Genomic DNA, 107112 nt, shown 5'->3' with positions numbered 1-107112 from the left:
TGACCTTTGTATTTTTCACTCCCCTTTCATAAGGGGCCACATTTCAGACACTTGGCGCAGCATCTAGAAACACGAGTCTACTAATGGGGGACAGGCTAATCTGTAAGACCCAGGGGATTACACTCAGTCATTCTGAAAAAAATATGAAGCCCATACACTATGGGGTAGATTTTAATAAAGTACGCCCGCGTGTACTTTTGTTCGCTCACCAGGCACGAACAAGAGTACGCTGGATTTTAATAGATACATGCGTAGCGGCCTCGGAGGGAACTTTCCTTCCACCACCCCCCCCCCCCCCCCCCGGCACCTTCCCCTACCTAACCCACCCCCCCAGCCCTATCTAAATCCCCCCCCCCCCGCCTTTGTTTGAAGAGTTACGCCTGCCCCGGCTGCGGGATTCCCTGGCCCGGGAGCAGTTTCGGAGGCCTTGACCACGCCCCCGAAATGCCCCCTGGCCTTGACCAGGCCCGCGGCCCCGCCCCAGATGATGCACCGCCGTGACACGCCCCCGACACGCCCCCTAGCAAAGCCCCGGGACTTACGCGCGTCCTGGGGCTTGCGCGCGCCGCCGAGCCTATTCAACATAGGCTTGGCGCACTCAGGGGGAGGTTGGGGCAGGTTTTTGGGGGGTACTCGTGTATCTTACGTGCGTACCCCTTTGAAAATCTGCCCCTATGTGTTGTGTTCTAAAACAAGAAGTAAGTTTAACTGAGATTACAAAAAGAAATCAGTCCGGCAGCACAAAATAAGCAAAGTCAAATTCAAATTGTACAGTCCAATTGTACAGAAAAGTACGAGAAAGTGCAGCTGCTAGTCACAGATATCAAGATATACATCTCCCGTTACCTTCTCAACCCACTGGAGGACTTAAGCAGGATATCACGATCTCTCCTAGTTCTCAAGAAGGTGCTTTCTCCCTCAGAGCCCTCCAAAATCAGGAAAACCCACTTCTCCCATTCAAAGACTAGGGATGAATCTCATGCGTAGAGGTACTACCCACATTCTCTACTCACGTACAGCGTGGAAGCCCTGAGACTCCTGCCTGATAGACCCAAATATGGGACGTACGGACACTAAGTCTTCTTCTGCAGTATGGTCAGAATTTAGACCTGTAAGTCTAGAAGAATCGTATACTGATCATGAGCATGGATGCAACTTCAATTCCTTGTGACTCTTGGCCCACTTGGTTAGTTTAACCAGCTGGTTCTGAGTTAAAAAATTATTTAAGAACTATTATTCATGCTTCCTTTAGGGAAGGTTATTTGCCGGCTAGCCTGAAATCTATTATTGTGCATCCAGTCCTAAAAAAAAATAAAAAGGAAAATTGGATCCAACCAACCAACCATAGTAATTATAGACCAATTTCTAAAGTGCCATTTCTTAATAAAATAATCAAAGGAGCTGTCCAGTTGAAGGTCTTTTAAGAAGAACATGATTTATGCATTCCTTTTCAATCAGGGTTTTGAGGAGGATATTGGACTGAAATGGCTATTTTAGCGTTATTTGACAACCTTCAACTGGCCAGGGCAATGCTGTAGTATTGGATATGTCATCGACTTTTGATGCTGTTGATTACAATTCCTTATTGCAGAATCTCTAGTTTAGGCCTGCAAGGAATTGTATTACAATGGTTTTACTTCTTTTCTTACAGACAGATGTCAACCAGTTGTAACTGGGGAATCTTCTTCAACATGCTCCGTTATCTGTGATGTACTACAGAGATCAATTATGTTATATCATCCAGTTTGTTTAACAATTTTGTTAGACCATTGAGAAAAATTATTCAGGTTTTCAATAATAACTATTTATTTTAGGCTGATGTCCTTCAGCTTTATGTCGCATTGGGAAAAATCCCATGTCACTGGTATCCAAAATTTGACTAACATCCTTTGGGGAGCAGATAGGATGTTTGAGGCCGGATTGCTTTTCCTTTCCAGAAGGACCAGATATCCCGATTTGTAAGGGTGCACACAGTGTAGGGGTCTTCAGTGATGAGGAATCAACACTCCTACAACAGATTCATCAACTTTGTGGAATCTGTTTCTCTTACCTCTAACTAATTAGACATCTAAGGTCTTTTGATGATGTTTTAGTTGAAATAGTACATGCTCTGGTAATTACTATTGCAATTCTTTATTAATTGGCCTAGCAAGAAATTATATTAAATGTTTGCAATTGGTGCAAAATGCTGCCGCCCGGTTCATCCCGGATTGTGGCTTCAGGGATGGAACGATTCCTGTTTTAGAGAAATGACATTGGCTCTCTATTGAGTTCCATCTTCAATTTAAAATTGTTTTGTATTTAAATCTGTTCACGGTATGGAAGCCAACTACCTTCAGAAGCATCTAACAAATACATTCCTGGTCGGCAGTTGCACTCATCACAGTCTGTCCTACTAATAAAACCATCTCTGAAACCAGCTAGATTGAACAACACAAGAAAGCGTGGCCTTTTCTTGCCTGGGCCCCCATTGGAACTGCTTGACATGGGAGGCTTGAATAACATCAAATCACTCTGAGTTTAGGAAATTGGTAAAGCCCTTTTATTTACCCAGGCTTTTTCTTAGACTTTTAGAATTTTTTTCTATTAAATAAGACTTTTATGAGATTTGTTTAAGTACCATTTTATACTGTTTTCTTTTGTATATTTTTCTTTATTTATATTAGTTTGTCTTATTTCTACTAGCTGATTATTATGTAATTATAAAAGTTGTACCTCGCTGAGAGTATTTGCAAGCTTCAGCAAATAATAAGATTAAATAAACTTGAAACTTGAACATTTGATAGCACACCACCTGGTTGGTGGCCCACTCTCTGGGATAAACTCCTCGAGAAGGGCACCGCGACGGAGTGCCTGACATAATGTGGGTGCCAGGCACCCGCCGCGCCGGCACCCGGGGGGGGGGGGGGGGGTGTAGGAGCGGGGAAAGCAGGCCACTGCGCGCGCGTATCTGTGCCTCCCTGGGAACCTAGCCAATTAGGTTCCCAGGAGCGCCGGCAGCCCCCTCTTTGCCTGCCGACGCTCCCCGGGCTCGCATCTACTGCCCAGCTCCAGGCATACCCTTCACCGCCGTGTGAGTACCCAGCGCCGCCAGTCCTATGTGCCGGTCACCCCCAGATCTTTCTACCCCGCGGCAGGCCTCCGATCCTGCATACCCCCTCTTTGCACCAGACAATTCCTTCCCGAGGCCCCGGACCCCCCCCCCCCCCCACGGCAGCCCCCTTCCAGCCGCTGCCACGTGAGTACCATCCGGCCCCCCACACCCAGTTCGCCTGCCCCCACCAAGCATCCTTATTTCACCATCTTTCCACCCGGCCCGCTGATCCCAGCAGGCCCCAACCCAACCAGCCCTCCTTCCTCCTGGCCACGTGCTTTTTGTGGCCGCAGGCAAAATATTAGCCCCAGCAACCGATCGCCCTCTCCGCTCAGCCTGCTGCAGCATTCCAGGCCCCTCTCCGGCCGGCCTGCAGGCCTCAAACCTCCTCTCACGTGCTACACCTGCCCGAGTCCTCGGCCTCCCACTTACTCTGCGCTGGTCCCTGCCTCTACAGCCCTTCCCGTTCCAGGCCATGCCCACGTGTCCCCTCCCCCCCCGAACTTGCCCCAGGTACTGCTTCACAGGCCTTCCCCCTCTGACTTACAAAAAGAAAAAATAATAATAATAAAATAAAATTGAAATAAAACTAAAAGATATCTATATATACATATATATATATATATATATATATATATATATATATATGTATATATATACACATAAATAAATACATAAAACAAACAGAAATCTCCATATGGATGCCCCTGTTCCACAGTTTTCCCTCAGGTCCCAGCGCCTCAGCTACTCCGGAGGGTGATCCCTGCGCCTCAGCTCCGCGTAAGGGAGGCCACAGCACATCAGCTCCATGCAATGGAGGTCCCATTACCGCAGCCATTCCAGCCGGGATATGGTCCCCCTGGCGTGCTCCAGATGGCCCCTAACCCCAGCCTATGTGAGGTTGAGTCCAAGGAGGCCACAGTGGTACCCGGAGAGACAATGGGCGAGTTACTGACAGTGCAGGAGACTTGCAGGAAGGGTCGCCAGGCCAGGACCCGTCAATCTGAGGCCAAGAAAATAGTTCCAGCTCGAGCACACCTCAGAGCCACTGGCCCCAAAAAGAGGAAGATGCCGCACAAAAAGGAAGACTTGATCGAGAAACAACGTCGTCTGCAGCCCGGCCCAATGCACGGCACACTACTGTTCCCCCATGTGGCACGGACTTCCCATGTAGAGGATTCCACAATACAGTTGGCCCCATGGAAACAATGAGAGATGAAGCATACTACGTAGAGGCAGCAGAACGAGGACCTAACAATCACCTGAGAGGCGCTTTCTTCGACCAAAGTACTGTATGCCGTGGCCCTATGGCGGATAACACAGGAGCGGCTGACGGTGCCACAAGGATGGGCCGGTACAACGAGAACTTCAGGCTGGCGCTGGAGGAGCCAGTCGACCTCGGATCCCCAGCTAGCAGACAGGTGAGACAGTGGCAAACAGGGACACCATTTCAACTGCAGGCCACTCGGGTGAGTGGGGTCCGGTCTCGAGGGTTCAAGAGGAGCAAGGTCATTACGTCCCCATCCCAAAAGATAATTACAATCATTCGGAACCATGGCCCAGGTTCGGACTGGGGACACGGAACGGTCTTGACCCTCTGCACGGATCGCCATCCCCCATTAGTGGTTTGGGTGACCCATCCAGGCCAACAGGTGGATTTCCTTTCAGTCATCCGCCCCTGAGAGTGGGGAGGGCCACTGGATCACAGCCAGGTCGCAGTCCCTATAGGGATGCCCCTCGTTCATATGACGTTAATACCTTCACGCTAGGTCTTGCGCTGTCTGCTGTATCCTTTTCTTCACAGAGACCAACCACATCGGTTGTCGGCTTTATGACATCGAACAGAACGAAGTGCTTATGACGGAGGGTACCTCCAGACATTTGATTTTGGCGGCTAGCTCAAACTCAGGTGAGACAAGTATTGAGCCAGGGTTACACATCGCATCTGCTAATACATTACATGCTAGTGCACAGCCTGACTTCTATACTAATATAACAAATGCAAGTACAGCACAGCCCAAAGGTGTTAGAACAGAGCAGGTCGCAAGCAAGAAATCTAGGAAGTGCAACAAGGCCAAGCGTAAGCGCAAGCACACTAGGCCTAGCTCGTCGGATTCCTCTACATCCTCTTCCTCCTCAAGTTCGAGCTCGTCTGGGTCGTCCTCTAGTGAGGACACAGATCAGGGGGATAAGGGGCATAATAGAGGTGCACCTGCGTTAGATACATTGTCAGAACTTTGGGAGGATGTGCCCAAGGTGACGCGCAAGAAAATTAGACAAAGGAAATACATTGATCTCTTCCATCTGCTCGAAGGTAGGAGGAGCAGAAAAAAAAAGTTAAAAAAAGAGAGGAATTGAGAGTTTCCCAGGCACACATAAGAATAGAGTAGCAAGGAATGGTTTAAATTGGATCCGTGCATTCCTTAGACTGGCTAGCGTGATAGGCCGTCATGATAGCTCCCAGTATGGCCCAATGTTGGCATATGCAGATACAATATTGGCAGCCAGCAAGGACTACAAGGGTTGGTCCGGGCTTAACTACGACGATATCTTCAGAGACTGTATGGAAGAGAATAAATTTCTCTCATGGCGCACGAGGGATATGGGATTATGGCTGACACAGATGAATGCTAAGATTCCTTCCTATGCGCCGAGCTTCTCAGTGGGTACTCACATGGGGAAGGGCAGGCGTTCCTTTCGTGCTAGCATCACACCGGGCGGTTCCGGAAGAGTCAGAGCAGGCTTGTCAGATGTCTGCTGGCGGTTCAAATGCTCGTCGTGCAATTACCCGGAATGTAAATTCCGCCACAGCTGTCTCAACTGCGGAGCAGGTCATCCAGCTTCAAAATGCGGAAAGCACTCAGGAGAAGGGAGTACAGGCGCAGGGCCTGCCTTGGGAGGAGCGCCAAAAGGTACTCAGAAATGAGGACCTCAGCATAGCGCCTACGCCAGTTCAAGTCACGGCATTGAAGCCGTGGTTGCTTAGGTACCCAAATAAGGAGACCTCTTTGTTCTTGTTGAAAGGTTTCTCGGATGGTTTTGTTATCCCATTATGGGCCCTGCCAGAGTCGGGGGCGGTGCAAATTGCCCCTCGGCGCGCAGCCTGTCCAGGATCAAGGATAAACTGTCCGCGGAGATTGCGTTAGGACGTATAGCTGGACCTTTCCACGTGCCCCCCTTTCTGGACTTGGTACTTTCCCCCCTTGCAGTAATCCCTAAAAAAGAGACAGGCAAGTTTAGACTCATCCATAATTTGTCCTTCCCCGAGGGTGGATCGGTCAATGACTTCATTCCTCACGAGCTCTGCACGGTAAGATACCAGTCATTCAGCTCAGCAGTTCGGCTAGTACAGTTATGCGGACAGGGGGCATTGATGGCAAAGGTAGATATCGAGTCAGCTTTCCGTTTACTACCGATACATCCAGAGAGTTTTCTATTGTTGGGTTTTCAATTCGAGGGAGGTTACTTCGTGGACAAATGCCTACCGATGGGTTGCTCTATCGCGTGTGCCTTCTTCGAAGCTTTTAGCTCTTTTATACATTGGGTGATCAGACAAGAATCCGGATCTTCAAACATAGTGCATTACTTAGACAATTTCCTATTTGTGGGTCATCCACATGCGAGAGAATGTGAAGACTTATTGCATTGCTTTCACAAGGTCGCCGACAAGTTTGGTACACTCATTGCAGAAAACAAAACATTTGGTTGGTTTTCTTGGGCATCGAAATAGACTCGATATCCATGCAGTCACGGTTACCAGAAGAAAAAGTGAACAAACTCAAACGACTGATCTCGCAAGCACAGAGCGTGAAGAAATTGATGTTAAAGCAGGTCCACTCACTAGTGGGTAGCCTAAACTTTGCTTGTAGGGTTATCCCAATGGGAAGAGCCTTCTTGCAGCGGCTGTCAGCCGCAATGTCTGGAGTCAAGAAAAGTTTCCACCATATCTGCATCTCAAAGAGAATTTGCGAGGATTTGGTTATCTGGAACAGATTCCTGTCCAGCTTCAATGGAACGTTGTTGTGGCAGTCTGAAGCAGTTTCAAATTATGAGTTAGAACTGTTTACTGACGCGGCGGGATTGGTAGGTTCAGTGCGTATTTTCAAGGAACATGGTGCGTGGCACAGTGGCCTGAGGAGTGGGTGCAGTGCGGCACTACCAGGAATATCACCTTCCTAGAGATTTTCCCCATTGTTGTAGTGGTTGTACTATGGGGCGAGCAGATCAGGAACAAAAAAGTGATTTTCTGGTGCGATAATCAAGGTGTAGTCGAGGTTATCAACAAGAGATCAGCAAAAAACATGTTAGTATCGGATTCACTGCGCAAATTTATTCTTCACTGCATGGAATTAAATGTGACTGCGTGGGCACGGCATTTGCCGGGTGATTCTAACACTTTGGCTGATTCTCTTTCTCATTCAAAGTGGGACACATTCCGGAAACTCGCGCCAGAAGCGGAGCTACAGGGAGCTTCAGTGCCTGCTTTCCTTTGGCAGTTTGGTATCCAGAAGCCTGGAGGTTGCTACAAATGTCACTAGCCCCTTACACATGGTCTGCATACGTGAAAGGGGCTGAGAAGGTAGTGTCCTTTTTCTCCAAATGGGGGTGGCACGGGGGACCAGTTTCGGAGTGGGGCATAATGCGCTACATAGAGGTGGCAAAAGCGGAAGGGACATCAAGGGCAGCAGTGGCAAGACAACTAACGGGTTTTTCCTTCTTTATGAGAGCTCATGGTTGGGGGTTTCCCGGGCGGACAATTTTTAATACGTCATATTTTGTTGGGATGGGCAAAAGAAGGAGCATGAGCAGTAGAGGGGACACAAGCGGTAGAGGGGAAACATCCCATTACCCATGACACTCTACTGAGACTATGGGACAATTTAACAAACATATGTAGTTCTGAATACGAAACACTCCTGTTTCGCGTAGCTGTCATTTTTGCAATCTTTGGAGCTTTTCGGGTCAGCGAACTAGTGGCTAGGGCCACCAAAGGTTGGGAGTCTTCTGGTTTGCGCTCTCAGTTCGTCACCCGGGAGGCAGATTCCATCATACTGTTTATACCTCGTTCCAAAACAGATCAGATGGGAAAAGGTTCATACATAGTCCTTCGCGCCATCCCCAGCTGCAGGACCTGTCCTTTGGCTAACTACGGGGCTTTCGTGGAACTTCGCCCCTCTGAGGGATCCAGATTTTTGGTTCACTCAGATGGCAGACCGCTCACCAAATTTCAATTTGAGGTGGTGCTATGCAAGTGCTTAATGTACCTTGGATTGGATTTGTCCCATTTCGGAACACATTCCTTCCGAACAGGTGCAGCTACCTCAGCCGCTCAAGCCGGATTATCGGAAGGTGTGATTCAGCGGATTGGGCACTGGAAATCGGGCGCCTTCAAAGGTTACATATGCCTGGGACATCAATAAACAATGCAATATACTAACACTTCTCTCTTTTCAGGTCCTAGAAGTCGGAGCTACCGAATATGGATTGTTGGACACTCCTTCATCACGTGGACTTTCAAGCATGCCCAGGAACGTCCTTATGGGGTGCATTTGGACTTAACTCAGTATAACGCGACAATCCGTTGGCTGGGATACAGGGGCATGGGCTGGGACGAATTGCTTCCATGCCTGCAGAGGAGCGTGGTGCGATTTGGGCTACCACAGATTCTGATTATCCACCTAGGTGGTAATGATTGGGGTTCGATGTCTGGATGCAAGTTTATCGCTGTGGTACAGAAGGACGACATCTGCCATGGTTCTGCTACCATCTACAGTAATTTGTTGGTCAGACATTATTCCAAGGCCTGATGAAATGAATAGAAAGATTTGGAAATGCTGCCGGGCCAAGGCAAACAGGCAAATTGATTCCTGGCTTACATTATTTGGGGGTCGTCACATTCGTCATGAATGGTCATGGGAATGTGGGAAAGGGCTATTTCACCCAGACAGGGTGCATCTATCCTTTATAGGACAGGACTTATTCCTAAATTCATTTCAGGACGCCTTGGAAGCGTTGCTGTGGTAGGGATCTAGGCCGCATCTTTGGGGGGGTCACAGGATGGGTCCATCCCGTGCCGGTGAAGGGTTGCCCGAGCCGATTGAGAGGCAATGTGTTGAGGGCAGGACAATTTGGTGCAGTTGTCCTGCGGGAGGCTCCTTGCTGCAGGTGGCGGGAGCTGGTGATCACAACCCCTTGCTGATGGTGGCGAGGGTCGTGTTGCGACCGTCACTGCCCGACGTCTTCACTGCGCCCACCTTACCTCTTTGGCGACTCCCTCTTTGCCTGTGAGAAGTTTGGCTGCTGCGGCGTACTTATGCCATCCTCCTCCGGTGTCCCCGGACTGGCTAGACGCTGCACACCGCCATGTTTCCACGGAGCCTAAGGGTGCGTGTGTGGCGTGGCCCCGATTGAAGTACCAGCAGTGGCGCGAACCTCAGGGGCGTTCCCCTGAGATGACTTCATTCACACCGGATATTTAAGGTCTCTGAAATCGCTAACGTATCGAGTTAGCAAAGGTTTACCGGACAAGGGTTACACTACCTAAGCTACTCTGCCTCCTTGGACTTACCAGGGGTACCCGCTCCTCAGGGGCCTCGCTTTCTCTTTGCTTTTCAGATCGCAGTCTGGAACCGGTACTCGCTCCTCGAGGGCCCTTGTTCCCGGACTTGTTACTGAATACCACTTCTGCCAGGAAGTCATCGCTGCCTACAGCATCAGTGAGTTCTTCTCTCTCTCTCAGAGTGTTCCCTGGAACCAGGTACTCGCTCCTCGAGGGCCTACTTTTTCCAGCTCCTGGGCTGCTTCCAAGAACTGTTGTGTGAGTGTTACCATCAAGGTTCTGATCCTGAACTCTGCATACCCTGCCTACTCACTATATTCAGTTTCTCTACAGCTCAGCTATCCAGGATCGCTGTTCCAGTATCGGAAGGACTACATTCCAGCTGGGCACTTCAGCTCACTACTGCCACCTCTGGTGGTTCAATATACTGTTTAATAAAAGAACTAGTGTGTGTCTGTCTCCATACTCTGAGTCTGACCGGTGGTACCTCTCGGGATCTTCCCCCAGGGGCGTGGTCATCTGCTACTGGCCCAAGGATCCACCCACAATTACCTCAAACACTAACAGATTGCTAACTCCATGGATCCGGCACAACTTAATGCCTTGCAGGCCATACCGAGCCTGGCCCATCGCATTGTGGAGCAGCAAGACGCCTTGGAGAAACTTACTTCAGCGTTTCATCAGCTACACACACAGAAGGTTCAAGGCACAGCTTCCAACCAAGAAGGTCAGTTACAGGAGGTAACTTTAAAAACTGCTGTACCACTGGCGGCTCCTATCCGCTTTTCCGGTGAAATTCAGAAGACCCAGGGCTTCTTAAACAGTGCTGCATGCACTTTGTCTTACAGCCATCTTTATTTCCTACGGCTCTTTCCAAGACCACCTACATCCTTTCATACCTGGATGGTAGGGCCTTGTCTTGGGCATCTTCCTTGTGGGAGCACAAGGACCCCATTTTGCAGGATATAGAAGGATTTATGGACTTGTTTAAATCCGTCTTCAATGACCCTGCTCGAACTGCTGAAGCCGGTTCTGCTTTGGTGGAATTGAAGCAAGGCAGATCATTGGCTGAATTTGCCATCGAGTTCAAAACTCTTGCGGCAGAACTTCGCTGGGACCCCAAATGTCTCAATACACTCTTTTGCAGAGGCCTGGATACCCGTTTAAAGGATGAGCTGGCTGCTCGCGAAACACCTGACTCGCTGGACGGCTCCGGGACAAGGTGAAGGAACTCTGGCCTAAGGTGTTACCTGGGTTGAAACAGGCTAGTGCTATATCTGCACCTCGAATGGTTCCAGTAATCCCTGCTGCTGATAGAGATGAACCGTTGCAACTTGGTCATGGACATTAGACTTCTAAAGAAAGAAGACTTCGGAAGAAGCGCGGCCTTTGCATGTACTGTGGTCAGCCCAGCCATAATATCTCTATATGCTCCTTTCATCCGGAAAACGGAGGGGCCTAAGTCCTGCAGGAGGACTGTTCTTAGGCCATACCGTGTCCTCTCCTCCGCTGTCTCTTCCAGTCTCTTTGACTTATGGACCAATCACGGTTCAGACTCCTGCCCCGGCGGACTCAGGGGCAGAAGGCAACTTCATTCTCAGAAGTCTAGTGGAAGACTTAAGGAGTCCCCTCATCAAGCTGAAAGATCCACTATTGTGTCATCATTTGAAGTGGGTTAGGGATGTTCCCCAACACCGCCACTTCCACTGAAGATCAGTGACGTCCCAGCAGCTCATTTCACTGCTGCTGATATTCATAATGCTTTTGCGTTTCACTTCTGGAACCACTCATACACAGCGAATTTTCTTCCAAACCTCAAGTTCCACCTGTCATCAATGCAGAAGACAACGTAGAATTCAAAGTCGAAAAGGTCCTGGATGTTCGTAAAAGAGGCAATACCTTTGAATACCTTCTAAAGTGGGAAGGTTTCGGCCCCGAAGAAAACTCTTGGGAGCCTCAGACCAATATTCTGGACAGAGATGCTTTGTCAGTTCCACCTCGCGAATCCTTCAAAACCCAAAACTGGTACCCGAAGAGGAAATCGCCCTTTGAAGGGGGGTACTGTTGCAACCGTCGCTGCCCGACGTCTTCAATACACCCACCTTACCGCTTTGGCGACTCCCTTTGCCTGTGAGACGTTTGGCTGCCGCGGCATCCTCATGCCATCCCTTTGCCTGTGAGACGTTTGGCTGCCGCGGCATCCTCATGCCATCCTCCTCCGGCGTCGTGGGTATAGTGTTTCCACAGAGCCTAAGAACTGTTGTGTGAGTGTTACCATCATGGTTCTGATCCTGAACTCTGCATACCCTGCCTACTCACTATATTCAGTTTCTCTACAGCTCAGCTATCCAGGATCGCTGTTCCAGTATCGGTAGGACTACATCCCAGCTGGGCACTTCAGCTCACTACTGCCACCTCTGGTGGTTCAATATACTGTTTAATAAAAGAACTAGTGTGTGTCTGTCTCCATACTCTGAGCCTGACCGGTGGTCCCTCTCGGGATCTTCCCCCCGGGGTGTGGTCATCTGCTACCGGCCCAAGGATCCACCCACAACTACCTCAAACACTAAAAGGTCGTGGGTATAGTGCAATGTTAATATCTGTGCACCTTGCTGGCGGGTGGCGGGTGCGCAAGGAAGCAGATGTAAAGTCCTGGCTCGGGCACCTAATTGTTGTACAATAAAGTTGTGGCCTGTTTGATCCCATTCTTGCCTAAGTCTCATTCATGTTATTGATTGCATTGCTTGTTATTGATTTGTGAGAGGATCGGTGCTGGGAGAAGTCAGTCCTGGCTACCCATATTAGAGAAGGGCACCCTGACGGAGTATTGGTGTGCCCGGGCATAATGTGGGTGCCAGGCACCCACCGCGCCGGCACCCTGGGGGGGGTAGGAGCGGGGAAAGCAGGCCACTGCGCATGCGTGTCCGCACCTGCGTGCTCGCTCATTGGCTGCCTTCCCCGAGGACGAATCCGGTCCTCAGGGAGGCGGGCCAGGAGCCCTAATTGGTTCCCAAGGGAGAAAGGAGCCAATCAGCTGGAACCCAGCCGATTAGGTTCCCAGGGAGCGCTGGCAGCCCCCTCTTTGCCTGCCGACACTCCCCGGGCTCGCATCCCGCCCACCCACCCTCATGGCACTTGTTATGTTAAGTGATTATGTTCATATTGTTTATGTTAAGTTATTATGTTCATGTTGTTCATTTGAGGCGGTGTTGTCGCAACCGGGGGTGGCGGGTTGCCCGAGCCGACTGAGATGCAATGTAGTGATGGCAGGACAATTTGGTGCAGTTGTCCTGCGGGAGGCTCCTTGCTGCAGGTGGCGGGAGCTGGTGGTCACAACCCCTTGCTGATGGTGGCGGGGGTCGTGGGTATAGTGCAATGCTAATATCTGCGCACCTTGCTGGCAGGTGCGCAAGGAAGCAGATGTAAAGTCCTGGCTCGGGCACCCTTGTACAATAAAATTGCGGCCTGTTTGATCCCACTCTTGCCTAAGTCTCGTTCATGTTATTGATTGCATTGCTTGCTATTGATGTGTGAGAGGGTGGGTGCTGGGAGAAAAGTCAGTCCTGGCTACCCATATTATAGTCCTTAGACCTTGGAATAGAAAACCATCCTGAATCTGGATGCAGCTGGCTCCCTTGCAGAAACCACTCCAACGTCCAGATGGAAAAAAAAAGAGGCAACTCACCCTCTCCCTTCCTGAAGCCTAGAGAGGCACAGCCTCCTGCTCCTTCATGGAGGATATTTCCCCCCCCCCCCCCCCCCAGGACTCTAGGATTCTTCCTCTTGTAACCTCTCTCTGACCCACCCTTTGGGAGATGGACAATCACCATCACTCAGAAAAGCAATACCGCCATTGCTGGAAGTTTCCTAGCCAGCCCTATGTATTGTAAGCTCTTTGTGGCAGGGAGCTTGCACGTGTTGTGTGCACTGAGAGGGCTTTGGAAAAAATCCTGTCCTAATTGAGGTCTCGGTAGCCAGGAGTCCTCCATAACTACAGCTTACTTAAACCCGGTGATACTAAAAGTAATCAAAGACGTCTTTCCACAACAGCAGTGCAGACACTGTTGTTTGGATAAGTAGGAATAGGGGGATGTACCTGGCACATAAAATAATTAGAAACTTGCCAGCTGATATCAAATTGGACTTCTGGGGAGTTACCACAGAACTTCCCATCAGGGAAAAGCCCTGTTAAGGAATGATTTGCAGAGGGGGTGCAGTTCCTTAAAATTTCTCTGCCCCCCCCCACAAGCTCCCACCCAGGCCCTCCAAGGAGCACAAGTAAATTAGGAAGGCAGCCATGTTTGCCTTGGCAGAGATAACACAGACAAACAATTTAGATTGTACTGTCAGGAAAATAAACCTCCTGTTCACATCTGCAAAGGGTCTGTGTCCGTGCCAAGCTCCTATAAAGTCAAATAAGTATGTTTGCAATTAAGCAGCGAGAAGAGAGTTGCTGCAGCTCAAACAGGAAATAACAAGTCTTGCGCAAGAAAGCCCAGGAGAAGCTGTAGGTGATGCCTTTTTATTAGATTAATGTAATATGTAATTGTCGATGTAAGGATGTTTTTATCATCTGGATTTTTATTATGTATTGTAAATCACCTCGCATTAAGGCAATTAATGTATGTAAATAAACATATTGTTGACTAGCTGTGACAAAGGATGGACCAGGACCGGGCAGATTTGGGTTTCCTTTCAGACATGGCATTTGCTGTAATGTGTGTGAATTGCAGGAGGCGTGAGAAAGGCCGGGGGGAGGTAACGGGCAGCAAAATTTACAGCTACAAATGCTATCTGGCAATTGTGAGTAAATCAATGTCTCCTTTTAGTCCCTTTTGGATTTGCTTTTCAAAGTGTGCCATGGTTTCAAGTCCCCCCTCCTTTCACTCAATCTATGTAAGACTTTTAAAAACAAGCACTGCTGTACATTTGTATATTCAGCCAAATCGTCCTGAGCGCATTCTGCACTGACCTGAGCACGGAAATATAATTCCCGAAAGCAGGTGGCAGACAGGTTAGTTTAGTAGAAAGGTTTCACCTCCAGCCTGTTTGTCGACCTTTATTTAAGTGAACTAACGTGGTAACGCCTTTGTGTAGTCAACACAGAAACTGTGCAGATAGAGCAGTAGGCCAGCAGCATTAAGGCTTTGATTAAAGAGTACAAACCAGGATTGGGCTACTCCAGTGAAGTGTACGATAAAATGGGAGAAAGGTCAGGAAACATGAACTTGGCATCCTCTCCTGGAAAACATTCAGTTCATGGTATGGTTGGTTACTTATTTGTACCAGCAATTCTTAGCCTCTGAAGAAAGTATTTTTTATTATTGTTTTATTGCTTTTACTGTTGGGTTTTTTAAATGTTTTATTGTAATCCACCTTGAGATGTTTATATGAAGCAGAATATCAATCACTGACAATAAAGTATATTTATAATTTCCTCACTAGGAGGGCTGGGAGCTGCTTTTACTTATAGGCAAAAATACATAAGGCTCTGCCCCAATGACTCTATTGGCCAGTGCCCTGCATCTCAAGAAGGGGAGAGCAGCCCTCTGTTTCCTGCTCCAGCCTCTCCCTGTTATGGTTTGTGGGTATGTGGACCCTTGGCCTGAGATGGGAGTTGTTATCACCTGTGGGGCTCCTCCCCACAGGTCCACACCGTCGGGAGACGAGGTCAGGCACAGCAGGGAGTTCTGGGTGAGGCTATGGAGAGGTCCCAAGGAGCCAGGAGAATTACCCCAGTAGGGTAACAGGCTGGAGATGATACCTGGGCAAAGACCCCGAAAAAGAAGGTGCCAGACAGGCCGCAGAGCGGGAGGCGCGAGACTGACCCTGCAGGAGGTATTCCGGAGAGGCAACCCCGAGGGGCGGAGCTGCGCAGCGTAAGAGGTGTTGATGTAATGACGTAGGCCACCTGTGGAGCAGGGAAGCCCGATTCAGGTCTCCACTGATGACGTATGCACAACCCCAAAGAGCAGTCTCTGTATAGCACGTAGGCACAACTCCGAGGAGCAGGGAGCTATTCAGTCGGCGATCTCAATAGGGTTCCTCCTCACTACTCTTCACTCCTCACTACTATCAACGGTCCCTCCTACTCTTATGTTGTGTATCCTTTCGTTATTTGTATTTGTTGTTTTGAAGAGTAAGTTTTCTAATGGTAAGGTGGGCATAGATTTAAGAGTGAATACACTTCGTAGTGATGTTTTTATAGCCTAATGTTTAAGTTAATATTTGTATATGTTGAAGGTAACATGAATGCTGTGAACCCTATATAGGACACAGTAGATTCTCCCGCAGTCCCTGAAGCAGGCACATAGTGCCGAAACATGGCCCATGTCGGACATGCAGCTCCGTACCCATGAAACATCAATAAAGGTGGTGACCTTGATAAGTATGAAATAGAAATTGGAGTGGGTCGGAAAAGCAGCAGGGGAGAAGGGATTTTAAGAAAAATTAGAAAAAATAAAAAAAGTGAATATCTTTAGAAATATTTTTGAAAATAATAAAAGAATAATAGACGGAGGAAAAGAAAAGGATAACTGCAAATCGGTTACCCTTGTCAGAAACCTCCGTACAAAAAACCACCAGACAAGGATTCCCTTGCATGTTCAAGTTGGTGAATTAATTACATCAGTAGCATGGGATCTTCTTAGTGTTTGGGTAATTGCCATGTTCTTGTGGCCTGGTTTGGCCTCTATTGGAAACAGGATGCTGGGCTTGATGGACCCTTGGTCTGACCCAGCATGGCATGTTCTTATGAACAATTCAAGCTCAAACTAACTCTAAACATAAGAAAAACTGAAATCATTCTAAGAAGAAACCCGCCTATAACGACTCCGCAGACACTAGAACAACTTCAATATTACACCCTCAGACTAAGTGCTGGATTTAGGAATACAGATTGATGAGAACCTAACAATGGAAAAGCACATAAATAAATGAATCAAATCAGGCTATGCTAAACTATGAATACTACATAGACTGAAACCATTGCTGACTCACGCTGACTTCCGCATGGTCCTGCGAACCCTCATTTTTTCAAACCTAGACTACAGCAGCTCACTTCTACTCGGAGTACCTAACTATCTTCTAAAAAAAAAACTACAACTATTACAAAATGCCGCAGCTAGATCCAGAAAATTTGATCACATTTCACAATCACTGAAAGCTCTTCATTGGCCACCTGTGCAATTCCGAATCCATTACAAGGTCCTTACATTAATACATACCACCCTCCACTCTAACAACAGTGGTCTGGTTGGGGTAACCACAGATATATATACTTTTAAATATTAAACTTTGTTATACATACATACATACAAAGCAGTTTGATGTTTAAAAGTATGATGTCCAATTATGTGATTTTATAGGATTGTTCTGGGAAGGACTGGGCTAGGAACATAATGATTGTTGTTTAATTATCAAAATTCCAGGGGTGCCTTTGGGCCTGAAAATTAATTGGGGAGACGGCACAAAGGCTGAAGAACCACTCCGGTTTTCAGGATGCTGTAATGAATAAGAGGAGGGTGTGAGAGGAGGGTCGGGGATGCCTCGGGGCCTGTGGGAGTGCGATGGCTCACAGGTCCTGTGCTGATTTTACTTAAAGTTACTACAAATATTGCTGCACAAAGATCTGCACCATTGCAGCCCAAGGAACATAGGAGGGAGAGGCGAGAAAGAAAGGCAGGAGCCACTGCTGGGCACAGGGTGAAGGGAGGTGCCAAAGAAGGTACTGCTGCTGAGCAGGGGGTTGAGGATAGGGGGGAGAGGGGGGGGCTGCTGCTGCTGGGCAGAGGGGTGGAGGAGCGATGACTCCTGCTGCTGGGCAGGGTGTTGGGAATGTGGAGGGAGAGGGGGCTATTGCTGCTAAGGTTTTGAAGGGGAGAGAGGTTGCTGAGCACATGGCTGGGAGAGAAGGGGATGGGGAAGAGGGAGAAAGTGGAGGGGGCAGGGGGTGAGGAGGAAGGGGCAAAGCTGCTAGGCAAGGGATGGGTGGTAAAGTGGAGTGCTGCTGGGCAGGGAATGGAGAGGGAGAAAGTGGAAGATGCACGGCAAGGAGTGGGTGGGGGAGAGAAAGGGGAATGTAGGTGAAGGAGTGCCTAGGGATCAAAGGGGAGATGCAGGACAAGAAGTGGGGATAGAAAGGGGGGGGGGGGCATAAAAAGAAGAGGGATGCAGGGCACAGAGTGGATTGGGGGAATGCAGGGGAGGGAATGGAAAAGAGAGAGGGGATGCTGGACAAGGGGTGGGGGAAGAGAGAGAGAGGGATGCTGGGTAGGAGGGGAGAGAGAGGGTTGTGCTTTGCTGGAGCTGCAGCCACCAAAGGACACAGCGCTGTACCAGAGCAGCCACTGCTAAATCGAGGGGGGAGGGGGGGGGAGGTAATTCTGGATATCTGCCCCAGGCGCAGAAAACGCTGGTCCTGCACTGCCAGGAGAGCTGCTGGAAGAGGTATGAACCCCCTCAGACATCCACTGGAGGCTCTGCACTGCTCACAGCAAAACAACCAAATGATTCATGGCTTCAGAGTTATGAACTAGAAAGACACATGAGTCACCTTGGCCTCAGTAATAGTTTAGAAAAATAGGGGCCAAGTGGAAGAAAAGGAGCAGATGCCGGAAGAGTTGCCTAAAACAGTTCCTAACTCAGTCATCCGAGATTGGATTCTGGACCGTAGCAGGAAATTAGTTATTCTGGAAGAAATTTGTTTGTTTCTTTAAGCCCAGGGCTGGGATTCTGGCAGCATGTGAGCCCTCATTCACAAGCGCCCAGGGATTTTCTCTTATTTTGCCAGACCCTCCCTCCCACTGTCCCCAGACCGGTCATTGCAGCAATGGTCCTGAGGCTGGGCACCATGCACCGGCGCTCCTTCCAGATCCCTGCATCCTGGGCTCTAAATTTAGCCACCAGGTGTCGCCCTTAATGATGAGCACAACTCTCTCCACCCCAGCACAGGAGGCTGTGAATGCTGCTTCTGCACGGAGCACGTGCCATTCAGCCAGCGGGCCGGCCCTTGGGAGAAATTTCTAATGGCGCTGGTACTGAGTGAGTGAACAATGTCAGGGTTAAAATCAATTCACAAGGCGGGAAGAGGTTTGGAAAGACAAAACATGGATGGGGCGGGGAGCCTAAGAGGCTTCAAGTGAGCGTGAGTCCGGAGAGCCTTACCCTGTAACATTCTTCAAACCCCAGCAGAGCTCGAGAGACCTAGCCAGCCTGAGGAGAGGGAAGGAGGCGGGACCAGGCGACGTGAGCGGCGTGAGGGAAGCCCGTGCCCTATAAGAACAAAGGGCAGACGCCAAACTCCGGGAGCCTAAGAGGCTTCAAGTGAGCGTGAGTCCGGAGAGCCTTACCCTGTAACATTCTTCAAACCCCAGCAGAGCTCGAGAGACCTAGCCAGCCTGAGGAGAGGGAAGGAGGCGGGACCAGGCGACGTGAGCGGCGTGAGGGAAGCCCGTGCCCTATAAGAACAAAGGGCAGACGCCGAACTCCGGGAGCCTAAGAGGCTTCAAGTGAGCATGAGTCCGGAGAGCCTTACCCTGTAACATTCTTCAAACCCCAGCAGAGCTCGAGAGACCTAGCCAGCCTGAGGAGAGGGAAGGAGGCGGGACCAGGCGACGTGAGCGGCGTGAGGGAAGCCCGTGCCCTATAAGAACAAAGGGCAAGCGGCGCCCCGCCGTCGCGGCGCGCTGCCTAAGCCGCGCGCTCCGAAGGGGCGCGCGGCTTTGACCGGCTTAGACCGGAGAAGGCCGGGAGGCAGCACTTCATGCTCAATTGTTCCTTACATCACCCCAAAGAATTATGGAATAATTTGCAGTTTGTCGTGTGGATTTTGCAGCTTGTTGGTGTACCTAATTGCTTAGTTTATGATGCCGCATACGAAGCGTAAGGGCAAAGTTAGACAAGAACCCTCAACCCTTGCCAGACCGAGCCCTAAACAAACAACGCTGACAACATTCTACCCAACTACGGAGAACGTGACCCCGGAGAATCCCGTTACAGTTCCAGCAGGTGAGCAAACCTTGGATATGTTGGGAGAAGTGACTCTCAGTCCCGGGGCCCCAATTACACCTATACCACCTGCCAGCGCTACAAATGTCACTGCTACAGACTTGGTAGAGGAACGGTATTCGTTTCTGCAATCGAGTCCGATTGAGGGGGGCAGTGATATGAAAGTTCCGCTAGTAAGTGGGGAAAAGGAAATTCCCCCTTTGGAGCAGGAGGTATTTTATGTCGGAGGTAGGTCCGTCAAGAGATCTGAAACACCTGGAGGAAGTCCTCAATCCATTTCGTGGACTGCACCCAACCAGAATTTGGCAAACCCCCAGGAATTAATATCTATACCAGTAATAGATAAGGGTACAGTGACTATGGAAATGTTATGGCAATCGATTAATATGCTCCAAAATAATATAACGAAATTAAATGGGAATATCAAGGATATGCAAGATGTCCTGCTAAATATAAATCCATTGGTTACAAATTATGGGGTTACTCTAAAAAAAGTTGAAGATGAAATTAACACTGTTAAAAAAGTGCAATCGTCTATTATTCAGGGCGAAATGTTAATTACAAAGAAAGTTGAAAATTTGGAAAACCAAGTTAGATACTCTAACTTGAGAATGGTGAACTTCCCCAAATGTAAAATGGTCTCTTTAAAAGAACAGCTGAAAAATTATTTTTCAGAGATATTGCAAATATCCTCAGATAACTTTCCAGCAGTTCTAAATGTTTATTTCATAAATAAAGATAGAGTTAAAACATCTTCCCCAGAAGTACAGGAAATAACATTAAATGTAACCGACCTCATTGAGACATCATATAGTTCCCAGGTAGAGGAAAGAGGGACTCTATTAGTAAAGTTTGCTTTATCATCAGATAGAGACAAAATACTTAAATTATTTATGTTAAAAAGATCCTCCCTCTACCTGGGACAAAAAATATGGGTCTACCCTGATGTTTCAAAAGATACACAGCAGAGGCGAAAAAAGTTTATAACATTGGCAAATATGGCAAGAACATATGACATTCAAATAATGGTCAGATTTCCATGTAAATGTATCATGTACAAAGAAGGAAAAAAATATGTTTATTATGACCCAGAACATTTGGCAAAATTTTTGGAGGAATGCAAGAAACAAAAGGAGGATAGCACTTCATAATGTCATTCCAGGCAAATTGGTATATAATAGAGATATACTCCGTAATCTGCAATTTATGTATTATGTTTTAGTTTACTATTCTATTTGCTAAATTAGGCTCCTCAATATTGTTTTGTAACAAGGAAACAGGGTCAATAAGATTTTTTCTTCTTGTTATTTCAATTTGAGTATAAAACTTATGTGAAGACCCTGAACCTTTAAAATGTTCAATTTGAATATTGAATATATGTACGTTTTGAATTTTTGTTGCATGATTGTAAAAAATTCATAAATAAACAATAAAAAAAAAAAAACCATGGATGGGGCAGCTTGTACCCTACTCTCAGGCCGATACAGTACAGTGCTGTGCGGTGGAGCGCACTGTTAGCCCGCATTTGGCCACGCGTTTTCGACGCGCTATTTTTACCCCTTATACAGTAAGGGGTAATAGCTTGTCGAAAACGCATGGCCAACCCCCCCCCCCCCCCCCCCCGAAACTAATAACGCCCGCAACATGCAAATGCATGTTGATGGCCCTATTAGGTATTCCTGCGCGATACAGAAAGTAAAATGTGCAGCCAAGCCGCACATTTTGATTTCTGCCAGCACTGGGAAAGTGTACAGAAAAGTAGAAAAAACTCTTTACTGTACACTCTCCGACTTAATATCATAGCGATATTAAGTCGGAAGCCCCAAAAATAAAAAAAATGTAAAATTTAAAAAAAAAAATTTGAAAATGTGCCTGCGGCCTGGAAGACGGACGCTCAATTTTGCCGGCGTCCGTTTTCCGAACCCGTGGCTGTCAGCGGGTTTGAGAACCGACGCTGGAAAAATTGAGCGTCGGCTGTCAAACCCACTGACAGCCGCCGCTCCTGTCAAAAAGGAGGCGCTAGGGACGTGATCAAGTATTTAAATGAGGGCCCACGGTAAAAAGAGGCGCTAGGGACACTAGCGCATCCCTAATGCCTCCTTTTTGACAGGTGGCTGTCAGCTCAATTTTTCCAGCGTCGGTTCTCAAACCTGCTGACAGCCACGGGTTTGGAAAGCGGACGCCGGCATAATTGAGCGTCCGTCTTCCGACCCGCGGGCACATTTTCAATTTTTTTTTTTTTTAAATTTTACATTTTTTTTATTTTTGGAGCCTCCGACTTAATATCGCTATGATATTAAGTTGGAGCGCACTGTACTGTATCGACCTGAGTATTTGTGGTGATGCTGCACCGTGTCCTGGGGTTCCCAGCACTGGCAGATCACAGAGTCCTCTCATGGGCACTGGAGGCTGGACAGATGGGATTTTTCATGTGCAGAACTTCAGTGACATCAGTGCAGGGAGTTTTAAGCCTGCAGTAACATCAGAAGCCAACATCTCACAGTACTATGTTAAAACTATAAAAAAGGAAACCCAGTTTTATAAAGCAGATGCCCTTTCAAAGCTCACGATTTCATTTTCATACACACACACACTCTCACACATGATGAGAGTTTCTGTATGGACCATTATTCTTCCATTTTTCACTGGTTCAAAGGTGGCTAAATCAGATGATGTTATGGTCACTGATCTGGTGACAGAAATTCCACTTAAGTTTGACAGCCAAACACCTCTGCAATAATAAATCAGAATTTAGACAGCATTCCTCACAGATTGTGATGGACAGAAATAAAGGTTAACAAATAAAAACAAAAAAATATCTATATATATATCAGGTGAAACCTTTTTATCAGGCTAACTTCATGCATTTCTTGACCAGCTTTTGAGAGCTAAAATTGAACTAACCCAGCAATTGCATTGCTTTATATAAGATTGTGATGGGACACTGGGCCTTAATATAGTTTTGGACCCTCATTTGAACCTCCTCTGCTCCATTATACTTGCTCATTGATCCCCCTCCTTATCCAGAGCCACTCTAATGGACTCCCCTTCCCCCCACCAGACATGCCCACAGACCCTATCCCGCTCACTTATTATTGGTAGCAATCAGGCCTGGCGCCACCGGGTATGCAAACCGTGCAATTGCATAGGGTGACCTACCCGGTAGGGTGGTGTTGGGAGCGGGGAGAGGTCCGGTGGTGGAAAAGCTGGTGTGGTGCTGCCAATGGACGCAATCCTACCGGCGGCGAAAAAGCAGGAGGCCACAACAGATGGGTGGGGGTATGCGCTTGTGTGTGCACATGCATGCATGGGAGCCTTCCTGGGATGGACAGGGAGTGTGTGTGTGAGAATGGGAGCCTGCCTGGGATTTGGGTGGATGTTAATGGGAGCCTGCCTGGGGTGTGTGAGTGTAAATTGGAGCTTGTCTGGGGTGCGTGTGTGTGTGTGAGAGAGAATGGGAGCTGCTAGGGTTGTTTGTGTGTGTGTGAGAGAGAGAGAGAGAGAGAGAGAAAGAGAGAGAATGGGAGCTGCCTGGGTTGTTTATGTGTGTGTGTGTTTGTGTGTGTGAGAGAGAGAGGGATTAGGTGTGTATGAGAGCGCAATGGTGGGAGCCTTCCTGGGATGGGCAGGGAGTGTGTGTGTAAGAATGGAAACCTGCTTGGGATTTGGGTGGATATGGATGGGAGCCTGCCTGGGATGTGTGAGTGTAAATGGGAGCTTGTCTGGGGTGGGTGGGTGTGTGTGTATGTGTGTGCGAGAGAGAGAAAATGGGAGCCTGCCTGGGTTATGTGTGTGTGTGTGTGTGAAAGAGAGAGAGAGAATGGGAGCCTACCTGGGTTATGTGTGTGTGTGTGAGAGAGAGAGAGAATGGGAGCTGCCTGGGTTGTTTGTGTGTATGTGTGTGTGTGTGTGTGTTTGTGTGTGTGTGAGAGAGAGAGAGAGAGAGAAAGAGAGAGAGAATGAATGCTGCAGGTGGATTCCAATCTGCCAGCAGTTGAAATGAAGATGAGGGCCTGATGCTGCTGTTAGATCCCAACCAAAGAAGAGCTGAAGACACCTGCGAGTTTATCTGAGAGGGAGTCTATGTGTGTATAAGCTTGTGTATGTGTATAGAAGAAAGAGAGGAGAAAGTTTGTGCATCCCACTCCCACTAATCCATGACAATCTCAGGAAATCTTTGAAATCAAAGTTCCCAGGTATGGAGAGCGTGAATTGTTTAAATCCTTTTTAGTTTTATTTTTTAGGTGTTGTTTGATGTGTCTGCTGTTTTTATTCATCAGCTTTTTCTGAAATAATATTATTAGTATGTTTTGTTGCAATGCATAGAGTCTGATTTTTTGCTGTTTCCACTTCAGTTTTTGTCTGTGCTTTTGTATTTTTTACTTTATGGTTGCTTTATTCTGTATTTGTTGAGGGTCTGTTTATGTTTTGCATGTGTGACTGAGGTGAGGCATTTTCCTAATAGGAAGTGCATTAGTGTATTCAGGTTTTCAGAGGGTCAAGCCCACACCCAACACACATCACAATAGGCCTAATACCATATGGGGGAGGGGATGGTGTCATTTTTTAAAGTTTGTATCGCTGAAGGAAGCTGGGTGTTTTTTGGTGGGCCCAGGACAGAGAATGAATGAACGGGGGGGGGGGGGGGCAGCACTAATTGTTTGCACAGGGCAGCAAAAAAGCTAGCACCAGCCCTGTCAGGAGCTAACGGTGCAAAGAAGCTGGAATGCCAAAGAGTCCCTCTGAAGCATCAATTGCCTGGAAGCCGGGGTGGTCCTTTTGGCATGTTTGCCGTTCAGCAACAGCCTGCGAGGTCAAGCGGTCCGAGTAATGTCGGACAACGCAACGATGGTGGCTTACATCAATCGGCAGGGAGGAACCAAGAGCCAGCAAGTGTTGCAAGAAATAGACCAACTTATGCAATGAGCAGAAGAACATCACCAGGTGATCATGGCCTCTCACATTGCAGGAAAAGACAACGTATGCGCAGACTTTCTCAGCAGGGAGCGTCTGGACCCAGGAGAATGGGTATTGTTGGATGAGGCGTTTCAGCTGATAGTGGATCGCTGGGGCCTTCTGTTCCTAGACCTGCTGGCAACTTCTCGCAATGCAAAGGTTCCTCGGTTCTTCAGTCGCAGGAGGGATCTGTGGTCCCTGTGTATCAATGCCCTCATATAGGTCTGGCTGGAAGACAAGCTTCTTTATGCCTTTCCCCCGTGGCCCATGTTGGGCAGAATAGTTCGCAGGATTGAAGGCCACAGGATTGTTATGGTTTTGAGGTGTTGGAGTGGATTCTTGGGTACTTCGGTGATAGCCACTCCCACGGGGAGGAGCCCCGTGAGGAACCGCAGTACTAGGCTAGACTCTATACACGCAGACACAGAGGATTTGTATTTATTATACAGCTTGGAGATACTGCCCAGGAGGTGGCAGCAGTGAGATAACCCAGTAGATGGTAGGCAGCGCGAGGTAGCAGAGGAAGTCCCAGATGCAGGCTCCCAGCACTGAGCTGTAAATGAGACAGACTGAGAAGTTAGATTACTCACTGAAGTAGATAGCTGTATTGGTGGAGATCCTGGCAGGCAGAAGTAGTTGAATTGTAGGCACCAAGGCAGGGAGAATAGGCCCTCGAGGAGCGAGTACCTGGTATCCCAGATAGGTACCTGAAAGAAAGCATAAGGGCCCCCCGAGGAGTGGGTACCCAGGTTAGAGATGAAAAGGCCCTGGAGGGCAGAGAGAGCTTCCAGCGGCAGCAAGGAAGCAGCAGAGCAGCTTAGACCGGATGCATTCAATCCATTCACGATCCTTGCTAACTCAGTTTGTTAGCAAACGAAGGGCAGGCTAAATACCCAGATGGTGTGATGTCACTCGAGGGGAACGCCCCCGAGGTTCCCGCCATGACGTGGATAAAGATGTGGGTGGCGTGCGCGCGCGCACCCTAGGAGGCCCTCAGGAGAAACATGGCGAACTCCGTCGCCGTTGCCATTCCGGGGACGCCGGAGAGAGCGGCATGAAGACGTGGCAGCAGCCATCTTCCCAAGGCTTGAGGAAAGAGAAGGAAGAAAGGTGAGGCACAGAGGTCGAAGCCGTCTGAGACCGACGGACACAACACCTTGCCTAAGGTGGTTTCGTATTTTCACTTAAATCAGTCCATTTCCTTGCCATCCTTGGATAAGGACAGGGATGCAAAAGAGTATCACCTCTTGCATCCCTTAGATGTCAAGAGGCATGTCGTGCAGTATCTGGAGGTTTCTAAACCTTTCCATAAGACGGATCGTCTGTTTGTCCTTCATGATGGAAGGAAGCAGGGTGAACCAGCTTCATGGGCTACAATAGTTCGCTGGATTAAGAAGGTAGCCATGGTCGCTTAGGTGGATGCTGAAAAGCCGTTGCCTACTCAGGTTAAGGCTCATTCCACTAGGGCTCCGGCAGTGTCATGGCCGGAGGTTATATTGTTGTCTCCTGCCGAGCTGCGCCATGGCCCTCCTTACACACTTTTTCCAGGTTTTATCGTCTGGATGTGCAGGCCCAGGAGGATGCAGCCTTTGCCTGTGCAGTGTTGACTGGACCGCAGGCAGCCTCCCACCCTGTTTGGGAGTAGCTTTTGTACATCCCACTGGTCCTGAGTCCATCTGTCTACACTTGAGGAAAGAAGAAATTACTACTCACCTGATAATTCTGTTTTCCTTAGTGTAGACCGATGGATTCAGCCTTCCACCCTCGGCTACCGAATGATTGTGTCAATGGTCCTCCTGTGGGGCTCCGGGTATCAGGGGATTACTGGTAAGTGTTCATCCAGTCCCTAGATTGGGGTACCTGTATTCTTACTTGAGTTCAGTGTTTCTTGTTGGTTGATTGTTTTTAATCACGTTTTTTGCTAGTCTGTCCACAGTTGCTTTTAAAGAGCATACTGACAGGCTGGGGTCACTGCAAAGTTCTATATACTATGACGTCAGCTTGCTCTGTCTCCATCTGCTGGCTGGGGAGCATAAACCCACTGGTCCTGAATCCATCTGTCTACACTAAGGAAATTCAATTATCAGGTAAGTAGTAATTTCTCCTTCTTCCCAGTTACGCAAGTACTTAATTTTAACTTAGCACAATACTAAGATCAGGGCTAAATTAATTTCTTTGGCTGTCATTGACTACCTGGCAGGTGGATTTCTGCTATGGATGGAGCAAAAGATCGTAACCTTAGACCTAAACTCCTCTCATTGTTCTAGTCATTTCCCTTTAGGAGGGGACTAGTGATAGCTCTCCTAAACCCAATTAAAGAGAGTCATTTTCAATCGTGTGCGTAAATCAGCAGATATACACAGAAGTGAGTGTTTATAAAATACCGCATATCGCCACTCTGAAAGTATGTGCACTGACATTTTTGTACTGCAGGCAGCCACATACTTCTTACACGCAAAATAATTGTAATAAGTACACATAATTACTGAATTTTCTGAGCACAGGCAGGTATTTTATAAAGCATGGGCGTACTCCTTAAGAAAATGCATGCATGGGTGCTTGGAATCACCAGTTCGCCTCAACGCCTCCGCCTGTTCACCCAGACCTGCACCAGTTCCCTCAGACCCCCAGTTCTTAACCCAGAACTGCAGTCAAAAGATGTGTATGATTTCAGTTCCCCAACTCAGGAGACGTAAAGCCTGTGTACGAGTTTGGTAATATGCGTACAAGAGGCATATACTGTATACCCCTTACAAAATACTAACTTGTGTGCAAACTTCTGAATCCTGCCTCAGAACGCTCCTAACGCGCCCCGTTTTTCCCCTTTCACATTTGCATGTGACGCTGTTAATAGGTGCAGAATTGGACTTTTGCAAACATACAACTTTCATGGGTACATTAACACACATAACTTCCAATTTTACTTGCTGCAGCATTTTGAAAATTATCCCCAAAATGATCAGAGAAAAAAAGTCCTTTGTCATTTCCCCCCCAGGTTTTCTGGATCGATTTAATCAGATTTTGGATCATGGTTCAATAAATCCCATCCAGCGGAACACATTTCACTACAGTGGGCAGAGTTTAGGTTTGCGATCCGAGACCATAATATTTTGGTCCATATCAAATTACCCGTCTTCATCTAGCATACGTTAACTTTCATGTTACAGTGGTCTGTGCACAAGGGCACAGTTCATTCAAGCCCCCTACAACAGAAACCCAACAGTTTCATTCCCTATACGAAGCACCTGCAGTAACCTGTGCTTCTTTCCTTCTGCAAATGTTTTAATCAGTGACCTGAACGCTGCCATCTCGCTTTCAAATTTGGCTGTCGTCCTGTAAGCAAATAAAAGCATTAAGATGTTGACAGCGCTGGTGATTAATAATATCCTGGGTCCTTCATCTCAGCAGCACATGGTGTGGGCACATCAGACTCTTCGGCTAGTCCTGCCTCCTGGCTACCACACCCTGCCCTGCCACCAGCTCCTGAACAGTAAATGCAGAGTCTGCCAGGAGTAATTATTTACTGCAAAACCTAGGCTGTTTTTGTGGAGGGGGAGGCAGGCAGTGACTAGTAAGGTTGTGCATTCATTTTTTAAATGAAATGAAAAAAGGAACAGAACAAGCGTTTCATTTTGTCTAAAAATGTAATGATACACCCCCCAAAATTCAGGGTTTGTTTCTTTTTATTGACTTTTATTTCAGAACAACCCTACCCCCCAAAAGAGCTGCCAAGAAATGTAAAGAAATCCCCCCCAGACCTTCCCCATAAGTCTCCGATGACACAGAGGTACCTTACTGCTTGCTGAGGTCTGCCAGCTTACCAAGCAGAAAGTGGCAGGTGCAATCCCCAGTTACTCCTGCCCTGCTGGGTCCTGGCCAGCCTGCGGCCAGCACCCTTTCATTGCGTGACCTCCAGACCGGTTGGAGCCATTTTCCAACTGGGACCCCACCAGGCAGAAGCAAATGAGGATCACTTCTGGCAGCCCTCGGCGAGTTGGCTGACCCCAGCAAGGGTGGGACTTATGAGGAAGGCCTGGAAGGGGGCTAATTTTAATTTTTTGGTGCTTGGAGGGAGGGGGAAATGTATTTATTTTTTTTTAATGTAATGTTTATTTCAGTGCAATAAAGAAAACAACCCAAAATAAACATTAAACAAACCGAAACCTGAATTGCTCCCCCACCAAAAAAAAAATGTTTTAAAATAAAGCAAACAAAATTCCCTGCCCTACATGTGCTGCCTGGTAGTTTTGTCTGGGCTGGTCAGTTTATTTTGAAATGTTATTGTTCTGCTTTGGGAGGCTTTTATATGCAGAGCTGGGAAGGTGGTTTATATAATAGTAAACATACAGAGCAGCATTCAGTCCCTGAGTGACTGAAAGGGAGCTTTTGGGGAGGAAAGAAAGCCTTGGGTTTTAATCTCTCCTGAGAGTACATTGGACATGGGAACATTTAGGAGTGAGGCGTTACCGTAGGCCATGCTGCTAATTAGTAGGGTAAGGCTTAATCGTCTCACCCTTAAGAAATCCTACCTTACAGCATGCCATTCCCCCAGCTCTGCAGCAGTGTGTCATGGGGCTGGGGTGAGGAAAATGTGGGGAGCAAGGAGAAACGCGTGGAAGGGCTTTTAGCACGTTGAACTTTCCAATGATACTGCGCAGTTTTGCGGTTACCTCTGCTAATGTCCGGTGGCCCACTGCAGCTTCAGGGCTGTGAATTCTGGCAACAGAACAAAAGGCCCTGTTCCCAGGAACACTGGCAGGGTTTTCAGTTCACAACCTGCTTCCCACTTTCCATGGGACTGACTGCCAGTCCACGGCACTTTTCTTTTTTCACTCTCTGACTTTCCTTTTCCAGCTAAAGAGACGCTGCTTCTCTCTCCTTTGACATTGTGTTGGGTTTTTGTCGCTGTTGTTTGCCTATATTGTATTTCCTGGCTTTTGAAAGTTTGCTTCCCCCACGCCCTCGCGCCCTCCTTGGGTGCTTGACAAGTTCCCTTGTCCTTTTTTTCAGTCTGGTTTCCAAGAGAAGCTGGAGGTCACGTGATGCAAACACTCCGGAGGGTGAGAAGGAAAGCAGAGGGAGCAAAAGATTTCACATCTCACTCCACAAACGTCAGCCAGGCACCTTCCACCTTCAGAGAGCCAAAGAAACATACCTGGGGAGCGTAGGGGAGGGAAAAGGTCACGAGGTAGGTCATCTCTCCCTTTATTCTTTTCTGGAATCTTTCCTGGCCTGGGTGGGGGATGAAGGCTAAAACTCTTGCATGTTCTTCACACATAGCGGAAACTCTCTTTTCTTCTCTTTGATGGAGGGAAGACTCAATCCTTAGAGCCCAAGAGACCTTTTAGCTAGCATTGACCCCCTAAAGTGGCAGGGGGAAATGTCATTGTGGCAAAAGGTCTGACTGTTTTTACAGGATAGTTCTGGGAGCTGCACAGAGTCCATCAGTATATGCTCAGGGAAATTCACAGAGAAGAACTCCAGTCATTAGAATATTTCCGATAATGATTTTTCAGAATCCTGAGATGTTTATTCCTGCTGTGTGTAGGGAAGTGACTCTCATCCCAAAAGCATGGATAGTTTATAAGAAGCTATTGCCCTGATAAAATGACTCTGTAAATTATAAATGTTATAGATTTTTATTTATGTAATATAAACAATGATGGGCAGCTAATTAATGACATGATGTGACATAACCTCCCCTCCAGGGGCAGTTCTGTCATGTGGCAAAGTGAGGCGGCTGTTGCGCACCTCGGTCGCAGACAGCTGCACCCTCTGTTGCTCACCTTTTTTCTGCCTGACTCAGTCTGTTTTGGTAAGATGGCTGCCTCCGCTTCTCCACACCGAACCCTCTGGCGTTCTCGGTCCGGCATGGGCGATTGCGTTCGCCATCTTTCTCCAGGAGTCACCTAGGGCACACTCGCACAGCCCCGTCCTTTACATGCGTCATGGCGGGAACCTCGGGGGCGTCCCCACCGCATGACATCACTAGCGCTGGTATTTAAACTCCTTTCTCAATTCCAACTACAAGTTAGCAAGGAATCCTCCATGCTGATCTCTCCTCGTTACCAGACGCTCCCGCTCTGTGCTCTCTCGCTCCAGGACGACTTAGGTACCCGCTCCATGGGAGCCTTGCCTTGATCCTCTATACCCTCGGGGGTTATCTACTACCAACAAGGACGCCTAAGGTACCCGCCCCTCGGGGGCCTTGTCTTGCTCCTCTTTACCCTTCAGGGTTGTCGACCTATTACCAGGACACCTGCGGCACCCGCTGCTCGGGGGCTTTGCTCGTCCTAGACCTCCGCTCCTCAGGGCTCTCCCTTACTACAACTACCAGCATCAGAGTGAGTACTGCCGCTCTTGTTCTATCTTGCTTGTATCATCTCTTTCTCCATAGAGGCTCGCCCTATCCTGCACCGTGGGTCTGGTGAGACTGAGGAACTGCCTTTCCTCTCTGCAAAGCTTCAGACGGAACATCATCATCTGGGTTCTCCTCTCCTAGCTGGAATCATCACCCGATCCTCGGGTTACCATATTCGTAGCAGTACAATAAAGCTTTCTCTCTGTGTCCATCTCTGTGTCCATCTCTTCTTAGAGCTAGCCTATCGCTGCAAGTCCCCACAGGGACTTGGTGTCATCTCTTACAGCGACCAGGGGCCCAGGCTTCAATGTCCAAAGTACAACAGCGGCATAATTTTAGAAACTGCAAAAAGTGCCCCCTCCCAAAAAAAAAAAAAAAATCTAATCCTGGGGAGGTCACTTCACCTTGCCAAACAGCGAGGACCCCTTACCACTATGGCCCAAAGAGCGAGGCCCAGCTGGGCTGCGGCAGACCTCATTTCTCCACAACCCAAGAAGAGAGAATGTGTGTGCGTGTGTAATAGAGAGTGAGAGCCAGTGTGTGTGTGTGTGTTGTGAGAGAGCCTGTATACATATGTGAGAGAGAGAGGGTGTGTGAGAGAGCCTGTATACATATGTGAGTGAGAGAGAGGGTGTATGAGAGAGTCTTTATGCATGTGTGTGTATGAGACAGCCTGTGGGCGTGTGTGTGTGAAAGAAGGGGTGAGAGCCTTTCTGTATGTGTATTTGAGAGAGAGAGAGGATGTGAATGAGTGCCTGCCAGGGGCAGCTCAAGGCAATCTGCTGCCTGAGGTGAGGGATGAGAAGGTGCGCCCTCCCACCCAAGGCATGACACAAGTCAAACCATCGAGAGGGTCAAAGGAGGTCCCCTTGGAGTCTGGCCCTTTTGCTGATTTCAAATGCTGCAGAAGGGGGAAAGCAGGGGTCAGAGTTCCCAGAGGAGTGGGAGAGAGAGTGTCAGGGATAATATTTCTAGGAAGTTCACAACCCTGCCACACTCCCTGGGATCCTAATACCTTACCTTCCATACAGGGCCGGTGCAAGCGTATTAGGCATCCTAGGCAAACCTTACAGTCTGACGCCCCCTCCCCATACACAATTTTAAATTATGCATTTATAACATATTTTACATGAAAAATTACATTCTGAGGTAAAATTAATATACAAGTTGTGATAATTTCATGCACTGTTGTGATGCCAACAAGAAAACTTTGCATCTTGGAATTCATATGGCCTCATACCTATTATGATATATTTCGGCATGGTCCTCCTGTATCAACACAGTACTATCTGCCAACACTCAAAGAATAACAACCCTACCTATGAAAAAGAATACAAAAAATATTACACCAGAATCTAAAATATCAATACACCTCCTATCAGGAAAACAGAACAGACCAAGCTACTACAGATCCCTACAGAGAAACCATATGCTAAAAGAATCCTTCATCTCAGTCTTTGCATGCAGAACACAAACCCTCACCAAATACAGAATAAAGCCACATAAAGTATAAATAGAAATGTGCAGACAAAAACTGAATTGTAAAACACATCATGCCAGACTCTATACAGTGCAACAATGGAAAAACAAAAATGTCACCATTCCTCGTGAAACAAATCAATAAAATAAAGATATATAAATCATTAATCATAATTATAAAATCATACAAATAAAATAATTTCAAAACAGCTGATGAATAGAATATCCAATAATTAAATATTCATGCAAATTTTGAAAGCTTTACCAAACACCATTAAAATATTTCAAACAGCAGACACATCACATACTACCCAATAATTAATAGAGATGTGAATCGTGTGATCGATCGTCTTAACGATCGATTTCGGCTGGGAGGGGGAGGGAATTGGATTGTCGCCGTTTGGGTTTTTTAAATATCGTGAAAATCGTGTAAATCGAAAACCGGCACACTAAAACATCCCTAAAACCCACCCCGACCCTTTAAAATAAATCCCCCCACCCTCCCGAACCCCCCCCCCCCCCAAATGCCTTAAATTACCTGGGGTCCAGTGGGGGGGGAGGGCGGGAAAACTGGCACACTAAAACAACCCTAAAACCCACCCCGACCCTTTAAAATAAATCCCCCACCCTCCCGAACCCCCCCAAAATGCCTTAAATTACCTGGGGTCCAGAGGAAGGGTCCCGGTGTGATCTTTTACTCTCGGACCTCCGGTGCTTGTAGAAATGGCGCCGGCGCTACCTTTGCCTTGTCATATGACAGATCAAAGGTAGCGCCGGCGCCATTTTGTTTTTTGTCCCCCGAGGTCATGAGTGTAGGAGATCGCTCCCGGACCCCCGCTGGACCCCCAGGAACTTTTGGCCAGCTTGGGGGGGCCTCCTGACCCCCACAAGACTTGCCAAAAGTCCAGCGGGGGTCCGGGAACGACTTCCTGCATGCGAATCGTTTTTCCGTACGGAAAAACGATTCGCGGCAGGAGATCGCTCCCGGACCCCCGCTGGACCCCCAGGGACTTTTGGCCAGCTTGGGGGGGCCTCCTGCCCCCCACAAGACTTGCCAAAAGTCCAGCGGGGGTCCGGAACGACCTCCTGCAGTCGAATCGTGTTGTCTACGGCCGGCGCCATTTTGCGCAAAATGGCGTCGGCCGTAGACAACACGATTCGACTGCAGGAGGTCGTTCCGGACCCCCGCTGGACTTTTGGCAAGTCTTGTGGGGGTCAGGAGGCCCCCCCAAGCTGGCCAAAAGTCCCTGGGGGGCCGGGAACGACTTCCTGCATGCGAATCGTTTTTCCGTACGGAAAATGGCGCCGGCCATATGACCATACGGCCAGCTTGGGGGGGCCTCCTGACCCCCACAAGACTTGTCAAAAGTCCAGCGGAGGTCCGGAACGACCTCCTGCAGTCAAATCGTGTTGTCTACGGCCGGCGCCATTTTGCGCTGCCATTTTGCGCAAAATGGCGCCGGCCGTAGACAACACGATTCATCTTTTTCTGTTCTGTAATTAAACGTTTGTGTATGTGAAACAGCCAGAGTCTGCCTGCTTCCATTTTCCTGGCTGTTTCCTAAGCTGAAGCCACTCCTAGCTACTACAATAACATTGAAATCCCTAGGAAAACTAAAATAAACACTGAAAGCAAAGGTCCTGTGCCCGTTGTAAAGTGTGTTCAAGGTGGTCTTGGAGTTACAATAACAATATAGTAAATTTCCCATTCCAAAACAGCAATAAATGCCAGCACTCAAACAGTAACAAACCTAGCAATGAAAAGGCACACTGCAAATATACAAGTCACTAAAACATCAATGCACCTCCTATTAGGAAAACAGAACAAACCAGGCTGCTATAGATTCCTACACAGAAACTACACTTTGAATACTGTGTACAATTCTGGTCGCTGCATCTCAAAAAAGATATAGATGTGATGGAGAAGGTACAGAGAAGGGCAACCAAAATGATAAAGGGGATGGAACAGCTCCCCTATGACGAAAGGCTGAAGAGGTTAGGCCTGTTCAGCTTGGAGAAGAGACGGCTGAGGGGGGATATGATAGAAGTCTTTAAGATCATGAGAGGTCTTGAATGAGTAGATGGGACTCAGTTATTTACACTTTCGGATAATAAAAGGACTAGGGGGCATTCCATGAAGTTAGCAAGTAGCACATTTAAGACTAATCGGAGAAAATTCTTTTTCACTCAATGCACAATAAAGCTCTGGAATTTGTTGCCAGAGGATATGGTTAGTGCAGTTAGTGTAGCTGGGTTCACAAAAGGTTTGGATAAGTTCTTGGAGGAGAAGTCAATTAATGGCTATTAATCAATTTTACTTAGGTAATAGCCCCTGCTATTAATTGCATCAGTAGCATGGGATCTTCTTAGTGTTTGGGTAATTGCCAGGTTCTTGTGGCCTGGTTTTGGCCTCTTTTGGAAACAGGATTCTGGGCTTGATGGACCCTTGGTCTGACCCAGCATGGCAATTTCTTATGTTCTTATGTTGCTGCCTGAGGCGGCCACCACAACTCATGATAAAACTGCTTCCGATGCCTACATGCATATGTATGTATCTGTGTGTGAGAGAGAGAGGGTATGTGAAAGAGCCTATATGTGAGTGTGTGTGCGAGAGCTTGTGTGCTTTTGTGAGTGTGGGTGGCCTGAGAGCCTGATTCAGATTTATGCAATTGAGTTCACATGCAATTTGCAAAGTGCTGAAATGCATGGATTATATGAGCTATAACAAGTCCTTGCATTGGCAAACACCCAAAAGTCTTAAATCAATTGTTCTACTGTGTCGCTGATCTGAAATACAGAATGGTGGGGAAGTTGGTGCTGTTGCTTGTGTGGCTGGGTCTCAGAAAATCCACTCTCCAGTAGCTGACAGCAAAAGAAATCCTCCTGCTTCACTGGTACCAGGCAACTCAAAGTCCTCACAGTGCATTAATCCTTAACTGTAAGTAAATAACTTTTAGGCATTGCACCAGAACAAACTTCCCTCTGTCTTGGGCTGGCAGGATCAGCAAATTGCCTTCAGTTCTAGTTCAAATAAATTATATCAACAAACTTTATGCATGCACACTTTATTATTTTGTAGGGTATGGAGGCATCGAACACACTTGAGGCAGCTTTCATGGCAGGCAGGTCAAAAGGACTTGAGCACAATGTAGCGCTCTCTTTTATTGTACATTCATACAAAGGCAGATGATGTGTCATTACATGATTGGCTACTTTCCCATAGCAACAAACGAGTCCTTACACTATTGGCTTTGGCTCAGGGGGTGTGCACGGATCATTTCATTGGCTGCTGAAATCTATACCTCCTGACTTTGTCCTGCCTCTGACTAGGGAACACCCAGCCCTACTTTCAGGCTATCAGGAATAATTATAAGCCAGAGAAATACATGACAGTCAGGTATCCTTTCCTAGGCAGAGACTTAAGCACAAGTGATGCTTTTATTCAGGCAAAGGTCAGGGAGAAGGGAAGTTAGTGTTTAAACCCTGATGAAATGGCTTGCTGGCAAGCGCATATTTCCCACATCTCACCCTTTCTGTTTTTGTTTAGGCAGCTCAGTAAAGCTTTAGACCCTTACTGAAATCTGTTATGTCTTGGTATGGGCTGGAAATAGGGGAAGAGGGATTATGGAGAGAAGAAAGCTGATTCGGCATTGTGTGCCAGCCGCCGATGAGCCCCTGAATCTCCATATCACCCAGAGCTGGTGCAGGTGGTGTGCCAACTCTGCAGGGCTCCGGATTCCCTATTAGGCACCTTACAAGACATCTTTGTATCCGGGCTGAGAGCAAGGTTTCAATATGGATATGAGGGTTGGGTATGCACTGAATACAGCATCACAGGCAAATAATTAAGTTAATTACAGTAATTATAATAGAAATCACCCCTTTGAGACCAGAAATATCAGGGAGCCAGGACCATAGCCAGTCCCATGGAGAAGTTGGTATTCTGTCTGAAAGTGGTGCATCAGCAACCATGGTTTCTATCTGCTCTATGGTATGTGTGAGGTTTGCTTTATAAACTGATATGTACACACAGCAATGAGATCCAATTAATGCACAAACACCACCCTTTAAGGCTAAAATGGTTTCTAAGGTATAGCTGTTCTGTAATGCTACTTCTCTAATCTGAGAAACCTCTGTTGTGAGTAGTTTTAATGCATGGACTGTCTGATTAAATATGGCAGTCGTCCAGTTAGCTAGGACGTGTAAGTCTCTGTAATTCATAGCTGTCCCCATTGGGGGAAACAGGCTTCTAGCTATCTGAGTTTCTGTATACTTTTCTATGGGATTATTTATCGCCTCCCTTTTGTTACGGAGCCTTGCTTTGGGTAAATTTTTGACTGCATAGTATGAGGGGAGGATGTAGCCTAGAGTGCATCTGTCTCTCCATCTTAGGGAAATGTACATATATGCTCTACGCCCACATAACATCCATATGTTTCCTAACAGATTAGTGGACATGTCATTGGTTATCATTTGGGCTATATAACTACAAAGGGTAAATCCCTCATCCCCTCTATACTTTCTGTACTTGCTTGGGTCTCCCACTGCACATCCTGAAATCTGCCAATTGTATATATATGTGGTATAATTATGCAAGTGTTCAGTGATTAATACAAAGGTTCGGTTACAATATGGATATTTCCCACCTGAATTCCCTTTCCCATCCCCTGTATCATAGTCCCAACAAAGAGCGGCAGTCTCTTGAATACGGCTACCAATGTGTAGTATGGTATTATTAACTGGAGAGTTAATGAAAACCTCTCTGTAAAGGATAATTAGTCCATACTGTAAGGTTAAATGGTACAGCATGCATCAGTCGTTCTCCGCAGGCTTGGGTTGGCATGTGTGTGCAGATCTAACAGTCTGTTCGATACAACAGGTGTGAAAAGTTCGAGGATGTACATGTTGTTCTGTCAGAGTCCTTGTTCTGAAATCGCCATAGCTGGAGAAATAAGGCAAAGGAGGAGGGTGCAGAACACAATTGTTAATGAGTTGGCATTCAGGCAAGAAAAAGCGGCTAATAAGTTCTCTGGAGTTTTCTCAAGGCCTTGCTGTTCTAAGAGTTGTGCAGATTGGTTGGATAGGGCCTTGATCTGTCCCCAGGTCATGTGGTGCTGCTTTTTGCAAGGAGTCCGGTCTCTGTCCTTCTGAGGGCTGTGGAGGCTCAGGGAGAAGTTGGGGATCGGGTCCTGTAGACCTGGACACCTTTCCATCTTTCCACGGCTTGATTGGACCTGTGGAAGCAAGCAGAGAAACATATCCTCGTTCCCCATTTTAAGGGAACGGGACCGTACCAGACATTAAATATTCTATACAAAACTGATGGCTGTGGGTGACTAACCCTAGTCCCATAATGATTACTCATGGCTGTGTTCTTATATTTGATATGTTTGGATGATTTAAAGTAAACAATACTTTGTTCAGGGGGAAAATCCTACTTTGTTCAGGGGGAAAATCCAGGGGCAATCCCCCCTTTTTCTTTTTGTTTGGTCCAGAGCTCTTAAAGGTATGATTTGCTCTCTCCACAATGGCTTGCCCTGTGGTGTTGTAGGGGATGCCAAATAAGTATTTAATGTTCAATTATTGACAAAATTCATGCAAAGGAATGGCTGCAGTAAGCAGAGCCATTTTTAGTTTTCAGAACGTAACCCCATTATCAAGAAAGTTTTTATGCAGTAATCAATTTTCATTCAGTAAAATAGCAATAAATGTAAATTAATCATTTAAAGGAAAAGTCATTTGCTGTAAGCTGAATCAAATGACAAGTATATTAGACATTACATTAAACATATGTTACACAAGACTGACATATATTCATTCATCTTGCAAATATTCGTTTACACAAAACTGACACATATTCATCCATCCTGCAAATATTTCTTGCATCAAGACAGACAACAGATAACACATAATATGAGCTAAAAATCTTATCAAAAAGTTATCAAAAACAAAATTAGATCAAGGATCAAAAGTCAAAAGGCGTTAGAAAAATGTTAAAATAAACTGCAAAGTGTCCATCTTCACATCTCTTCATGGCAGGAAGGCTGTAAATCTGGAAAATATTAAAAACTGGCATACAGCAAAAAATTTATTAAGGTAAGGATAAAAGTGAAATTCTTACTTTTTTAACCTTGAAGAAATCAATTCTATTATTCAATTTAATAAAATCAATTTGGATTTGCAAGAAAAGGTTTGGGAGGGATTGCTGTAGATGTAGCAACCTCTGTCAGTAAAAATTTAAAGGTTCAGAATTCTGTATAAATTTTGTGAAAAAGAAAATAAAACTGAAGTGTCCTTAATACAGAAGGTCTGTAGGCCTGAAAAATAAAAACTATTATACAACAGAATTATTAAAACAATAATATAATATAACTTGTAGAATAACATAGCGCCTCCTAGTGGAGACCCCATCATTACTTTATAGATTGCAACTATTGTGCCAGGTTGCAATCCATAATACTCTGAGCTTACTTTCAAGGTGGAATATCAGAATAGAATTTCTTCATATAATTATTAGAATAGGAAATTAAACACGCTGTTCGCTCAGCTCTGTCTGCTGCACGCTAAAGTTTGAAAGTATTAAAAAGATTAATAACAGATGAAGGGCTAGTGTAGTAATGCATTGAAGGTTGAGGGAAAAGATTTGGATCAGCAGGAGATCTGAACTGTCTCGTGCCCCCCTTTGAAAGCTGCAAGCACAGTTAAAGAAAAGTATTAGTTATAACAAATATAGAAAAGTTATAACAAATATATAAACTAGAGAGAGAAACTGCAGTACTAAGTCCAGTTTTTTTTCTTTTCAAAAGTTCTCACTCCCTCCCCCATGAGTGGCAAGCAAGAGTTACAGTAAAGGGGGGGAGGAGCAGTGTTTCTCAAAAGAAAAGAACTGCACCCAAGGAGTTAATCCTTCAGTCAATAGGAACTTGAAGATAGCATTGTTTAACAAATTAGATAACATCGACCACAGACAATGGCTGGCCGAGGATTTGCTGATTCCTTGCAGACAGATACTATTTTAATTTACTTTTGTCCTGAAAGGGAGAATTACAATAAAAATATAAGTTCTGTGTGCTGGCAATTCAAACTATAAACTTAAATCTCAGAGAAATGGAGTCATTTTTAAATGTGAGCCAAATAAACTTTGCAAAAGGGAAACTTTCACATGTAATTTACACAGTAATTGTTCAAATTTCAGTACAGTTTTAACATAAGGCTATGCATACACTTTGTGGGGGGAAAATACTCTCAAAGTATGCAGATTTTTTGTAACTGAATTCAAATACTAATAGAAACCATTTTTTTTTCCAAATCCGTCCTGTTTGTTAAGAGAAACCATTTTTTTTCTTTTTCATAGTGATATTTTCTTTGCTTGTAACGCAGGAGTCTAATTAAATCCTTTTTTTCATATTGATATTTTCTTTGCTTGTAACGCAGGAGTGCAGCTGCTTGGCCCAAGGTCTTATATGCTGATTTCTTTGAAGACCTGGGGGCATAGCCACTGCTCATGGCATTCCGGGCTGCACTCAACTCTATTGCTGCCACACTCAGCTCTTTAATCCCTTTTGTAATAGGAGAGGTTTGAATCCCTTTCAATAATTCCTCTCTTGTGAGATTTCCATGTTCTAGGTGAAATCCCATGCTGACCGCGGCACATAAATTGTTACCGGGAGCAGTGGTTTGAGATGGTAATTTACCTGGACAAATTGATGATGCAGAATTAATGACTGTCTCAGGCAATGGCAAATGAGGGTACAGGGAGTGGTTGGTGGGGGAAGGGGGTTGCAGGCAAGATGGAGGAAGGCTAGTTTTTCTGACCTCAGTGTTTTCTATTTCCTGGGGCCTTTTCTCTGAGGTGTACGCAGAGGAAGCCACAGGAGCCATGTGAGTGTGTGTCCCCAGATGTTCTATTTCATTTTCTGTCCCCCTTTGTTCATGGTTCTTTTCTGTGATGGGGAAGGCTTGAAGTCCTTCCAACAATTCTTTTTCTGTAAGGTTTTCTTTCTGCGGTTTCTGCTGAAATTCAATGCTAATCGCCCCACCCAGGCCAGGTTGTAGCTCAATTGTTCTCAAGGGTTGCTTTTCTGAAGAGGTGTGAATGGGCTTGGGTGTGGGTATGGAGAGCTGATACAAAGAATTTGCTGTCTCTGAGGGAGACTGAGCATAAGATGGGGGAAGGGTATTCTGATTGAGCCTGCCTGCTTCTAAAAGCACATGGTTTGAAACTGCTGTCTTTAAACTTTTTTTTTCTATGTGTTCGATGGCCTCTGTACATTTTTGCCAGATTAATCTTTGCTTTATGGGAGCTCTGGGAGCCGTATGAAGACAATTGCCGATTGAAATCCATTCCTGGGTATTTAGAGTATTTAGAGTTCCAGCCTCCATGGAATACCAAGGGCAACGGCAAGCTATTTCACTTATTAATTTTTCTTCTGGTGATGAAATAATGATTATTGATGATTTGCTGCAGCTCCCTAGCATGTAGCCTTTGCTGTACAGTCAAATCACTTCCCATGCTCACGAATGTGGGGAACAAACTTGCTAAAAAATACTTAAATATACTAAAAATTACTTTAAATATACTTACGATTTGCAAATCTGTTGAACAGTGCGCACTTAGGCTATGTCCAGCCGAATGAGCAGAGAGTTTATCATCACGTCGCGGGATCACCAGATGTAGAGTATGGAGGCAAAGAACACACTTGAGGCAGCTCTCATGGCAGGCAGGTCAAAAAGGACTTGAGCACAATGTAGCGCTCTCTTTTATTGTACATTCATACAAAGGCAGATGATGTGTCATTACATGATTGGCTACTTTCCCATAGCAACAGACGAGTCCTTACACTATTGGCTTTGGCTTAGGGGGTGTGCACGGATCATTTCATTGGCTGCTGAAATCTATACCTCCTGACTTTGTCCTGCCTCTGACTAGGGAACACCCAGCCCTACTTTCAGGCTATCAGGAATAATTATAAGCCAGAGAAATACATGACAGTCAGGTATCCTTTCCTAGGCAGAGACTTAAGCACAAGTGATGCTTTTATTCAGGCAAAGGTCAGGGAGAAGGGAAGTTAGTGTTTAAACCCTGATGAAATGGCTTGCTGGCAAGCGCATATTTCCCACATTATTTTATTTATTATTTATTTATTTTGTTAAAATCACCCTCCACATTTATACATATTTTATTATTATTTATTGTTTCAAATATTTATGCATTACTTGCACTGACTTGTTTTGCTCATGCAGCTAAATAGCAGTGGTTTGCATGTCTTCAAATCCTAACAGCCTGCAATGATACAGAAACATGATATTGGTGGATAACTCGATTGCATTACCTCAAAAAAATTATTTTAGTGACAGAAGATATGAAGGGCTGCTTACCTTAACTACAAGCAAATAATACATTTTAGGTATTGCACCTGAGCAGATTTCCCTCTATCTTGGGCTGGCAGGATCAGCAAGCTGCCTGCCCATAATTGGTGCCAGCCTGTAATTCTACAATTCTTGAAGAGACAGCACTCAATTTGCAGCCCTGCAGCGTGGCAGGTATCACATCTCATATGATTTCATTGTCTTTTGCTAAAGATGGATTACACAAGTACTCAGGAGCAGTGAAAATAAAGTATTTATTTGATCAGCAACTGCTGTGTATTTCCCCCATGTATATCATGTGATTAAACCAGCAGTCTGCATGATTGCATGCTGTCATGTGTCAGCTCTGCAGTTAACATCTTTCCTTTTATACAGTGAGTGAATGGAAGCCCAGGATCAAGGGGTTTGCTTTGTGCTTCTGATTTATAGAAAAGCTAACAAAGACCTGCTATCTCCTTTACAGGGGTAGAAATTCCTTCATTCCCAGTGGCTACCATACATTATTGATAGAACATGAGTCCAGGTAAGGGCTGTTTCCTTGATATTTATTTATTTATTTATTTATTTAAAAACTTTTCTATACCGTCGTTTAGTAGTATACCATCACAACGGTTTACAGATAGGCACATAAATAAGTCTGGTTAGGATTATAAATTAGCTAGTAGGTGCCAATAAAGTTTCGGTTACATGATTCAAATAATATACGCTATTTGGATTGTGGATTGGAAGTTCCATTTATATGAATAGGATATCCATATGAGAATACTGTACTCTTATATTAATCTTAGGTATGATAAAAAATAATAAAGGAGGGATAACTGCTATTTGTTGACTTTTAACAGTGTGCTGGAGTTCTCTTTCTAGTCCGCTAGTATTCCTTACTCTCCACTTTTTACAGACTCACAAGTAAATTTTATGTGTGTGTGTGCACCCATAAATGCACGTTAGCAAAACTATGCTCAATTTTATATTGTGCGTGCAAGTACACATGTGCCATTTAAAATATCCCTACTCTGTGGACCCTTTATGTGCATACTCACAGAAGTGATATGTGAGAGTGAGAGAGAGTGAGTGAGTGAGTGAGACAGACAGACTCTTTTAAAAGGCCAATCTGACACTCTCTCTCTCTCTCTATATATATATATATCCCACTGTAAGAGGGGCACTTTTAACGCAGGGTGGGTTATGGGGATGGTGGTGTTACATTGGTCTGCCTAGGGCGCAAGGGTCTGTAGACCCTTGTAACACTGTCCCCCCGTCCCCCCCCCCCCCAAAAAAAAAAGTACCCTGAGTTGAAAGAGCCTATCTTACAGTGGGATATCTATAGAGAGTGTCAGATTGGCCCTTTTAGTCTCTCTCTCTCTCTCTCCCAAAACCTCCAGACTTGCACCACTTGGCCCCGCCCCTTTTCTGCCTCCTTATTCTTGACGCGTGCACAGGTCTGTGTGGGGCCGTTTTTGTGTGCGCATCGCTTTTGAAATCTACCCGTAAGGGTAGGTAGTTGTATAGGTGCCCTCAGATGTCATGGAAACAGAGAATATGAAAGCAGAAAAAGGGGCCTATTTACTGAAATGCATTGAATGCACTATTCACCGTTAGACTTTATGCCCTTTAATGAAGCGTGCATTAAAGTGCAGCAGTAATGCGCATTAAAAATGCATGTTACTCTGCACTTTTTATGCAAAAAAAAGTTTTGTTTGGAGTTTTGTGCTAATACAATCTATATTACATTTTTGCATTAAAGTTTTGTGGAACTTGGGCCCTCTAGAGATTCGGCTGGAGGCTCTTTACTTGGGATATAGGAAGAAAGTGAAGTCCCGGTTATTTAGACAAGCATTTCCAGAGTTTTCGGGTTAGTAAGTGGAGAAGGATTAATGGCATGAAACTAAGTAGGGACTGGTAAGAGGAGGAAATTGGAGGGGGAGGGGGTGACTATTATTTGTTGTGATATTAAGATTAGATTTAAAGGGGGAGGGGAGGGATAGTCAAGTAACTTTCTTAGGTTGGAGACATGTAGCACACTGACTCTAGCCTTCCTCTTAAAGATTTCTACTTTATTTACACCAATCACCATACAAACTGTTTACCTTCAGCAGTGTACTTACAGCTTTACCTCATGGCAGGGATATTTCAGGAGCTGCCTCTTCTGGAGCCACAGGACCTCCCACCTGGGCTCCGCCTCTTCTTCTGCCCAGCACATGCCCGCTCACAGAGCTCTCTCCCTAGATGCCAAGTCCCATACAGATTAGGGGGGGTGGGGTTTTTGCCCACTCATTGTGCAGGGGGTTATTATGATGAGGTAGGGATATGTATTTGTAAATTAGAATGATTGTTTTATGCATTGTAACCCACTTTGACTTAATCTGATAAGGCAGGAAATGAATCTAAATAGATAATGAGCTGATTAGCATCATTTTGTATATTGGTCATATTTTAATGTAAAAATCGATGTTCATGCCAAAAGATTTGTGTTGCTGTTAATGCAATCATGCTAATGTGGGCATTTAATGGGCGCTAACTCAATTTAGCAAATAGGCCCCTAAAAACTGCAAGGCTCATTGTCCCTGTCTCTGCAATTCTGTAACATCATTAAATAAGCCGCTGGAAGAAATCCAAGCCCTCTCCAAACTGAAGGGGTTGAAATCATCGGAGTCAGTAGATTGACGGGGACAAGTTCAATAAATCTGGACTATTCCTGGCTCATCTTCCAGGTTTGCCCAGTTTGAATCTTTTTCCTATTGGTGTCAGGAAGGCACTCTGAAGTTTTTTTTTAGCAGTGCAATGGCAAGGAAGAAAACGCCCCAAGAAGTTTATTATAAGGTCTGCAAGATCCCAGGTGTACATTTTATCAGAATCTACGTTTCACCATTTTTATGGTTGGTAAGCTATCGTCTTATGTTGCAGAGAAATGCTACAGCGTAATGAGTTTATTTATTTTATTTAATTTTTTTAACATATTGCTGGTATAAAACACCATAGAAAGATTCTCTTAGACACAGTCATAATTGTTTTTCATTTGTAATGAATTGAATTTTTCTGGATTTAAGAACACACCTATGTCAATGCTATTTTTTATGTTAGGAGGGATATCATTAACAAGTACTCCTATTGCCATTTTTGGAGGCCTCAGTACTCCAAAAAGAAGATGCACAGTTACCCCGCTCTGCCTGCCCACTGTGACGCCTGCTTCGGTCCCACTCTCTGTTAATAAGGTAAGACAGGAAGAAGGATGATGATGGAAGCTGGGCACATGTCATCTCTACATGGAGAATGCAAAATATAATTTAAAAAAAAAAAAGGAGCTTGGATGATAAACCTGCTGAGAGGAAATGTCTTAACCAGGGCGAAAACCAGCAGCCTTGCAGTCTAGACCAGTGGATTTGAGCACAACCTTCGATGATCACCCAGACGGTCTGGTTTTCAGCCTAGCCACAATAAATATGAACAAGATATATTTTATACTGTGTGCATGCAAGCATATCTCATGCATATTCTTTGGGCCTATCCTGAAAACCTGACCAGCTGGGTGGTTCTCATGGACTGGTTTCAGAACCACTGCTCCAGAAGCAGCATCTCTACTGATCCAGCAAACAGAGACCCTCCGAGTACTAGATGAGCTCTATTATCTTTAGCCAGCAACAGTTACTGCTTGCCATTACAGTAGGTTTATTACATTATGGGGAAAGTAATTTCCCTCTGAATTATAGTTATACTGGGATTCACCCATTCATGTAATATAGGACAAGTCCAGTCCTCAAGAGCCACAAACAGGCCTGGTTTTCAGGATATCCATAATGAACATGCATGAGATATTTGCATACAATGGAGGCAATGCATGCAGATCTTTCTCATGCATATTCATTGTGAATATCCTGAAAACCAGGTCTGCTTGTGGCTCTTGAGGACTGGGGTTGGCCACCCCTGATGTAATCACTGTTCTTAATTTGAGAGGAAGATTTGGGTGGCTTGGGGATGGATGTGTCACAGGGGTGTTACAATTATAACTAGTCACATCTGAGAATACAAGATTGAGTCTAGGAGGTTGGGTGGTGGTGTTGGCGAATGTGGGTGAAGTCACATCTGAGAATACAAGATTGAGTCTAGGAGGTTGGGTGGTGGTGTTGGTGAATGTGGGTGAAGTCACATCTGAGAATACAAGATTGAGTCTAGGAGGTTGGGTGGTGGTGTTGGTGAATGTGGGTGAAGACTGGGATATGGGGAAGGAAGGAATTGAATAGGGATTGTATTTTATATGTTCCTATTGAATAGGTGATGTACATTACGTTGTTTGGGCCGTGCAGTGTATAAATAAATAAATTTCTGAATGCTATGTATGGGTACCATGGGTTAGAACAAACTAATTGCAAGAAGTGCTTGTATTTGTAATAGAGGGATGAAGATCTGGGCTTGCAAAGAAGTAAAAGTTTATTTAGTGGTTATAAGAAGCAGGGGTAGTGAAATGCCTTTTTAGTTGGGGGGAAGCAAACCCTCACCCCCCAGGAAGGAAAGTTGCTTGCCTCCACCTTCCCTCCCCAGCAAATCAGCCGACCGCCAGCCCCTACCTTCTTCCCCAGAAAATCAGCCTGTCTGCCTTTAGGACTCCTCCCAGCAAGTCAATCTGCTTGGAGCCCCCCACCCCAAGCAAGCCAGCCAGCCTGCCTCCAGCCCTCCCCCAACTAAGCCAGCTTGTTTACCTTTAGGCCTCCATCCCCTCCCCCCCAAGCAAGCCAGCCTGCCTGCCTGCCTCCAGCCCTCCCCCAACTAAGCCAGCTTGTTTACCTTTAGGCCTCCATCCCCCATCCAAGCAAGCCAGCCTAATTGCCTGCTTCCAGCACCCCCACTAGCAAGCCATCTTGTCTCCCTCCAGCCCCTCCCTTTCCCAATAACTCTGCCTGCCTCTAAGGACCTCGTCCCCCACCAGACCAGTCTTGTCAAACCTTGTTCTCCACTCTGAAGTCTTCTTCCGGCCATCCCCAGGAAAGCTGCTGGCACTGCTCAGCTCTCTGAGCCATGCAGGTGCCTGTAAGAAGATAATTTTAGGCAGTTTAGCTAAATCCCTGGAAGACTTTGTGATGCGAAGAGAGCTATGGATCAGAACAAGCCCCAATGATTGATGATTGTGGATCAATATATATATAATTTAAGTACAAGGATTGTAAAAGCATGACACTATCATTGTCTTTATTTTCCCTTTCATTCCTGAGACTCCCTGGCACCAATGAGTTGATAATGAGTTAAGATAACCTCATAAGACATCTGGTGTCTCTTAACAACTGTTTTGGTAAGAAATAAGGGTGGGGAAGATAAGAAACTAGTACTGACAGGATCAATGCAAGGGTATTAGGCACCCTAGGTGGACTTTCTGCCTTGCGCCTGCCCCCCCAGTCATGCTTCCCCCCCCTCCCCCCAGTTATGCCCCTCCCCGTCACACCGCCCCCAAGTTGGGTGAGGATGGACGGGTTGGTCACTCATCGCTGACATAAAATATCCTTTCGGCAGCTGCTGAGCTGCCACTACCGCCACCGCGGCAGTAACCTTCTCTACGGGCCGCATCGCACAGCATGTCAGTCAGTCGCCTCAAGCAGCCAAGCCCCTGATTAATTTATTGCACTGGTGTGAGATAATGAGACCATCACTATGCAGCTGGATCTAGCTGCATGTCGCGACTGCTGCCCCTTGGACCCTGGCGCCCTAAGTCCCCGTCTAGTTCACCTAGTGCAGAAATGCCTTCCTAATGAGCTGGTTGTAAATCTTTTGTTAAAGTGCAAACAGAATACCTATTGCTTACAGACCTAAAGTTAAGACAGAAAAATAAGATATATAAGGAACTGCATTTGCTAATTTTCTTTGAATGATCCAAAAAGAGCAAAGAGGAAAACAGCTGGTTCATTTAGGGGTCCCCGGGCTCGCAATCTTTCAGGTTTTCAAGGTCACTGCTTGTAGAAGGAAGATCTATAAGGGAAGTGTCTTTTGTATAATATCTTATCCTTATTTCTGTCCGTGTTAATATAATCCTATTTACCTATATTGGTTTATATAAGGCTTACTTTGATACTGTAATAATTTTTTATATCACTTATCTTTGCTGATTCATTATTCGTATATTAGCAACATTTAGTAAACTAAGTTTTGCTTTTGCAATATTGTCTATGCATGTTTTGAGACATAAAAATCCTCCACATGGCCACCACTTACAGTGCCTGTATTCTCACAAAACCAGCATGAAAATACAGAGAGCTGCATGGTACCAGCAGCTGTTCTGGGGATAGCCAGGGGGGGGAGACTTCATAGTGGCAGAAAAGTTGGTCGGGTCATGGCCCATGTAGCCCACCCCATTCCAATACGTATGAGAAGATACCTTAGGCAGCAAAGCCATCTCTTCAAGAGAAATCTTTTCCTATATGCCTGAAGCACATGTTACAAGTCTTGATTTTTCACCGTTGGTATACCTTGCAGCTGAGTTTCTTTCTGTGCTGCAGTTTGGCTCTCGGGTAAATCCCTTGCACCCGCCGGGAATCAGGAGGAGGACAGTGAGCTTAGAAACCATGGCAGCCCATCACTTCAACCAGCAGCGTGCCATCGTCATGCAGCAAAAGGAGTACTGCAGGTGACTACAGGGGCAAAAGAAGGGTTAGAAATGTTCAAGGGAGTGATAAGGTGGCCACAAGGTGGGCCAGTCAGACCTTGACCTTAGCTGAGTCTGTGTGTCTGGTGCTATGACATGAGCCTTCACAGTCTCTTCCCTTTCCAACCCCAGTTGACTTACTTATGAAGAAGCAGTGTCAAAGTGTCACTCAAGGCTTTCTGTAGTCTCTGCATGCTGGATTTAGGCACAGTCTTGCTGACGAGGACGCAGATTATTGCCTATAACCTGAAGCTACACCCGCTAACATTGGACATGTGTAGTGAAGGTTGAAAACTAAGCAACTGTGCAGTTGTAAATGAAGTCGGAGGCTTTTCCTGCTTCACCCTGGCTTGGAAAGATTTTGGCTGCTCTTAAGTGATGCATCACAGATTTATTTATTTATTTATTTATTTATTTATTCAAAATTTATATGCTCTGTGTCAGAACTTCTAAGTGGTTTCTAAATTCAAATTCACATTCAGATGCTGCCATGGTGCTTCCTCATGTGCAAGGAAGCCTTGTTGTGACTATAACGGCCCACACACAAGTCTTCTGTTTGGGATCCCTTCATTGCATGACATGTGCCCACAGTTTCACCTGCCGCAGTGTAATGACATTTGGAGGCAAGCGGCTCTCCTCCTGCCAGCTTAGCTTGGGGGTTCTGCAGGAGGGAAGGGATGGAGTTCCAAAATTCACATGCTTACTTTGGTGGAGAGATGGGGGGGAAGAGGATTCCCGAGAATGTGATTCATGTTTCAGGGAAAGATGGGGGAAGGTTGTCTGGGCACACTAGGCTGCAAAAGTTAACTACACTCCCTAAGTTGTAAACATTTCAGAGTTACAAGGACCATGTTAAGCATCTTAGGTAACAACGCTGAATAGTTACTACCTAACGAGACTATTTGCAATTTTCTAAGTAGGTTATTTGCAAGTGCACTAGTGTTACTGTGTGGTAATGCTAGTGTGCATGCAATAACAAGCACTGTAAACAGGCGTTGGGTAACGGCCTGTGCCAATGCGTGCTTAAATGCAGGCGTTGACACTATCGCCCTTCAGTACTTAGATCAGTAAGGGTTAATGCAGTGTTACTTCCTAGCATGAAAGAGTGTTGATGTGCAATCAGAATTAGGGTCTTCCTGCTGCACACATAGGAGCACAGAGCATGCTGAGAGTGCTAGGAAGCCCCATTCAGTCTGCGACAGGAACCAACCTAGCACAAAAGGGGGAAAGTGCAGCGAGTATTTTTGGTTTGCCACTATTTTGGCCTCATGGCATTATACCGATAAGGAGACCCTATCAAGATAACAGCGATAAATTCTGTTTAAAACTGTGATGGGGGAGGGATTCATTTTCTCACTGTGAGACTGAGGGAGCGGGAGGTTGACTGGCAAAATTTGGGATGGGGCTGTCAAGAAGGGAGGCACAGTCAGTCCTGGATATTCATTGCTGTGTGTCCATGTGGCAGATACCATCAAGGCTGGCAACGACCATTTTATGGATCTGTGGCTGAAAAAGAAGAATACAGGTAAGAAACGTTATAGAGGGAGAAGCGGGGAGGTCAAGGTTTTCTCAGCAAAGAAATGATACTGTTTTGTTTCAGTTCTCTCCACTGATGGGTGTTGTCTTGCACTTACACCAATACAAATAAGCTGAACAAGAATGAAAGGATATCTGCACTTACTAGAATAGAATTACAGTTCCAGTGGGAGCTGTCAGTGCAAGCTGATTGGTACTTACCAATTTTTGTTATTTGTAGCTAGCATTGAATATGCCATTAACTATCTATAGAGTTCCTGGAAAAATCCCCTTTCTGCTGAGTGATTTCATACGTCGCTGAAAGTGGTTATATTGGATGACATTGCACAATTTTGTATGTCTTCAAGATAATCCATTCATGTTTCCATTTATTTGAGTTTAAACAAAAGTTCAGATAGATAGTTTCAGGAAATTTTTAGCAAGAATTGATGCATAATATGATGCCTATTATAGGGTGTATATAAATTAGTTGTAACTACTATGAGGTCCATATTCAGCCTCTGTGCAGCTCGGCATATTAGCCGGATAAACGTATCTGGCTAACTTATCCTATATATCCAGTGGCACAGCTGTGCCGCTCAATATATCCAGCTATCCTAAAGTTAGCCGCATAAGTTTATCTGGTTAAATATTAAGACAGGTATATAAAACATAAGATTTGCCAAACTGGGTCAGACCAAAGTTCCATCAAGCCCAGTATCCTTTTCCAACAGTGGCCAATCCAGATCACAAGTACCTGGTAGGATCACAAAAGGTCAATAGATTCCATGCTGCTTATCCCTGGGATAAGCATGGATTTGTCTTCCAGGAACTTACCTAAGCCTTTTTTAAAATCAGCTACACTAATAGCTTTCACCAAATCCTCCGGCAACGAATTCCAGAGTTTAATTATGCATAGAGTAAAAAAATATTTTCTCCTATTTCTCTTAAATGTGTCACTTAGTAACTTCATTGAATGTCCCCTAGTGTTTGTACTTTTTGAAAGAGCAAACAACCAATTTGCATTTATCCACTTCACTCCACTCATTATTTTATAGACCTCTATCATATTTCACCTCAGCCATCTCTTCTCCAAGCTGAAGAGACCTAACCTCTTTAGCCTTTCCTCCTATGGGAATCATTCCAACCCCTTTATCATTTTGGTCACCCTTCTCTGTACTTTTTCTAATTCTACTCTATCTTTTTTGATATGCAGTGACCAGAACTGCACACAATACTTGAGATGAGGTTGCACCATGGAGCAATACAGAGGCATTATGATATTCTTTGTTTTATTCTCCTTTCCTTTACTAATAATCCCTTGCATTCTACTTGTTTTCTTGGCTACTGCCACACACTGAGCAGAGGCTTTCAACATATTATCCACAATGATGCCTAGGTCCTTTTCCTGGAAGGTGACTACAATGTGGAACCTTGCATGATATAGCTATAATTTGGGTTGCTCTTCCCTAACATACATCACCTTGCACTTGTCCACATCAAATGTCATCTGCCATTTGGATGCCCAGTCTCCTAGTCTTGCAAGGTCCTCTTGCAATTGTTCCCAATCCTCTTGTGATTTGACAACTTTGAATAATGTTGTATCATCAGCTAATCTGATAACCTCACTCATTCCCTTCTCTAGGTCATTTATCAATATATTAAAAAGCAGCAGTCCTAGTACAGATTCCTGAGGCTCTCCACTATTCACCTTTCCCCATTGAGAAATTGACCATTTAGACCTACTGTCTGTTTTCTATCTTTTAACCTGTTCTCAATCCACAATAGAACATCACCTCCTATCCCATGACTTTTTAATTTCCTCAAGAGTCTCCCATGAGGGACTTTGTCAAATGCTTTCTGAAAATCCAGAGACAGTAACTGGCTTACCTTTATCCATATGTTTATTCATGCCTTCAAAAAATATAACAAATTGGTGAGGCAAGATTTCCCTTGACTAAATCTATGTTGACTTTATTCCATTAAATTACTGTATGTCCATATGTTAGGTAATTTTGTTCTTTAGAATAGTTTCAACCATTTTTCCCAGCACTGACATCAGGCTAACCAGTCTGTAGTTTCCTGGATCACCCAGCTAACTCAACTCATCCATTCCCCTCCCACCACTGACCGCAGCCGAATATTTAAAATATATTATTTAGCTGGATATTGGCCTCTGTACATTTATCTATTGTTGTCTGATGCCCATTATTCTAGTTATGACAAGAACTATTATGTTGTCAGTAGCTAATAATTCTGTTTTGAGTGATGTGGATTGATATCATTCAGCAGCAGGAGTAATGTCTCCCATTTAAAACCATGCAGGGTAGGGCAATCCAACGAAATGTCATGTCAAAGAAAACTTAAGGAGGCAATTTTCATGTGGTGGGCCTGCCAATGAATTTTTCACAGGGAAAGTCCCTAGCGAGTAGGGATGTGCCTTGTTTGAAACAAAATGAAATTTTATTTGGTTTCATTTTCAAACGGCCGCTGCCTCCCCCAGCCTCTTACCTAATCGCCAGGCGCTCCTGCCCCTTAGAAGCACGGATGGGATAAATGGTTGGGGAGGTCTGGAGGCACGGGGGGGTTCGCATTGGCAAAGGGGGAGGGAGTAGGCAGACCCAGCATTTTTTTCTTTAGGTATACCATTTTTTGCATGTTTTATTTTAAATAGATAAAACAAATTAAATGAAAAATAAAACAAAGCAAAAAAAAAAAAAAGGGTTGGTGCACAGTGTAGGCATAGAGTTTCTCCTTGAAAATGTGGGGGCCGGTGGTGAGCAGGGTCTTCCATACCCATGGATTTGGCAGGTACAAAATTGTTGCTGTAAAGTACTCATGGGGACTTCAAAATGATATCCCCATGTGTTCCTCGCCGGCCCCCAGCTGAACGAAAACCACACAGGTACTTTTACCCGCAGAGGGAGAAGGCAGCGCTCAGTCCCTGAAAATCTTTTGAAAGTTGTCCGTTTACTATTTCAATGTGTCCGTGCTCTCGACTTCCTTTTTCCTGGTTCTCTGCCTTTCCCGTTGGTTGTAAAGACAGGAATTGCGTCAGCTACTGAAAAAGCAGATGAGCGAGAAATGGGCCGTGCAGAGACAAATGCTGAAGAGCCAGGCGAAAGATGCCGAGACTGCCAGAGAGGCAGATCGCCTGGCACTCCTGCACGATCTGGAACAGGAACGAACCAAAGCCGCATTCTTACAAAGGTTCCGGGATGAAAACAAGAAGGTGAGGGAGCAGAAATCCAGAATAGGTCCACAAAGCAGCCAGAGGTGCAGTGCAGAGTTAATTTATAATTAACACCAGTGCTGAGCGATGCGGACAGTTACAGCTCATCCCTCCGTCCTGACTTGGCAGGAGCGATTCTATCATTAGGTGGGGTGAGACAGTGGCCTTAGGTGGCAAAATTTGGGGGCAGCAGCAAGTGCCCCCTAAATCACCCTTGTGGCGGTCGCCTAACTTTATGCTCAAGACGCCAGCAGGAGAATGGCCCGCGTAACAGCACGGTTTGCAGGGTTCCCATACCCCTGCTGGCAGGAAGAAGACCTCAGGGCAGCACCCTTTAAGGAATACCAGCAGCAAGGCAGGAAGCAGTTGTATAATGTTGTCTCCAAGGGCTGGAATTTCCCCCCCCTCAGTGGAATATTATTCGTTCCTCTCAGCCGCCTGCCAGCCCACCTCTGCAGCTAGCACACAAGGGGCAGGAGAGCTCCAGCATACAAGTAACCATGTCTGATTAACAAGGGAGGAGTCCAGTGGCAGAGTTGCACGAGGTATAGGGGAATGCGCTGTGTCCCAGAGAGGAAAGGATCAGCCAAGACAGAACTAGCTCCCAGTTGGGACCACCAACAGCATGGACCGCCCCCTTTTTGATTGGGGGAGGGGTGCAGCCAAGCTTTGCCCCCAGCTCCGCCCATTCATAATAGTAAAACCATATTAATAAAAGGAAAAAAATATTTCATAATAGCCAATGACTAGAACATCCACTAATTAAAAACTCACATAACTGTGTTAATGTTTCCCCATAAAACAATAAAATACTTCAAAACAGTAGACACAAATACCATCCAAAAATTAAGATTTAAAAATCTCCTGCTCTCCATTCCTGGAATGGCCAGGAGAATGTTGTGAAATGGGGGAAGAGTGACCACACAAACTTTATCCTTTGTCTCTCTCACACATGTTCGTTCTCTAAAACATTCCCCACATGCTGTCACCCACATACTCACAAACACACAGCCAAAGGCAGGCACTCATGTACTTAGGCAGACATTCACCCACACAGAAGCAGGTGCTCTCTCACTCACACACACACACACACACACTCATACTTACAGGCAGGCAAGAAAGCACTCACACACACACAGAGGCAGGAAGGTACTCTCTCTCTCTCACACACACACACAGGCAGGCAAGAAAGCACTCACACACACAGAGGCAGGAAGGTACTCTCTCTCACACACACACACACACAGGCAGGCAAGAAAGCACTCACACACACAGAGGCAGGAAGGTACTCTCTCTCTCACACACACACAGGCAGGCAAGAAAGCACTCTCACACACACAGAGGCAGGAAGGTACTCTCTCACACACACACACACAGAGGCAGGCAAGAAAGCACTCATATACACAGAGGCAGGAAGGTTCTCTCTCTCTCTCACACTCACACACACAGGCAGGCAAGAAAGCACTCACACACACAGAGGCAGGAAGGTACTCTCTCTCTCACACACACACAGGCAGGCAAGAAAGCACTCTCACACACACAGAGGCAGGAAGGTACTCTCTCACACACACACACACACACACACACAGAGGCAGGCAAGAAAGCACTCATATACACAGAGGCAGGAAGGTTCTCTCTCACACACACACACACACACACACACACAGAGGCAGGCAAGAAAGCACTCTCATATACACGCAGGCAGGAAGATACTCTCTTATACACACATGAATGCATGCAAGAATGCTCAGCTGTGGTGATGGCCTGGACTTCAGTCATCATGGGAGTGACAGGCTAGGCTTCTTTTTCTTCAGCTGCTGGACCCATTACTGGAGGATTGCAGCCTTGCCATGTGAGCTTCCAGTCTAGGCTTCCTTCTCTTCAGCTGTTGGCATCTGATGATGACATCATTGAGGTGCCAGCAGCCAAGGAAGAGAAAGAAGCCAAAGCACTGCCAGGCCAAGATCCTCCAAGAGCAGGAAGGGTAAGTGAGAGGATTGTGGCAGCACTGGGGGTGGACATAATATGCTGTCCCACCTGCCACCAATGAGGCTTCTGATGAAATGTTTGGGGGTGCCATGGCTCCTTTGCCCCTCCCCCCCCCCCGATACCCATGACCCACAGGCAAAAGGGACAGCACAATCTGACATCCCATGGTCCACAAGAGCCAGACCACAGGCAGATGTGGGAAATGGTGCCTCCAGCTCGGCCCTGCTGCTTTCCATTCTCTGCTGCTACAGGTCTGAAGAGAGAGAGATACTGGAGGAGAGTCAAGTATGGGGGTCAAAAGCACTTGGGGGTTAGCCTGGGAAAAGAAGAGAGTGAGGCTGGGGGTGTGGATGAGGAAAGTCCTTCAGGAAGCAGCCACTACCATCAGCCTCTGAGGCCAACGATTTTGTGTAGTAATGTGCGGTGAGACTCAGATACACTCGGGCAATGAGCTGCTTTAATGGAGTTAATATTACATTAGGGCTTTAAATTAGAAGTCAAACAATTTAGCCTTCATCACAAGAGAGCTGTTTACTCTCGAAGGTTTTCTTCTCCCATTCCCTGTGGTGTTTGGCTTTGCTGTCTTACCTGTAATTGGAGCCTCCAGCCATATCTCTTATTTTTCCCCTCTAACTTCTTCATTTTCCTTTCTTCTCAGCACACACTTCCCCTGTGCTTGATTTCATTGTCTAAGCACTGTATAAATTCAGGTCATGATTCTTACATAAAGCGCAAACCAAATGCAATTCGGGGTAATTTTCAAAGGGGCGTGCGCTTCCCGGCACACACACATGGGCGCACTGATTTTAAAACCTGCGCATCACCAGCAGCGCCGCATCCCGGCCTGACCCAGTTCCCTCCCAATCCGCTCCAATTAAGGAGCAGACTGGGAGGGAACTTCCTGACCCCCTACCCTAACCTCACTTCCCCCTCTCCTCCCCAACCCCTAATTCCTACCTTTTTCCTTTTCATTTCCCCAACTTACTTCAGGGCCCGACCTGAAGTAAGTTGCGTGCGCCGGCAGCTGGCTGGTGCGCGAGGCTGCAGGACAATGATCAATGGCGCTGTTCCGGCCCACGCCCTGCCCCTTGGAGGAAGGCTGCTGCTTATGCATGTACCGGCCTTTACACGCGTGGGTGGGCCTTTTTGAAAATAGGCTCGGTGCACGCAAGGCCCAGCCACGCACCTAAAGGCCGGATTTTACACACACAGCCTATTTAAAATCTACCCTTTAAGGTGAAGGACAATGGGCCAAGTGATGGAGTCAGATGAAAAAGTATTTACCTAGGACGAATGTGTTGACTAAAAGTGAGCTCTCACAGTGGACTAACACTACTGTGGGATTTCACATGTGCACTTTTAGCGCTCCCACAGGTGTGGCTTAGGTTGAGGGAGTAAACAGCACACATGCATTTGCATTTTCAAATGTACATCCACCATTTTCTCCTTGATCTACTGCCCACACAAGAGCAGTTGCAACCACCAGGGCACAGAGTCTGTGCAGACCTTGTGGGCAACTGTGAGAATAAAATTACCTGGACAGTTCGCTTTTGAAAATCAGCTACAGGATTTGCATGTGTAAATGTACTCACAGTAGTTGCAGTACCATAGGCCACCTAAATAGGGGGGTGAGTGAGAAGGGAGGAAAGGAAAGGGGGAGGGGATGTGTGAGAAATGGAAGAGTGGACTGAAAGGAAATGAGGGAAAAACCAGAAAGAGCAACACTATGGGGGGGGGGGGGGGGGAGGCTGGAGGTGAGTGTGGGAGAGAGCCTGTGACACACTTCCACCATTCATCCATCTCCCGCTTCCCCAGGAGAAAGGAAGGAAGGGGGCAAGTAGTAAGGCTCACAGACGTGTGGCAGGGTGGCCAGCTTCCAGGAAATATCACTGACGCTCTCTCTGCTACTCCTCTGGAAACCCCCGAGGTCTTCCTCCCTCCTGCCCTAGCACTGAAAGGGCCGGACTCCGAGGGATGCACGCCACCCCCAGCCCTCGCGATGATTTGACCTGGACTGCAGCTTGAGAGCAAAGCACTGTGTCAGCCCTCGCTTCATACTGCCTTGAATCACCCCTAGGTATTAGCATAACGGGCAAAGGCCTCCTGGTGCTCCAAGCAGCAAAGTCTGGTTAGTTACAGCTTGAACCAAGCAGGTAGAGGCGACATCCTAATTTATTACCCATGCCTCACTTGCTTACGGGAGACTACAAAGAGCAGGGCTGGTGCTTTCATTAGGCAAATTAGGTGGGCGCCTAGGGTGCCAAAAGTCTTGGGGCAGCAAACTCCCACCAGCACAAGGCCCAGAGGGGAAAGCCAATATTGCCAAAAATAAAAGGGAGCATGATTGGTGCTGGAGCTGCTGTTAGTAGGTAGGGGGTGTGTGCATGACCGAAAAGGTTCACCTAGGACGCAGCCTCACAAGCTCACATTTAACACCCAGAAGCTTGAAATAATGAAAACCTGATTCACATACGACTCTTTATTAGGATTCTTTTAAGGCTAGTACACCTCAATCCCAACACTACTCATGTTTCCCATCATAACAAACTGCAGATGTTTGCCTGCAGGCCCAAGAGGTGTCTATTCAAGCTCCATGTCCACCTCATCTCTGGTACACTGCCTGGAGGTTTGGCTTGGCTCTAGCACAAAGGAAGCAGGATTAACAATGTCCTATTTTTTTTTTTCCTTGTCCAGTTAATGGAAATAAAATGGAAAGAGAACAGGCTCGTCAAATCCCTGGAGAACATGAGGGAGCGAGAGCTGCTCAAGTACAACCCTATAAACTGGAGTGGCACGTTGAAGTGAACCATACTGCTCCTACTTACTCCTCCGACGCCCGCTGCTGGTGCCAGGGCTCTGCAGGTGCTTACTCAACTGCTCAATAAAACAGATGCTTCCCAGCCCCAATGACTTTTGCAGAACCATTATTTGCTCCAACTGGGATTCCAGACACAATGATTAGTGTGGCTGGATGACCACCAGAGACTTACAGACAGCTGTAAATACAGTGTCCTGACAGCAGCTGCGCAAGGTGTTAGCAGCACTAGTCTGGGGAAAGCAGGATCGCAGAATATCCTACAGCTTTGCAGAGGTGTTCAGCATTAGCCAAGCCGCTTCAGCTGAGGCGGCACCACGTTCATCACCGTATCCAGCCAGGGCTTTAGGAAAACTCCCGCCAGCGGTATGGTGCCAAATTCCCCCTCCTCTTCAACGGGCATAGTTTTATGCACACGCCCCCAAAGTGCAACGGTATCCCAGCCATCTCCCAGATGTTGTCAGCCTGTGCTAGACCCCTCCTTGCGCCTCAATCACACATTCAGCCACACCAGCGCCACAGCCCATTCCAGCCTTCTTCGGATAGATACGTGAACACAAAGTTCCCTGTACGTACCAGGATCAGTCCAGACAGCTGGGTTATGCCTCCTCTCCAGCAGATGGAGTCAGAGAGAAAACTGAATGCACCCCCTACATATACTGGTGTGGCACCTGCGATCCCTCAGTATAATCTCTGACTCCAGCAGATTGAGAGGCATAACCTGCGGTCCTGGCCTGGTCAGTTTGTCGGTACTGGGGGGAAAAAAAAGTCATACTTTAGGGACCGGATCAAGTAGTTTCTTCTCTTCTCTTGTTGTGTTTTTCTTGTCAGACTGTCTTTTTCTCTCTCTATCTTTGGCAGCGCAGGAGCTTAGAGCGTGGCCGGCACAGAGGGCTTTGCCCTCTTAATTTCCCCGGCTTAGCATGTCCATGAGGCTGGGGGAGAGATTACCGATGGGCCGGTCACCCTCCCCCCATTTTCCAGGGTTCTAGCCCTGAAGGGGGTTTAGAAGGAGAGCTAAGTTTAAAAGAAAAAAAAAAGAAAAAGTTTTGGAAGCCAATTAAGGCCTGTTGGTGACAGGCAGTGAGCTCGTTCATTGCTTAGCCCCGGCCTGCCAGTGCCTCTAAGGACGTCAGAAGGGGTGGCTGGGTCACCCGGCGCAGTGCTTTGGTAAGGCTTACTTACCTTCCTTTTGGCGCGCTTTTCTGGCAGCTCCTCTGCCGCCGCGATGCCACATTCTTCGGCCTGCACGGCCTGAGGGGGGGGGGGGGGGGGGGGGCGGGAGCGGGACTCTCCCCGGAGGGTCTCTGCTCCCGATGCCTTCCCGGGGGCGAGGGACCCTCCCGGGGGCCGAGCGCTGCCCGCAGCGATTCCTCTCTGCCCCCGACGCCGCGGCATTGCACAGCTCCGAGCAGCCATCCTCCGGCCCCTCCTCCTTCGGGGAGGAGAGCGGCGGCCATCTTGGCCACGAGGCAGGCGGCTCCATCGGCTTCGGAGGAGGAAATCTCTCCTCCCCCTTCCCTTCCCGACCTCAGCCCGCGCCCACGGGGCGATTTGGAGGATTTTGGAGCCCCCCTTCTCCCAGACTCACATAAAAAGAATTTAAAAAGGTCGGTGCCGTTTTCCTCTGACTTTGTGCTCCTAATGCACAAAGCTTTCCTTCAGGCAGAGTCTGGTTGGGAGGCAGAAGGTCCCTCTCCCCCGAAGGCCCCCAAGACTTCCTTACTGCAGGAGACCCCACTGGGGATGGGATCCACAGGGACACAGGTCACCCGCCCGAGGGGGGGGGGGGCCGGGAGTGCGGGGGACCCAGTAGCCGCTCCGGATCCTCCAGGGACACCAGAGTTGCAGGCAGCGGATGACCTGGGGGCCGTAGAAGGTGACGACCCCCAGGTGCTACGTTTATTTGGGAAGGATGAGTTAAGCTTCCTCATCCTCCATGTCCTGCAAGAGCTGACAGCTCCACCTCCCAATGCTGATACCTCCACGGGGGATATTGCTATGGCCGGCCTTAGGGCCCCCCCCAGACTTTCCCTTTACATCCCAAGGTTTTACAAATTATTTCTAGGGAATGGGAATTGCTGGAGGCTTCCCTGCGGGTGAACAGGGCCATGGAAAAATTGTATCCGTTGCCCGCGGAATCTTTGGATCTGTTTAAGACGCCCGTGGTGGATTCAGCGGTCACGGCTGTGGTCAAGCATACGACTATTCCGGTTACGGGGGGGAATAGCCTTGAAGGATCTCCAGGAACGTAAGTTGGAGGTCTTATTGAAGCGCATTTTTTACGTGGCGGCCTTGGGGGTACGAGCAGCCGCGTGCAGCAGCCTCGTCCAGAGGGGCAACCTGCGCTGGGTCCAACAGCTTCTGACCGCGCAGGAGCTCCCTCCGGCTGAGGCGGAGCAGGCAAATTGTGTTGAAGCGGCGGTCGCATACACAGCGGATGCTTTCTATGATTTGCTGCGCACTTCAGCGCGAATTATGTCCTCGGCCGTTTCAGCACAGCGGTTGTTGTGGCTCCATCGTTGGTCGGCAGACGGCACCTCCAAGGCCAGGTTAGGTTCCTTCCCCTTTAAGGGCAAGTTGCTATTCGGTGAGGAACTAGATCAGCTTATTAAGGACCTGGGAGATAACAAGGTGTACAAATTGCCCGAGGACAAGCCCCGTCAGTCTCGGCCCTTTGGGAATACCAGGGCTCGTTTTCAGGGTCAACTGCGTTTCCGTACGGGTAGAGGTGGTTCCTTTCCCCAGAAGCAGCAACCCACGAGGTCCCAGTCTTGGTCTTCTTCCTTTCGTGGTAGGCGGCCTCCGAGGGGAGGTGCCTCGCAAGGATTTGCTGCCGGCAAGCCCCCTCAATGAAGGCGCACAGGCCCATTCCTCCGTTCCTTTAATCGGAGGTCGGCTGTCCCGGTTTTGGGAGGAGTGGGTCAAAATAACTTCGGATCAATGGGTGCTCGACGTGGTAGTGTGTATTTTGATTATATAAGTCAGGGCATGTCAGAGATTCACTGAGATGCAAGTTATTACTAATAGAGGGCATTTATATTGCATCTCCCAGAACACTTGTCTTGGACTTTCTTATAAACAGCTGAATAAATTATATTTTAAAATCTTTTGCTGAATCAAAGTGTTCTTGTTGCCCTGTCCCTGTGTACAAAAAATTATGTACATTTGGCACGGTTACGAGTTGGATTTTGCACGTTCCCTCCGGGATCTCTTCATGATATCGCCGTGCGGTCCCCCGGAGAAACAGCAAGCTGTACTTCACACCGTCACCCACTTGCAAGCCATGGGTGCGGTGGTCCCGGTCCCACCGGACGAGGTAGAGACAGGTCGGTATTCCATATACTTTCTGGTTCCCAAGAAGGAGGGCACCTTCAGGCCGATCTTGGATCTCAAAGGGGTGAACAAGGCCTTACGCGTGCCTCGTTTTCAGATGGAAACGCTACGGTCTGTTATTGCGGCCGTCCACAAGGGAGCGTTTTTGGCTTCTTTGGACCTGGCAGAGGCATATCTTCACATCGGTATCAGAGAGCGGCATCAGAGGTACTTGAGGTTCATGGTGTTGGGACGTCATTACCAATTTTGTGCCCTTCCATTCGGGCTGGCGACCGCTCCTCGGGTATTCACAAAGGTTCTCATAGTGGTTGCGGCCTTTCTCCGTCATCAAGGAGTTCTTGTGCATTCCTATCTCGACGATTGGCTCATCCGGGCGAAGTCGCAAGACTCTTGCAAACGGGCGGTCTCCTTGGTGGTGCAGCAACTCCAGTTGTTGGGTTGGGTAGTCAACTTCGCGAAGAGTCGACTCGAGCCGACCCAACAGTTGGAATTTTTGGGCGCTCGCTTCAATACCCTAGAGGGCAAGGTCTTTCTCCCACATCAACGCATGCTCAATCTCATGGCTCAGGTACGGGGCCTGATGGCCCTTCCCATTCCTACAGCTTGGGATTATTTACAGATCATTGGTCATATGGTGTCTACTGCGGAGATGGTGCCTTGGGCTTTTGCGCATATGCGGCCGTTACAAACCGCGTTGCTTTCTCTAATGGTTTGCAGATCTCGTCAACCTGGCAGTCGACGGTCCACTACGTCTGGGGCACCTTCCAAATCTTCTCCATCAGGGTCCGGTGTTCTTCGATCTGGCGGATCACTTTTGTCTGGCGGCCTGGCTTATGAGCGGAAACAGTTGAGGAAGAGAGGCTATTCAGACGCTGTTGTTTCAACTCTCCTTAGGGCGCGTAGGTCTTCCACTACGCTTGCTTACGCTAGAGTTTGGAAGATTTTCCACGTTTGATGCACTGCGCTACGTATTGCGCCCCGTCATTCGTCCGTGGGTCACATCCTTTCGTTTCTGCAAGATGGCCTGAAGAAGGGGTTGGCGTACAATTCGCTCCGAGTTCAGGTTGCGGCGTTAGGTTGCTTGAGAGGCAAGGTCGAGGGGTTTTCTCTTGCGAGTCACCCTGATGTTGCGCGGTTTTTGCGAGGTGTTCGGAATTTGCGACCTCCGGTGCGTGTTCCTTGTCCTTCCTGGAACTTGAAGTTGGTACTCTGTGGCCTGTGTGCGGCCCCTTTTGAGCCTATCAAGATGGCTTCCTTAAAGGATCTGACTCTCAAGACTGTTTTCCTAGTGGCCATCTCCTCGGCCCGTCGTGTTTCGGAGCTGCAGGCTCTTTCTTGCAGAGAACCGTTCTTGCGTATTTCCACGTTGGGAGTTTCCTTACGGACCGTGCCTTCTTTCTTGCCTAAGGTGGTTTCTTCGTTCCATGTTAACCAGACGGTTGAGTTGCCTTTCTTTTCGGAAGAGGAGCTCCGGTCTTCTCAAGGCAAAGACCCGAGGCGCTTGGACGTCCGTCGGGTCCTTCTGCATTACTTGGAGGTTACCAACGAATTTAGGCGGTCAGACCACCTGTTTGTCTTGTGGAATGGGCCCAAGAAGGGGCTTCAGGCCTCCAAGACTACCATCGCCCGCTGGTTGAAGGGCGCTATTGCGTCCACGTATATTGCTTGCGGTAAACCTGTTCCGGATGGACTTAAGGCTCATTCTTTGCGTTCTCAAGCGACTTTGTGGGCTGAAAATCAATTGGTCTCTAGTCAAGAGATCTGCAGGGCGGCCACTTGGAAATCATGGCTTACATTTTCCCGGCATTATCGGCTGGATGTCCGTGGTCCGTCCGCTCAGTCCTTTGGGAACAGAGTGATTCGAGCGGGACTCTCAGGGTCCCACCCCAGTTAAGGCGGCTCGGGTACATCCCAGCTGTCTGGACTGATCCTGGTACATACAGGGAAAGGAAAATTAGGTTCTTACCTTTGCTAATTTTCGTTCCTGTAGTACCAAGGATCAGTCCAGACGCCCGCCCACAGTTCTGGGAGTCTGCTCGTCTTCTAACATTCCACTGTCCTTCATTGGCAGATTGTGTTCGCTACGTTTGGACCAGTTTTTAAGGGTAAGTTGTATTTCCTCAGTTTGTCTCCTACACTGTTTTGTGTTGTATTAGTTCTACCTGGTCTTCTATGTTATCCAGGAAGTTTCTGTTTGATCTAGTCTTTGAGTACCTACATGAATACATAATTACAAGGGGGTACAAGGAAATTTTGAGGAAGTTGTCGGAAGTGGGTAATTACTTACATCTGCTTTGATATCACATATACTGAGGGATCGCAGGTGGCACACTAGTATATCTAGGGGGTGCTTTCAGTTTTCTCTCCGACTCCATCTGCTGGAGAGGAGGCATAACCCAGCTGTCTGGACTGATCCTTGGTACTACAGGAACGAAAATTAGCAAAGGTAAGAACCTAATTTTCCTATACAACACTCGCATGTCTTGAGTGCCGAGGAGCCCCCTCACCACTGATGCACCCCGATCCAGTTAAGCTGCAGCTGGGGAGGCTGCCTCTTCATCACCGATTACTTTGTACTAGGATTTGTAGATGCACCCGTACGAGCCTTGCATAATTCAGAAGTGGGAAAATAAGGGGATGCAAACTGCAGTGGCAGCTTCTGGCGGCAGACCATCAGAAACAGGTTACAGGAGCCCAGACATCTTTTGCAAGAAATTAGGCACATCCAAGAATTCACCCTTACAACCACATCTTTCTGGTGTACAACAGGTGGGAAGGGGCTGGGAGAAAGAAGGTAGTTTGGATCAGAACAAGAGCCAATAATCTGACATAAAAGATGATAAAAATGCCAATCCCCACTGCATGGCTTCCAGGAGTCCATTTAGTGTATCAATTAAAACCAAACTTAAGGCACAGCACACAGCATGAAAGTTTGTGAAGATGTTTATTCTCCTGAGATAGGAATTGGTAAGAACAGAGACACACAGCAGTGGCTACAGGTGACAGCTTTTCCTATGTTTTTTGTAAGCATTCAGATCATGCACACAGTCTCTCCCCCCCCCCCCCCCCCCCCCCCCCCCCCCCCCCCCATGTCCACTAAAGGTCCTTTAGCAAGTTCCAACAGCTCAGGTCCTGCTTTTGTGGCTACACCAAAAGCCAAAGCTGGCCTGTGGAAGTTCATAGTCAGCGACCTTGACAGCCAGGCACCAGAAACTTACAGCATTAAAGCTGGAAATTTAGAAAGAGAAGATTTCAAATGTTTTTGCTTCATACAGAACCAGTCCCTTCACCAGAATGGTTGGAGAAAAAAAAAAAACAAACAAACCACTGAATCTGTCCTGCTCAGGGCTCTAAATGCAGCTGGCACTGATAGCTTGTAAATATTTTCACTAACCCTGCTGACACCACAAGTAATCACTTTTAACCTTCATGGGCTCCTATCCCACTTCCAGTGCTGCCATGGTTCAAGCTGGCGGAGCAGCAAGCGCTCATGGGATCCTTAAAATGGCCCAGTTCTACAGAGGAGCTCCTAGAAGCAATACTATTGCACAGGATACCCCCGGCCCACCGTCCCCACTATGATTTCATCCAGAAAAAGGGCACCACGAACTAGCTGCTGAGAAGTTAAGCCTTGGCCCTGTGCAATACACTTACCATTTCTTTCAAACAAAAAATAAACCAAAACAATACTTGAGAATAAATAAAAATTGAGAATAAATAAATATCAAATATATAAATCATAACATGAGAGTCTCTAAAAAATATTGAAATTGCCACCAGCTTTTTTTTTTTTTTTAAGTTTTGCATGGCAAAGGCTCAACGTTATAGCTGACCACTGAATGTAAAGGAATACTCATGCCTCAGACAACATCACTTTACACGTTAGCTACATTAATGAGTTTTCCTGTGAAAATAAAATGGAAAAAAAGCATCCTGTTTTATAAAATCTAAAAAGATTAAAAAAAAAAAAAAAGTCATGTTTGCCTTGAGATGGCTCAGTTAGCTTTCTACCGAAGACTTGCCCAGGCCAACAGATAATCCCGAGTATCAGATGACAGACTGCGTTTGCACTACCTCAAGGGAAAACAAACAGGAAGTTTTCAGCAAACAGGCCGATGCAATGATGGGCACTGGCCACAGCTCACGACTCACACGATTGGACGCACGTCCATAATCCCCAATGCAAAACGGGGATGGTGCGGCCAAAATGCGCATCCAGTGGAGCATGTAGGTAATAGTGCTCATCACATGTAAATTCATGTTGATAACTATTACCTATTTCCCCCCACAATTTAAATAAAAAAAAAAAAAAAAAGTGCACCTGCCGCACACATTTTAACCCACAAAAATGAATGCCTGCCTGCAGCAGGTGTTAATTCTTGAGGAGCCCAAAAACGTTACAGAAAAGCCAGAAAATGCTGCTTTTCTGTTCCTTTTTTCGGTTCCTCTGACTTGCGATATTAAGTCGAAGGAACCGAAATAGAATTAAAAAACAAAAGTGCCAGTGGTCAGGTTAGGAAAAGGGACACCAAATTAACGAGCGTCCATTTTCCAAACCCGTGGCTGTGCAGTTTAGGAAGACGGACGCTCATAGAATTAAGTGTCCATTTTCCTAACCGGCTGACCGCCACCCTCTCCTGTGCACCCCAATTTCCCCTACCGCGGCGCCCGATTTAAATATTAAATCACGTGTCCGGGAGAGGCGTGTTGGCACACGTTAAGGGAGTGGGTGCTCAATGGTGAGCGCCCGTTTAACGCGCATCGATAGCCCATTGGCCTGAAACCCCCGCCCCCCTTCAATTTAACTTTACAATACTGCTTTTCTTCCGGTGCAGTCAATCACGACAGACACAACAGAAATTCACCTGAGAGGGCCTGGGGGAGACAGCAGTATAGACCAGACAGACCGTCCTCTAACGTGTAAAAGCGTAGGTTTACATTGTTTCCCCACCATTTAAGTGCCTAGGGATGCTTAGCTGACACGTCTGCCTTGAAACAGTAAACTTTGCACAACAGTCAAACCTTTCTTTGAAGGAAAATTGTGGCCATTGTGTAACATGAAAGATTTCAAATCTATGCCCGCCAAATAGCAACACCCTGTTGATGGAAAATTTTATACTGATGTCAATGGTTTTCATATCCTTTGAGCAGCTCCATCTTTGAGCAGAAAAGTCACCTTCAACAGAGTTTACCAGCAGCATAGGAAAAAAAACAAACAAAAAAACAGGTGACATCACACCACAAGATATACGATGTCATTTATACTTCACTTCTATACATGGCTGCTCCCACTGAAGATCAGAGTGGGCTTTGCCATGCCATGTTTTTATTATTGACACAGGACAAGCATTACTAATTGCCACGTGCACACTGGAAATATTGTACTGGCCATATTTTCTTTTTCTTTCAGGGTCCTGACCTTTGGTTCCCTGCTGCGCCTTTCAGTGGCCCGTCAGAAGAAAGGGCAAGCCAATGATGTTATTCAGCAATTTATAAAAATCAGAGCACTCTCTTTCACTCCAGTTTTCTGCCCTTTTTTTTTTTTTTGCTAATACACAGGACAGTGGTCAGTACCTTTGCTTCCCAAGTCAGCACCACAAATATGCAGAAAACACTTTCACCTACTTGATATCATCACTCACAGGCTGTTCCTTAGCATTAAAATGCGATTTGATCAAACTTAAAAACAAATACAAAAAAACCCCAAAACAAACCCCACCCAACATCATGAGGCAATAAACAAAAAAATTAGGTTAAACAGTGCACCACACTTCTTCTCTATACAAATAAGAAAAACCTGGGGATATTTCCTGGAAAATACAGCAGTCCTACCACGTGTGCCTGTCAGTGGTTATCATGATGATCAACCATTGCCATCAAATTCATACTAGACATTTGCTTTGTGGCTGTCTGATTAATGTTGCTTCAAACAGATTAGAATTCCCATGTTCGAGGTTTGGCTTCTTAAACTGCCTTTCCTGCTTGATAAGAGATACAGATGTGGAGAGGGCCTCAGTTATAGATTTTAAAAAGGGATTCCAGTCTTATTGCCCATTTTTAAGGATTCCTAAATAAAAGCAGCTTTTCTCCCAGCCAGGTCAGAGTTCCCTAAATTATTGCTTTATGACAGCCACAGCTCTAGCTTATGTGCGTGGACCAGAGCACGAAGTCAGTGGCAACATCTTGGTGCTCAATATTTGTCCCAGTGAAGTAAAATATGGCTGGGGGGCGGGAAAGCCACACAAGTTTCTGGGCCCAGGAACCAATGTTTTCTGGTGAATAAAAATATTTGAAAGACCATAGCACTGAAATTAAAATAGGTTGCTAAATAAATAGAAGAGGTCTTATCTGGCACCAAAACTCTTAACCCATGAGAGGAAGGCATTTCAGAATTGGGAGTGCCTTTTCCCCCTCTCTCACACATTATCTTTTCACATCAGGTTTTTCAATTCTTCAGATATTATTCCCAGCTAATATCTAGCCAGATAGCCCAGGCCAAGTTTGTCCCTGAATAATTCCAGACTAGCATATTCTTGCCTACAGCTTCTCGCTGGGCCCACAACGTAAACAGATAACGAGAGGAAAGCGTATTAAAAGGGAATTTCAAGCTCACCAACTCATACAAGGCTTGCTAGGCTGAAGTGCTGCGCGCAGGCAATTAAGACTAGAATAGAAAGTTGTATACCCTCAAAGCGAGAGAGAATGTATTTTAAGTTATTCTCATTGACTTAGGACTTGGTGAGCTCAAAGAGCCTCCAGCTATCTCCCAGCCACACTGCAAGGCTCTGCAGAGTTAAAGACTTGCACTGTGGTTCCCTATAGAGTATTTCAGGGAACTAGAAGCTGGGTGCCCAATTCTCCTCCAGTAAGCCCCAAAAGCACAGAAAAACCAACTTGTAAATCCAAAGTGACTTCTCTTTATGAGTATGCATCGTTAAATATTATAGCCTTATAAAGTGCTGGGGAGCATGCCCACACCATGGAGTTGGCTAAGATTGAAATGTCTCTTTAAAATGATACACAGTAATATGTAACACCACCAAGGGAACACAGAAGGTCAATTAACACATCTCTTCTTCCCCTTATAGAGTTCAGGGCCTGCAAGCAGCAGGACGTTGTTGCTTTAAGGGTCTTTTTCACTATATCTACAGACCTTCATTGTCACTTTTTATTTTATTTTTCTTGGGAATTTCAAGGTTCCAAAAAAAAAAAAAAAAATAGATCAGTGGAGAAATGACTTTCACTTTTTTTTTTTGTTCTAAACACTGAAAGTCCCACTTTTTCTTCAGCGGTACCAACACAGCGCTGCATGCTCCCCCAATGCTAGAAGTCACCCACAGTCATAAATCATGTGCACTGGCCTAGCGGTTACAACAATGGGCTCAGAACCAGAGAAGCCTCCTTGCTCGCAATCTTTGTAACCTTCGGCAAGTCATTCTCTCTCTCCCATTGCCTCAGATACTTACAGGGGAATTTTTAAAGCCTGGCTTGCATCAGAACTGGGAGACATGCGCACAAGTCGGGCCAGCATGCGCAGAGTGGATTTTAAAAGCCGCCTGGATAGGCACAGACTTGTCGCTAAGCGCACAAATGTAAAGTTTAAAAAAAAAAAAAAAAAGAAAAGGGGGGGGGCGAGGCATGGGCATGCCTAGATTTTAACTTGAAATCAGCACATTAGTACTTATGCGCACAGGCACATGCTGGCGTCTCCTGCTGTGTAACCTTAAGTCTATGGATGACGTGCAAGTGATAAAACAAAAAACTCTGGCCAGATCAGTGGGGTTCTAAGGGTCAGGGTTCAGAGGGGAGAAGGGAGAAGGGAGGGGGAGTTTGGAAGTCCTATTCCTTACCGGAGTGAACCGGGAATGAACTGGTAAAAATGGCAATGGCATCAGCACACGTGTCCTTTAAAATCCCCCCACTTGCATGGTAGAAGCGGTATTTGCTCATGCACACTTGCATGCACGGTCAGGCTGTCTTATAAAATGCGTGCATGTTATAAAACGTGGCTGTGTCCCTGGGCCAAACACACGCACACGTGCGCCCACAAGCCTGTTTAAAAGTTACCGTCCCAGCTTGTGAGCAGGGACGTACTGTACCTGAATAATGCTATAAAGCTGTCTTGGGCATCATTTGGAAAGGCAGACTGAAAAGCCAGAAGGACCCACAATATAGCCAACAGGAAATTTCATGTTAGGATACATGTTTCTCTATCCTCGTTCAGGTTATGGGTGTTTTAATGAAGAGATACTGAAAATGTGCCACCGAATCCCCAAATCAATTCTTATGCCTTTTCTAATCCTCACTCCTCCGACAAACCAGAGACAAGGGAAGGATGCACCAGTAGCAGCAAGCACTGAGGAGGACAACCAAGAAGCACATCTACCTCTGATGCAATTGTGGTCATCATACTTCCAGGGCACCAGAAGCTAGGAAAAAAAAATGCCTGCCCTGATTTGAGTATCAGACTCTACTATCCTTCATGTGATACCATTTAAAAATCAAAATAAAAAAAAAAACACAAAACATTCCCACTTCTCCCTATTCCTTAAATTAGTGAGTGGCGATTCCACAGGAACAATATTAACGGGATGGCTCTCACTCTTTACAGTATAGTGCCAGGCTCGTCTCTCTCCCTTCATGGGATGAAAAATCCACCAACACTCTGCCATCTGTGTTATGCAAGAGCATCTTTAAAGTTACAAGTCCATTTGTCTTACCAGATGTGTAAATTAATCAAAGGCCAACCTTGCTGAGAGAAAACTCTGAGAATGGGAATGAAGTCATGTAGTAAACATGCCCAGATACCGTCAGTTTCAACAGCATAGCCATGCCACCCAACAGTCATCTTCAATTACAAATGGACCAGCTTGGTATGGTAAATTGGGCCATTTCTTACAGAAGCAAAACTCAACCAACAGCTTGCCTCATCAAGCAAGCATGTGCTGGCTAAAAACGCTGCATAGTCAAGTCAGGTCAGTAAACATGGACAACAGAAGATAGTCAAAACAGCTACCAGACATGAAAACCACCAAAAGCCATCTGTACTAAGCATTTTTCCCCTTATATACAAAAAAGAAAATCCATTAGGACATCAGGCCCCAAGACACAAACTGAACTGGTTTAGTCCATTTTAAATGCTCATTGGTTTCATGCACATGGCAGATTATTTTAAGACACACTGGACTTGTTGACGTATTATTACTCTTCCTCTTCTTGATCCTAAAAACACACACATAGCCCTTCATCCTGATGCCTTGCTGCCTGTCAGTAGAAGCGGTTACAAAACATTCTTAAACCGATGGTCTATAGTTTATCACAACGCACCAGCTCAATGTAAAGTGTCTCTGTGCTCAGTGTTAAAGCTGTGCCTTCTTGGGGGAGGGTCACAAAAATTTCACAAAAACGTACAAGACAGCAGTAAAAAAAAAAAAAAAAGATAAAACAAAAATGTAATCTGTGATTGGATCAAAACCATGTACTTTGCATTATTTGTAAGAGAGGGAGGCCAGTGGTTCATTTTTTGAGCTGGTCTTGTTGCACCACATCCCTTCAGCCCCGCCTGGGTTAGACTCACTGAGCATGCTCAGAAATGTGTCCAAGTAGAAGAACTATCTTCCCTTCATGAAGCCATCTAGCATCCGGTCTCCTCTCTCGGACATCCAGTATCCAGCCATGGCTGCCACCGCACCAATGAAGATAGCAGTGAAGACCATGTCCCCTTTGGCTGCCAGGGTGGCCAAGGCACAAATCACTACTCCAAAAAACATCTGCTGCAGGACCACAACCTCATCATCTGTGATGTCTTCAAAGAGGCCTCTCTCTGCCGTTGCTGAACATCCAACACAAGATCAAGGGCAAGAAGAGAGAGGAGAAAAAAAAAAAAAAAAACACAAAAATTTACACTTTAGACTGACAAGTTTCTTTATGAAGGCTTTGCTCCCAGTCTGAATTCCCCTTCTCTCTTTATATAAATATGATAGTTTTAAAAGCAAAGATAAGTCTGTTCTTAAAGAAACGTGTGAAGTAGTCCATTATTGGTTATGCATAGCAAGTACATCATCTCCTCAGTAAAAGTCCTCTAGGACAGTGTTGGATTCAATAGTGGAGTATAGTGTACTACTAATCATAGATAGGATGAATTCCTCTCAAGCTGGGCTGGGTGGGGGGATTCACTGGTATAGCAAGAAATGAGAAAGCCAAAAGCTTCAATTAGCTTGTAGACTGTACCTCAAATACTTACATTCAGGTTTATCTTCAATGCATACTCCGTCCTTCTTAGAATAACCCTCCTCACAGGAACACCGGTAGCTTCCCTCTGTATTGACACACACCTCATGCTCCCCTGTGCACACAGGTTCTTCGTTACTGCACTCATCCACATCTAGACAGGGAAAAAAAAGGGACATGGTCCTGGCCATTAGATTCAGACATGCCAGCGAGCATGGCACACAAAAAAATCAGTTTCATGTAGGACATGATAGGAGGAAACAAAGTCAAGGCAAGGATGGACATATAGAGTCTTCCCATTGCAGAGAGTTAATGACAGATGTTCTTTGCAATGTCATTCTCTTTTACTAGCTCCTACGACACTTTTACTAATAGAATTTCTTCATTAGAATGAATAGAATCTGGCCCATGTGATTGATCAGTTTTTCCTGTTCCAGTGACTAAGTAGAGGGCGAGTATATTGGGAACTTCTGAGTCGTAGTCACCCTGAGATGCGGTGGGGATTAGCAGGTGGATGCACATCAACTTTGTCTTTCACGCCCCCAACCTCCGTCCCCCCCTCCCCAAATACACTCACACATCCTCCAAGGATGACCTCTTCCCTCTAGAACTCTATTCCTCTTCCCGACCTCACCATGATCCCCCTGCCCCTCCCTAACTCCATTGCTCTCCTCTGTAATACCGCCTACAAATACAGACATTCCCCTCACTACTAGGTGCATAGGACTGTGCAAATCTCGGAGAACAGTCTCTGCTTCCTGCTCCACCCAGGCAGTGTGCACAAAAAGGAGGGGGGAGGCTGAGGCTGGAACAGAGTACAGAATAAAAGGAGCCATCTGCTCCTTAATGGCAGCCCCTCCCCTCCTGTTTTTCCACCCTCTCAGGCAGCCTACAGGAATCAGAAGGGTTGGAGCTGGCACCCAGAGATTTCCAGCTATCTCTGGCGACACAGATTTCATTGAAAATTCAGCGAGCTCCCAGACATGAAGGTGAGCAGTGTCACACACTATTCACTCTAAGTATCCATTCTCTATATCCATGAACAAAAAAAAAAGGAGAAAAAAAAAAAGTAAGCCAGATGCAACAGCCAAACCTCACAGCCCTCATTTAATCAATTTTAGGATTTGGGAAAAGTCTGCTCTAGTTGGCTTAGACTGTATTTAGATTCTTAGGATCGGTCCAAACCAGAGGCTGCACTTGGGCTCTGCCTAGCCTCCACTTCCCCATCCTATGGGGTGCTAGAAGATACTCTGATGATGTAACAGAGAGAACACAGCAAGGACTAAAGGAAAAGAGAAAAGATGGAGAAAAACTCACCAAGACACTTGGCTCCATCTCTCCGGTAGCCTTTGTTACATTTCTTGCAGCGAGCAGGTCCTGCGCCCATGCAGCTGATGCAGGCCTTGTCACAATCTGAAAACAGGCACAGCAAAAAAAAAAATAAATACATTGTAAAAAAACAGAGCAACATCCACACAAGGCACTGGAGCAAGGGAAGCAGAGAGAGAGGTAAGACTGAAATATCCATGACAGAACACAGTTGTGATGTCCCCGCCCCACACTTTACATCCTGCACATGACACATGGGTGAGGGAAGGTTTTTTTGTGGCCCAGCATCCCCAACCCCAGACAGACAGTCTGAGAAACCAAAGCCAGGCTCAGGAATCAAAGCCAGGTAGAAGGCAGCACTACAGCCTAGGGTGGAAACGTAGCTACCGCAGGCACTGGCAAATGTTTGATCTGAATCAAGACAGTGAGACTAATGAATGCAGCCAGACCCTAGCCACTTAGACTGCAACAGAAAAAAAGTCACATGATCCAAATCTAGCAACAAATCGGTTGTACGCTCAATAAAAAGCCTCGTTTTCAAGTGAGCTCTGACCTCGACACTCGTAGGACCCTTCCGAATTCAAGCAGAATTGGTTGGCTCGGCACTGTGCCATCTCCGTCCCACACTCATCCACATCTACAAGGAAAGAGAGGGGTAACCTAAGGTCAAGCTGCACGGCATCAGTCCCACTAATGAAACATTAAAAAAAAAAAAAAAAAATCAGACTAAATGGTGGTGAAAGATCAGAACTGAAAAGCTTTATGGTAGCAGGGAAGGGGGCTGGAAACACGAGACCTTGCAGTCCAGTTACACTGAAGCCTACACTTTAGTGAGCACCCATAACAAAAGGTTCTTCTCCCACCTTGATCCTGTACGACGACTCAGAGCACAAAGCACTCCATAAATCAGCCAAGGACCTGACAGTGGGAGTCAGGTCTGTAAGATATGAAGACTTTTACACTGAATGGGGACTAGTCAAAAGTTTTCTATGCGCCAAGAGCAAGATCAATAACTTTATATATTTCATATCTGGGTTCCCCATTGTTCCTGCCTCTGCTAAGGAGTGTGTCAAGCAATACTGCCTTCCTTTAGATACCAGGCAACACATTTCCATGTCCCCTTCTTTCAAAAAAAAAAAAAAAAAACCAAACACAAAAACATTTCAAGCAATGGTTTCTGGAGTATCCCTGGAGTTAACTAGGCTCTTTGAGGATTCATAATGAGCGCAGAATAGGAGTGCTACATTCCTGGTGACTTTTGGTTTTCCCCAGGAATAAAAAGTAGGGCTATTCCCAGATCTGTGCAAAGCAATGTACTACCAGTGGAGGAAAGTTTTATGCACAGAGGTTCTCCGCCTTGGCACTACTCTTCTTATTCATTGCAGGTGCTTACTTACAGGCTGATACAGTACAGTGCGCTCCACCGGAGCGTACTGTTAACCCGCGATTGGACGCGCATTTGACGCACTAGCTTTACCCCTTATTCAGTAAGGGGTAATAGCGTGTCGAAAATGCGCGTCCATCCCCCCCGAATTTAATAGGGCCATCAACATGCAAATGCATGTTGATGGCCCTATTAATTATGCCCACGCGATTTAGAAAGCAAAATGTGCAGCCAAGCCGCACATTTTACTTTCAGAAATTAGGTGTTAATTTCTCCGGGCACTGGGAAAGTGCACAGAAAAGCAGTAAAAACTGCTTTTCTGTGCACCCTCCGACTTAATATCATGGCGATATTAAGTCGGAGGTCCCGAAAGTTTAAAAAAAAAAAAAAAAGTTTAAAAAAAAAATTTTGAATTCAGGCCATGGCTTGAAAACCGGACACTCAATTTTGCCGGCGTCCAGTTTCCGAACCCGAGGCTGTCAGCGGGTTTGAGAACAGACACTGGCAAAATTGAACGTCGGTTGTCAAACCTACTGACAGCTGCCGCTCCTGTCCAAAAAGAGGCGCTAGGGACGTGCTAGTGTCCCTAGCGCCTCTTTTTGCCGCGGGCCCTCATCTGGATACAGAATTGCACTCACAGGAGAGTGGCCCGTTTGCCCGCTCTCCTGCATCTTTTACTGTATCGGTCCGTTAGAGTGGCTGATCCTAGTTTTAACTTTTGAATTATAGAAATCTGCAGTCTGCGAACATATGAGAAATGTTTTGGGGATATGTATGATGAGATCAAAGGTCTATGTCAAATAGCTCTGGTTATCTCCCTCTAATGTTAGCTTTTACAATATTTCCTTATTTTCATTTCAAGGTATTTCATTCTCGGGCCCACTGTTTTGAGGACTTTGAAATGTTATATTTTTTTCTTTGCCTGGTTGGTTGGTTTTTGATCACCAAGGCCAATATTGTTTCTTTGAATTTCTTTTTTTGTTTTCTTATTCAAGTCAGTACTTGATGTATATTAATGTTAAATGCAAATTTAAAAAAATAAAATCACAAAAAACTAGATCCAGTGATTTGCTACCAGATGCTTAAAGGGGAAGCAAGTACAAAAATGAGAGGTGAGATTCCTCAATGCCCAAAGACATTCCCTGTAGGAGAGAGACCCCAAACCAGGCCCGGCTGACTCACCTATACACTTGTGGTCATGCAGCATCCAGCCTTTCCTACACAACAGACAGCTGTAGTCCTCTGGTCCGGTACACTTACTGCAAGCTTTGTGGCACTCTGTCAACCAAGGGAGAGAGACAAAACCCACAAAAATCTTGAAGAGCCAGAAATACTAAAACATAATGCAAACAAATAAACCCAGGGCAGAAAGAAACCATCCCTCTGGGAGCTGAAAAGAACTGTGGAAGAGTAGGGGACAAGCAAATCAAGGCTGGACAGGGACAGACATCGCTAGCCTTTGGGAAACAAAGCATCCGCTCAGAGAATACCAGCCAGCAGAAACCAGGGGCAGGACATTTTACAAAACAGTTTTTCTATGCTTTATATTCCATTTCTAAACATTCATCATTTCATCAAATTCATTAGAAACAAAGAATGGATGGCAATATAATAATAGGTAAGCTTGGCAGTTTCAAGCTTTGAATTTGTTTCAATGTATTTATCGATTTTTCCTCCTAATCAAATATCTGATTTTATTGTTATTTTTTTTTTAACTTTATGAATTTTTTGTATTTTTGAATTGCATTGGTTTTAATTTTGATTTTTAAATTATTGCTAGCCACTTTGAGCAGTATTTTTACTAGAAAGGCAGAAAATAAAAACAAATTTCAGTTCACCTATTTGTTACTTGGAAAAATTTTCAGATGCAACATGGGAAATTAATATGGTAGGGGGAGGGTTACTAAGTATATAGGTCAAACAGCATGTCAGATCAGATTGCAAACCTCTTTAGGACATCAGAAAAATGTGCCTAGTAACATTTCCAAGAAAAAATGTTTATACAATTAAGAAAAAAAAAAGTTTGCATGGGAAATGTGTTTCCCAAAGGAAAATTAGTTTCTTACCTGATAGTTTTCGTTCCTGTAGTACCACTGATCAGTCCAGACTCCTGGGTTTTGCCTCCCCTCCAGCAGATGGAGACAGAGAAGTTTTTTCAAACAACCCTGCCATATATACTAGGGTGCCACCCACAGTCCCTCAGTCTTACGTAATGTCAAAGCAGAATGGAATATAACCCTATTCAACCGTTAACTAACCTAAAGTTCATAATCAACCTGCAGGTAGGAACCGAACTCTCAGAACCAAAGAAACAAACTAGAATGAATGGTGAATAACCTGACCAGAACATATTACACGAGCAGACTCTCCTTTACTTAAGAGAATACAGATATAGGGTGGGACTCTGGACTGATCCGTGGTACTACAGGAACAAAAATTATCAGGTAAGAAACTAATTTTCCTTTCCCTGTATGTACCCGGATCAGTCCAGACTCCTGGGATGTACCAGAGCCAACTTACTGAGGGTGGGAGCCAGAGAGGCCCACTCGGAGCACTCCTTCTCCAAATCCCCCAGCACCTGAAGCACGCACATCCAATCTGTAATGCAAAGACTTCCAAGTGGCCGCCCGGCATATTTCCTGTGGCGAAACTTGGTGACATTCCGCCCAGGAAGCGGCTTGAGAACGTGTAGAATGAGCGCAAAGCCCTACCGGTACCGTCTTACCATGTAATAGATATGCCGAACAGATGGCCTCTTTCAGCCAACAAGCTATCGTAGTCTTGGAGGCCATACTGCCTTTTCGTGGCCCATTCCACAAGACAAACAGATGGTCCGATACCCGGAAAGGATCGGTAACCTCTAGATATCGAAGCAGAGCCTTGTGGACATCCAGCTTCTGCAAATCCTTAGCTACCGGGTCCGAACGATCCAGACCAGAGAAGGCTGGAAGCTCGATGGATTGATTCAAATGAAACGATGACACCATCTTCGGAAGAAAGGAAGGGTCCGATCGCAAGGACACCCCTGAATCAGAAATTCGCAAAAAGGGTTCCCTGCACGATAACGCCTGTAATTTGGACATCCAGCATGCTGAGGAAATCGCCACTAAAAATACCACTTTCAGGGTAAGATCCTTTAGCGTCGCCCGCTTGATGGGCTCAAAGGGTGCTGCACACAAAGACGAAAGCACGAGATTGAGTTCCAGGAAGGGCACGGATGACGGAGCGGTGGGCATAAGTGCTTCGCTCCCCTCAGAAAACGCGCCACATCTGGATATAATGCCAACGCCACTCCCTGAACCTTGCCTCAGAGACAACCAAGAGCCGCAACCTGAACCCGTAGGGAACTACAGGACAGGCCGACTTGTAGAAAACCTAGAATGTCTGATCAGTGGCCAGGGAAGTACCAGGGCATCAACTCCCTTGGCCCCTGTCTCCCTGTGCAGACTGTAGAACCTTGGAGCCTTGGCATTCTGGAATGTAGCCATCAGATCCACACGTAGTGTGCCCCACCGCTCACAGATTAGCTGAAAAGCCACGTCGGACAACTCCCACTCTCCAGGATCGAGATGGTGGCGACTGAGGAAGTCCGCTTGAATGCTGTCTACCCCAGCAATGTGGGAAGCCACGATGCTGACGAGATGCTGTTCCGCCCAGTCCATCAACTGTTGCGCCTCCGTGTTCCTACTTGGCGATTGATATATGCCACCGTGGTTGAATTGTCTGACAAGACTCGGACCGATTTCCCCCTCAGAAGTGGGAGGAAGGCCTCCAACGCCAGAGCTACCACTCTGGTTTCCAACCGGTTGATAGACCACTGAGACTGTTCTCGGGACCACTACCCCTGCGCCGACTTTCCCAGGCACACTGCTCCCCAGCTGGAGAGACTGGCATCTGTAGTAACGATCGTCCATTCGGGCATCACTAAAGGAACGCCCCACTCCAGATGGTCTGAGACAAGCCACCAGTCGAGGCTGGCTCTGGCCGACTCCGTAAGTGGAAGCAGAAGATGGAACTGTTCCGACACCGGATTCCAGCGGGACAGCAATGCTGATTGTAACGGACGCATATGAGTGAAGGCCCAAGGTACTAATTCCAGAGTGAACATCATGGACCCCAAGACCCTCAAGTAATCTCTCACCCTGGGCACTCGCATGGACAATAGGTCTCTCACCTGTCCCTGTAGCTTGACTATCCGCTCTGTGGTGAGGAACACTCTCCCCAGCATCGTGTCGAACAGAGCTCCCAGGAACTCCAGAGACTGCGAGGGCACCAGCCGACTCTTGGCAAGGTTGACCACCCAGCCAAGGGAGCGCAAGAGCTGAAGAACCCTGCGGATAGCGGCTTGACACTGAGCCTCGGACTTCGCATGAATCAGTCAATCATCCAGATAGGCATGCACCAGTAGACTACCTCTTCGGAGTTGCGTTGCCACCACCACCATCACCTTGGTGAATGTCCTGGGGGCGGTGGCGAGGCCGAACGGCAATGCTCGGAACTGGTAGCATCTGCCCAGAATGCAGAATCTGAGGACTTTTTGATGATACAACTGAATGCAGATATGGAGATACGCTTCCGGGAGATCCAGAGATGCTAGAAACTCCCCCCGACGCACGGAAGCGATGACCGACCAAAGCGTCTCCATCCGGTAGCGCGGTACCCGAAGACATCGGTTGACTTTTTTGAGATCTAAGATTGGTCGGAAAGTTCCCTCCTTTTTGGGAACTATGAAGTAAATGAAGTAGCGTCCCTTGTGCCTTTCCGCCAATGGGACCGGCGTTATAGCTCCCAAATCCAGAAAGTGCTGGAGCGTTCCTCTGACCGCTTCCCACTTCGCCCGGTACGCACAGGGAGAGATCAGGAACTGGTCCCGAGGGAGCCGTATAAAATCTAAAGTGTAGCCTTGACTTATCACGGTGAGGACCCACTGGTCCATGCCTCGAAAAAGAGCGACAATCTGGCTCCCACACTTGGTACCTGGTGGACGAGGGATGGACCGGCCGTATAAGAACATAAGAAAAATGCCATACTGGGTCAGACCAAGGGTCCATCAAGCCCAGCATCCTGTTTCCAACAGTGGCCAATCCAGGCCATAAGAACCTGGCAAGTACCCAAAAACTAAGTCTATTCCATGTAACCATTGCTAATGGCAGTGGCTATTCTCTAAGTGAACTTAATAGCAGGTAATGGACTTCTCCTCCAAGAACTTATCCAATCCTTTTTTAAACACAGCTATACTAACTGCACGAACCACATTCTCTGGCAACAAATTCCAGAGTTTAATTGTGCGTTGAGTAAAAAAGAACTTTCTCCGATTAGTTTTAAATGTGCCCCATGCTAACTTCATGGAGTGTCCCCTAGTCCTTCTACTATCCGAAAGAGTAAATAACCGATTCACATCTACCCGTTCTAGACCTCTCATGATTTTAAACACCTCTATCATATCCCCCCTCAGTCGTCTCTTCTCCAAGCTGAAAAGTCCTAACCTCTTTAGTCTTTCCTCATAGGGGAGTTGTTCCATTCCCCTTATCATTTTGGTAGCCCTTCTCTGTACCTTCTCCATCGCAATTATATCTTTTTTGAGATGCGGCGACCAGAATTGTACACAGTATTCAAGGTGCGGTCTCACCATGGAGCGATACAGAGGCATTATGACATTTTCCGTTTTATTCATCATTCCTTTTCTAATAATTCCCAACATTCTGTTTGCTTTTTTGACTGCCGCAGCACACTGAACCGACGATTTCAATGTGTTATCCACTATGACACCTAGATCTCTTTCTTGGGTTGTAGCACCTAATATGGAACCCAACATCGTGTAATTATAGCATGGGTTATTTTTCCCTATATGCATCACCTTGCACTTATCCACATTAAATTTCATCTGCCATTTGGATGCCCAATTTTCCAGTCTCACAAGGTCTTCCTGCAATTTATCACAATCTGCTTGTGATTTAACTACTCTGCACAATTTTGTGTCATCTGCAAATTTGATTATCTCACTCGTCGTATTTCTTTCCAGATCATTTATAAATATATTGAACAGTAAGGGTCCCAACACAGAACCCTGAGGTACTCCACTGTCCACTCCCTTCCACTGAGAAAATTGCCCGTTTAATCCTACTCTCTGTTTCCTGTCTTTTAGCCAGTTTGCAATCCACGAAAGGACATCGCCACCTATCCCATGACTTTTTACTTTTCCTAGAAGCCTCTCATGAGGAACTTTGTCAAACGCCTTCTGAAAATCCAAGTATACTATATCTACCGGTTCACCTTTATCCACATGTTTATTAACTCCTTCAAAAAAGTGAAGCAGATTTGTGAGGCAAGACTTGCCCTGGGTAAAGCCATGCTGACTTTGTTCCATTAAACCATGTCTTTCTATATGTTCTGTGATTTTGATGTTTATAACACTTTCCACTATTTTTCCTGGCACTGAAGTCAGGCTAACCGGTCTGTAGTTTCCCGGCCGTATTTCATTGTGAGGTCTTAGTCCTCGCCGTCAATGGGGACTGATTCCACGACTGTTGTCTGTTGGGGCTGGAGCGAAAGGAGGACCCCGACGACCGCACCGGCCTGGATTTCCGACTACCACGGAATCGAGCCCAAGCTGAAAACAATCCCCTGGAACAGGGTCTATCCTCTGGAAGCTTATGAACCTTGTTCTCACCTAAGGATTGTATCATGTCCTCTAATTCCTTACCGAACAACAACTTTCCTTTAAAAGGAAGGGAACAGAGGTGGGACTTGGATGAAGAATCAGCAGCCCAATTTCGCAGCCAGAGAAGTCTGCGCGCTGAAACTACAGACACAATGGATCTGGCAGACGTGCGAAGCAAGTCATAAAGAGCATCCGCGCTATACGCAATGACCGCCTCCAACCGGTTCGCCTGGCTGGCCTCTCCCTCCGAGAAGTCAGAATTGGCTTGAAGTTGCTGGGCCCAGCAAAGACCCGCACGCAGCGCAAAGTTACTGCACATCGCTGCCCGGACCCCTAAGGCGGACACCTCGAACACCTTCTTGAGCTGCAACTCCAACTTTCGGTCCTGCAAGTCCTCAAGGGCTGTCGCCCCCGTGACCGGTATCGTGGATCTCTTGGTGACTGCCGACACTGCTGCATCCACCTTCAGAATTCACAGTAGCTCCAAAGCCTCCTCTGGCAGAGAATATAGCTTATCCATCGCTTTGCTAACTTTTAACCCCAAATCTGGGGTGTCCCACTCACGAAACAGAAGGTCCGTAGCCGAGAGGTGGAAAGTAAAAGACACTGCCGTACCCCTGAGACCCAGCAAAACCGAATCCATCGCCCCTAACCGTGACTCCGGTGGCGGAGCTTCCAGGCCTAATTCCCCCATGATGACCGGGATAAGGGGATGCAACTCCTCTTTCTTGAAGAGACAAACCACCTTCGGATCATCTCCTTCCAATACTGGAACTCCCCCCCACGGTTTAAATTGAGCTGGGGGTCAAGGTCCTCCTCTGCCCCCCCCCCACCCCCACCCCCCGGGAGCTGAGGTTGGGGATCTGGAGTCTCAGGCAAGGAAGAGTCCGTGCCTGTCTCAGCCTGCCCCGTACGCAAAGACAGTTTACACCGAGGAGTCTCAGCTTCCCCCTTGGAACCTGAGCGCTGGCAGGGTCTTTTATGTGGATAAGAGCTTCTCTAAGGCCAGAAAGACTGGGAGAAGGCAGGCTGCAAAGGCCTTGCGCATGAGTAAAACAAATTCCGAAGGGAAGGAGGAATCTGATGAGGACCTTTCAGCCCCCTCAGGGCTGTCCTCAGCTAACTGAGAAATTGGCTCCGCAGGCGCACCCCCCCCCCCCCCGGAAGGAAAACACTGAGGAGAGAGTGACGGGGGTAAACTCTCCTCCCCCACCGCGTTCCGAGCGACTGTCTGCAGGGAGCCTAAAATGGCCGCCATTCCCGTGCTAATCTGGGACGATGCACCCGACTCGACCCGGACCCCGTGGACGATTGCTGAGGCCGAAAACGACACCCCCCCCCCTTTCCCCCACGACGAAACGGAGGGTCCCTCGCCGCCCTGAGCACAGAGGCCCTCCCGAGACAGACGACCGCAGGAGGAGCCGCATGCCCGGCAAGAAGAACCCCGAGGCATAATTAGGCCTGGGGGAGACCACGGAGCACAAAAGCGAACCAAAAAACAAACAAGTAAAAAATAAAAAAGTAAAGCGAAACGCCAGCGCGGAAGGAGGGGGGGGGGGGGGAGGAAGTATCGGAGAGTCGGTGAGGGTTAAAGCAAAAACAGTGCAGACTATTTTTTTTTTTTTTTATACAGTCAAACCTTCACGCTGTCCTTGGTTCTGGACAGCCCCTGCTCCTGCCGGTGTAGCTGAAGTGAGAAAGCCGGGCTACCCGGTATCACTTCAGAGCTGCTAATTCTATTGACCATGGCCCTCGACCCTGTTGAGCAGCTGCCTCGACCAGGAAGGATGGTCCCCTCAGGACCTGCCAACCCCCTGGGAGACTGACAGGCGTTCCACAAGCCTGTGATTCTCTCCCCTGTCTTTTTTTTTTTTTTTGTAAACAAAACAATAAAGGCACAGAAGCCCCTAACTAAGTCTAAACTCCCTTAAGAAGGAATCACTCCAAAATTAAAGATCAGAAGAGACTGGGGGCTTTGCAGCCCCTGCCATCTGCTGGAGACAGAGAAAAGACTAAGGGACTGTGGGTGGCACCCTAGTATATATGGCAGGGTTGTTTGAAAAAAACTTCTGTCTCCATCTGCTGGAGGGAAGGCAAAACCCAGGAGTCTGGACTGATCCGGGTATGTACAGGGAATTTAAATTTGTCTGGATAACCCACATCTTGCCTAACCAGCCCCTTGGGAACTTGTTAAAATGAGCACAGAGATGCAGGAAGCAAAATGAAGAGGGGAGGGCCCGGCAGCACAGAGTGTGAACCTTTCTACCAGGGCCCAGTACAGGAGCAAGATCCTATTACTGTGATTTTAGATCCTCCATCATCCCATGCCCAATGCAGGATCTACGCATCCTCTCGCAATACTGCAACTGCTAGTCTTCAGGGCCTAATTCTACGCAAGTCCTCTTCACCATTTAATAAAGAACTTTTCATGAAGAGAAATGTATATGAAAAAAAGTCTTAGAAACGTTCTTTGTCCTCCCCATAAAGTCCTTCTGCCTGTATATTATCCGATGAATCCTCCCTTCCCTTGCAGGCACTTCATAAACCACCCTTACAAAAATAATTTGCAAATTACTGTTTATCTGCACAAGGTGTGCAGCAGATGCTCCTGAGCACCTTGGGACAGATATTCTGTCACCACAGACATGCTCTCTCAGCCTCCACCATCACCTATTTATGGTATTCAGGGAAGATGGGAGCTACAGTAACAGAATTCAAAGAGCCCTGGAATAGGCAGAGAGGGTCCTTAGCTGCAAAGCAGTGAAGAGAAACCTGGAAATCAACTGGGGTGTACGGCAGTGCAAGAGGAAGCAAACTGGACAGGCCAGATGGGTTCTGTAGCCCTCATATTATGTGTTTCAGAAATCATTAGGAGGATACACTGCAGCCACAGAAAGACTCATAAAACCTGTTCACGAGAAAATTATTAAGAAACAGAAACATGACAGCAGAAAAAGACTAAATGGCCCATCCAGATTGGAATTATAATGCTAAATTAATAGGGCAATCACTTCCTTAGAGATCCCCTATGTTTATCCTATGCTTTCTTGAAGTCAGATACTGTTTTTATCTCTACCATCTCCACTTGGAGGCCATTCCATATATCCATCACTCTCTACGTAAAGAAATATTTTTCTAAGATTACTCCTGAGTCTACTCCCTTTTAACCTCATCCCTCTGTGCATGGAAACTTTTGAGATATATGTCTCTATCATATCTCCCCTTTCCTCTATGGAATACATGTTTAGATCTTGAAGTCTATTCCCATATGCTTTAGGCCGAAGACTGTTGACCATTTTAGCAGCCACCCTCTGGACCGACTCCATCCTGTTTATATCCTTTTGAGGGTGTGGTCTTCAGAATTGTACACAGTATTCTAAGTGAGGTCTCACCAGGGACAATATCACCTCGCTTGTCTGCTGACCATTCCGCTCCTTATGTAGCCAAGCATATTTCTGGCTTTTGCTGTCACTTTATTCACCTGTTTGGCCACCTTAAGATCATCATATGCAATTACCCCCAGCTCCCGCTTTTCTTTTGTGCTAAGAAGAATTTCACCTCCAATACTGCACTTCTCTCTTGGCTTTTTGCATCCTAAATGCATAGTCTGCATTTTTTAGCATTAAATCTTAGCTTTACTAGATCCATCCTTATGTTTTCCACACCTTCCTGGCTGTTCAGCCTGTTACAGATTTTGGTATCATTGACAAAAAAAAAAAAAAAAAAAAGAGAAAGCTTTCCTGACAATTCTTCTGTTACGTTGCTCATGAAAATGTTGAAAGAATCAGTCAAGAGACAGATCCCCGAGGCACACTGTTTCTAACACCCCCCCCCCCCAACCTCCCGGAGAAAACTCCATAAACCACTACTCTTTGTCGCCTCCCACTCAGTCACTCTAGGTCCCATACCAAGGGCACTCAATTTATCAGTCTCCTATGCAGAATTGTGTCAAAGCTTTACTGAAATCCAAGTACACTATGTCTAGCGTTCTTCCTTTATCCAGCTCTCTGGTCACCAAATCAAAGACATTGATCAGATTAGTCTGACGTTTTACCTCTGGAAAAACCATGCTGCCTTGGATCTTGCAATCCATTGGATTCCAGAAACTACACTAACCTCTGTTTTAACAGCGATTCCATTAATTTGCTCACCACAGGGGTCAGACTGAGCCTCCTCCTTACTTCCACTTTTATGAACAGGAAGCACACCTGCCCTTCTCCTGTCCTCCGGGACTATTCCCAACTCTAAAGAAGCACTGAAAAGGGAAGCCAGTGGAGCTGCCAGGACATCTCTAAACTCCCTTAGTACCCTCAGATAAATCCCATCCAGTCCCATCACCTTATCTACTTTAAGTTTCGTTAGCTCCTCATGAAAAGAAAATTATTATTTACCTGCTAATTTTCGTTCCTGTAGTACCATGGATCAGTCCAGACAGTGGGTTATGTCCCCAATCCAGCAGATGGAGTCAGCACAAGCTTTGAGGGGGCGTATCCATATATACTACTACCCCCTCTGCAGGAGTTCAGTATCGAGTATATCAAAGCCCGAGTAGAAACCCCCGAAGGATCAAGTTTGTGGAAACAGATAATGAAAACAATTGTAACCGCAACAAGTAACTGCAAACATCCTACCAACTTGTAGGGAGCTGTGAAAAACAGCGAAAAGAAACAACTGTGAAGACACAGAACACTGCGAGCAAGAAGCAGCGCAGAGCTGAGCAGGATCAAGAACCCAAACGCGGTGGGCGTCTGGACTGATCCATGGTACTACAGGAACGAAAATTAGCAGGTAAATAATAATTTTCTTTTCCCTGTACGTACCTGGATCAGTCCAGACAGTGGGATGTACCCAAGCTTCCCTAAATCGGGTGGGGTCCTGCGAGGCCTGCTCGGAGAACCTGCTCGCCAAAGTGTCCAGAGACCGAAGAGGCGAGGTGCAGACGATAGTGCCTCGAGAAAGTGTGTAACGATTTCCAGGTGGCTGCCCTACAAATTTCCTGCGAGGATACCGAGCGAACCTCCGCCCAGGAAGCCGCCTGAGAACGTGTAGAATGCGCTACGATTCCGGGTGGGGGAGTCCGACCCGCCCCAATGTAAGAAGCAGCAATGCCGGCCTTCAGCCATCTGGCAATGGTAGTCTTCGAGGCCTGAGACCCCTTCTTAGGACCGGCCCAGAGTACAAAGAGATGGTCAGAGGTTCGGAACTCATTTGTAGCCTCCAGATAGAGGCGCAGAGTGCGCTTGACATTCAAGAGACGGAGAGACTTCGGCTCTGAGGAAGAGAAGGACAGCAACTCCACCGTCTGGTTCACATGGAATGCAGAAACCACCTTCGGAAGGAAGGAGGGAACGGTGCGAAGCGAAACTCCAGAGTCGGAGAAACGGAGATAGGGCTCTCTACACGACAGAGCCTGCATCTCCGAGATGCGTCGAGCGGAACAGATGGTCACAAGAAATACAGTCTTGAGAGTGAGATCCTTTATCGTTGCGCTGCACAGCGGCTCGAACGGTGGTCCCGACAGGGAGCAAAGCACAAGGTTAAGACTCCAGGAGGGACAAGGGTCCCGTAACGGAGGACGCATATGCTTGACACCCTTGAGAAAACGAGCAATGTCAGGATGCTGTAGAAGAGAGCCCCCATCGCTCAACAGCGAACCAAGGGCAGCCACCTGAACCCGTAGTGAATTATAGGTGAGCCCTTTTTCCACCCCCGCCTGTAGAAACTGAAGGATCTGAGGTACAGAAGCCTTAGCGGGTCTCGTGGCCTGGGTGGTACACCACAGCTCGAACACCTTCCAGACTCGAACATAGGCCGATGTCTTTCGTGCCCGCAATAGCGTGGATACTACCGCCTCCAGGTAGCCCCGACGCCGGAGGCGGCGCCTCTCAAAAGCCAGGCTGCAAGACAGAAGAATTCTGCCTGCTCGAAAAATACCGGGCCCTGATGTAGGAGCTGGGGGAGGTGCCCCAGCCTGATTGGCCTGTCGATCACCAGCTGTAGCAGGTCCGCAAACCAGGGTCGCCTGGGCCATTCTGGGGTGACGAAAACCACGGTCCCCTGATGGCTTTCTATTCTGCGGAGCATCCTGCCCACCAGGGGCCATGGTGGAAAAGAAAGATATGGCAGCCACGGGAGGACCAGGGCATCCACTCCCTCCGCGCTCTCTCCGGCGACTGAAGAAGCGTGGAGCCTTGGCGTTGAGAGCGGACGCCATCAGATCCAAGTGGGGGGCCCCCCACCGATGGACGAGAAGTTGCATTGCTTTGTCGGAGAGAGACCACTCTCCGGGTCCAGCAGTTGACGACTGAGGAAGTCCGCCTGGACGTTGTCCACACCGGCGACGTGCGAGGCCGCTAGCCGGACGAGATGACGCTCCGCCCATTGCATCAGCAGCGCCGCCTCGAGCGCGACCTGCGGGCTGCGCGTGCCTCCTTGTCGGTTGATGTAGACCACGGTGGTAGCGTTGTCAGATAGGATTCTGACTTCTCGGTTCCGAAGAAGCGGGAGGAAATGTCGCAGAGCTAGCCGGACTGCTCTGGTTTCCAGACGGTTGATTGACCACTTCGCCTCCACCGTGGACCACGTCCCCTGCGTGGCGCTTCGATCGCAGACTGCACCCCAGCCTGCTAGACTGGCATAGGTGGTCACCACCACCCAATTTGGCAGATCGAGGGACATGCCACGGGCCAGGTTCGGCGGATCCAACCACCAGCCCAGACTGTCCCTGGCATTCTGTGGGAGCGGGAGAATCATCTGATAGTCCTGCAATACTGGTTTCCAACGGGAGAAGAGCGCCCACTGTAAGGTCCTGAGGTGCGCGAAAGCCCAAGGTACAAGGTCGATGGTGGACCCCATCACTCCCAGGAGTTGCAGGTAGTCCCAGGAGGTGGGCTCTGGTAACGCAGAGAACCGTCGTGTGTGATCCCGCAAGGATTGAGCTTTGTCCTGGCGCAGAAAAACTTTGCCCAGTAGGGTGTCGAAAGTTGCCCCCAAAAAAAACCCAAGCGTTGCGAGGGCATGAGGGAGCTCTTGGAGAAGTTCACTACCCATCCCAGGGAATGTAGAAACCGTACTACTCGAGTCACCGCTGAGCGTCCATGATCGAATGACTTCGCCCGGAGGAGCCAATCGTCCAGATAAGGATGAACCAGGATGCCCTCCTTCCGGAGAGCTGCCGCCACAACTACCATGATCTTGGTGAAGGTGTGCAGCGCCAGCGCCAATCCAAACGCGAGAGCCGTGAACTGAAAATGCTGGTCCAGAATTTTGAAACGAAGGAAACTGTGGTGGTCCGGGCGGATGGGAATGTGCAGGTAGGCCTCCGTTAAGTCCAGGGAGGCGAGGAACTCCCCCCGATGCACCGCCGCAATCACTGACCGGAGCGTTTCCATGCGGAACCGAACGACTCGAAGGGATTTGTTGACTTCCTTGAGGACTAGGATAGGCCGGAAGGAACCGTCCTTCTTTGGTACGATGAAATAGATGGAATAGTGGCCCGAGCGCACCTCTCCGAAGGGCACGGGCGCAGTAGCGCCTATCTCCCGGAGTCTGTCCAGAGTCAGCTGCACCGCTCCTCTCTTGAGGTCCGAGCCACAGGGGGAAAAGATGAACCTTCCCTGCGGGGGGCGGACAAATTCCAATGCGTAGCCGTGTTTTATGGTATCCAGGACCCACTGGTCCGAGGTGATCTGTGCCCACTCCGCTTAGAAATACGTTAGTCGGTCCCCAATCCTGGGGACAGGGGAGTGGGCGAGACTGGCATCATTGTGAAGACTTGGTATAGGGGTTCCCGGTTCCGGGAGTAGTGCGTGCGGGCTGATGCCCGCGGAAGGCGCGCAACCAGGGCTGAGACCTGGGGGCGGATGGCCGGGAGCCCGTCTGTCTGTAGCCCCTGTAGCGCCGTTGCGCTCTGGCTCTGGTCCGAGAAGAAGAAAACGCTCTGGATGGTCGAAACCTATCCTCCGGCAGCCGATGAACAGCGTTCTCCCCCAGGGACTTGATGATCTGGTCCAAATCCTCCCCGAAGAGGAACTTGCCCCTGAAGGGAAGAGAGCCCAGACTGGACTTAGAGGACGTATCAGACGCCCAATTGCGTAGCCACAGTAGTCGTCGTGCTGCCACTACCGAAACCATGGATCTTGTGAGGACCCGAAAAAGGTCGTACGAGGCGTCCGCCCCATACGCCACTGCGGCTTCTAGCCGATCTGCCTGGGCAGCCTCATCGGACGGCAGGTTCTGAGACGTGAGGAGTTGTTGCACCCAAAGGAGACTAGCCCGCTGGGCAAGCGAACTGCACATCACCGCCCGCATACCCAGAGCGGAGACCTCGAAAACCCGCTTAAGGAAAACTTCCAACTTACGATCCTGTGTGTCCCGCAACGCCGCACCTCCCGTCACTGGGATAGTCGTCCTCTTCGTGACCGCCGACACTGCGGAGTCCACCTTTGGGACCTTGATGAGGTCCAGAAAATCTTCGGGGAGCGGGTACAGCTTTTCCATAGCCCGGCTGCTCTTCAGGGAGGCCTCCGGGGTGTCCCATTCCCTGGTGAGAAGTTGTAAAAACGAGTCATGAATGGGAAAAGCCCGAGCCCTCGGCCGGAGTGCCGCCAGGACAGGATCTCCCTTCCTTGAAGAAGTGATGACAGCGGGAGCTACTGGGGCAGGCGGGTCCAAATCTAATTCTTGGATGATCTGCGGGATGAGGTCGTCCAGCTCTTCCCTCTGGAAGAGGCGTAGGGTACGCGGATCATCCCCCTCCTGTGTGCCGTCCCCTTGTCCCCCGTCCGGGAGGTCAAGTCCATGTCCCGCTGGGTCTGGCACCGCCCCCACTGCCGCGGGCGTGGATCGGACCCGGGTAGGAAGGCGGGAGGCCCCCACTCCCGGAGGGTCGGGGGGGGCCGGCGTCGAGGGCGACATCCGAGGGATCTTAGGAGGGGGGGGGGTCCCACAGGTGCTTCCAGCCCCTGCAGATAAGCGGTATGCATGAGCAGGATAAACTCCGGAGAGAACCCCGGCCTGCTCGGGTGCGCTTCGGGGGCGGCGTGGTTCCTGCTCCCTGGCTCTGGGTGCTTGGTTCCTGCACCAAAATCGGGGGAACACCCCCGCTGGTAGAGTCCTCCAGGGATCCGTTCCCCCTCGTGGCCTGCGCCTCAGGGCGCTCAGAATGTAAAATGGCCGCCGTTCCCGCCAAAAATGGCGGAGTGGCCGGCCCGCACCGCCCGGGCAAAAAAGAGAAATCAGTCAGGGACTGTGAGGTACCTTCCCCCCCGGGAAGGCATCGTGCACAGATGCCCTCCTGGGAAATCCGGGACCCCGGGTCTCCGCAGGCCGCACAGCGGGACGGCCGCGGCATCGGGATCGCTGCAGGAGAAAAGAAAAAGCCACGGGGGGGGGGGGCCACACGCACAAAGGCGCCGCTGCGGGGGGGCCCGGTCGGCCCACACTGCCCGCTGTCTGAAAATAGAGGAGGGTGCCGCGGGGGGGCCTTCCTGGCCACACGACCCGCCCCAGACATCTTTCCCTAAATGGCTCAGCAGCCCATGAGGAGCTGTAAAATGGCCGCGGGTGAGGGAGTAAAGAGCGAAGAGGCCGGCTCCACCGGCTTTCGCGGGCACCGGGGGCTGAGCTGTAAAGGAAAAAACTACAAAGGAAAAACAAACTTACCCCTGGCTGCAACGAGAAATAAACAGCAAGGCCGCAGAGAAGAGACAAGGAAGATAAGCCACTCCCCAGAAGTGGAAAGAACTCTGCCTTTTTTTTTTTTTTTTTTTTTTTTTAAACTTAATACAAACTTGATACAAACTTGATCCACAGAAAAAGACAACAACAAGCCATAATCAAGCAAGAAAGTGAAGGAAAAGGAGGGGAAGCCTGATTCCCCTACTCGCATCTGCTGGAGTCAGAAGATACTGAACTCCTGCAGAGGGGGTAGTAGTATATATGGATACGCCCCCTCAAAGCTTGTGCTGACTCCATCTGCTGGATTGGGGACATAACCCACTGTCTGGACTGATCCAGGTACGTACAGGGAACACACTGTTCAAAAAAAATCGATTGAGGTTTACCTCACTTCCAATCTTATTTGTGTTTGTTTTATGTGGTCCTGCTCCAGGCCTTTCCACGGTGAACACCAAACAGAAATGTTTGTTAAGCAATTTTGCCTTTATCCTCATCAGCCTCTACATATTCCTTCCCTTCACCACAGAGTCTCACAATGCCACTTTTGCATTCACTTCTAATCACTAACATATCTTTTAAAAAAAAAAGTCGTCCCCCTCCATTTTACCGTGTTTGCTATTTTTTTCCATCTATTTGAAGTTTTGCATTCCTGACTGCTTTCCCAGCTTCTCTTAATTTTTACAGATATTGTCACCCGTCTTCCTCTTTATGGAATTTTCAAGGCAGCTCATCACCCCGAAAAAATGTTGCTAGCAGTACATTTTTTTTTTTTTTTTTTTTTTTTTTTTTTTTTTTTAAGGATTATCATAAGGCTTGGGTATAGCTGCATGGAGCGGCAATTCCTATCCTTAAGAGAAACATGGGGTAACCTGCACAGTGTGGCACCTACTACCATAAGAAGCTTGCTGGGTAGACTGGATGGCCCATTTGGTCCTTTTCTACCATCCTCACTATGTTACTAAGAACGTTGACCTTTTTCAAAACCTGTCAATGCAGACATTGTCCTGTTACTGTAACCAAGTAATACAGCAACAAGACACAGGTGCAAGAGGAACAGAGGCACCTCAGCTTTCCCCAGTCCCAGGAGACTATGTACACAAGCATCTGTTCATACAAGAGTCATGACATCACCCAGTTTGTCCTAATACCTGAACTTAAAGCCTCAAAAAAAGATTCCTGGCATGCTGAACAAAACTATTGATCGATGCTGAGAGCTCTGCCAGGATTTGAAAAAAAACAAAGGCTGAATGCTCTATAACTTTAGACAGAATGAGAGGAAGAAAAGCACTTCAGGACCAAGTGATGGTGAGAGTCACTCTCATTACATACCAGAACATACCAGGTGAGTCTCGTTTCTGGTTGCCTCGTAATACCCAACAGCACACTCTGTGCAGAAAGGGCCCCCGTAGCTAGGATAGCAGTCACAAAGCCCGGTGCCAGAACGGGTCCCGTCCCCGTTACACCGGCCGTTTCCACCGCAGGGTCTCTCCGAACCACCGATGCAAGCTGCAGACAGACACGGAGGGAAGCCGACAGTCACCTGGTGTAGCAAGAGAGCTTGCGAAGGCAAAACAAGAGGGAAAAGTAAGAGGCCAATGGCATTGCTCACAGAGACAGTCGGGGCCAAAAGTACCAGGAGGACAGCAAACCTTCAGGGTGTCCATACACAGCCACTGGAAGAGGTCAGGATACTGCTTCTGCCTAGGGGTGAAAGAGAACAAGAGGGGGAGGAGAGTGAGCGAGCTAGCTCTGAACTGTGGGAAACATCTTAGACTATGAAGCTTTTCTCAAGGAAGGATTTCCTTCCAGTATCCTACAGCAGGAATCTTTAGTTAATGGGACCCACAAAGACACTGAATCGCACCCCATAATCACAAAGGGGTTTTGTTCACTATCCTGCAGTCAAGGAAATTATCTCCCCCCCACCCCTTCCCCAAGACGAAGCCAAACTTCAGTACCCTAAAAAGGATGGTGTATGGAGCAAGCAGAGTCACCGAGCACGCTGCCACCCCCTCAGAATCACAACCAGTTCCACATTAGTAGAAATACACAGCCCACCTTCGTCAGCAGACGGTTCCCGAGTGTGCCTTCACAGTGTATACAAAGATTTATCTCCTGGAGTCGGCTCTCAGAGTGTTGTGTTCAAGGCATTGCACCACCGAGTACAAAACGAGGACTCACTTCTTGAACCACCAGTTCTCCACGAGCTCCTCACTCTGCTCCAGCATGCGGTTGCACTCAAAGTTAGACGTACCGCACACGGTCTCCATCACCTCCAGCAGCCGGGTCTCACTGTTGGGGGGGAAAAAAAAAAAAAGAGCAACACGTCAGCTGATGACCACGACAGCTTGTGGGTCCAGCAGATCAGCAGAAATGCAGCTTTGAGACGTACAGCAGAGGTTCTTCATACTCTGTGCACATATGATGTGTGTGGCAGGTTTGCAGTGATTAAACGCTCCAGGGCCCTGCGACCTCCTCAGGTTAATGCTACATAAGTGCCCTCACATGGTTTGGGACTTCTGGGTGACTGTTGATTGAAAAAGGAAGCATGGTGCTTTAAACTCTCTCCTTCTGTGTGTTTGTGCATTACCATTGATAGAAATGCTCTGCTAAAAGCAGGCACACAGCTGCAATCTGCCTCTCTAAGACCAGTTAGTGTAGCTGTGTTTAAAAAAGGATTGGATAAGTTCTTGGAGGAGAAGTCCATTACCTGCTATTAATTAAGTTGACTTAGAAAATAGCCACTGCTATTACTAGCAACGGTAACATGGAATAGACTTCATTTTTTGGGTACTTGCCAGGTTCTTATGGCCTGGATTGGCCTCTGTTGGAAACAGGATGCTGGGCTTGAGGGACCCTTGGTCTGACCCAGTATGGCATGTTCTTAATGCATGCTCTGTTATGACCTGCCTGGCGTAGACACCAAAATGGATGGAGCCTTCTGGTGATCAAATTTTGCAGCCAAGGGAACTTTTTTTGCCCTTTTATTTAACATCCTGGCTGAAATGCGCCTGCCGATTTCAATTTTAGGGGACTTGTATGAGCTAATAGCCGAGTGTTTTATGCTTTAAGCACGGAGTTAGGGAAATTTGCAATCCAAATAGATAGATAACGGCATAATGCAAGGTAAATATGTGACCAAAAAAACCCCAAAAAAAAAACAACTATTGGAGCAATTTTTCAATACTGCGCAGGCAGGGGCAAATTCCCTGCAAATACTGCACCAGTCCTCACGGGGAAAGTGCGAGCATGCCCTCCCGCCCTCCTTTTGAGCATTCCCAAACAAAAAAAAAAATGGTATCCGCAGAGATTGGCTCCTGCTGTTTCTGGGGGTACTTTTTTCCCCAGACGAAACTGTGTGTGTGTTGTCTCTGTTGTAACTCCCCCCCCCTCCCCCACAATACCACCAGGAAAATGCAGGTAAGAAGTAGGCAACACTGTGGTCGGCGTTCAAATAAATGCTTTTAGCAGGGTCAGATAAACAGCTTTGGTAAAGCTGCCCGCTCTGTGTCGCAGGGTTAACGAGAAAGCAGGGGTACGAGGACGCTCAAATGGAGCGCCAGCTCGGGAAACCCGTTTTAGTACCTGGTTTCATACTTAGCCAGCTTCTCTTCTTCCCATGCTGTGTTCCCTCCGCCGAAGTTCTGTCCAGCTGTCTTCTCCAAACCCTGAAGAGAGCGCACCATGGAAACAGATTAATGGGTTAGCTCAGGCTAATTTACTGAGTAATGTTCCCTAGCAAGTTACGCAGGTCTCACGGGCAGGAGAGCTCCAGAGGGGTGGGATGAAAGCAGCCAAAAAGAAGAGAGAGGTAGTTCTATTTGAGTGATTATATACTGTGTGCTCTGGTTTCATTAGTACAGTTACATGGTAAATAATCATAATTTTGAAGTTAAATTCTCAAATAACTGCAATGGGGAAAGAACTGTCCTAGCACTAGTGTTCGGGACACATCATCACCACCTCCAGTTACCCAAACTCAACTGCCTCTATCTAATAAGGAGGAAACCGCTTTTCACTTTCATCCCAGCCACAGCTGTTCAGAAATGTTGGGAACAGCAGATTTGAACCGGTGGAGACATCACGGGGAGCCACAGACACACAAGGGTGGTGCAGCCTGCGGGTATATACATGCTTTCAAAGAGAAGGCCTAAAAAAGGTATGCCCCCACAAGACAGGAACTGTATCAAAGAAGATTACAGCAGTATATAAGGCCAATGATCACAGAGACATTTTGCTAGTACAACAGCACCCTCGGATGGTTTCCCCCACTCTTGGTCCTACCTTCCTGGCCCTTGCTGCTACATTCTCTACCATGATTCCTGACACTTTGCTGCTGGACTCTCTGCCTTGGCTCCCGATTCTTACTGCTGGATCCTCTGCCTTAGTTCACGGCCCTTGCTGGATTACCCCTCAGAATTACCACTTTGTGTGTCTTTAAGGGACTTCACAATTTGTCCCTTGATCCAGCTACCCAGCCCCAAGTACTTTCAACTCTACATTCTGAGCAAGGTATGCGAACTGCACAGATGTACAAATCATTTACAACTCGGTACAATCTTGACAGGAATTGAGCAATGCATTCCTTTTGCCCTGTTATAGAGAGAATCCAGAGAGTGTGTGATGGTTGGCTGTACTTCTAGGTCCCTTGTAGATGCTCTGAACAGTTCATGACTACAAAAGGCTACCCTGAGTGCACCAGCCAAGGCCCTGAATCAGGGCTTAATAGGAAGACAAATATGTCTGATGATCATCAATGGCTCTGTGCCTATTAAATGAAAAAGACAGGTGCTCAAACTGGTCCTCAGGACCCCTCCCAGCCAGTGAGGTTTTCAGGATATCCCTAATGAATATAAATGAGAAATATTTTTATACACTGGAGACAGCGCATGCAGGTACATTTCATGCATATTCATTAGAGATATCCTGAAAACCTGACTGGCTTGCGGGGTGGGGGCTCCAAGGACCAGTTTGAGCACCCCTGAGATAGAGCACATCACCTCTATCCAAAACCCAGGACTGCAACATATGGGTGACAGGCTACAGATGATGCTGTATATATTGATTGCTATCTCTTACCTTCTTGAAGCTGCTGACAAGGTGCCTGCAAGTGTCACAGGGCTCCTGCTTTAAAGAGCCAGGATGTGGCAGGAAGAGCAGGAGCCACCCCACCACAAATACACACTGCAATGACTGTAGCTTTCTCTTTGCGGGGCCCATCTCAATGCCAGAAAATGCCACCAAAATATCAGTGCTGAAGGAGGGGGGAAAAAAAAATAAAAAAAGGGGGAGTGAAACACACTACAACCTCTACTTTATTTCTTGATTAATCTGTAAGGGCCAGGCACCACACAGGCTACAGAATCTCCTATACAGAATAATTGAAACCTGTGATATCTATCAAGGTTGTTATGCACCACAGTCACAGAGATGCATGCAGGAATGCAAGACCAAGAAGATGCCAGCTGCTGGCTGGAAACACCCCCCCAGCAAATGCTTTACAGTAACAGCCATCAATTTGAAAAAAAAATTAAAAAGCATTTCCACATCGTATTCAGTCTGTCTCAGAGTATTACACAGGTGCTATATTTTTCTGATACTTCATTCTGTTATCACGTGCTTCTCATTCATTAAGTTTTGTTTTGCAAGCATGGCTGTGGCCTTACACCTGAAGGAATTATACTTTGGATCATGTTCTTAGGTAACAGGATAACCGTTACAGCTGTGTGTAAAATTACTCTTATCACCATAAGAGTGCCTCACTAGATGCCAGTAATATACAGGAAAATATTGGAACTCTTGATAAGGAAGCTTGTCAGGAAGCTTCCAGAATACTTGGGGCGGGTTAGAATTCCACTGTAAGAGCATGCAGTGCACAACCTCCACATTTCATATCAGTCAATGCTTAAAGACTTGGCAGGAAATGCATCAGGGATGAGCTTAAAGATGAGTTTCAACTCTGCTGGCGACACAAACCTGTGATAGCTGTACAGAGCTGCTGACACTACCTGGTCGTGATTAAGCAGAAGAAATGTGCAAACAATTCAAAGTCAAACCAGATGGATGTTGGTACTGCTCCTCTTCATGTCAGACTTTTACCAGCTGATTTAGGGAAAATTCCAGAGAAAATATGGAAAAAAATTTAGTTTAGGATTTTTTTTTTTTAATATCCAAAGCTAATTTTTTTCAAATCTGCTTTGGGTTCCCCCAAAAAGTTTGATGAACCTTCAAACATTTTTCCGGTTTTTGAATTGCTCGATAACTCTTGAAATAGTTTACACCTCCTTGCTCAGAGAATGATCTCCAGCAGCACATGTGTCTGTGTTTCGACGTGCAATATCAGCACGGGTGCATGGCATCAGAATGTCTTCAGTCTGAGCAGATTTTAAAACCCAAGACTGAGGGAAAACTCTGAAGTTCTGATGATTTGGGAGTGAGACCTCTGAGGGGGAGAAGGTTCTCTGTGTTGTCATCCTAATTTAATTTTGAGATTTTTGAACCACATGAACCTTATGTACCAGAATTTACTGGGGTGGAATGTAAGAAATCAGAACTAAACCTAAATCTTCCACTCCCCTAGAAATCAGGCTGGCAATACCGAACTCTTGGGATGAGATAAAAGGTTTCCTATAATCAGGGGTTACTGTAGGACTGCAGGTCACCTAGGATAGAATCAGCCAAGCCTGGTTTTGCCTCATGGATTGGCAGGAGATGTAGTTATAATTTTCCTAAGAAAAACAGGACTGCAGCTCCAAGCAAGCCATGGGTTAATAGCAGGCCTGACTCAGCCTATACTAGGTGACTCGGAGTTATCTAGCACAGCCTATGTACTCTTAAGTTAGAAAGTTCGCAGGCTGGGCAGAGACCCGCGGGGCCTTGCTTTCTATCCGTGAGTTTATTATCACAGACAGTCGCTGCAAAACCTTGCATGAAAATCAGCAGAGTCAGAGAGACTCCATGGTGAGCAAATAGCATGGAGCACCGCGGCAAGAACCATCCTGCCCGGCACCATCTAGAGTAGAGGAAATAAGGCCCACGTGATCCAACGCCCGAGCACCTGGGGAGCCGAGCCCGGCCCAGCCTTCCTGCAGGCACATTTCAGGGAAAAGGGGGGGGGGGGAGCTTCAGCCGTTCTCTGTTTACTTACCTCGGGCTGCTGGAAGGAGTAGGTGGGTGGTGACAGCGGTGCCCGACTGCAGGCAGGAAGGAAGGAGGTAACAGGCGCCGGGCACTGCAGCGGCTTACACTGCGCTTGCCAGCGTGCTTCGTCCTGCACAGAGGCACCGCAATCAGCTGGCTGCAGCCCCCTCCTCCTATTGGCCACCCTCTCTCTACCAATAGCAGCCGGCCATGTGCAGTGACGTCACGCTCCAGCGGCTAACCAAGCGGCAGGATGAATAGAGCTGAAGCGGAGAGGCTGGCAGCTGTTTAAAGGGGCAGCGACAAACACTCAGAGGCGAGGAGGAGTGCGAGTTTCAGTGTTATTTTTTTTTCTTTTCTCCTGCTACTTTTCTTTATTGCTTCCTGTATTACTTTGCTAACCTCCGCCTGCACCCTAACATGAGAGGCTCAGAACCTTCTGAGGGCAGGCTATTCCCCCCCCAACAGGTTTCTATGACTGAAGAACAAAACTCAACAAATTAAACGGAGTCTTGGACTATATGCATGCAGATACACCTGAGTAATATTAATTGCGCTGCTTGCGCATATCCTTAAAAACCAGGTCTATTTGCAGCCGCGAAGAAAGGAGGCTCAAGAAACCCAGGCCTTAAAGGGTTGGCACCTTGCCCATGTTAATCCAAATTTAGGTTCTGATTTATTAAGGCTTTTTTTCCCATTATGTCAGGCCGATCCAATAAAGCTGCACAGAAAATGGGCACTCCATGTTGAGCACCCGCTTTCCTAACTCGCACCCAGCCACCTCACTTGGGCACACAATAGAATATTTAAATGAGGGGGTCATGCTGCCAAGGAGGCAGTAGGGACAAATATGCACCCCTAGCGCCTCCTTGGCAGCAGGTATCCACGAGAGGTGGCCATCAGCAGGTTAGGAAAACAGACGTTTAATTTTGACAAGCATCTATTTCGTAACCTGGGCACAGGCACGGGTTAAGAAAACGGATGCTCATTAATTGAACATCCCTTTTCCTAATCTTGAGTGCCAGGAAACATAAAAATATGTGGGTCAGATGCACTTTTTTTTTTGATCTAGGGAGAATAGCTAATAGCATCATTAACATGCATTTGTATGCGATGAGCGCTGATAGTTTCCCCGGGGGAGGAGAGTTGGATGCACGTTTTGGATACACTAATCCCCTTATTGAATAAGGGGTTGTGGACGTGTGTCCAGCCGCGGGTTATACTGTGAGCTCAGCTGAGCAGACTATTGGATCAGACTGTGAACTCAGCTGAGCAGACTATTGGATCAAGCTTTAGTAAATCAAGCCCTTAGATCTAAGCCTCTGGGAACAAGAAAATACCTACAGTACTAATACAAAAGTGCATTAAATAAAAAAAAACCAAACAAGCAAACAAAACAGGGGTGGGTAAGGGGCAGGGGTGTGGCCTGCTGGTTGCGGCGGTTGCTACCCCTGATTGAGCTGGATGTTCACTAGGAGGGCGCTGCTCTCTGCATTGGTGGAGGGGTGGAAGGGAATTGGGGCCGGAGGGTGCTGGAAGCCAATAGAGACGGGTGGGAGGGAGAAAAAAGGGGGGGAAAAAATGGATAAACTGCGTAGCTTGCTGGGCAGACTGGATGGGCCGTTGGTCTTCTTCTGCCGTCACTTCTATGTTTCTATGTTACTTAAGAAAATAAGAACCTGAATCTGCTTGGAAGTGGCACTGGCTACCCAATCACAAAGGGCAGAATATAAAGATAAAATGAAAATGGCTAATTTAGTTCTGTTTGGTTTTTTTTTTTGCACTGCATGCATGGAAATGTAGCCTTACTTTTCTTAGCGAAATCACAACTAAAACTCCATATATGCAGCCAGGGCAGACTGCAGGAAAATATCAGCCCAGGGGATTTTTTCAAAATCAGGCCCATGGGGTATCTGTCTGATTCTCTCATGCTTTCCCTGAAGTGTGTGTTTTAACAGATCCCAAAAGCAGACCAGACTGACTCTTGAGAAATCATACATCATATGACCAGGAGCTTGGCAGAACTGAGTAAAAAAAATGTCCCCAATTTTCACATTTTTCATAAATAACTAAGTAATAGAGCTGCGCTTACCCCAAGCAATGGCCAGTTTTTAGTGTATAAAAGCATGAAAATAGGTAGGTAGGTGGAGAGAGCTCTTTTCCTGTGCGGAATAGAATAGACCTATTCTTGGGAAACTTAAGCTTTGCTGTATATATGTACATATTTAGGTGTCCTTTTTAGTAATTATTATCTGCAATTAACTTCTATTTTATCTGTTTTTATTGTTTGTTCTATCCTCTTATTTCTTAAATTGATCAGAAAGACCTAGAACCACAATATACTGAGTCAGAGTGTGAGTATTTGAGAGGGGAATAAGCTCCTGGGTTCAAGCCCCCATGTATAATCCCAGTAATTGTGTTTTTAGATTGGGTAAACTGCCAAAGCATAGTCCTGCTGGCCTGCAGGCAGAAGGCCCTTGGGTAAAACTCATAAAGGCCGAGACAGTAAAGGGCACTCCGCTGAGCACACTGTTTAACCCACTGTTGGATGCACATCCACTACCCCTTATACAATAAGGGGTTTAGCGCATCCATACTCCTGGAAACTAACAGTGCTCATCACATGCAAATACATGTTGATGAGGCTATTACAACCACTTGTAAATTTCCTGTCAACACCATGTAAATAATTCCTCTCATTGTTACTGCCTAAATTATTCTTTCTACTCTTCTTCTCCTAGTTCCAATTTCCCTTGTTTTATTGTAACTTACTTTTCTGCCTCTCAACACCTGTTTATTGTTCAAAGTTATCACTCCCCTTGTTTTATGTAAACCAGCATGATGTGATTTTATCATGAATGCCGGTATAAAAAAGCTTTAAATAAGTAAATAAATAAATTTGCGCCAGGTACAAAAAAAAAGTGCACCCAATCCACACATTTTACGCTTACATGTTTCTTGGTGTTGGCTGAAGTGGGCTGAAAAGCCCCAGTGTTGGGGAGGGTTATTTTTTTTTTTTTTTTGCTTTGGCCCAAGAATAAGGGGGTCCTTCAGCAGACAGTGAGGCAGCAGCGTTGGAGGTCTATTAGCTGCCTCCTGTGAGGGGAAACGGTGGCATTTTCCTGCTGCTGCAGTGCTTTGGGGGGAGGGGCACCTGAGGAGGGCGAAGAGCAGGCCCCATGGTACCACCCGCTGCTGCCACCATGTTAAAATCTAGGAAGCAGAAGTGAGTGAAGATCCTCGCAAGAGGCTCTTGCTCTCTGAGACGAGCTGCCGTGGGGCTGATGTTGGTCATAGTGGCTCCACAGGCATTGGACTGCTGCAACCAACTTCAACCCATGTAATTGGTCCAATCAGCCCACTAGGGCATGACTGAAGCCCTTCTAGGCCAATCCACCCCCTGCAAGCAGCACAGCAGAACCAGGACTGGACTACCCTCTACTGAATTTCAGCACACAATTTTAACACTCAGCTTTATGCATCAACTCCTCTGAGTGTTGGAAGCAGCAGCAGTGAAGGAACTCTGGCAGCCACATGAGACATCCACGGTAACAAACCATGATGGCTGGCTGCCTCTACCACCCTGACATTTCCCTTATCCTGCACTTGTGTAGTGGGAGGCTGGGAGCCAGTCCATCATGATGGGTTCAAATATGTCTCTGCTCTCTTTCACCCTTTGTTTTACATTTTGGAAGAAAGGCTGGTGGGGCTTTCAGCATTTTCCTAACTTTTCTTTTGCAGGCTGACATGCCATGCAACAATTTTGTTCATGCAGGTCTGCTTTGGGCTTGAAAAGGTTGGGAAACACTGCTCTAGCCTCTGTGCTAATAATATAAAGCTGGTGAATCATCGTATATACAATTGATTGCCATTGAAAGGAAGGTTTCTGAAATTGCTCCGCTAGAAAAGCTAACAGCCTATTCCTTAACAGGCAATGTGAAAATGTATGATAAAGCTTGGAGGACGTTCTGGGTATGAATCAGCAGAGTCCTTAGATATACACATGAGAGAAGAGTTTGCTGACATACATTATATACTCGTAACTTCTAATGTTACTGGTTTTGAAATATGTCGTTATTCTTTCTGCCGTAAAACTGATTTGGTATGTCTATGATCTTTTTTTTTTTAAGGGGGGGGGGGTCTGTATTTCATATTTGGTGGTCTTTTAACAGACATACAAATTAAGATAGCGGGACTGATCAAAGATCTTTCTTCCAAATCACAGAGCGATGGGTTCCCAGAGAGAAGCAAGATAACTCTTGCAGACCCAGAACAAAGCCATCGTGAGCAAAATAGTGCAAGAAAAAACAACATTCTCCTTTTCTCCAGCAGAGGGCAGTGTACAGAAAGGTTTTATGAGAGGACAACCTCTGCTTGCCTATTGCCCTATGCTTGGCATCGTAGAAGTTCAAGTGGATAATTAAAATGTAGAACAATTGGGCAGCATTTTGTAAGAGAAGACTTAAGTCACATTACAAGAAGCACAAAGAAAAAGTACAAAAAATGCTAGAGACAGCAATACCAGATCTGGGTATAGATGATGAATAGAAAGATGTTTTGTTCTTTGACATCTTAGCCTACTTTCCAAAGCCTATTGGGGGGAGGGAGGAGGGTGCGTGTGTGTGTCTCTCTCTCTCTCCCTAAGGGTATCCTGCTAGCAGATTTTGTTTTTTTTTAATCTATATATTTGTGCAGACATACATGTCCTAGGGTCATATTTCAGATTTTGGTACCCATGGGGGCAAGGGTCCTCCTGGTCATTGGACAAATCAAGCTTTTTCCGCACAGGTATTATTGGTACTTCAAAATTCAGTGTCCTAGCACATGGCCTATGTCTAAATCTGGACCTGCACATGCCAGAAAGAAAGCACCATTATTTATTTATTTATTTATTTATTTATATTTATATTCCATGTCTATCATAAAAAGCTCTTTGGAGAAGGTTACAACTAATAAAAATGCAGTAGCAATAAAATACATTTCAGAAAAATAAAACATACCAATACAATAAATTAAAACAGACAAAAATATAAACCTTAACAGCTTTACATTCTCTTACACAGACATATTTTATCATCATAGTTATTGACAGAAGATCCATGTCATCTAAAATAGTATGAAATAAAGTCTTTACTGCCTTCCTAAATGTCAATAAGTCAGTGATATTCCGACATTGTTTTGTTTTTGTTTTTTTGCACAAGAAAATGCTCTGTTCTAGGCAGTTTGTGATTTAACCAGGGCTGGCCAAGTATGCAAGCCAAGCATCAACACAGGATGGCAGCTTCGGGGAGGGCTGTAAAGAGCAACCGTATTGGACAGCAAAACAAGTTGTAACAGCCACAAACTTAGAGAATGTGTGCACTTTAAATCTCTCTCTCTTCACATCTATTGTGGGTACAACCAACAGTTTTTCACCATGGTTTTATTTGTGAGTTGTATGATTTTTTAAAGGTGTTTGTCTCACTTTGTGTCTACCCCTCTGACAGGAGCCTGAATGGCTAGCTTTCATTTCTGCACTAATACCAGGGACATAAAGAGCAAGGTCAAGTTCCCCTAGACCGTTAACGCATAGAAAAGCAATAGCTGCTTCTTCACAATAAAAAAATTGGTTAAAACAAACTCTTGCTTAATATGTCCAAAACAGAAGTTTCCTAGAAGATTTGGTGCATTTAAGAATGTGCTCTTGCTGCTGGTTTAATAACCTTGAAAAAGAACTACCGTACATTGTTACTTACTGTTGTAAAACCTGGCAGTCCTGGAGGGAGAGAGAGAGAGTAGAAAGACAGAGAGGACATAGGGGAGGGAACCACAAGAGAGAGGGAAGGGGCAGAGAGGAGACAGGAAGGGGAGGCTGGCAGAGGGTGGGAGATATTGGGGAAGCCCTAGGGGTGAAAGGGGAGAAGTCATAGGGGGAGAAGAACAGAGGGAGAGAATGTTTTAAGGAGCACTGGAGTGGTGAGGAGCACTAGGGAGGGACTGAGAGGAGAAAGGCCTGGCCCAACCAGGTGTATATTTGCACAGGGTGGCACACCTGAGGGTGGTGGCAGCAGGTGGAGTCAAACCAGCATCCTCAACCTATCCTTTGTCCAAGTGATGGCTGGCCAGTGCAGATGGTACAGCCAAAAAACTGTAGAGGCTGCAGGGCCTGCAGTGAAGTCCAACTCATCAGCAGCCAATAAATAAATAAAATAGGCCACAGGATCACCAGTAGGCAAAGAAAACAAGCTTCAGGGCTGCTGGCAGAGGGAACCCAATGCACTAGTGGCTGAAGATGACAGATTGCAAGGCCACCAGCGGAACCCAACCCGCTAGCAGACAGACAAAGAAGGAGAGCGGCTCCTGTGCTCCTCCCCACAAAAAAGCAGCACCAGCAGTGGAACCAGTTCCTGTTTTCCTACCCTAATGAGGTAAGGGACAGTGGCAGCAGGTGAGTGAGAGAGTGGATCAAAAAAGGGAGGAGAAAGAGGCCCAGCCTGCATGTATTTGAGAAAGGAAGCCTGCCTACACATGTGTGAGAGACAGGAAACGTGTTTGTTTGTGTGTGTGTGAGAGAGAGAGAGAGAGAGGATGTCGTCTGCCTGTGTGTGTGCGTGTAAGGCAGCCTGCCTGCCTGTGTGTGTGAGAAAGAGGGAGCCTGCCTGCATGTGTGTGTGAAGAGTGGAGACAGTTTGTGCAAACTCCTGCACCAACTAATCCATGACAAGCTCAGGGTGACTGGATATCAAAAGTTCACAGGTATGGAGAGCAGGGGATTTTTCCATTCTTATTAGTTTAAATTACTGGGCGTTTGATTTGTCTGCTATTTTGAAATATTTTATTGTTGTTTGGAAACGTTTTACATTTTTATACAAGTTCTTAATTATTGAATATTATATTCATCAGCTATTTGGAAATATTATTTTATTAATATGGTTTTACTATTATGATGTTTTATATTTCTTTATGTTATTGTTTAATGTTTTTGAGGTATGGTGGCATTTCTGGTTTTTCCATTGTTGCACTGTACACAGAGTCTCATTTGTTGTGGTTTCCAGTTCAATTTTTGCACATTTCTACTTATAATTTATGGTCCTTTTATTTTGCATTTGGTGAGGGTCTGTCTGTGTTCTGCATATGTGACTGAGCTGAAGTATTCTGCTAGCTTGGAATTTTTGTATAGGGCTCTAAAACAGGCTGGCTTGTTCTGTTTTCATAATAAGAGGTGTATTGGTGTTTTAGGGCCTGGTGTAAAATTGGCAGTGTTGCCTTTTCATGTGTAGAGTTGACACTGTTTGAGTGCTGGCAATTAGTATTGTTTTATTATGGGAGGTTTATTATATCATTGTATTTCAGTTTACTCACTTGCCAAGGGCCAAGCCCATGCCTAACACCTTACAATAGGCCTAATACCAAATGGGTCTCAAGTGTATTTTTGCAGGATTTTCTGGTTGGCACCATAGTAGAACATATAATTCTGTACAACAAAATTTGTAGGCTACTGGGCCAGCCAGTGCCATTTTTATATTCCAGCAGATAGGGCACCTGGGGATCGCTCCTGCCACATCGCTCCTGCCACATTTAAGTGTTTTGTCTATGAGCAGATCTAGCTTAGCTGATTAATTTAACCAGATAAGAATGAATATCACTAAGTGGCTAAGTGGTGGCCGCTGAGCATAGCCGAACATTCAGTGGCCACCACTTAAGCTAAGTAGTGCTAAATGCACTTTGAATATCGGGCCCCTGCTTTTTAGGGCTTTTCTAAATGTATCTGCATTAACAAGCCTACGGAGCTGCTCAGGTTATAAGTTCCATAAAAAGAGGACCTGCCACTGAGAATGCTCAGTACTTGGTTTCCATTAGATGTGCAATTCTAAGTAACGGAACCTCATGTGGACCCTTTCTTGCAGATCTTAGGACACGAGATGGTTTATAAAACCCTAAAATTGAAGATATCCCTGGCGAAAAAGTGCAGATCAGTTTGTGTATTAGCATTAAACCCTTGCATTTAACTCTCCACTGGATCGGCAGCCAATGCAGGGAAAACAAAACTGGGGGATACGATCTCGTGTGAGGGTGCCTGTTAAAAACACAAGCAGCAGAATTCTGTAAGATCTGCAGAGCGCTAAGGGTACCTGCAGGAACGCCGGTGAATGAGTTGCAATAATCCATTCCAGAAAATATTAGATTGAGGAAATGACCAGGCTCTAATACAAGTTTTAATCTACGCAACACTCATAGGGGTAAATTTTAAAAAGGTGTGCGTGCAACCCGGCGCACGCACATGTACACCCAATTTTATAACATGCGCACACATATTATAAAATCCAGGGTTGGCGCGTACAAGGGGGTGCACAATTGTGCGCCGAGCTGCGCTGCCTCCCTCCGGTTCCCTCCCAGGCCACTCCGAAATTGGAGCGGCCTGGAAGGGAACTTCCATTCCCCCTAACCTAACCTTCCCTCCCCTCCCCCTTTCCCCCGACTTGTCTTACCTTTTGCACCTGCCTCTGGGCAGGCGCAAGTTGCACCTGCTGGCAGCCTGCTGGCATGCGATTCTCCGCCACAGCGGCAATGGCCGCTATGTCAGAGGCCTCTGGCCCTGCCCACACCCTGCCCCCTTTTAGAAAGCCCCGGGACTTACATGCGTCCCGGGGGTTTACGCACGTCACCGGGCCTTTTTAAAATAGGCCCGGCGCGCGTAAGGCTGGTTACGTGCGTAAATCCTCCTCCTTTTGCTTTTATACTTTGATTTTTGGCTAATCGTAGTTTGCCAGACGAGATTTGGGAACCTCGCTGACGATACTGTGATTTTTTCAGAGGAGGAGGAGGAAAGGATGGGGTTATACTAGCTAATACAGTTAGTCTAGCAGGTGCCAAACCATCAAAGAGCAGTCCCGGAGAGCCTAAAGACTCCAAGAGAAGAGAGTGCCTCCAGGCACAAACAGGAGATTGAGAAAGGACAAAATGGCATTGGATTTCAGGTTCCAAGGATTGTCCCAGAGAGCAGGAGAATGCTACAACAATTGAGGGTCATCCTAACTCAAATCTGGGAGCCTGCAATTTATTTATGGTGGCTGCAACAGTGCAAAGTCTAAAGATTCATCTTTCCATACAGAATTATCCCCCAAAAAGCGGGGACCATGTCAGATTGTCACTGTTGATGTTATGTTTCAGGAAACTTTACTTTTGTTGGAACACCAATCACTGCGTGGAGAGGAAGAGCGATTATTAAACAATAGAGAATCCTGTTGTCCCAATGTCCTGATGCTAAGCTTCTCCTCACTGCTGGAATGAGCCTTGCTGGGGAGTGCATTAGGTCTCAGCTGGAAACGTACTTTTGACACTCTTACCTGCTTATCTGCAGTTTTACGCATTG

The 107112-nt window shown here is 46.8% G+C and overlaps 2 protein-coding genes across 5 annotated transcripts; one reads left to right on the top strand and one right to left on the bottom strand.

Moving 5' to 3' along the window:
- The first annotated feature begins 19641 nt into the window (after nt 1-19641).
- On the top strand, nt 19642-58113 carry LOC115091183. 3 transcript variants are annotated; one of them, XM_029601184.1, is made up of 7 exons: nt 19642-19661; nt 42290-42349; nt 44908-45038; nt 48306-48433; nt 49917-49976; nt 53009-53198; nt 57882-58113. In XM_029601184.1, the coding sequence occupies exons 2-7, from the start codon at nt 42340-42342 to the stop codon at nt 57990-57992; spliced, it is 630 nt and encodes a 209-aa protein (XP_029457044.1). In that variant the 5' UTR covers nt 19642-19661; nt 42290-42339; the 3' UTR covers nt 57993-58113. The 3 variants fall into 3 exon arrangements, with proteins under 3 accessions (XP_029457044.1, XP_029457042.1, XP_029457043.1); XM_029601182.1 differs by lacking the exon at nt 19642-19661 and adding an exon at nt 29628-29805; XM_029601183.1 differs by lacking the exon at nt 19642-19661 and adding an exon at nt 35324-35395.
- Nucleotides 58114-66871: 8758 nt separating this feature from the next.
- CRELD1 (cysteine rich with EGF like domains 1) lies at nt 66872-98017 on the bottom strand. 2 transcript variants are annotated; one of them, XM_029601181.1, is made up of 12 exons: nt 97768-98017; nt 96597-96722; nt 95700-95874; nt 94206-94288; nt 92802-92912; nt 92230-92321; nt 91950-92126; nt 75464-75559; nt 73451-73534; nt 72886-72981; nt 71582-71722; nt 66872-71170 (listed from the first exon to the last, which is right to left on the bottom strand). In XM_029601181.1, the coding sequence occupies exons 3-12, from the start codon at nt 95838-95840 to the stop codon at nt 70950-70952; spliced, it is 1242 nt and encodes a 413-aa protein (XP_029457041.1). In that variant the 5' UTR covers nt 95841-95874; nt 96597-96722; nt 97768-98017; the 3' UTR covers nt 66872-70949. The 2 variants fall into 2 exon arrangements, with proteins under 2 accessions (XP_029457041.1, XP_029457040.1); XM_029601180.1 differs by lacking the exon at nt 96597-96722 and having other exon boundaries at nt 97768-98015.
- Nucleotides 98018-107112: the final 9095 nt, after the last annotated feature.

Source organism: Rhinatrema bivittatum, chromosome 4, assembly GCF_901001135.1.
Source record: "Rhinatrema bivittatum chromosome 4, aRhiBiv1.1, whole genome shotgun sequence".
Taxonomy (NCBI): domain Eukaryota; kingdom Metazoa; phylum Chordata; class Amphibia; order Gymnophiona; family Rhinatrematidae; genus Rhinatrema; species Rhinatrema bivittatum.
The sequence above is the reverse complement of the archived record's forward strand: the minus strand, read 5'-3'. Positions and strand labels throughout refer to the sequence as shown.

Excerpts from the sequence above, each read along its gene's own strand:
- LOC115091183 (XM_029601184.1), top strand. Across the intron at positions 45,039-48,305 it reads TCCCACTCTCTGTTAATAAG|TTTGGCTCTCGGGTAAATCC; the intron begins GTAAGACAGGAA and ends TCTGTGCTGCAG. Across the intron at positions 48,434-49,916 it reads CAGCAAAAGGAGTACTGCAG|ATACCATCAAGGCTGGCAAC; the intron begins GTGACTACAGGG and ends TCCATGTGGCAG.
- CRELD1 (XM_029601181.1), bottom strand. The coding sequence starts at position 95,840 with ATGGGCCCCGCAAAGAGAAAGCTACAGTCATTGCAGTGTGTATTTGTG. Across the intron at positions 72,982-73,450 it reads AGGGTCCTACGAGTGTCGAG|ATTGTGACAAGGCCTGCATC; the intron begins GTCAGAGCTCAC and ends GCCTGTTTTCAG. Across the intron at positions 71,723-72,885 it reads AGATGGAGCCAAGTGTCTTG|ATGTGGATGAGTGCAGTAAC; the intron begins GTGAGTTTTTCT and ends TTCCCTGTCTAG.